The sequence below is a fragment of the Cannabis sativa genome, chromosome X (assembly GCF_029168945.1).
Source record: "Cannabis sativa cultivar Pink pepper isolate KNU-18-1 chromosome X, ASM2916894v1, whole genome shotgun sequence".
Taxonomy (NCBI): domain Eukaryota; kingdom Viridiplantae; phylum Streptophyta; class Magnoliopsida; order Rosales; family Cannabaceae; genus Cannabis; species Cannabis sativa.
In genome coordinates, this window is record NC_083610.1 from 85427427 (window position 1) to 85558399 (window position 130973).

The window sequence follows — 130973 nt, forward strand, 5'->3', positions numbered from 1 at the left end:
CCTCCAAGCAGAATAGAATGATTCATTGTGTTGTTGGGCAAAATCCTCAAGATATAGCATCTAGATTTATCTTGCAGGTCAAACTCATAAGTACAACATTAGTAAAATTAAAAAATAAAAAATAAAACTAAATTCGTAATTAAAAGATAAAAATTTGAAACAACAAAATTAATACTAAAACTAAAAAGAAAAATCAAATTAGAACAAAATTTAATTTTTTTAATAATATTACAAAATTTAATCTAAAAGAAACAGATTAGAAGTAAGCAAAAATAATTAACCAAAGTAGAAGTTAGTATAATTTCATGTAATATCAATCTTTAAACAATTCCCCGGCAACGGCGCCAAAAACTTGTTGCGAAAATTATTAATCACTACGCAAGTATACGCAATCAAGTAGTAAACTCACACAGGTGAGGTCGAACCACAGGGAATTGGACTAATTACTACTAAATTATACTATTGATTCTATCTGGTAAAAGAATACTTTTTATGAATTAAACAAGACAATTCAGAAAATTAAAAATAACAAAGGAAGATTAATCAAGATAAGAAAATAGGGAGACGAATCATGTTGTTAAGTTACCAATGTTAATGTCTAATTGCTATCCTTCTCTTGAAGTGAATGACAGATTATGAATTAACCTAGCTCTTTTCAGATCTTCTAGGTTCTAAATCTCATGCTCTCTAATTAATCTCTTAATTAAACTAACATGAAATCAGCATTAAGCAATAATCTAAATGTCACAAAGGCTATGTAAATACTTTCGTTTCACATCAAAACCTAGACTATCCAATTTTAGCATTCTCAATTCTCACTTTTTAGATTTCGAATTGAGATCATAAAACATGTAAAAGGTGATCAATCTTGCACATGGAAATTAAACACAAATATGAATAGTGTTCACAATCAAGATGGAGGAATGGCAATTAATCATTAACTATGAAAAACTTAAACAACATTCATCATTCTCCCTAAATAGGAGTTTAGTTCAAAACATCCATAATCAAATCCATAATTAACATTGAAATAGAAAAGAACATAGAAAAATTAAAGAGAAGAGAAAGAACTAGTTGAAGCAATTGATCCGGGTCGCCACAAGCCGCTCTTCTAGCCTCCTCCTTTGTTTCTAGGGTTCCAATTCTGCTTAATCCCTAATTTTCACGAACCCTCACTATTTAAACCAATTCTCATCTTTAAAATTCGTGAAATTACGAAACTGCCCAAAAATCCCGTCACTGGGGTCCCCGTCGCGACTGGCAAAGCCCCCGTCGCGACGGGTTAAACTTTGAAACTTCGAGATCCTCTCTCGCGCTTCCCGTCGCGATCGGCATGTTCCCGCCGCGATCGGCATGTTCCCGGCCGCGATCGGCATGTTCCCGATACGACTGGAACAGGCAGCGACACAAACTTTGGTTTTTCTTCTCGATTCTTTCACCACGCATCCTCAATTCTTGTACATACTTTCTTTAAACACACAAGGACCTGAAACAAAAGAATCAAGCGTAAAATAGCCCTAAAACTAGAAACAAAGAGTGAAAACTAACCGAAAATATAACCCGAAACTTAGACTAATTTTGGCCTAACACTTCATCACTGATGCTTACTTCCTCTACCTCTTCCATTGATTCTAAATTTCTTTCTGTCCCAACTCTGGGATCCAACTCATCTTGAAAATTTTCCTGGATGGCCTCAATATCCATTTGATTCTCCATTCCAAGAGCAATGAATATCTCTTCCTGGACCATGAACGCAACCTGTGTTGAAACATTGTAATAGTTTCTTGTACTTTTATGATCGCCTTTAATCATGCCAATACATCCATTGTCGTAGGGGAATTTAATGCATAAATGCCTAATAGAAGTTACTGCCTTTAAATCCATTAGGGTTGGCTACCCTAGTATCGCATTGTACGTTGTTGGGCAGTCTCCCACCACAAAAGTCAAGTGCTTAAAAACGCTTGCGTTATTTTTTGCTTTGAGGGTGATAGGTAACTAGATTTTCCCCATTGGCATTAGGGTGTATCCATTGAAACCTTACAACAAAAAAGGACAAGGAGTTAAACCTGCTTTTGTAAGCCATATCACCTGGAATGCAAACTTGAATAGGATGTTAATTGAGCTTTTGTTGTCCACAAGGACTCTGGAAACTCGCTTATTGGCAATCTGTGCATCATTTACTAAAGGATCGTTATGATGGAAGTGCACATTTTTGGCATCATCCTCGGTAAAGGTGATGGGAAATTCATCATTCTTGGGCAATGTACGAGAGATTACACTGGTGCGCATAGTTCCCCTTCTTCTACCTCTCTCAGGTATCTTTGTTGCGAGTTTTAAGTGCTTCTTGCAAGATGGGGTCCCCAGAGATTATGACCACTTGTCCGTCCACCGGAGGTGGAGTGAGTTTCGGAGGATATGGGGTTCTAGGTCCTAGTGCGAGTAACTCTACCCCACCCGGCACTAGCAGAGCAGGGAGTGCAGGCAGTGATGTTCCACGAGCTTGAGAATGCCTTATCCCCTGCGGAGGATTTATAGTGTTCTATTATCCCAAAACAACCATGTGCTCGTGGACGACCCCCTGTCCAGGATAAATAATTGGAATCCAGACCCATTATCCCATATGTCCCACTCGAACCAAAGTTACAATCTCATCCTTTGGATAATCACACTCGTTGGTGGCGTGACCCTTCTCTCCATGATACTCGCATTCTTTGTTCTGATCATGTCTATTCCTTCCTTTGTGTGACATTCGCAGAGGCTTTCTGTAATGGACCATGTTGTAGGTTACTTTGTAGATGTTCTCTCATGTGTCAATTAAAGTAGTATATTCAGTATACTTTGGATCATACTCCTTCCTCGGCTTTTTTGAGGAGTCATTGCGATTATTGCCCTTGCCCCCTCTTTTATTTTGGGAGTGGTTCATAGTTGATTCTGCAACCTCGATTTTTACCTATCTGGGAGCCTCACCACACCCCGTCTGTGCCATCCTGTGCCTGGAAAAATGAGTCTGTGTAGGTGAGAGATCAGAGGTAGTGGGTCCGTAAACAATTGGGGAAAGCTGAGTTGCGAGAAGAGTCAAGGCTGGGGCCAGAACTTGGGGTATGAAGCTGGGCGTAGCTGTGGAAGGGGTTAGAGCCAGAGGGACTCTAAAGGCTTGTATGTAAGCATCTTCAAGGTTAATAATACCTTGAGCCTTTAACATAAACTCACTTAATGTTTCGACTCTTTTTCTCTGCATCTCTCCCCATAGCAAAGAACCAATAGCCAGTCCGAATTGAAGGGCAAGGGCCATTAGCTTCATGTCATCGCTGACTTTGGTCTTGGCAGCAACCTTCATCATCCTTTGAATAAAAGCCTTTAGGCATTTGTTGTGTTACTGGTTGACATTGGTAAGAGAGCCAACTTCCATGTCCTTATCACGTGCGACACTAAACTATTCGTTGAAGGCCGATTGTAAATCCTTCTAGCTATTAATCGATCCCGGAGAAAGTTTCTTCTACCAGTCTTCTGCAGACTTGGTCAGTGTTAGGGAAAAACATAAACACTTGCCATCGTCGCTGACTCGTGCCACTTGCATCATTTTGTTATATTTTGCTAAGTGTGCTCGTGGATTGGTCCTTCCCTCATACAACTCAATATGGAGGCATTTTAAAGTTTTCTAAATGTGGGCATTCCGCAATCCTCCTTACACATGGTTTCATGTCCATATCTTCTGAATTCAAGAGGGCTATGCTTTTCTTTTTGACCAGCTTGGTTAGAGCAGCTATCTTCTCCTCCAACCTTTTTGTGTCACTTTTGGGAAGATCACGTCCCCTCATTTTATCACTTAGGTGGTTCTTAAGGTCACCCCCACGTGGCCTTGCCTTTTCACTTTTATACCTCTCGTACTTGGCGTCCAATCGTCGTCGGAGGTCTATAGTGGACCAACTGTCCTCAAAATTCCCAATAGTTATCCTTCTGTCCTAGTTGACAGAATTGCTAGGGTGGTTCCTCCGCCCCTTGAGCTTAGGTGCTTTTGTACTTTTCCCCTTTGGCACGATTTTGCCTCTAGGATCAGAAGGGCGTCCAGGCTCAAAAGCACCAGTGGCCTTCTGTGTCCTCGAGGGCTGGCCAGCCAGATTTGTGTCTTTCAAAGGAGGTTTTGGAGCAAACTTTTGTGGGGGCTTATTTACCTTGCCTTTACCTTTATTCTTGCGAGGATTCAAGGTTTCGACCTCAGTTTGCCTGTGAGCAAGCTCTTTGGCCATTACTTCCACCAAAGGGTCATTGTCAAACTTCGCCAAGTCTTTGAACTTGTTTTGGAGGTGTTCCATCATTCTCTTCATTTTTTTAGTGAGCTTCCTCTATTTTGCTAACTCTGTCTGTGTAGCCTCTAGTTCTTTGGTCACTCATAGCAAGTTCGGGTCCTGGTCATAGTGGTAACCATCTTTGTAATACCAGTCCTTCACGTAGCCATCGCCGTCGTCCTCCTATTCCCTATCCTCAGGGTTTTGGTCATCGTTGATGCCATCGAACACGTTCTCGGCATCCTCTCTTTGGTTCTCAGCATTGGTTGTACCTTCTTATCTTACATCGTCTGGCTAGAGACTGGAGGCGAGAAAGTCTGCCTCCTCCACAACGGTATCCAAAGGAGTTTTCTTTCTTACGTTCTTTCAAGTGTTCACAATGGTTGAGGTGGTGTGGCGACTAGCAAACTTTTCTCAGCTCTCAATGGAAGCACCAAATTGTTTATCGAGATTTTTGAAAACTAATAAAATAGTTCTTAAGAAAGAAATAAAATAATAAATGATAGACATGTGACTTTTACGTGGTTCGGGCATTAATAATCCCTAGTTCACAAGTCTGTTGTATTAACCTTACATGCGAGTATTTGAATATTACAAGTGTTTACTATATAAGCCCTAGCTCTTTATTCCTTTTGTTTTTCTTGAAGAATAAGAAAGCTAGTAGGAATTTTATCATAGGTTCGGTAAGTATGAAATTGTTCACCCTTTGTACATAGAAAATGAGGGTATTTATAGGCTTACATGTGGGTAAGGGCATTCCCTTTACCCACCTAGGGTTTCGTACTACTGCCTATTGTAAGGGTAAAAGAATACAACTGTAAATATAACCGTCCGGCATTGAAGAAACTTCTTGATCGTGCGATGCGCGGAGGCAGTGGATTATACCATTTGGATAAAAGACACGTGTTGCTCAAAGGTTTCTCCTTTGTAGAATACTCTGTAGACAGGCCGTTGGGAAAAAGACATGTCTAGAGGTTCGTATGCGCACTACAATGGCCTCGCATGACGGATAAGATCTGATCCTGTGTCAAAAAAATGTGTAACCGTCTGTAGGTCGATTTCCATATGGAGTTGACGTGGCCATTCACGTTGAGATAGCGATTACAATCCACGACTAGTCCGTAGAAATCTTCACCCAAAAGTCATTTACTTGAGCCGTGTTCTAAGACTTCCTTGAGTTGGGGACGAATATGGTTCTTCTGTGTCCCAAAGACGCTGCTTGAGCTGGGGATGACTCTCCCCATCGAATATCCATAAGGCTCCTCTTAGATTACCGAGATACCTCCGCGAGGAAATTTGGTAGTTAACTCTGCTGATCCGGGAGGTTGACAAATCTTCTTTTCTAATCATGCCACGTGTCTCTAGTTGGAAAATACGGATAACACTAACAGAACAAGGGTTTTGGGAGTTTTTCCGACAAAATTTAAGTTTAGGGAGTTAATTGCTAGCGAGGTGAAAGTATTGAGGGATTTTCCCGCAATTTACTATTATTTATTTATTATAATTATGTTTTTATTATTATTTATAATTACTTTTTTATTTATAAATAAAGTAATAATGTGTAAAAATAATATCACATGGACTAATAATAGAGTAACACGCGAGATGAATATCAATCTCTATTATATTTAACAAAATTGTGTTAACGAAAATAGGTAAAATGTAACTTTCCATATTTAATTCGTCTAAAAAAAATATTTGGCATATAAGTGTATGAAATTAAAAAGAGTAATTTACAGCATAAATATTTATGTTTAACTCCAGTTCTAAATAAATATATAAGTTTAATTTTTGGCGGTAATAATAATTAAGTTATATTTTTAGAATTCTGCAAGTAAGTGACCGTTAAATATTAAGTCATTATCCACGTATCATTTTATTATTGATATATTTAAATTATTTTTTTAAAAAAAATAAAAATTCATGACTTGGACCAATCAAATGTAGCAATTTACTTAACATTCAACGATTAGATAGTTACACAATTCTAAAAATACAACTTAATATAGCTAAATAAACTTAAATATTTATTTGCAATAAAAAATTAAACTTAAATATTTATGTCACAAATTAGTCAATTAAAAATATATTTATGACTCAAATATTGTTAATAGCGTATAAATTTGTCTCGCGCTTTCTTACTTCATTTTTTAAAAAACAATCAATTTCTTCCAGAGATATAATAATGTAAAATTCAAATATATGAAAGAGGGTGATGATGGTATCTCAACCGTCCAATTTTTCTCTCACCTTCTAGTACTAAGATTCCTTCACTATGCTGAAACGCCAACTAACAGCGTTGAAATATGAAAAGCTGAGAGCAAACCACAGACCCCACACCCACTCACACTCTCCACAACCAGACAACACAGCTACTTACACCCTTCCCACACACACACACAAAGGTAAATATGCCAAAAAGTTCAAATTTATGCTCCTCTCCACATTAAGCTCTACTTAGTTAATATAATGTTTATTTGATGCATTTTGATCAAAATGTACTACCTACTTAATATGATATAATATTTAAAATACATTGGGACTATAGTCATGGGCGGGAACAATTTCAAAATCCAAACACCAACGAAACAAGGAAAAAGGAAAACTCAATGACGAAACAAGTTAGTGCTTGGAGCCTTATAAGAAAAAGCTGAAAAAGTTTCTATATATTTTTTTTCAAGTGTCAATCTTGAATTTGACAACTTCGAGTCCACAATCACATGCTCCACCTTTAATGAGTTTGGATTTTTAGAATATAGTTGTATTCAAACAAATAAGTAAGGTAAAGTGAAAAACAAGAAATAGAAAACGCATGCCAATACTATATTATCTGTTATATAGTACATTCATTTGGTTTATTATTATAACTTAATATTATCTGTAAAAAAAAAAAAGGCCCAACTGACATTCTACAGAGATATGTGCAGACTTATTGTATTGTGTAAACTTTTTTCATAAATATATGCTCAGCTATCTTAAATATCAAGCCTCTTTCAACCCATTTTCTCTATTCATTTATTATTAGTGCTTTGAAATTATAAATTTATTGCTTGTATGTTCTCTTCTCTTGTCTCTACAATCCAGTCAAAGGTACTTAATCTGGGTCTTGTTTCTTCAAATATATATATATATAATATTTTTTCATTAAATATTTCTTTTCTCTTTGCTCCATTATTCTATAATAATAAACTGCAATTATTATTTTATATTTCCTAATTGTTATTTATTTAAAATTTAAAATTCCTCATTTTTTCCCCATTTTCTCTTTGGTGGGTCGTTTATATTCGAGATCTTTCGAATTGGGTTTCCCAGATTTTTGAATTATATCCTTCATTCTTTCTCCCCCAAACTACTGTTTCATTCGTTCTCAGTGGCTTCGCTGAAGTTCAAAATTTGAAGACAAAGCTTTCTTTAAGCTCACAGCTTTAGAGTGTTTCATAGCTCATTCAAAGGTGGTTTATTTTTCCTGCCATTGTGGAGCTACATATCTTCATAAATGTACTAACGTGTAAGTGGGTTCTCAACGTTTTCTCTTTTTGTGCTCTTAAGCTAAAAAAAATAATAATTTTGGGGTTAGAAGATTAAGCTGAAGGAGTATAGATTTGAAGTGAAGCTGGGAGAATATTATAAAGCAACGTTTTCTCCATTGTTTAACTGTTTATCTTTTGTATTTCTAAGAAGCTTGACCATTTTTTGGTACTTGGGAATATTTCTTTTCACGCTTCCTGTTTATAGATATATGTATTGTGTATATATAATGAGTTTTGCCGTTTGAGAACATAGTGAGAGAGCATATGTATTTAATTTGCTTGCAGATGTATGCACCTTGATGTGGTAGCTGTGTTAAAATTAAGGACCTGAAGATGGAAAAACGGAAATGGTTGTGGAAGAGAAAGTCTTCTGAGAGGAGCCCTTGTGAATCCGAAAGTACTGGTTCTGTATCTTCCCATTCCGAGAGGTTGTCTGATGATCAGGTACTGAAACCTTAGCTCAAGTATATCAAGATTTTAGAGATGTTTTACTTTTTGCAATTGTTTTAATGTATTTAATGCACTTTGGCTTGAACTTCTGCTTTGGTTGTTGCTGCTCATTGAATTGACCTCTTAAAAAAGACCTTAATTAGATTTCATTGGAATTTTTTCCCTGCTGCTTTTGCTCTCTCATTGCTGCTGTTGTATTGTTCAACAGTTTAGCCCTATACTTACTATATGAAGAAACCTGCTTTTACTGATGAATTTTAGAGGCTGTAGTGGTTGAAGACCTCTATTGCTACTCTAAAAGATTGCTTCGTCAAACTAAGTTGTAGCAGTGAAAAACAAATAACTTTTCTAAAACTAAATATTTGAGCCGTATTCATTGTTTTGGAGCATTTATGAATATTCAAGGCTTAGTTTAGATGATTTGAGTTCAGGTAAGAGGTTTCTTCTTTTGTTTACTACTTAAGAGATTTTTGTGCATCTAAGAATATGAAAAATTCCACTCTGACAAAAAAGAAAAAGAAAAGGGAAGAAAGACTGAATATTTAGGTTGCATCCCTTTGGAGCTTGATCCAGCTAGACTTCATACTTTTTCCCACATGCCAATTTGTTGGATCTCGGTTGGCTTGATATGGCATTCATGTCATTTCTTATGTTAAAGGGTAGAAAGATGTTGTCAGAGAAGATGAGTAAGAGGTATATAGCCTCACTGAGAATTGATAAAAAAAAAATGATTATAATGTCAATAGATTCAAGTTGGAAAATCTTCATGACTAGGTTGAGTAGATTAAAACCACTTGAGCTTTGAAAGTGTTCTTTTATATCACACCTGAAACGTAGTCTTATAGTTATCCTTTCATTCTGATTTCTGAGCACTGAAAAGTACTATCCGTCATCATGGTGTAATCCTGTTATTATTTGCAATTTCAAGCTCTAAAGAAGGAGAAAAAAAGAGTAGTTTATTATGGGAAAACCCACTTGTACAACGTTTGTACTTATATGAGAATATCTGAATTATTGTCACAAAATCCTCCAAGTTCTCCTCTTGCTCGATGAAGTGTCTGCTTTAGTAAAAACATGGAATCGAAGTTGTGTTTTAGTCTTTGTTCATTTTTCTCTAATTATAGCAGGATGCAATTAAGGGGTCTCCTAATCACTATACTCAGTCACTTGAGCCCGAGGTATCATCCAAAGCTGTAGCCGTTACTGAAAATTCGGATGACAGTTCATTAAAATCAGAAGACATTAATTATAGTGTGAAGACTCTGACGGAGAGATTATCAGCAGCTCTTGTCAATGTTAGCGCCAAGGAAGACTTGGTGAAGCAGCATGCCAAAGTTGCTGAAGAAGCAGTTGCAGGTAAAGTGTAAGGTGTAAAGTGTTGTACAGTGGCACTGAAAATCTAAATTTTAATTCTTCCATTTATAATTTCAAGGGATGTCATATTTTTTCTATTCCATAAAAACTACACGACTCAGGAAAAGGGAAAAATCTGTTTCTTGTTTATGCATTTGTAAGTACACACTCTTTCCCCCCTTTCGGTGGAGGTGCGGATGGTTGAGAGTTAAATGGTTGAGAATTTGTAGTGAATAACTTAAGGACAATGGATTTTGCCAATAATGTCTCAGACTTGAGATTTTCTGTAAACTGCCTCTTGTCCAAACTATTTTCTTTAGTTTAACAGTGATTTTTCTATCTTTTTCTGCATTTCAACATACTCAATGGTTAAATGTCATTTGTCATTTTAGGCTGGGAAAAGGCTGAAAATGAAGTGACAATTTTAAAGCAACAACTTGAGGCTGCAGTTCAACAAAACTCATCATTAGAAGATCGAGCAAGTCATCTTGATGGGGCACTAAAGGAATGTGTCAGGCAGCTGAGACAAGCAAGAGATGAACAAGAGCAAAAAATTCAAGACGCTGTGTCAAAGAAAACTCAAGAGTGGGAATCTACAAAATGCCAACTTGAGAACGAACTTGTTGAACTCAAAAACAAAGCTGGAGATAATAAATCTTCTGCCCGTGTGGATCCTGATCTTTGTCTTAAGCTTGAAATTTTGGAGAAAGAAAATTCAGCTCTTAATCTTGAGATACAAGCTCAAATGGAGGAGTTGGAAATAAGGGCAATTGAGAGGGACTTGAGTACTCAAGCAGCTGAAACAGCCAGCAAGCAACATCTTGAAAGCATCAAGAAGGTTGCAAAGCTTGAGGCTGAGTGTCGAAAGTTGAAAGCAATAGTTTGTAAATCATCCTTGGGTAACGACCACAAATCCACGACTGCTTCCTCAACTTATGTCGAGTCTTTTGCAGATAGTCATTCAGACAATGGTGAGCGCCTAAATGGAGTGGAAAGCAATACACGTAAGCTCCATAGCTTTGAATTAAGCAAATGTGACCTCAATTCTTCAGATTCATGGGCGTCTGCCCTTATTGCTGAACTTGATCAATTTAAGAACGAGAAGACTGTTAATAAAAATCTCCCATCTTCCTCCATTGAAATTAATTTGATGGATGATTTTCTTGAGATGGAGCGACTTGCTGCATTACAACCCACTGAAAGCAGTTGGCTGGAATCTGAAGTTGTTGCTGATGAACCTAACAGTAATAGAGAAAGTGTCCTAAGAACTGAACTTGATGCCATGATTCAGCAAATAGCTGAGTTGGAAGAGAAATTACAGAAGTTGGAAACAGAGAAGGCTGAACTGGAGACTGCCTTAAGAGAAAGTCAAGATTGTATTGAGGCTAATAGATCCAACAATAGGGAGAGTGTCCTGAAAACCGAACTTGAAGCCATGAATCAACGAACAACCGAGTTGGAAGATAAATTAGTAAAGTCAGAAATAAAACAGGCTGAACTGGAGATTGCTTTGACAAAATGTGAAGACTTCGCTGATGAATCCAAATATGCAGAAAGTGTCCTTAGAAGTGAACTTGAAGCTATGATTCATCGTACAGCTGAGTTGGAAGAGAAATTAGAAAAGTTGGAAATGAAAAAAGCTGGACTAGAGACTGCTTTAATAGAAAGCCAAGACTGTGCTACTAAGTTGAAACATGAAGAAAATAACCTTAGAACTGAACTTGAAACCATGATTCATCGAACAATCGAGTTGGAAGAGAATTTAAAGAGGTTGGAAACAGAAAAGGCCGACCTTGAGACTGCTTTAACAAAAAGTAAGCATTGTGCTAATGAATCCAAGAAGGGAGAAAGTGTCCTGCAAACTGAACTTAAAGCCATGATTCAACGAAATGTTGAGTTGGAAGAGCAACTGAAGAAGTTGGAAACTGAAAAATCTGACCTGGAGATTGCTTTAACGAAAAGTCAAGACTGTATTGAGGCATTGCGACTTCAGCTGATTGAAGCTGAAATGAAAATGGAGGAGTTGAAAGAGGAACTAAATATTGCAAAAGAGTCAAAGGAGATGATTGAGACACAACTCATCAGCTTGGAAGCAGAAACAAGTACCATGTCTGAGGCACCACGACTTCAGATTGAAGCAGAAATAAAATTGGAGGAGTTGAAAGGGGAACTAAATATTGCAAAAGAGTCAAAACAGATGATTGAAACTCAGCTCATCAGCTTAGAAGCAGAAACAAGGACAATGTTTGCAAAAGTCAAAATACTAGAAGAAGAGGTTCAAAGAGAGAGGGCACTGTCAGCAGAAATTGCCATTAAGTGTCAGGACTTAGAGGAGGAGCTATCAAGAGAGAAGGACGAAGTTCAACTTCAGCAAACTGAATGCTCTAATAGCGAGTTGAAGATAAAGCAGGTTGGTTCTCAATGAAAAACATATCTGCATCTTGTATTTCTTGTCTGTTTTTGTCCACACTATCACTAATTCCGATCCTTTAACTGATGTTAGCAAAACCATTTTGTGCTTCATGTGATTTTATATTACAGGAAGACCTGGCTGTAGCTGCTACAAAACTTGCAGAGTGCCAGAAAACAATTGCATCTCTTGGGAATCAACTTAAATCTCTAGCAACATTAGAAGATTTCTTGATTGATGCTCCCAACATAATAGTCCCTGCAGGTGCACCACTGATTCAAAAAACTGGACAACACTGGAAGATGCACTCTAATCAGACATTTTCACCAAAACGAGATTCTAATTCATCAAAAGCAGCGGAGGAAAGTTCTGCTCCTGCACAAAGCAAAAACCATGACAATCCTTCACCACCTTCGTCTTCTTCATCATCTTCATCAACTTCAGCTACAGTACAGTCAACTCATGTCAGCTCTGAGAAGAACAGAAATGGTTTTGCCAAATTCTTCTCTCGAACTAAAAGTGGGATAAGACTAGAGATTTAGTTTAAGTTAGGTGCAATAGGAAAAAAAAAAACAGGGGACATGCACTGATAGCTTGTTTTTGTAAAAATGGATTTAGATTGTCTCTTAGTTTTTTTTTTTCTTTTAACATTGTTTTGCTTAAGTTAGAAAAGCCATTAAACGACTATGTTTTATTGAGACATGTAATCTCAAAATCAGGAATCATTATTTCAATTCAGAAAAACCATGTAACATTTGAAGTATATTTAGTTCTATAGCTATCAATGATTTTTAATGGAAATGTTTAGTTAAGATCATTTTCTTTCTTGCATAAAAAATCTGCATAAATGTGTGAATTCGCGTGTGTTTGTGAGCTTACATCCAACCTTACTAGGACTGGAGTTTGTATGTGTGCTTGTGCGCGTGTGCGTAACATCTAAAGGTGTTGTAGCCCACGTGCATGCACGTGCTCATGCGCATGCAGGTGCTCATGCGCATGCGTCAGAGATTGGTGTTGATCCCCAATCTTTTGTAAATATTTTAATACAAGCTAATACCGACCGTTATGTATTAAATAATACAACATATATTATATTGAAAATTTTGGTCGTAATACTTAATATAATACATCACTTTATCCAAACACAGTGTTAATTATTATTTAATACAATACGACCCTTATACGGCGCAATGTTATATTATTTACCAATAAAATAATGTATAGATTAAATATGTGTAACAAATTAATATGCAACATATGACAATTGGCATCTTTTTGTAATATTTGGGGGGTTACTTGTTACTATGAGTAATTTCTACCATTATCACCAACATTAAGAGTGTAAAAGGTGTTACACATCTTAATTTGAAATTCTTAATGCTATAAGAGTTATGGTGTGTATGAGTTATATCTCTATAAGAGTTATGGTGTGCATGAGTTACATCTCTTTATTGAGTCCATAACATCCATAGAAGTTATGACTTGTGAATTAGAATTTCAAATGGTGATATCCTAAATACTATATAAAGAGATCTAAGGTGCTCATACTGAGAAGAGAAATTTTCTATCAAAAAAGCACATTGCTAGAAAATTCTAAAGCTTGATTATTCTCAAAGCTATTTCTATAAGAGTTCCTTTAGTGCTTAGAGATAGGGGAAATAAGTTTTTGAACAAAGGTGTTATATTTTGTTCAAGTCATCGTCATCTCCACTAATCTACATCCTACAAAAAAGGTATATGTTTATAAATAAGTTAGCCATGTCAACTTGGAAAAAGACTCAAACTGATTTAAGAAAAACTCATAAACACATTTATTTTGTATTGGTTTCAAATCATATTAAATATCATGTACACGTCATTTTTTTGCCTCTACTTTTTACTCATTTTGAAATGTCTGCTTTTGTCCACATCTTATTAATTTTAAAAGAGTTATTTATACAGTTAAAAGTTCTTGTATAGTCTTGTTAATGTAAATAAGTATGAGATCTGAGATCTCACTAACCAAATGCCATATCCTAACAATTTGGGTATCTTAAATACTCTTTAGCTATGTAGTGTTTGTTTAGAAATGAAACTCTAATTTCGTTTCTTAAATCATTAGACATAATGATCACTGACTTTATTCAGTGGTGCCATTTCAGTCTTTTAGATTTGAGGGTACAAATTACAATGTATGTAGCTGAAAAGAACGGTCTATAGAATGTAGTTGATATTAGATTTGTCTATAATAGCAACAAATATAAAATGTCCTCAAGCAAGCCCTCGATGTCCATATAGCACCTTTTATAAATGATTTGACTGTAGCCATTTTTAACAATTTTAGTTTGTTTACATTTATAGTATGGGTTTGCTTCGTACGACTTGGTTCTATGGTGTAGTGGTTAGCACTCTGGACTTTGAATCCAGCGACCTGGGTTCGACTCCCGGTAGGACCTTCTTATATCCATGTATGGTTTTTTCACTTTTTACTTTTCACAAAAAAAAACAATGGCTAATTAGGAGTTTTGTCCTCTAAACTTTGACATGTACTAAATTATGCCCCCTAAACTTGTAAGGTCATTGAAAATGCCCCTAAACTATTGAGATTGTTTGATTTAAGGACTTTTGTCTAATTTTATTCAATTTTACTATTTCAATGATTGTTTATGTACTAAACTATGTTCCCCAGACTTTGATATCTACCAAATCATGCCCTTCGAACTTTGACATGTACTAAATTATGCCCCTGAACTTTCATCCATGTTAGACTTTTTTACTAAAATTAGAAAAAAGTCCTTAAATCCAACAATCTCAATAGTTCAGGGGGCATTTTCAATGACCTTAAAAGTTCAGGGGGCATGATTTGGTACATGTCAAAGTTCAGGGGGCAAAAATCCTAATTCAAATGCATGGCACATTCTCATACAACTTTGGGTTTTGATAAAAAATTGGGATAGATATAGTGATTTTTTTCAAGAGAAATTATCCTATATATTGTTTTTTTAACCTTTTTTTTTTTTCAAATTTACGGTTTGAGTTTTTAAAATAGTTGCAGTGCTAGTTGCAATAGGGGTTTCTATACGATTTTTTATTGCAATTTAGATTGCAGCGTTAGTTGCAATAGGAGTTTCTATGTATAATTCCGTAAAAAAAAAAAAAAAAACTATTTTGAAGTGTAAAAATAAAAAAAAAATCCCTTTTTTCAATTACTATTATTATTGGGATCTATTAAAAAATAAATAATAGTAATTGAAAAAATGAAATTTTCATTGTATATTTTCAGCATTGAAAGAATATTTGTTACTAAAAATAAGAAGCAAGAGGGCTAAACTTAAAAGTTAATACATAAAAATGAAATAAATTGCAGCAAAACCCAAAAAAACTTATACTTCGCTAGCAATTAATTCCCCAAATCCAAATTTTGGTAGCAAAATTACCAATTCCCACATTTAGTTAATGTTATCCATATTTTTGGAAGGATGACACGTGGCATTTATAGTTAATGATCAAGCAGAATCACCTGGGCCAAAGCCCTTCCACGTAAGAAGGCTCTGTCACAAGAGATGGGTTCGAGCACATCTAAGGCCCAGAAGCCTCGCCTCCAAGGACAAGACTTAGCCGAATTTGGAAGGCTCCGAGCCTTCTGAATGACGGAATAAGCCAAACCTTCCAGATGAACACTGGTACACACCCAAAGAGGAATTCCAAGAGGCACGTCTAAGTGGTATAACACTTAGAGGTACTCGAGGTATGGGGTAAACCCTACCAACACTCATACAGTAGCGGTACGTAGTGCATGTGGTATAGTGGTCGTATCTTAGTAAAGAACGTTCTTACTTATTTGATAAGCCTTGTGGAGAGGTGTATGAGCGCATAAATACAAGTCGGTAATATATAATATGTTATTTACTTTTCTTATTAAGTTTGTTGACTCACAGATATTATTTTCATGAGTAGGTAAAAGGAAAGCAAAGGCTGAATAGGAGTGAGTTGTGAGCTTAAGTGATGATTGTATATGTCGAGACGGCGCGACCTGGAGTGTTCGGTCTCGAGACGACTTGGGCTGTATTTTGTAGTCGCAATGCGACATGTCCGTAAAAACATTTTGACTTTGATTGTAAAAGTTTAAACACGCGATCCCGGTTTATGTAAATATATATATATGTTTATAAAGATTAAAGTTTTATCAAAAATTTAATTTGGCATAATTTTCAAGGAAAATCCTTTGATTAGCAAAGGTGGCACTATAGTTAGAAAAATCACTATAGCGCCCCTACGTATTAAGGCGTTAACATTTTTGGTATCAGAGCCGTCAGGTTTGTCTATCAAAGATCGTCAAGGCATGTACAATCATCATCAGAGAAAAGATTGACTCATAGTTTTGTAAGCCTTTACTTGTTTAGTAATTTATGTGATTAGAAAAGCATGTTAGGGAGCATAATATTTTATAATTGTTTAAATGCATTACCTTAAAATCCATAAAATGCGGTACATAGAATATATATGATCGCTGTCTGACCTACTTGACTTATGGGTTCGCAGGCTAAGTCCTATTAAATTGATGCCCCGTGAGATATGAGGAGTCAGGGTAACATGGTTGAGACTGGAGTCGGTCGGGGAGGTCAAAATCCCCTGAATCCCCGTGGACGCGGCAGAGGCTGTGAAAGGTTTCAAGGTGGTAGACATGAAAACTCACCTCAAGCTCCTCCGAATTGGGAGTAAAGGTTTGTGGAAATGCAAGCTTGAATTCTCCAGCAAGATGAAGAGATTCAGAGGCCGAGACAGTAGGGTCCTCCTATAGTGCCTCCACAGCAAGCGCCAATTGCTATGGTTCTAGTGGTGCTAGCAGAACAACCTGTTACTGGCAACCGTATGGAACCTTTGTATGAGAGATTTTGTAAACAAGCACCTCTAGTTTTCCTGGGAGGCTCGGATGTTATGAAGGCCGAGCACTGGCTCACTGTTATAGAAAGAATTTTGAATTTCATGAGAGTAGTTGGGAATGACCGAGTGACTTGCACCACTTTCTAGTTCCAGGAAGATGCACTTGTGTGGTGGGAATTAATGTCCCTCACCTGAGATGTCACTACCATGACCTGGGAAGAGTTTAATGCTAAGTATTATAACGAGGCAATCTGCAGTGCTAAGCGGAAAAAATTCACTGATTTAGTTTAGGGAGAAGGCATGTCGATAACAGAATATACAATGAAGTTTGACTGTCTAGCCAAGTTGGCTTCCGGTATAGTACCTACGGACTTCAATAAGAAGGAGAAGTATCTGACGGGTTTAAATGCCAAGATTAAGCACAATCTGATAATTACTACGAGTGACACAACGACCTATGCTAAGATGGTGGGGAAGGCTCTTCGAGCCGAGAGAGTAGTAAAATTTCTTCAGGAGCCCCGTGAGACTCCAAGTGTTGGTGGAACCACCACTCTTCCTACTCCTGGATATGGTAGGGATGGCGGTGATTCCACCGCTGATCAAAAAAGAAAGACTATTCTGACATCTGGAGGTTCGGGACAGAATAAAAGGTTCTGGGGGATCCAGGGCAGAGGTGGACGTTGGAGTTATTCTTACCTTGAGTGCCCACGTTGTAGGGAGCACCATATCAAAAGAATGCAATTGGAAAACATGCTTCCAGTGTGGCATGGTCGGGCACATGGTTGAGCATTTTAAGAAAGATTGCCCCCAGACAAGAAAGAAGAGCAGAAGTAAGAGGCAAAGCCCAAACCTACTCGAGTGTTTGGTATCACTCAAGTTGATGCTGCAGCCAGCCCTTTTGTAGTCACAGGTTAGCTTCTTGTCAACAACTCTTATTTTGCTATACTATTTGACTCTAGGGCTACACACCCATATGTGGTGTCAAGAGTAATTAATTAATTTGGTAGGCCTTATGGTTTCATTATAAGAGGGTTTGGGACCCTACTGCCTAGTAGAGAATTTGTTATCACCAAAAAGGTGGATTAGGTCTATGCCAGTTAGGATTGAAAATAGGGAGTTGAGTGTTGACTTAGTAGAGCTGGAATTAACAAAGTTTGATATTATACTTAAAATAGACTTTCTGTCCAAGTATTCAGCCAGTATTGACTAGAAGTGGAAGATGGTAACCTTTCAGACGGAGGGCGAAGATCCATTTGTTTATGTTGGAACTGTTTAGGGGTCTCGAATCCCAATTATTTCAGTTTTGAAGGGTAAAGATTTATTACACAGTGGTTATGTAGGATTTTTAGCGAATGTAATTGAGTCCAGCAGACCTGAAACATTTGGGTCTGAGGATGTCAAAGTTGTAACACAATTTCTTAATATTTTTCATGAGGAGTTACTGGGATTGCCACCATAGCGAAAGATAGACTTTGTAACTGATTTGGCACATAGGACAGAACCTGTTTCAAAAGCACCATAGAGGATGGCTCTGACAGAACTTAAGGAGCTAAAAATACAGCTTCAGGGGATGCTGGACTTAGGATTTACCCGACCCATCGTATCGCCCTAGGGAGCTCCAGTTTTATTTGTGAAAAAGAAGGATGGATCCCTCTGAATGTGCATTGATTACCGAGAATTAAACAAGCTGACAATTAAGAACAAGTATCCATTATCGAGGATTAATGATTTGTTCGATCAACTCCAGGGGAAGATTGTGTTTTCAAAGATTGACTTGCGATCCAATTATCATTAATTGAGAACTTAGGAGGAGGATATTTCGAAGACCGCATTTTGGACTAGGTATGGTCATTACGAGTTCTTGGTGATGTCATTCAGGTTAACAAATGCTCCAATGACCTTTATGGATCTCATGAATATAGTATTCAAGGATTTCCTCGATAGCTGTGTTATAGTGTTTATCAATGACATCCTTGTATACTCATAGACAGAAGAGGAGCATGAGCAGCATCTCCAAATGGTATTGGAACAACTCAGGGATCACAAGCTGTATGCAATGTTTAAAAAGTGTGAATTTCGGTTGTCGAAAGTGTCCTTCCTTGGGCATATTGTCAGGAAAGATGAAAATATGGTTGATCTGAGAAAGACTCAGTCAGTTAAAAATTGGTTGAGGCCAAGAATAGTTACTGAAGTACGAAGGTTTCTTGGGTTGGCAAGGTATTATCGACGTTTTGTTGGAGGATTCTCTAAAATTTTAATGCCACTGGCGGAGTTGACTAAGAAGAACCAACGGTTTGTATGGTCCGATAAGTGTGAAGCGAGTTTTCAAGAATTGAAGTAGTGGTTAATCATAGCTCCAGTGTTAGCCTTGCCATCAGACCAAGAAAGGTTTGTCATATTGTGATGCATCCAGACAGGGTCTAGGATGTGTTCTAATGCAAGCTAACGGGGTTATAGTGTATGCTTCCCGATAAAAAAGATGGCCATCATTCCCTCCTGGACAAAGCAAGATCGTTGCTTAATGATTACTCCCAAGCAAGAGAAGCACATCATGCCCTCCAAGGAACTCAAATTGCTTGCCCAAAGGCCCTTGAAGTCTAGACCCCCCCTCATTCGGGATTGGCTAAACTTTCTACTGATGCAGCTATCGACTCTCGAAATAACAAGTCGGGTTTCGCGGGTATCCTTCGTAATAGTAACAGGGATACAGTCACTACTATAGCTGTCCCCTACATTGGCACCGGAGAATCCCGTATTCAAGAAGCAAAAGTCTTAATTATTTCTCTAAAGTAGTTTCTTAGTGAAGATTTTCCAATTCACTTCATAGAAACAGACTACAAGAATATAATCGATGCTTTGAATACTAAATTGGATCATTTCAGCATTTTTGGAGATCTCATTTCTCTGCTTAGGACACTTCTTTCCCTCTATCTAAGCACTAAGATTAACTACGTTCGTAGGTCTGTAGTCCACAACTTGGCAAAGAAAGTGCTAAGGATAGATAAAGATACCTATTGGATCGGTGACGAAGCCTGCACCATGCCTTCAGTTCTTTCTTTGCTTAGTGCGGCTTTCTCCTTAGCCTAAAAAAATAGTGGAAAAAAAAAAATATGGTATAAATATCATAAATGTAAAATTTTAAAAATAAATATAGTATTTTGTGTCAAAATTTCAAATTTTTGTTGGTTTTGAAAATATTTGTGTCAATAAAAAATTGTCACGTGGAGTCTATTGAGAGTAATAGCCAGAAAGTGAAGGATGCCAAAGATATTTTTGTTGTAAGAATTTTGGCCCCCAATTAAAAGAGAAAGCAATATGTCTTTTTCTTTTTTTGTTAAATGAAAATGGGTAACTTTATAAAATAATGTGGGTGCGGTCTGAATATGATAGCCGAGTTCCCTTAAAAAAAAGAATATGATGGTCGAGTTCGAAGAAAAGAAGTCTTTTCTCCCAAAACTAACCTTATAAATAAATATAGGCTAATTACAATTTATCCGTCGAATTTGACATGTATTAAATTGTATTTTCCTAAACTTTTTTTATCGTTTAAAATTCTCATTGAACTATTCAGATTGTTAGATTTAAAGACTTTTGTCTAATTTCATTCAATTTTACTGTTGTTTATGTACTAAATCATGTTACCATACTTTGAAATCTACCAAATCATACCTCTCAAATTTAATATGTACTAAATCATATCCTCTAAATTTTCATCCATATTAGAATTTTTTTTACTAAAATTAGACAAAAATTCTTAAAATCTAACAATCTCAATAGTTTAGGAAGAATTTTTAACGACAAAAAAAATTTAAAGGCATGATTTATTACATGTCAAAATTTAGAGAGAAAAAAAATCATAATTAGCCATATATATATTTATAGGCAGCCATTTTGTGCCTACAAATACAAAACACGGAATGTATTCTGTTGTACGGCAGGTAGTTCCAATAATGTGTATGAATTTATTTATTAGTCCTAAAGTACGTAATAATATATTCGAGAGTACGTTACTATTTTTTAACTCTAAATCAACCCCATTCATCAAATCATATAAGTTAACTACCCTATTTAACTTTTAACGGTACATCACATAATATATTTCATCACATATATCTATTAGCTGTGCCTATTAAATATATATATAACAATAATTAAGAACAAAAAAAAAAAACCCCAAGTCTCACCCTTTAATCTTTATTCTTCATCGTTCTCTGCCCTGGTTCTCTCTCTCAATCGAGATTTCTGTCTTGGAAGTCTTCTCCTCACAGGTCAGCTCGGTTCTTTGGCTCTCTTCTCCTCACAGGTACTTGAAGTTTTTCTCTTTTCTTTTTCTCTGTAGAGAAAATGAAAGTTCAATTCAGTGTCATTTAGAAAATTTATAAATTTATTGATAAAAAAATGTCTTACTATAAAATTTTAGGAAAATATTTCCTTTTTATCTTTCCCCTATCTCCTGGTCCTGGAAGTACTTAATGCTGGATATTTTTGTGGGTTGAGGTAGCAAAACAGCTCTAGTCGACTCAGTAGTAGTTAAGGATGAGTTTTATTTAGCTCTGACTTTGAAGAGCGTAGCTCATACTTTTGATTGATGCGATGCTAATTATTTTATATCATGATTATGTTGGTATGAATAGAGTTGTCAATCTCCCTGAAGTAAGGGTATCGTCCTGAAACAATGGCGGAACAAGTCGTGGAAGGGAGCCAACCAGTTGATCTCGAGAAGCATCCTTCGGGAATAGTCCCAACATTACAGTGAGTCTTTTTTATGTTATTATCAGTTTGGTCGATTGATATGTGGATTTAATAATTTTAGTTTTTACAAAAGACAATGTCTAGTTGCGGATCCTGTGGAAATATATTGTTTTTCGGGTATTTGATTTTTGTATTGTGGGTAATGGATAGTGTTCCCTTGTGATAAGAAAAGTTTGCTCTTATATTATAATGTAAATCTATGAACGAGGGCATGCCATTTTTTCATTTATGCATCTCTTTTGTTGTAGTACTCATACAACATAAACTGTGACTGAGAATGAAATTGGAGCTATAGAGAAGGATTGTGCTGGACTCAGTCTTAGACTTGCTTAAGCACTATGCTTCTTACAGGCTTTTGACTTTTCTTTTTCTTTTTTGTGTTTTCAGGAATATTGTCTCCACTGTTAATTTGGATTGCAAGTTGGATCTTAAGGCCATTGCGCTCCAAGCTAGAAATGCAGAATACAATCCTAAGGCACGTGGTGTTTCTTTATCTTGCCTCTTGTTCCTCCTCCTGTCTTTTTCTTTGACCTATTTGTTTCATGTATAAGTGTCTAAGCTTGTAGCTTGATAAAAATGAGAATTTTCTTGGTGTATGTGAAGTCACCGTTTTGTATGTAGACGACTCATTTAGATGTCATTTTTCACTTAGTGCTTGACCAAGTCACGCATGGTTCAGCACAAGGACCATTGCTATTTTTCAACACTTGCTTATAAGAAGAAAACGACTTTCTGTTTGCTCACTTTGTTAATTTGTTGTCCCATTGCAGCGTTTTGCTGCAGTCATTATGAGAATAAGAGAACCAAAAACCACAGCTTTGATATTTGCATCTGGCAAGATGGTAAGTTCCAGAAGAGTAACTCCTTATGTCATTCAAATAAATTGACGTGGCTAGTATTATTTCTTTGTGACATTCTCCTTTTCCTTTACCTCGCCATATTTAGTCTTTGTTGCTTTTGTTGGCCATGTTTATATTTAAAGTCCTCCATTTAGTTTCTCTTCTAGTCTGATTATGAAAGCATAGTTATGAAGCCAGATGTAGAACACATTTATTTTCTTCCAGATTTTATTAAGGCCATCTTTATGGGGCTCTTCTGATAGTTATATCAAAGACACTCCTTTTTAAGTTGAAGCTGACTCCTTCTGTTACTTATTGCTATGCTGTATAGGTATGTACGGGAGCGAAAAGCGAACAACAGTCAAAACTTGCTGCAAGAAAGGTAATTTTTATTTCCTCCCTGGTCTGTAGGCTAAAGATACCTTAGGGTATCTAGTTTTTCAGTTGGCAAGATCAAGCTTGTTTCTTATAATACTTTTACGAGTGTACTATGTTATGTATTAAAAGATTTGGGCCTGTGATGATATTGCTAAATAATCCACATTAAGGAGGAAGTCTAAACTACTGAATCTTGTTTGAAGACATGAAGATAAATGGGTAATGGACTGGAAATATTGGAGAAAAACATTGTGATCTGGTTACTTTGTAAAGCTGTAATTCCTATACCACGGTGGTCATACTTTGAAATTTTGCATTCTTATGTGCCTTATTTGTTCTTCAGTATGCTCGTATCATTCAAAAACTTGGGTTTCCTGCGAAGTTTAAGGTATTATCTTCCTCTTTCCTTGAGAATACATATATTATTTTCTATTGAACCTTTTAAATTCTTAATTAATTTTGGTGTTGAAAGGAAGTTATATTTAAAAGTATCTCATATTACTATCTATACACTTTTCTTTTGTTGATCTCATTTTTCTTGTTCAGGATTTTAAAATCCAGAATATAGTAGGCTCCTGTGATGTTAAATTTCCCATTAAGCTTGAGGGACTTGCATTTTCACACGGGGCTTTCTCTAGTGTAAGTGACATACATATGTTTATATCTATAACTTACATTTTCTCCTGTCAAATAACTAGTTAGGGCTCATCTTAAGAAATGTGAACAATTTCGCCAAGAAATTGAAGTGATGAGATTTGTAGGGGATCTATATCTTTCACATTTTTGAATTACTCCAAGTTGTCGAGTATGGCCTTCTTTCTTTTGTTAATGATGAATTCTTTCACTTCTGGTGATCAGTATGAACCAGAACTATTTCCAGGCTTGATTTATCGAATGAAGCAACCGAAAATTGTTCTTCTTATATTTGTCTCTGGAAAAATTGTTCTTACAGGAGCAAAGGTAGACCTGTTATGTTACTTTTGTTTTGGATTTATGGTCAGTCTATTCTGTCTGTTACTGACCGGCATCACTATATTCTTAATTTTTTGGCCTTTTTAAGGTGAGGGAAGAGACCTACACTGCTTTTGAGAACATTTACCCTGTCCTAACAGAGTTCAGGAAAACTCAGCAATGATGGGATGGCAGAGGACTCCACTGTCATTGTTCTTGTATTAAAATTTTGGTATTTATGTTTTTAACATCAGTTTACATAGCCTGAAAGTGTATCCTTACCTAGTGCTACTCCTTGAAATCGTCAAATAAGAGGTATCTTCACTTCGCTGGCAGACATAACTGATAGAGCAACAAAAGACAATTTGTCTGCAAAAGGTTTGCAATGACGACCGTTGTGCCTTAATAGAATTGTAAATATAGAAAGGTGGTTGTCACTGTTTGATTGCCTAATGAGATATAGACCAGTCCAGTACTTGTTGGTGGGTTTGGTGAAATTGTTTGAACAACATCTGCCATGTCTTTGAAGTCAGTGCTGGATAATAGAGGAAGGAGTGGGAAGAAAAAACTTGGTAACTTCTAGTTGTACTTTCAGCTTTGTGCTTATATGAGTTACTCTCATTCTCTCTCTCACTCTCTCTTTGCTTAATAAAAGACTTGAGATTATGTTCAATTAGCCAGCTTTTGGGGAATTAATGATTATTACAGTTATTTGAGAGAAGAGCTGATTGTTCAAACTTCAAACTATGAGTATCATCACCTAATAAGTCTAATAATAAGGAAATCTTGATTTTCATTCGAAGCCTAAAAAGTCTCTACTTTGAACTTGTGCTTGTTGAGCTACTTTCCTTCTAATGTAACCTATGTACTAAGCCATGTCTAAAAGAGGCTAACTGTGATTGGTTATTTAATACAGTGGTGTCCATTTTAAATAAAGATTGTTGGTTATTTATTATTATTTTTTAATTGTAATGTTTTGGTGTATAATTTGTGCATATCATTAATCTTGTTGTATAAATCATAGAAATGTTTATAGTAGACTCTTAAAAGTTTGTTTTAGTAGAGTTTTTATTTGTTTTGGCATTCAGTAAAGTTTTTTAGTCTAATTTTTTTTATGATTGTGTACGTTGTAGTTATTTAAGACAAGTAAATTTTCAAATAATCTACAGTACAATTACTTATCACGCATATAAAAAAAATAATCGCACGTGCAAAAAAAAATATATAAATTTTATTTTCGGTATTGTTAATTATTTTGAATTTTTTTTTTATACTGAAACAGTAAAAGGTGCATCATTATTACTTTTTTAAAAGGGTGCATTGTAGAATCAGCCAAACTTATATATGTATTTATGTTTGTTTAGTACAGTTCATATTTATGAAAGATATGAAGGCCACATTCCTCACTCTTTATCTCTCTAATTCTTTCAATATCTGCTTGCCCAACAATGGCAGTTTCTTTCTTTCAAACATAAAACCAAAACAAGTCCACATAGAAACACAAAAACTCAATGGAATGACACTCCAGTGGTCTTTGAAGGGACTAGGCTAGGAAGAACAGGAGGAGAAAGAAGAGTTAGTGGATTTGCTCGGTGACTTGTTAGTTTGATATTAGTATATTTTTTGCCCCTAAAGTAGCAAAGTAATATCTTTTACACTCTAAGTTTAGCATAATCTACAAATCATTAATTATTAAGTGATATGGTAGTCTTTTGCAAGATTTGTTATAAAATTATAATTTTCAATCAAATAACTATTTTGCTGATATAGTATCAAGTGATTATGAAATAAGTTAATCTTATTTTCTTTTATTTTTCTTTAAATAATAAAAGTAACTACATTATACAAAGTGGGAGGGTTTCTTTTATGTAAAAAAGCTCATTGTGTATCCTAATAAAACTTGAAAGAAAACCTCTAATTTGTGAATTTTTGTCTTACTAATAGAACATCTATAAAATAATAATAAAAAATTGTTTAGTATTTAATAACTTGTGAAAACTTTTTAAGTTTTGACATTCGTGTCGTGTTTGTGTTTACTTTAATCGTGTCGTGTCATAATTGTGTTGACAAAATAACACGAATTAATTTCCGTATATTTTATTAATTTTTTTTTTAAAAAAATCGTTTCATTGGATAATCGTATCGTGTCGTATTTGTTCGTTTGGCATGCTAATTAATTGTATTGTGTCGTATTTGTGTTATATGACATACTATCAATCGTTTTATGTTGGTGTGTGAGGTTTTTGGCACGTTTAATAAATATGTTGTATTTGTATACTTTAATTGTGTCATGTCATAAACGTATCAACACAAATACAAAACTATAACATAACTTGTCATACCACACACGATATATATATATTATTTTATTTTAAGTAGACATAAAATATAAGTACTTTTGTGAAAAAATTTAACTTATTTTTTTTCTCTATTTTTATTATTTTCTTTTTAAAAATAATTTTAATTACATATGTGGGTTGATGTAGCATCGCCACATCCGCCCCGAAAATGCCATCTCAGTCTTCTTCTTTGGTTTTATATAACCATCTTAGTCTTTTGTTGACAACTATCAAGTAGAATTTTATGCCAGAAGAAAACTAACCAAAACCAAATAAAGTGCATATTTCAAGTAGAATTTTTAACAACGTACAAATCCAATAAAAATTATAACTAATTAGGTAAGATTAAATTATCAATTGTACATAATATAATTAGACAAATCAAAGTCAATTTAAGAGTATTTTATTTATATAGTTAGAAGTACATTAATCATGTAGTTTTTAATCTATGTGAGATTTTTACAAAAAAAAAAAAAATTAAGAAATTATATTTCTCATCTACAAATATATAAAATAATTTCGAAAATATATTTGAAGTTTTTTTAAACACGTCTGGTAGACTGGAATATTAAGAACTCTGTTTTCAGTACTGTAAACTATTTATAATTTTTTAAAAAATAACAAAAATATTATTATAACTATAATGAATACTGCTAAGAAAAAAATTTAAAAAAATATTTTGGCATGTGATTTTAAACGTAAAAATTGATTAAGAAATTATAATAAGAGATTATAATTAATATTACTCAATACAAGTTTTTTTATTTTTATAGATACTATACTCGGTAAAAAGTGCGTACAAGCTAACCCAATCAAGCTTCGAGCAAGAGAGTAGTTCGGACTCAACTACTTTTTGGAAGGCTATGTGGGCGTTAAAAGTACCTCCCAAAGTGAAAAATTTGATGTGGAGAGACTGCACTAATTGCCTTCCTACCCTTGTGTCTTTGCGAATAAAAAGAGTTCAAGTTTCTAATATTTGCCCTGTATGCAACTTGAAGGAGGAAACAATTACTCACTGCTTGATTTCTTGTTCATCGATCAAACAAGTGTGGGAAACGACAGGTATTGGTACTACTCTTTCGACTGGGATGTGTTTTTTAGACTGGTGTGCTGAGTCTTTTAAAGGGCCGGACAAGGAAAAAAGGTGTAGATTGGTCACTCTTTGCTGGACAATTTGGGGTGCACAACAACTGCTCCGAAAATTGTTGCTTTTGCAGATAACTACCTTGGCCAATGGCATGCTGCTCAAGATCATGAGATAAATCCATCTTGGGTTGGACTTGTAGAAGGGGATGGTGTTGAGCGGTGGTGTGCGCCTCAACGAAATGGTGTCAAGGTAAATGTAGATGCAGCAATGTTTGGAAGGGATCGTGGCTTTGGAGTTGGTTTAGTTGCTAGGAATGACCGTGGACTGCTGATAGAAGCATATTCCAGCTGCTTTAATGGTGTCGTTCAACCCATGGTGGCAGAGGCAATTGGAGTAAGAGAAGTACTTAGCTGGATAAAAATTAAATCGTGGCAGCAGGTGATTTTGGAGACAAATTGTCTCAATGTGGTAGAAGCTTTAAGGAATTCAATTGAAATGATATATGTGTTTGGTTTAGTCATACAAGAATGTTAAAATATGCTTGTTGGGATGAAAAATGTTTCTGTTTGTGTTGTTAAACGCTCAACTAATATGGTAGCTCATACTTTTGTAAGAGCTTTTATTTTGTATTCTGGGCGTGGCTTCAGTATGGGGATGTCCCAACTGATTTGTTATCATGTTTAGTAGCGGAAGTTGTTGGTTATTAAAGATTACTACCATTAAAAAAAAAATACTAAAGTAACAATGAGACATTAATAATCCAATACTCACGTTAGAATGAAACCTAACAGTCTCATTTTACAACACTCTGATTTTACAACAATGTGATAAGTAGTTTGAAGACTATTTCTGATGCAAAACTCTTAAATAACTTTTTAAAAAAATTATTAATCTCTTATTAATGATCTCTTATTAATCTCTTACGTTGCGTTTTCTGACAAAAAAAGTATTAAAAGACGAACGGAATCCTTAATGCAATCCGTGCTCCAGTGTTTTGGAGCCTCTTCTCATAATAATGATGAAAAAAAATCCTTCATATTGTATGAGTTTGGTACTTTTCCCTTTAATTTGAGGAAATATTAACTATATGTAAAGGTCTAAGGACTAGTCCTTTCAGAAAAAAGGTCTAAGGACTAATATGAAATAATTCAAACAAATTAAGGACCAAAATGAAAAGTTTATAACAAATAAATAGAAGGAGAGTTTTTGCTATAAAATTAGGCATGGCTACTAGTGAGGTGATTAATCCAACAAGAAACATATGGAAGGTAAATACTAATAGTTGACTTTTTTGGGTTGAAAGTTAAAAGGTGGGGGATAAAATTGACTTATTTGTAAATAACCTAGGGACCAATAGGGAAATAGATGATTAATCCAAAGTGTAAAGAAAAATTAATGGCAAACGTATATGATTGATGCTAGGGGTGTTCATCCAATCCAATTCGTATTATTTTGCTCATAGTATATCCGATCTGCACTAAGTGCAAATTTCATTTTTTTGGATTCAATCCAATCCGCACAATAGTTCAAATCAAATCCGCAAAAGTACAGATTAGATCGATTATTTTAGATTGATTATTTTTTAATATTAAATTATTTAATATTTATAAAAAAAATATTTTTTCTCACATAACTAACAACAAAATAAAATAAATTATAGTTATTTTATGTCTTCAACAACATATTAAAATAAATAAAATAGTAAAGGGTAAATAGCGGCATAAGTACCCAAAATTTTATGTTTGTAAGCGGCATAAACCTAATGTTTATTTTTAGCTGCATAAGTACCCAATGTTTGTAAAACTGTAATTTTCTTCCAATTTTATCAGTACAGACTTTGTTTTGAATTTATTAAAAGAACATTTAGAAGTAACTGATACTATATATTTCTATCTAGACCCGATGATTAAAAATTTAGGCTTTATATGTGCCCTATTTAAGACAATATCAGAGTCTGCACTGATAAAATTAGAGAAAAATTACAGTTTTGCAAATATTAGGTACTTATGCCGCTAAAAATAAACATTGGGTTTATGCCGCTTACAAACATAAAATTTTAGGTACTTATGCCACTATTTACCTAATAGTATATAACAAAAGGAAAAAAAAAGTTTAATTGAGGCGAATCTGATTGGATCGGCTATTTTACGAACACTAATGGAAGCAATGAATATGAATAATAAAAATATCCCATCCAAGTTGTATTTGTAACACTCAAAATACTTTGCTTCAGCTTCTCCTCTCTCTAGTCTCCCTGTCCTTTGCTTCGCTGCGAAAATGGCTTCCAATGTCAGCTCAGTTTGTCCTCCACTGGGCGCCATTGCTGCCCCAAAGGTTTACTATCACTCTTGCTCATCTCTTTCCCCATCCAATCCTAATTCCCACACAAAAAGCCCTACTCTTCTCTCTTCTCAATCGCACTCTTCCTTCATTTCCAGCTTCTCCCGATGCCACCGTGCTAACCTAACTCCTTCTCGATCCACTGTCGCACCGCTCCCGCGAGCTCCCAATTTTATGGTAATATTTTCATCTAATTATCTTCAATAATGGCGATTGAGTGAAAGGGACATGGAATTTTTTTTTTCTTTAAAGAAAATATTTTCTGAATTTATTGTTGACGAATAAGGTTGTAAGAAGTGCTAAGGCGGAGCCGCTGAGAGTAATGATATCTGGAGCTCCTGCTTCTGGCAAGGGAACACAATGTCAGCTCATCACTCAGAAAGTATGTTTGTGTATATATATGTACTTATATATTCCTCTTTTCTTGTTTGTTTATTTGAAAATTAAACTCAACTACATTATATTCTTTCTTTTTTATTTATTTTTATTTGTAATTACTTGTGTATAGTCTGGTTGGAATTTTTTCCATTGATGACTAAATAGGTGGAAAGTGGTTAAGAAGATTTTCATGTTTTATGGGCAGTTTTGCTCTTTTCTGTTTCCCTATATTTTCTAGTTCTACTAGTGCATATTTGGGGATTAATGAACTGTTATTGTCTTCTCCAAAAAAACACACACAAAAACTGTGATTGTCTGAAAAACGTAACAAAAGGTTGATTTTAAATTGAGTTACACGTTATTAATATGTAACCTGATGGGTTGGTCATTTCTGTGGTAATTGGTACGAAATCATACTCGTGGTTTTTACTTTTAAGTGCGGTTTGATAATTCATCAAAAAGTCGATTAGATCCCAACGAAGAAGACCAAGGCAGGCAGATTTTTATTTAATCAGCTTTTTCAGTTAAAAATGGCAATATTTGAAGGGTTGAAAACCAACCAACCAACCAACCATAATATCTACATAAAACACGAATAAATCAGTGTATGTCAACTTTCTTGAAATAATTCTTTTAATATAATTCAGCTTAATTTTGTTGTTAATTTAGGTTCAAAGGTTTTTTTTTTTTTTGATAATTAGGTTCAAAGGTTTTAAACATCTGAAAAAATGTGTCATTGTATATGTGATTATGAACAATTCCTGTTGCATTTTTTGTTTTCTCGCTACCTTGATGAATCAGGTTTTGGTTGATTTTGTATTCATGTATGTATTAATTGATTTAATGTCATTTTCTATGTGAATGTACTGATTTTTATTTCCATTTAAACAATTTTTTTTTGCAAGAGAAAAGCATATTGATTCGACTTTTCTTTGCAGTATAATTTGGTGCATATTGCTGCTGGAGATCTACTAAGGGCGGAAGTTGCAGCTGGGAGTGAAAACGGGAGGCGAGCAAGGGAATGTATGGAGAAAGGGCAGTTGGTTCCAGATGAGATAGTTGTCATGGTAGGACAACTTGTTCATTTGACATATATTCACGCCGTTGGTGACTTCCTTCTTTGAATCCTGTAGATGGTGAAGGAGCGATTGTTGCAGCCAGATTCTCAAGAGCAAGGTTGGCTTTTAGATGGATATCCTAGGAGCTCATCGCAAGCACTTGCTCTCAAGGACTTTGGGATTGAACCTGATATCTTCATTCTGTTAGAAGTAAGGTTTCATTTTCTTCTCTTTTATATTTTTTCCCCTCCAACTTGTTATATATTTTTTTATTTAGGTCCAATGGAAAGAAAGAAAAGTTGAAATAAAAGATGAGTCTCAGCTCTCAATAGCTGATGTGTCTTCTTCGTTTAGACTCATATTATATGGATGTTCATACTTAGAATGAATTTGAGATTTTGGTGATGGTTTCTGATTTCAGGTTAAAGATGAGTATTCATTTTTACTATGACTAAGAAATCATGTGGGGTTCTGATTTCAGGTTCCTGAAGAGATTCTGGTTGAGAGAGTTGTTGGACGGAGGTTGGACCCTGTTACAGGCAAGATCTACCATTTGAAGTATTCTCCTCCAGAGACTGAAGAAATTGCATCAAGGCTCACTCAACGCTTTGATGATACAGAAGAGAAGGTAAGATATGTAATTTTGGCTCTGTGTAATACCTTGATTTGAGACATCTTTTCTGGTGGTTCTTTACTGTTTACAAGTTATGGCTGTAAGTGTTCCCAGAAAAAAAATCAAGTAAGCATGCTTGTTATTTTACTGAAAGTTTTCATTTCTACAATGTATTTTAGGTGAAGTTGAGATTGCTCACGCATAATCAAAATGTAGAGGCAGTACTCTCCTTGTATGAAGACATAACAATTAAGGCAAGTGATATAATTCTCTCTTTTCATTTTTCATTCATTAACCAATACACACAACTTTTTTTGCTGGAAAAAAAGGGATCACGTGGTGCAAATTCTTTCTCCATCTCTTGATAACTTAGACAATCCCAAGGATATGCCAGGTATAGGGGATCTTATATCTCATACTCCTTTAATTGGGTCATTTGTATACACCACAAGGGTTCTCATCCCATTAAGGATGGTACTAGTAGTTAGTCTCCCAAAGAGCCAAGCAGAATCCCTCCCACGAGGGACTGTGGTGAGATTTGAACTCTTGACCCAACTAAGCAAGGATGTCAGTAAAAGCATTCCTACCACTACACCACACAACATGTGGTTCACTACACATACACTTGTTGATGTAGATATTATGGGCTTTCATTTTATGAACAAATGTGCATAGACACAACACGGGGATTAACATTTCCTTGGAAAAGGATCTGCAGTCAATTTTCTGTCCAAAAGTTCACTTAACCATTTGCTTCATTAAGACAAACATAGCATAATATCCTTGAACATTAAACACACTCTTTAGCTAAAATAAATAGTGAGCTTTAAAAAGAAATAAGCTCTAATTATACAAAAAATGACTTCCTATAATAGAGATTGGATAGAGAGCTCTCTAATTAAAAAACTATTCATGTGCTCTTCTAAATAGGAAACACCAAATTAGATTACACCTTCCAAGTCCCACAATCTCCAGTCCAAAATAAAATAAAACAGAAAACCTGAACTTTTCTTCTTTCAATATGCTTTGGAGAATAATTTTTTATAAAATTACAGAGCAGGCTGATAGCTTATCTTGTGCTTAGTTTAGTACTTTTGAGTTTTAAGAGAAAATTATAAGATCATTTCTCATCTGCGCAATAAACCTGTGAAGGAGTTGCCATGCCTTTATCAGAAGAGTTGTTAAGTTCTTTTTATTTCCACGAATATAGTCTAAGGAAGGTTTAATTAGCAATGGAAAATAGAACGGCAGATTACCCTGTCATTTCTACAGGATTTCTAGGTAACCCCTAAAAAAGAATATATGGTTTGGCTGAACTAAAATAACTTGAATTCATCTTTAAACTCTTATCAGAAGGAAAGCAGCAGGCAAAAATTTCTAACTGGGTGTCAATTGGCCTCTTGAAGGTTATTTGTAATTGAGTTTACCAGTAAACACTCATTTGTTAAGTTTAACTAGGTCCTGAAAACCAAATGCTTTGGCTATATTTCTTTAACAAAAGTGTAGTGAGTCAATTTATTTTAAAGGCTAAGATCTGAGGGATAATCTTGAAAAGAAAAACAATAAGAAAAATGAAATAATAAATTTGATAAATATGGGTTTGGCCACCTTTGAATTAGGATGGTGAATATAGGAAAAATAAAGAGGACGACCCCTTGCAGGTATAGAATCCAGCAGGAACAGGATCACTTGGAGGTAGGTTTTTTTTTTTTTTAGAAAGTTCAACACTTCAATATCATCTTAATTATGACCCAAATTTAGCGGCTCCTGTGAAAAAGCAATAGTGTGAGTGACTAGTTATAGATATAGTATTTACATGTGAAGTTACTTTATCATTATATCTCATAGTTGCAAGAGAATTCTTGGATTCATGTGTAAACACTGATGTTTTTTCTCCTTAAGCCAATATAGCCCTGGCTTTTCTAATCCAATATGATTCTGACCTTCAAGAGCCTACAATGAGGTGGAACTTCCAGTTGATAAACTTCATTCAAGAAATCATGGTTCGAAGTTTACAGAATTTTCTTAGCACCTTAGGGCTATATTTCGATCTTGGAGTTTACTATAGAAAAGTTTTATAAGGAAAAAGAGTAGATAAAAAATGAATGGAAAATATTTTTGTAAAGTTTTGTAAGAGACTTGCTTTAATATTTCTCTTTTTGATTGCATATTGTTTTAAATTTTATAAAATTATTTTTCTAGAAAATAAAACGTAAATGTAGTATAATTTGCAAGTGCAAGCTTCTCGAGTCAAACCTTCAAGATATAAAGAAAATAGGCTTTCTAGTTTTATATGCCTTGTGTTGAAACTGAACTTTGAATATTGTGATTGAGCATTGCATGCTGAAAACAAAATGGATAGGGACCACAAGTTTAGTACATTCAGTTATGTCAAGCTTGCAACTTCATTTTTTGTTTAGTGTTATCACAACTACAATTTGTCTCAATCTCAACCACAACATCAACAAATAAACAAAAACAAAACAAAGGTAACTAGTAATAACATGCCAAATTTTACTTCAAATTTGTAAGACTTGTTGCATTAAAATAGTAATCATAAACCACAAAGGTAGGACATGGGAACCATTTACCCAAGAAACAGAAGCATCATGAGAAGAAAGGAGGTAAATGGAAGGGACAACCTGTTACCTCTTTTAGGAGATAAATCATAGGTGCACAGGATATTAGAGAATATTAGGACTAAGACTGATGGCTGCTTAGAATGATGCTGTTTCCTAGTGAAAATGTGCATTTGTAAAAAATATAAAATTGAGCAAATTTTCTGGGATATTGTAGCTGAGGTTTTTCATGCAGAAATTGACTATGATGCGATAAGAATTAGAGGAAGGAGCTCTAACTCCGACAATTTTTGTGTTAGGAATTAAATGGCTGGTATATATAGATAGTGTAGTTAGGAAGTGTCCAGTAACAGACAATTTTATAATTCTGCATCCAACTTTCGGTGTTTAATTTGTTTTTGCTACAGATCGATGGTTGTGATTCGAAGGAGAATGTGTTTGCACAAATTGATGTCACCCTAGAGAATCTTCTTCAGCAGAGGAAGGAAGCTTCAGGATCCCTTGCGGCATAGAAGATTTAAAGATGTGAGCCTTACAAGCCTTCATAACAGTTGAGTGACTATGGAAAACATACCGGTTTTTGTGCCGCTTCTTAATATTTTTTGTTGGTGCTGGTTCCATGCTGAATATACTGGCAACAAACCCCTTCCAGATATTGATTCACATTTCACACATGTGCTTGTACATATATTAGCTTCCAGTGACAATAAACAATTCATATTTTTTTTTTTCCTTTTTGGTTTCATTAAAATTTGTGTGGTGGTATTATTTCACCTCATGTAGTGTGAAAAATTCCTTGTAACGGGGGAAAATGAATAATGTAAGCACAATAGCATCATTTGTGCAATGTGTTTTCTGTGATCGCTTTATTCTATTTTATTTATGATGGAAAACTCGTACATTTATGGCGCCCTTTATTTAGTTATTGCACTCACACACACGCCTACATAATAAATATGTTGTATGTGAGTGTGAATAGGGACTTGCATTTTTATAGTGTGAACAACATTCGAAAACTGCTACACATATCCAGTTGAGTATTTCCATTTAAGTTACAAAATAATTGGATGACGGGTGAGTGGTTATTTTTTCCCAATAATAATAGTAGCACATTATGAGTAGTTTCGGTTTGGTTGTATTAAAGTGAGCTTTGAATTTATTTTGTCAACAAGTTTTTTTTTTTTTTTTATTATTATTATTAAAAAAAAAATGCAAAATAGTCCAACTCCTTCCATTTCCGTCAAACAAAACCCTTATTTAAATAAGCATGTCTAACTCTCACATTAATTTGAGAACCTTCGTTCTAATGATTGAGAACTAATGTCAAGAAGTCGTCCTCCAAGCCGAGAAGACTTGTAAATTTGCACAGTTCTTATTTTTCAATCAATTTGACATTGTCATTGAATATTATTTTCTTTCCAGAGCTGGATTTGAATCAACCAATGACCCAAAAAAAGGGAAAATTATATGGACCCGAATAACACACTTGGCATCATTTTTCTAGAGTAGGTAATTATCACATACTTTTTTTAAGCATAAGGCCCACACTTTAGTGAACAAATGAGACCAAAATTTTTGAATTTTTTTACGTGTGAAATAATACTAATAATAATAAATAAAAATTAAATACAGAGAAAAGAAATGAAGAATCAGTTTTGATTTACAAATTGACCAAGTCAGAGTTGGTGGTGTAATATCTACGTGGAAGACTCGGTTGAGGACCGAGAGAGCTGTGGCCGAGCCAAACACGCAGCCAAGGCTCGTTCTAAGCTACTTACAATTTCTGTCATAGATGGTCTGTCTCGACCCTCCAATGTGACACAATCAACAGCCAAGTACCCCACATATGCCACTGCCTCAATCTCAAATGGAGTCGGTGGTGGGACGTTTGGATCTAAAGCTCTGTGTATCTCATCTTGTATAATAAATGGTACCATATAATCGACCACATTTCTTGGCACCCCGATTTCATTTTTATGAATGGCGTTTAACCCCGAAAGTAACTCGAGCAACAATATCCCAAAACTATAAACGTCACTCTTAGTGGTTAAAATTTGGAGCCGAAAGTATTCTGGATCAATGTAACCTACTGTCCCCGCAGCACGAAGAGAGAGGTGTGACACGTCATCTTCGGGCCCCAATAATGAGAGGCCAAAGTCTGACACCTTGGCAGTCCACGTGGCATCCAATAGTATGTTGGAGGACTTAATGTCACGGTGTATGATTGAAGGGACTGCGTAGTCGTGGAGGTATTGGATCCCTCTGGCTGCGTCAAGGGCCACCCTGATTCGCTCGGACCAGCTGATGAGAGGCGAGGGCGAGCTCTCGTGTGGTTTGTGGAGATGGTCGTGGAGGGAGCCATTGGTCATGTACTCGTACACCAAAACTCTCTCCTTGTTGTCCTCGTAAAACCCAATTAAGCGAACCAAATTCTTGTGGTTTAACCGTGAAAGGAATTCTAGTTCTCTGACGAAAGCGTTGTCTCTGTCCTCTTGTCGTTTTGTGGCAGTAGCACCCACAAACGACGAAGATGTCGATGCTTCAGCCCTTTTGATGGCTACTTCTCTGCCATCGTCTAGCTTTCCGTAGTACACCGAACCATAACTGCCACTTCCAATTTTTCGCTCTTCAGAGAAATTGTCAGTGACTTCAAGGAGGACCCCTAAGGAGAATTCTTCCAAGTGATTCCCATTGTTTCCTAGACTGATTAAATGGCTTAGTCGCTTTTCAAGCACCGGACCAGAGTGGCTTTGACGATGATGATGATCATTAGTGCTGCGTGGACCACTCTGGTTGTTTCTGCTAGAACCAGCTTCAACTGCATCGTCTAACCGGCCTGAGTCATGTACTCGACTCCCACTAACCTTAGAAAACCTTAACCAAATAAAGAAACAACAAACCAATACTAATGCCGTTGTTCCAACGCAACCCACCACAAGAAAAGCCACCATTTGCTTACTCCAACCCGACTTCCGACGGGGCGAGGGCGGCGGAGGAGGAGGTGGCGGTGGAACTGGAGTCTCCGGTGAAGGAGAAGGCAAAGAATTGGGTATCTCTGCTCTACAAACACTTAATCCTTGTGGGCAGAATAACCCAGAGCCTGGTAACACTGAACCGAGACATTTACTTCTGCAGGGACCAGGCAAGACTTTGTCAAACACAACAGTTTTAGACTCAAAGTATCGGTTACCCCAACAATGCAAAGAGAAGTTGGAATTCAAAACTCCACAAAAAACTCTGCGTTTTGCTTCGATAGCGATGAACTCACTCTGCCTAAGAGACTGTGGCAAGGCGAAGTTGTTTTGGCCCCAGCAAATCACTGTTCCGTTTGGTCTCAAACCACAGCTTCGGTTTTCTCCCAAAGCCAGGGACTGGAACTTTTCTTGGGGCTGATTATCTCTTCCTTGACTATCTCCCCAACATTCCAAGCTTCCATTCGTGGCGATTGCGCAAGCGTGAGAAAACCCAGCAGCGATTTCAGTATATCTTCCTCCGGGCACACTCCCCACGACGCCATTGTTGCTCCCTAAGCAAGAGACGTTTTGAGTATCTCCCAATATCCCGCACAAGAAATTCTGCCCAACTGAGATTTTGGAGAAATTCTGTTGACTCCCGGAGGAGGAGTTGAATCCGTGCCATTGCCAGCATTCAAGGCGATTGGTCCCGCTGACTATTCCACAAATGTGGGAATCTCCCGCGTCGAGTTCACTCAGATATGGACCAAGGTAGATTCGCTTGTACTGAAAATCCGAGGCACCAGTAACGGTGGAGAATCTCCAGCAAAGCAAGGCGGATTGTTGAGGCAACTTAGTCAACCCGCAAACGAAACCATTTCCTGAAACAGTTTCCGAAAAATCGGGATTGGAAGACGGAAGTCGAATCCCGGTACCAAAGTTAGTACAATTGAAAGACTTAGAAAAAGATCGGCTGTTGTTGGATTGTACTGTCAATGTCACTGCACAGATAAGAATTTGGTTAGAAGTTTCAGAAATGGAAACAGTTGAGAGGGAATGAAGTGTTGGCAGAAGAAGAAGAAGTGGTAGTAATAGCAAAGAGAGGAGAGAAGCAGCCATGGAAGGTGGTATTAGTGTTATAAGAAGATTGAGAAAATTTCATGGCGGGAAGGAAGAGATTAGGATTTAGAGGAAACAAGTTTATGAATTTGTTGAGTTGAGTTGTGAGTTGTGAGGAGGAAATGAAATATAAAGGAATAAGGGAAACAAAAAGGCAAAACGCGGTTTGTGGTTTGGATTGGAGAAGAGTTTTGAGTTGTGGAATCAGGACTGACTCAGTCATTTGTTTGAAATGGTTTTATATGTCATGTTTTAACAATAAGATTAAGTAGAAAGACCAAGTAGTGCCTTCGCACTTTCGATACGTCATATCAAGGACGGCCACCGATAATTTTTAAAAATTATTACATTAAATTATATGAGACCCGACAATTAGTTGAACCAATAGCGATATTAAGATAAGAAAGTACTTGAGACCACATATGCGCCTTTAGTATTTCTCTTTAAGAAATAGTGTACACACACGTACAACAGAACTAGCCGTGTGAGAGGTCAGGTCAGTCCAGCTGAGCTGAGTAGTAAGTACTACATTTTTTTAAAAAAAAAAAAAAAGAAAATGTGAAACCCAACTTATACGTATGCACACTCACTTCCAAATCTCCCAACGTGTCTGAATATTCTCTTTCTTCTTAATTTTCCTTTTTATTATGTAATAAATATGAGAGAATAATGTTGTAAAATTAGTTGCTGCAAGGAAAAAATGCTGTAAAATTAACTCTTGCAGAGTAGTAGTTGAATTTGTGGCACTTTTACTCTGCATAATTTAAGTTCTAAAGCTATGCTTGGTTAAGCTTCTTTTAGATTGTTTTTTTGCTTTAAGAATTAAATCAACACTTTTGGAAATGTTTTGGTAAAAAATTTAAAAAAAAAATAAAAAAGAAAAACATTCTTAAATTTTATGGTTTTTTTTTTAAGTCCGGATTCCTAACTACTCAAGAAGCTATAAGTATAACTTTTATATTCTATTATTTTTTATTTTTTATTTTAGCATAAATTATAATGCATCATACATCAATTATTTTATTTTTTTTTCTATATCAATTAAATATTATATTTTTAAATATATTTTTATATAAAAAGTAAAATTCAAAAAATAAAAAAAATAATTAAAATATATTTTTAACTTATTTAATGAAATTATTTTCAAAAAGTTACTTCTTTTTTCTATATTTTACCTTAATATGAGTGGTCTACCATATATTTATATCTATATATATATATTTATTTATATACTTATATAAAAAATGCACAAAAGAGTCTATTTTGTAAAATATATATTTATATATAATAATAATAGAACAACAATAACAAAAACCTTCACATACAAAATTGAGAGGAGTGTTACCGTTAATCTCCTGTTATAATCTCTTAATCAATCTCCACGTCCGAAAACACATTCTGTTTTCGATACTGTAAATTATTCAGAATTTTTCAAAAATTTACAGAGATAATACTATAACTATAACGAATACCATATACTATGAAAAAAATTTATAAAAAAATATTTCAACATGTAATTTCGGACATAAAAGTTGACTAAAAAATTATAATAGGAAGTTATAATTAACATTTCTCATTTAATCTATATGCCCCATGCATTGAAGCATGATTAAAGAAAAGTCAGCAACAAATCTTTTACTATAATTAATAAATATGAAATGAATAAGAACGATTTATTGACAAATGATTGACTTGCAAGTTGCAACTAAGAAACTTCATGATTAATATATACCCAAACACTAGCACCCTTGAGGAACAAAAAATTATACCCCATAATATTTTTTCTAATTTTATTTAATTTTAGTATAGTGTATTTTTTTTACTTTTTTATTATTTAATTTATTACAGTATATACTAATTTTTGATAATTTTTATTGTGTAGTTCTTTTATGTTTTTTTTAAGTGGTTATATTTGGTTCATTATTTTACATTCATTTTTGTGTTGTTTTAGTTTTATATTAGTAGTTCTTTTATTCTTATTTTTCAAGATTTGGCTTACAAATATAGCCACTATTGCATCTAGTGTTGAGACTGTGTAAAAAATTGTTAGTTTTTGTTAATCCTTTTTTTCTTTTGTTTGGTTTGATTTGACGTCAATTTTACTGTTTTTGCTCAATCTCGTCGAAATTAATAATTGTTTTCCGACTGTACTGATATTTTTGTAGTAATTCTGTTTGTGGGCGTGAAAGATAGAGACCTTGTTTTTTTTAGTATTTACAGTATAAAAGAAAAGAAAAAAAAGAAAACAATATAAATGTAATTTCTGCCGTGTGACAATAAAATTTTGAATTTTTACTAAAATTTCAACATTTTTGTAAAAAACCAACCCCAAAAAAAAATCAGAAGTAATACCCGACTCGAGTAAGCAATGATTTGATATATTTCGTCAATTTGAATATAAGTTTGGTCAAATATTAGCTTATTGAAAATTCAAATATATTTATATAATTTTTTTCTGAGGCTTTAGGATTTAGTCAGGACTAACTAATTTCACATAAACTTTCAGTTGGCCACCACACCAATAAAACAACTCAAAACTTATTTCTCAAAATAATCAGTACCATATAATTAAACACCTCAATTCCAAAACATCGTAATCACATCATTTATTTTTTATCATCATCCATTCTATTGCTCTATTGCTGGATTAAATTTCTGAAAATGAAAAGGATTTCACAGTAGTCATTGATCTAGAAGTGAAAAAAAAAAAACATAGTTTCATAGATAATAACTAGAAGATCCATTCCGATGTCACATTTTTTGTTTCTAAAAATTACAAAACATTATCATCATGCAATGGCGAAACACTTGCCATGATAGTCTATCAAGATGGCAGAATTGTTATAAGCCTTTCTGATTGAAAATTCAAAACCCATAGTATCTCTTAATTAAAAACTTGTGTAAGATTTCTCACACCTGTTGAGACATTGCTATAAAAAAAGAAGTAAAAGTGTCTAGTAAAACATCTTACTATCAGTATTACCATAGTTTGTTTCAGAATTCTGGTGTGGAAGCAGCTTGGGAGTGCAAGACTCAGCATCCACTAGCATCTTCACAACCTCTCTCATGGTGGGGCGCAGAGAAGGAAGCTTTTTTGTGCAAGCCATAGCAACCTTCAAGACCTTGATCATGTCATCTTGAACAAGTACTTCAAGTGCAACTTTCTTGTCGAGAATCTTGATCACATCTTCACGATTGTTGAGATGAGTTGAAACCCAATAAACAATATCTTTTCCTTCTCCATACTCTTCTTCTATAGGCCTTCTACCTGTTACTAGTTCTAGAAGCACAACACCAAAACTATACACGTCGCACTTTTCAGTCACTTTAAGAGTATATGCCAGCTCTGAAACAGCAGCATATACATGAATGAGACTAAGCAGTTAGCAGAATAGAATAGAATGCATCTAAAAATATTTGTAATTTTGTTAAGCACAAGACATCATAATATTGAAACTCACCAGGTGCAATGTAGCCATGAGTACCAGCAAAAGAGCTAAAATCAGAACCCTTTTGGGCTGCAATCTTTGCCACACCAAAATCAGCAACTTTTGGCTCATAATTGTCATTGAGTAGAATGTTGGTTGATTTTATATCTCGATGTATAATTGGTGGTGAACAATCATGGTGCAAATAAGCAATCCCCCTTGCAGCTCCTAGAGAAATTTTGTATCTTTGATACCAATCCAATTCCGGCTGTCCACATTTGATCTCGCGGTGAAGTGCTTGAAGCAGATTACCCTTTGCCATGTATTCAAACACCAGGAAACTAGATCCTCCTTTCACTAAACATGCATAAAGCTTTAGTATATTGATATGCCTTATCTTACCTAAGATCTCCATTTCAGCTGCCAAAACTTTCAGAGCATCTCCTTTCCATAGTTGCTTCACAGCCACTGTGCCTCCATTTTTCCTCAGATCTAGGCGATAGACTTTCCCTGTGCTGCCACTTCCAATCAGATTGTGTTCTTCCAAATCACATATTTCCTCAGCTTCCAATTCCAATTGATTGAAAGACGCTAGTTTCCATTTTGATTCTGTTTCTTTCCCATCTTCTATGTTACTGTCTATGTCAGCATCACCATGCATGAAGTTCTTGTAACTCACCAAGAGTAAACCAGCTAAAATGGCAACCAACACAGATGCTATAACGCAAAACAGGACCAGTTTGCTTTGAAGTAGGCTTCTTTGGCTTCGATTTCTACCACAGATTATCATATCAGAATTTGCCCTTAAGTTTTGATCTATGCATAGCCCTTTATTTCCTTGGAAAGCATTGTCACCCATGGTCAGAAGATCTGATGGTACTGGTCCAAAGAACTGGTTTTCAGACAAATCTAAAGAACTGAACTTCACTTTACCAATATCTTGTGGAATCATTCCGGTAAGTTTATTCCCAGAAAGGTTTAGGGAGTTTAGAGAGCTCATCTGAGAAAGCTCAACAGGGAGATTACCAGTCAATGCATTTGTAGCAAGATTCAAGTCCACTATCCTGCTGCAGTAGCTCAGTTGAGGAGGTATGGGACCAGTTAAAGAATTTTCTTGAAGATGCAAAGATGAAAGTTGCTTCAGCCCTCCGATTTCTGAAGGAATTTGTCCAGAGAAATTATTGTTACTTAAGTAGAGCTTGGACAAGATTGTCAACTTGCCAAGTTCTGATGGAAGATTGCCAGAAAAGCTATTGTTCCCTAATAACAGCTGATTCAAGTTGGTAGAGAAACCTATTCTTGGGGATATCCCCCCGCTGAAGTCATTATCACTAAAATCAATCATTTTTGCAAATGGAAGTTCCCAAATCTCATCTAAGATCTTCCCAGACAAACGGTTGTTATTGATTCTTAGCCTCTCAAGGGTTTTACAATTACCATAAGAATCTGGAAAGTCCCCAGAAAAGTTATTCTCCACCGCAAGTAAGAACCTAAGTTTTCTTTTCTCACACAGAAACCTTGGGAATGCACCTGAAAACTGATTCTCAGATATGTCAATGCTTTCCAACGCTGAGAATCGACCGAGGTTGGCTGGGAAATCACCCGAGAACTGGTTTTCATAGATAGACAAGGCGAAAAGCTGTGGCATATCTCCAAAACCGGCAGGGAACTCTCCAGAGAAGTTATTTTGGTATACTTGGAATACCCCTAAGTTCTTTAGATTTCCAATCTCTTGAGGCAATGTCCCATGGAAGTAATTGGCAGAGATATCAAACTCATGTAGAAGAGTGAGTTTAGCAAGCTCTGGTGGTATTTCTCCACTCAAGTGATTAGCAAAAAGCTCAATCTTATTTAAATTTTCTAGTTTAGAAATCGACCTGGACAGCCTTCCAGAGATCTTATTTCTCGAAAGATCCAAAGTCTGCAATTTCCCAAGCTCGTACAGAATTTCAGGGATCTCCCCTTTCAGCCGGCAATAGGCTAGATATAACCATTTCAATTTCTTCAAATTGCCAATACTTTCAGGAATCTCTCCTTCATCATACACGTTTTCGCCCAGACCAAGTGACACCAGGCTAGTCAAATTCCCCACCCAAGCAGGAAATGAGCCAGAGAAATAGTTCTTAGAGAGATCAAGAATCTCCAACTTCTGAAGCCTGGAAAGATCTGGGATTTTTCCTGCTATAAAATTAGCAGTGAGATTCAACACTCTGAGATTGCTACAATTAGTCAGCTGGGTAGGAAGCTTTCCAGAAATATGATTACAAGGCAAATGGAGTTTAGTCAAGCTCTTCAGGAGAGATATAGAAGGTGAAATCTCCCCATATAGGGACTTGTTGTCAAGAGAAATCTCAGCGACTTTCCTTGAAACAGGATCACAAGTAACCCCTACGAATCGACATGGATTCTCATAGTCTTTCCACGAATCAAGGTGGTTCAGAGGGTCTTTGAGCTGGTTTTTGAATTGAAGAAGGGCCTGAGTCTCGACCGTTAGAGACAGGTAAAATGGCGGGAAGAACAAAAGAGTAGATAGTAGTAATAGTATGAAGTTGAAGGACATAATTGGGAGTACAGCCATTTAGGAGGGTCAAAATGGTAAAACAACAATATAATAAAGATCTCAAAATGCCTTGCCTTACAACAACATTTTATAATATTCCCAATTCGCGTTACACCGCCATATCTGGTAACAGCTGAAAACAAACAAAACGTTTCAAGAATTATTGTTTTCCTTTTATTAATTACATCAATTAATTAATTAATATAAATCTAAAATTATTAATCAATGAGAAAATATTTAAAAAGGAGATGAGAGAGTTAAGGTGAGGTTACAACGTCAATTTTGTTAGTGGGGGGATGTGGATTAGAAAAGAAAGCAAAGGATGCTTTGAAGTTACTCAAAATAATCCTTAATCGCATCTGATAGATGTTAATTTTGTTTACTAAGCAATGATAATTTTTTTTTAAAAAAAAAAAACAGTTGAAAAAGAAAATAAATAAAGTAAAAGACATATTTTTTTCTTTCAAACGAAAAGACTACAAAATAAGTAAACAAATAAAGATAAAACTTTTCACTGTGTAATCATGGACTAATAAAAGGAAAATTGGAGCTGCCCACTTTAATCAAAAATTAGTAGAAAGAATAAACAGAAACAAAAAACAAAATAGTAGATTTTGCTGGAATGGAAAGTAAAAATATAATGAAATATCTGACAACAAATGAAAGAAATTAAATAAGAGAGAGAGAAATGAATTTTCTTACCTGAAACTGATCAATTAATACTGAGCAGAATTGTGTTCATTTCAGGTATTTATAGGTAGGAAATGGAGGGAGAGTTATTTGTCGTACATTGACCGACTACGTCCGCATGCTTAATTCCCGATAAATGTATAACGGAGATGGAAAATGGAAGGAGCTGAGGGGAAACTTTTGAAAAGGAATAAAGACGTTTTAGTTTATGAGTTTGGAGGAAGAAGAAGAAGAATATGAATAAGAATAAGAATAAGAAGATTGAGAGAGAAGAAACAAATAGTACTATATATGTAGTGAGTTAATAAGTTTGGGGATTAATTAAAATAAATAATATGTAAAATGATAAGAAGAAACAAAATTGCTTTTAGAGAAGTTTTGGAATCTACTAAGGGCCTCGGTAATAGAGAATATAGTAGTAAAAAGTAGACACATCCAAACAAATTTTGCGGTTGCATTATTATTTTCGTGGGTGATAGGATAATGGATCGTGATGCCTTATGCGTGTAGAAGCTATGTACCTTTCTCTCTTATTATTTTAAAAAAATATGTGCAATCTCTTAAATAAAATAAAAATCATACCTACTTTTTTCAAATTTCTAAAATTACTTCTTTTTTCTTCTCCTAAGAGCAAGTCCAAGGACACGGCAAAATTTTATATATGCCGTGATTTTGTTTCAAGGAGACTGCAATTTTATCACTATTTTCAAGTTTTGTCTACAATGTCGTGCACTGTAAATCACTGCATTTTTTTTTCTTTTTTTTTTAATAATTTAATTAATATTTATATATAATTATATTATTATAATTATAAAATTAAGAATAATTTTTTGAAAAATTTTACAATACACATTTTTAAAAGTGATGGACGAATCTACTCTTATTTGTAGTCTATTTTTTATATAGTAGTGTATATTATAGTTATTTAATACATTTTGCAAAATTTTGGAAAAATTAGAAAAATTTAATACGCCGAAAACTGCATTTCTCTAAAAGTGTCGCACTGATATACTCCTACCTATTTCGACATTCAAGAGATTTATGTAGTCTTTTTTTATAGTCATGTACATTATTATTATTTAAGACATCTTGCAAAATTTCAAAAAATTTAGAAAAATTTAACACGCCGAAAATAAAATTCAAATTTTCTATCGTATGACTCTTTTAAATATAACAATTGTGGCAATTTTTGTTAATTAATATGATATTAATTTTTTTTTATTTTATTAAAAATTAATATAATAATAAGGAATATTTTTTTTAGTGTAATTTTTGGTGTTGTGGTTGGAGTGAAAGTATTTTTTGATGCCAAATTTAGTGATAGTGTAACACTAAATTTAGTGTATCCTTGGATGCTCTAATATCTTCAGTTTAATGCTAATGTTATCTTTTGGTCAAAGTATGGTATAAACAGACTGATCACTAAATGGCTTTGTATAAAATGTTCCACTACTTGAGGGGCCACCGGGTGGGGCTTTTGAACTTTGAACCGGACCTCTACTTTCCTTTTCATTTACAATATATAAAAAATTAGTGAAAAATTCTACAATAAGGACATCAATTTTTTTTTATAATGGTAGGTAGGGGTATTTTTATTTTTTACATTTAGAGAAATTTATAATTCAATTTTTTGATATGGTTGTGTATATTATGATCATAGCACACACTTTCTTTGTTTTAAAAAAAAATTATTGTATCGAAAATAATATTCAAATATTAAATTGCACATATGAAAAAGAAACAACTAAAGTATGTTTGAACTTTATTTTAAACATCGTAAATTATTCAAATTTTTTAAAAATGGATGAAATGCCTCCTACAATTATAATACAGACCGTCATATAAAAAAATAGGGTTGCTGCTATAGTCATTTTCAAAAATTATATATAAGGGTTAGGAACTACAAATATACACTTCAAGAAAGTAGCCATCAGTGCGGATAAATTTTTTCGTCAGTGATAACAATTAATTGTGACATTTTATTACTAAAGAGTCGTCACTGATAACTCATCGTTGAGGGCCATCAATGACGACAAAGCCGTCACTAAATATTTTCTTTTTCTAAAACAAATTAATAATTATAATTTAAATTATTTTTTATACAAATTAATTTTGTACAAATATATATATATATTTTAATTGGAATACAAAATCATGTTAACTTTTAGAAATTTATTCGGAAATATAATTATTTGATTAGAGAAAAGTTTATTTTTAAAAGATTTTTTTTGGTGAAAATAATTTGGAATTAGAATATTAATTAATTTCAAACTTGATTCTAGAGATATAAATGGGATATTTTAAAATTAACTTAAGTTTAAAAGTGAAATTTAGGGTTCCAAATGTAAATTTACACTTTTATTTGTATCAGATTTTCTTTATTAAAAACAAATAAATAAATTATTATCCCAAAATTTGCACAAGGTGACGTGGGATCTATCTGAGTGACTCGTGAGGAACATTTTATGACCTGGACGGGCAATACTCTCCATGATGTACCGTCCAAAATAATTTATCATTTATAAACAACTGATTAGAAGAAGAATTTGAAAATATTCGAACAAGATACATTGTACCATCCAACCAGCATCAATCTCGCAACTAGCTCGCATGTACTTACCAGAGTAAATGCTGCTAGAATATCTTCAAAGATACTTTCCTTAAATGTTCAAGCGTTTAACTTCAATCACATCCCTAAATTTGTGGGATAGATTTGCACTCACAAGAAAAAAGAGGAAACCTACCTAGCTTTCCTTTTTTTTTCTTTGTTTTAGGAAAGTAAATTAGCTTCCCCATGTATTTATTAATTGTTTTGGGAAACTAAATAGATGTAATTGTTGGGATTTTTTCTACAATAAACTAAAAAGGGAAGCAATTTACATATATATAAAATCCAACACACTACAATCGCCTTCACAATCCAAACCAGTTATCAATGCAAACTCCTCAATGCTAAACCTAATCCTAACACCACGAATCATAACCCACAATTCAGCATCATTAGGCTACTGAACCTCCCGCAACAACAACCCATGAAAAACTTGCAGTTGAACTTTGAACTCAAGAAGCTTAATGAAATGCCCAAAATAGGCTTTTTAAAACATTTCAAGTTTCTTAGATGAAAGGCAAGTCTTAATATTATTTATAACCTTGTATGAAGCAGTGGAGATGGCTTTCGCAAGAAACAGATTCTTTTGGTCATAATATGTAATCTCATTCCTGCAATAGTTCCAACAAAAAACATGAGAAAAAAGAACAAAAGACTAAAAAACTAAAATACAAAATACTAAACAAGAAATAAAAACAGAAATGTACTATATATAAAGACTTCATCCTCAAAGTCAGAATCGGAGATAACCTAAAACAACAAGGGGGGAAAATGTGAAACACAAAATATCAAACGAAAAACAAAGTAACAAGAAAAAAACTAAAAAAAAAAATTGAAAAACAACATAACCCAAAATACATCCTTGGCAGATTTCGAAGATTTGGTTTTCTTTGCCTTACGAGACTCAATCTTATCTGGAAGAGGTCTTTTTTTAGAACCAGATGGCTCTGCAACATCACACATTTCCTTCTTCGCAATGCGTTTCAAACCATTTTAGGATCAACTTTAGATGATTTCGAAGGAGGTTTCTTAGCATTTTTTGAAATTTTTTTAGCAGGTGAAGGTGACTTTGAACCTGACCTAGTGGTGGCTATTTATAGAAGAAGAGAAGAAAATGTGAGAGGAAAAACTAACAGACGTTATGGAAGATAGTGCAGAGAGTGGCATAGATGGGAGGTTGAAAAATCGTGAGTTAGGGCTTCAGAGGGGATGATCGTCGGTTCTGTCAACATAAAAACTAACGAAAGAGTAACAAAAAAAAAAAAAAAAAAAAAGAAACGAGAAGTAATGGCAGGGATGGCATGTAAGAAAAAGTAAAACCCATGACATAAGCATGGATAGACATATTTGTAATTATAAAACTTTTGAAAATGTAATATTGAAAAACAAAAGTTTTATAAATGTTTAAATAACCGAATATTGATAAAAATGTAAAAAATTGACAAAAAGTGGTACTAAGTGTAAAAATTCCAAAAAAAAAGAAGAAACTAGACTCTATAACCTTTTTATATTGTCTTCTTTTATTTTTTATTATTTTTTTAAAGTCCATCATTTTTACCTCTTTTTTTAACACTTTGCCGATTTTGCCCCTGTTACTTCAATATACTCTCCTTGTGACTTCTTTATGTTAAGGTATTTTTAGTACAATACATATAAAAAAAATATGTTTCAATTAAATATAAATTAAAGGTAAATTTAATTAATTGATAAATAAAAAAGGTATACTCCTTAAAACAAAAAAAAAAAAAAGTAATATAGGATAGAATATCTCAATGGACAATTGTTAGATAACATTACACGTCTTCTTAGTGTGGACTAGGTATAGGTGGTAGTCTTTCTCAATAATAATAATACTAACACTATCGAATTGTACATAAATAGGGATTAGGGCGCATATAGCCGTATGGCCCATATATATACATCAATATATGTTGTTGTGGCACATAAACTTAAGTTGAAACTTGAAAGAGATTGAGAACTGCAATTTTGTCTTCTTTCGATAAGTTTGTATATATCTACTCCACATTTTATATATATTGGATTAATAATAATAAGTATAGATGTGTTAATTATAATTGCTAGTCATTTTCAAAAGTTAAATGTAGAGATTCCTCATTCTTTAAATAGTAATAGATAAAAAAAAACCAATATTTATTTTTCATTATTCCTTTTAAAAATTAAAAGTAAATTATTACGGTAAATTTATATTAGTTTTTCTAATTTTTTTTTATTTTAAAGTTATGTCAATTTTTTTAATTTTTTATGGGTTGTTGTGGGTTGATATATATATTTTGTTGTACTGTATATTTTTGTTTGTTGTATGGTATATTATTATTTTTAAATAATATTTATTTTTTATTTTAGTATGTATAATAATGGACATAATTTTGTTCGCATAATATAAATATTTTAATGTAGGTATATAATTTTTTTGGCATGTCACATATATTTAATTATTATTTTTATATGTTTTAATTGTATGATTTATTATTTATTTTAAATAATATTTAATTAGTTTCTATTTCATTATATATAATGGTGCTATTTAATTTTGTTTTCATGATATATAATTTTAATTGTAGTATAAAATTTGGTTAGTATAATTTTAATTTTGTTTTAGTTTCTATTTCATTAAGAAGTGTTCCATATATATTAGTAATATATATTATTATTGTCAGTATATATATTTTAGTGAGTGATATATTTATTTTTATTCTATGGTATATCCCTTTTTAAAATATTATTTGAGCTCTATTTTTTATTATATTTTTATTGACGTGATATATAATTTTATTAGTATGATATATAATGATATATATATTTTTATTTTTATTCGTTATTATATAAATATATCAAAGAATAATGCAATAGTGAGAATAAGGTAATAAGAAACAAAACAACTATTATCAATTGACATAGAAGTGATACTCATTTCAAACCTATAAATGAATGAGGCAATAAATTTCAACGTAATACTATTATGATCGATCCCTGCTTAAAAAAATAACAAAGATTTGTTAAACCAAAAATTTACGTGAAATAATGTAAAAATAAAACCAAAGGATTTTCACTTCTCCCCGCCCATTTTTCCTATTGTGGTTCTTGTAAGTCTCGGCTTTCTCTTCTGTGCAAGAAAAATGGCTAGTCTTAACATATACTGCAGTGTTAGTCAAGGATCAAAACTGAAAGTTCAATGATTCCTTCTGACATGTTCACAACCATTAATGTATTCATCAAAATGAAACCATTCATGGAAAATTAGAGTTTTACATATACCAAACAGTTTTCCTTTAGCAAAAGGATGTTTCCTCAATAATTTCTATAAGACATATCAAAGGTAAAGAAAATCCCTTTTTAAGGGTTGAAATATTGTGCTACCACTCCATCTTCCATGAATTACTGCAATGCCATGTGCTATGTACACTGACTAAAAAAAATTATTTCCAACAAGCTTGCGTCTTTATCTTTAGTTGGCCGGATTTGTTTTCCTCTTTGGGACCCTCTATATTTATTAGTCACATGTTCGTAGCACTTACATTGCCTCAAATAAAACTCGATGCTCTAGTAATTCTGCAAGAACATTCCTCATTTTATCAACTGAAATAGGTTTAAGAATGACTCCATCCAGACCAAATCTAATGCAGTTATCTTTTGTTGCCTTGTCTGTGTTCCCCGTTAGTGCTACTACTAGTGGTCTTTCCTGGCGTTTTCCAAATCTTTCGCGTACGCGGCTGGCAAGTTCATAACAATCCATGCTAACATCTATGAACACCACTTTGTGTTCCAGAGAAACAGTACGCATGCAGTCATCACTAGATCCCACAGTTGTTACATCACATCCGAGGTGGATAAGAAGACCCTTTGTCACTGACCTGCCTACCCTGTATTGGAAAAACATTCATCTTACGTAAGTCATGTATGATTTTACAGAAGACAAAAAAAAACATGTTTGAATGTTAGCTAGCAACTACTACAAATAAGTCACCAACCAATGATACGACAAAACAAGGTAAAAGGAAGGAAAAACTTCACCTGAAAGCCTTCTGTCTAGAATGATGAGTACACATAAAAATGACACTAAGATCAGCATAATTTTTCTTTTTAGATAAAATCACACCAAACATAGAATTTATCCAATTACCAAAACTCTATCATGGGATTAAAGCTTGGTAGCTACAAAGTATAAATTTTAAGAAGCTGTTCAGACACATTTTTGTCTGTGTCAATAAGAGCCAAAATAGCTAAAATGTACAGAAATCCCACCTTTTTACCATTCTAATTCCATATTACTGCTAAATGTTACCTGCATTGCATTATGATGTCTGCGCAAGCAAAACTAATGGAGTGCCAGTATTATGTGAAGGTGATCTTTACATAGTGAGGTATAGGAGAGATGGTTCTGGTCGGACCATAGAATTGTCAGCCAGAATTTTACAAGGACAAACACAAGTGCTTCATAAGTATTGGTTTTGGGGAAAGGCTTTCTCAGGGAAGAGAAATTTTGTGGAGATTATCATGGAATCAATCACACTGTTTCTCACATCATTTCTACTCTTCGTTGAGGGTTCACAGCAGCCTCCATTGAATGAGAACCCTCTTATGGTGGAATTAAGGGAGCAGTTCTGCAAAATAGGGAGATCAGAAAGATATGCGGACTTGACTATAGTATAGGTCGGATGTTTTCGTGAGCAGTAAGCAGCAGATCTCCCCTGATTTTGGGAAAGCTGGTGGCTGCGTGTGAATTATTTCAAAGTGTTTTACTTAGATTAAATGGATTTAGAGGCTGACACATTCAATTGTAGAAGGAGAGAGGCTGACACTTATTCAATATTTCTTGAGTCCTTATTTACTCCATATCTCAATCTGAAAATTTGGCTAACCTATTTTGGAAAGTTTATTAGGGATCTTATTGTTTGGAATGGGGTTATCTTCAATTCTTCATTTTGGTGGCAAGGGGAATTAATTCATCTCAATCTTAATCGAGTAAGTCCAGTGACCTGGTCCCCATTTGTTAATATCAGATGGGGTTGTTCCAACTTCCTATTGTACTTCTTGTTGATATGGTATGGTGTGAAGCAGGATCTCATTCTCTTTGAAATGTTACATGAAGGTACTTACTTTCATTTGTTTGAACCCCTTAATTCCTTCACGGTGTATGTGCTACTAGCAAGGTTTGGTTTCTTACCCACAGGCAGGTTAGGAAGTAATAAGGTTGTGTAGGCTAACTCTTCCCGGTGGGTAAATTTTAGGGTGGGAACTGGAGCACTTAGCAGTGGAAGTGTACAAGTTCTAGCAACGTGGCTAGAGAAAAGTTCTTAAGTTTTATTGAGCTTTTTTGTCAAGAGAGTTTAGAGATGATCTTTTCCCAATCACTCCCCTCCCCCACCAACTATGGAATGGAGTAGCACTTAGTAGCTAATGGTTAAGAATTTTTTTTCTGTTTTTACTTCGTATTTCTAGTCTCCCCTGGTAGTCTTAGGAAAAATATCATTTAATAGGTGGAAAGTCTCACGTTATCAACTTAATACCATTTATAAGATTATGGATTACTCCACTCATCACCAATTGATTTGGAGATAGAATATTATACTTCTTATCGAACACCTCACCCTACTTTCTAAACTACACTTCCACATTTTAATATGATATCATGAATCAAAGAACACTATAATGAGTATCCAATCCAAATCCAAAAACCAATACAAAATAAAAGAGACATGTGATTAGGTGATAGTAAACCAAAAACCAATTGTGATCAAGCCATTGGTGAGCAAAAATAGTCACTGTCTTAAGGAGTGATATTAAAGAGTCTCACATTGATAATGTGTAGAAACTTAATACCGTTTATAAGATATGTGGGCTATTCCACTCATCAGATGTTGTTTTGAGATGAAACCTCATGTTTCTTATCATACACCTCACTCTACTTTCTAACCACACTTCTACATTCTAACACCACCATTGAAGTTCACCTATGACACTTTAATTAGTAGGTCAAAACACTCCCAAGAGTTCACATTTTAGAATAAAAGTTTATGCAATTGATACTCTGAATGTTATGATCATCACATAAACAAGAAGGTGGCCACTTAAATTTGCATCAAGGGGCAAACTGAAATGATGATATAAAGAAGGAAATGACTATGTATAATCAAATTTCAGATGCTAGATTCCAGAATCCCATCTCCAAATACCTTACTCATACTACTCCAAAAAACAGAACAAATTTATGGAAAAGAAAATGAAAATGGAAATTGGAACCATAGTAACATTACTAACCCATTATCATCCATAACGAGAACTTTCAGCCCTCCAAAATTGGTCTGGATGTGATTGCCTTGCACCTTAGGCGCAAAAGGCAGCTTGGTTTCATAAGGTCGCTCAGGAAATCCAAGTTTGACAATGAAACTAGCTGTACATCCTTTGCCAAGACCATCACTATCAACCCATATACTTCCATCCATGAGATTTACAAACCTGATCATTTCAAACAAGGGGAAAACATTGTTCTTAACTGCCTCATAGAACAGTCTATTAAACAGGCAAACTCTAAATGCCACAAAATCAGTACCAGATTGACATAATGGTAAATTTAAATTATCTCAACACTAAAACTGAAGATAACATAGCAAAAAAAAAATCAGGACCTCTTGCAGATTGCTAGTCCAAGCCCACTGCCACCAGAATTTCGAGTGGCTAATGGTTGAGTCTGTGTGAATTTCGTGAATAGCTTAGGCATATCCTGCGGGCTAATACCTGATCCCATATCTTTTACCTATGATAAAAGATAAAAAGATTAACCGCAGATAAAACTATAATTCAAAAGACTAAAAGGAATTTCAAGGTCTTAATACAGTACTAAGAAAAAGCAAACCTGTACACGTAGGTAAAACTGACCCTCACTTGGTACCGGAAAAAATTCTGCAGTTCGATACTCTCTTAAAGATTCTGGTTTTATAACAGAAGCTGCCATTGAGATGCTTCCCTCCTTTGAAAACTTTACCGCATTACCAGAGACATTTAAAATGGTTTGCATAAGGCGCTTCTCATCACCCACAGCGTATACTGGCACATCTGAAGCTATATTTAATGTAACCAATAATTTTTTGACAGATGCAACAGGCTTAATTAAGTTAAGGACCTGCAGGCACACAGTTCACATCCCTAAGCAATGCATGATAATGTATGAGACATTGAGCTTTAACATACATAACAATTGCAAGGAACACAATATCTTACCTCTTTAAATACAGAATGAAGGTTAAAAGTTCCTTTTTCGAGCTGAAGGCTGCCATCTTCAAGTCTTGAGAGATCTAATACGTCATTTATAAGAGTAGCCAGAAGATTACTGCTCTTAAGTATTGTTTCAACCATCAGGCGTTGTTCTGGAGTCAATTCGGTTTCCTGCAGTAAGGAAGACAGTGCAATAATTGCATGCATAGGAGTTCTCATCTCATGGTTCATAACAGCCAGGAAATCATTGCGAGCACGAATGGCAGTTTCAGCTTCCCTCCTTGCTAGATCAAGTGCAACATTCTGCTCAAATAGAAGATCCCTAGCTCTCATTGACTCTTCCAATATAGCAGCATGTGAAAGAGCTACTGCAACCTGCATCCACATTAATAGTAGAGAAATCAATTCTTCTGGTCTGTAAGTCACCCAATATATCTACAAAAGAGATGTAAAATCTTATAATTTTTATCTAGAAAAAAAACCTCGTTTCAGTATACCCTCATTCATGTTTTCTAGACCAAGAAAACTGGAACAAACTTTGGATGCATGCACATACCAAAATATTTAGTAAACATCATATTATCACATTACAACTCCACCTAATAGGCAGAATAAAAATCTAGTATATTAACATTATTAAGCCCTAAACTGAGAAGATCATTTTGAATAAGAAAACATGAAAAATATAGTTTATAATAATACAAAGCATTACCTCAAAATGAAGTTAACAAATTAAAAACAGAGGGAAACAGCTTACAAAAAATTTAATTAATATATAAAAGAAAAAAGATTTAAGAATGTCAATCAAAAAAACTTCATGAAGGCTTCTGTTCATTTTACACTAAGAGTACAACTCATGTTAGGAAAAGATTCCAAGCAAGTCATTCATATACAAAACCCACAAATTATTTATCATAAAAACATCTTCATGAAAGCATCATCACTACAATATGGTGGGGGATTAGGGTTTCAGAACAACAATGGAGGAAAGAGTCTCTTTTGTACAAGTGAAAAGAGAATTAGGACTAATCATGCCTTTGACCTTCCCACTTATTTTAGTTCAAAAACAAAATTTGAAGCCAAAAATCAAGAACATGCGCACAAGATGCATTGCCACTTTGTACGTCGTTGGGCAACGCATTGCTTTCTAGGTGGCAACATTTTGCCGCAGTATCAGGTGACACATTGCCTGTTAGGTGGCAACATAGTCATCTGAGGGGATGATGATGTATCGTCATCCTGTACGACATAGGACGACAAATTGCCTGCTAATTGGCGCACAGAGCTTGAGGGAGTGGCAACGTAACACCACCCACTTTATTTTTTGCTCTCTTTTTCGCTATCTTCAAAAAATATCAAATTTCTTTCCATATCTTTAGATGTGTTTAAATATCTCGTTGTATTAATCTAAATTCAATTAAATTAAATTAAATTTTGATGCTAATTACAAAATCTCAAAATTTACACCTATTTATATCTTTACATCTACTTGTGTATTATTTTATTTTTCATTTTACCAATAACACCACATAACACGTAATTAAATCAAACACCCAAAAAAAAACTATTTAACATTTCAAATATCTATAATATTGTGAAATAAAAAAAAAATCCCAAGCAATTGAAATGAAACATGAATAAGTATATCCAGATAATCAAGGTATTCCGAGTGCCTAGAGACATGGTTTCAAATGTCCAAGACAATAATGGTTGCAATTTTATTTTATAAAAAAGAAACTTGCTTTTTATATTCCCAATTTACTTAGTGCACCTTACATCTGTGATAATTGCCACATTATCTATTTCTATAATCAATTAATCCTAAAATTAAAAAAAAGCAACAATCTTTCCATAAAAACTAATGGACTTAAAATTAAGCCAAATATGACTTAGAAGCAAAAGATTGATTGTTTGTGCATCATAGCCACTTAAATTGTTTCTTTGAAGACACCAACATGAAGCTTTTGTAAGCAATGCTTATTAATATTCTTTAGTGATAGCATCAATACCAAGATGGTAACAGGTTAAAACCGTACCTGATCAGCAACTACTTCAACCAGCTCTAACTCATGAACATGCCATTGCCTTGCACTATTTGAGGGAAGCATCAAGACCATCAAAGCATAGCGCTTTGTTGAAAGCTCAGGCCAGTCATTGATTTGGAAGTTGGAAAGATGAAGAAGTGGCACTCGTACAGCAACAACCTCCCCAGGGACATACTTCCCAGAAATAGGCCGTAGCCTTGCCACTGGGGAATTTGGCGATATTTTTAATGCACGGTTGCTACCAAAGACTTGATTTATAACAGGAAGATGAATGGGTACAGTATATCCAACTGGATTTTGCTGTCGAAGTGTATATGAAAGTTGAAGTTCTAAACCTGTACGCGTTGGCATCCACAAAGCACACTCCTCCAAGGCCAAAGTTCTCCCTAGTTCAACTAGGGTAGTTCTTAGTATAGTATGCCTGTCAAGGGTGCTCCTAATCTCATGGGTCAACATTCTAACATGTCGACCTGTCTCTTCTTGCGTTCGAATCAGGCCCATCTCCCTATCCAGCTCTGCAGCCTTGTTTTTCAAGAAGAGTTCTCTAGTTTTAACGCTCAATAGATCAGGAATTATATGTACTAGCATAAGGGCAGTGGCACACGACACAGCAGCTGTCAGAACCTTGGCTGTTGTCATTACAACTGCCACAGTTCTTGAATGCATAGTAAATGTCCACAGATTAATAAGATGCGTAGCTCCACACAATACTATGAAAGCACCAAACTGAACAAGGACCCATCTGTATGGAAAAACTGCGGATTTCTTGACAAAGTATATCAGCTCCAAAGGGATTGAAAAATAGGCAAGCGCAATAAAGAAATCTGAGATATACTGATACTTCATCAACAATTCATCAGCAGGCCACTGTGGTTCAATGCAGTTGCAGGACTCCATGATGAATGATTGAGCCATAGCTAGCTCAGCTAAATTTCCTCTTCACATTCCTAACGACCTAATATATGTTCACAAAAAAGTCCCGAAAACAAACAGGTTAGGAGTCCACCCAACCAAACTCAACAGAAAAAAGACAAAGCAATAATAATAATTATAAAAGCAGGTTAAGGTGGAAAGCTAAAACAGATAAACATATTGAATACTACTCCAGTACTACCACCAAGATGGAAGAAAACAAAACCCCTAAAACACAGGAAACCACTCGATCCTACTAAAAAACACCACTACTCCATTGGGTTGAGGGCATAATTTCTTTGAGAAATCCCCAAATATTATAAATTAGAAAAAGTTGCAGGTAGTACAACAATCTGGAGCGAGAAACAAATAACAAATTTTCACAAAGAATAGGTATTTATTCAAACACAGAAAGACCGAATTCCATCCAATACATTTGGTAAAGCAGAAACCTTTAAGACCCAAATCATCCCTCTCAACATAAATAGGAGAAGGATCCAAATCGTAGATTCCAAATTCTTCTTCTTTGTGTAAGAAATTTCTAAAATAAATTGAAATTACATGAAGATTAAAGAAAAACATGACGTTTTCGATTATGACAGAGAAAAAGCTTGAAGCTGTACCTGAGAGTGGAGTCATGGAGGAGAGCTAGAAAATAGGTTATTGTTGAGGAGGGAGAAGGGGAGAGAGAGAGAGAGAGGTGTGTGGTGGGTGCGTATGGAGGTTATGCAATGTCAATCCAATTGGTCAACCAATACGTTTTTTTTCAGACAAGAGCACGGAAGGAAGACATAGAAGAATGGCGTCCTATTCCTTCCTTTTGAGTCGGTACCTTACTTTGTGGGCCTTCTTCTGCTTTCCTTTCTGGGACAATTGGTCCAATTTTCAACAAAAATTAAAATATATTATTATTATTATTATTATTATTATTGGACAATAAGAGTATTTCTAAAGAGATATTTTTATTATGGTGCTCTAATTATACTCTTTATTTTAGTTACTATTTAATTATTTTAATAATATTTTATAATTAAATTTATCAAATATAAATTTTTTATAAAACAATGAAGAAGAAATTGTACTTTTGATTAATATATTATTAAAAAAAATTAAGAAAAAAGTAGGGAGCTTTCTACATTTAGAGAACTCTCTATTCACTCTTTATTAAGGCTGCACATGGGTTGAGTTTGGCAATTTTTGGACGGTTTGGCGATTTTTTTATTTGGCAATTTTTTAAAATCACAACCCATAACTACCCAATAAAAGTTTGGGGTGGATGATTTTTTAGAGGCGGTTTTATGCGGTTTTTTGAGCGGTCTGGGTTGCTTAAAAATCAAAAGTTCCAAAGTATATTGTACAAGAAAAAAAAATATTTAATCAAAAATGTATACCTATTAATAACAATACATAAAAGTTCTTAAAAATTTTATATCAATCTTTATAAACTCCATAACAAGGCATAATAATAGTCCATAAAAATTTCATAACAATTCTAACGCCATTTCACAAATTTTTGCCACCTAATTGTAGATTAATAAATTATGAATTAAATTATGAAAAATAAAACACTCAAGAAATCAGAACAGCAAATTAATTGTGAACCATTTCTTACACTCTTTATCCCGAACCCAAGGTGCAGCATCCTTTCTATCCCGACTAGATCGCGGGTGAAGGCTATAGACGCTTCATTTGGGAACTCAGGAAGGGGTGGAGACGATACTTGTCGTCCAGTTGGACATACGTCGTTCGACCAGACATAGTTGATACTATCCCCGTGGGCCGACTAAGTACCGCTGCCTTTGGCATTCCTATCACCACCTTTGCCATAACTGTTGCTAGGCATACTAACCAAACACCGTTCAGGGATAGGATGATGGCCCGCACTAAATAAATAATGTGGAGAATTGTTGTGACTGATCCTCACGTGGCCCGACTTGCCACGATGCTGAGCGCTGAACAGGCCCGGCCTGCTGCTGAGGAGGAGGATAGTGAAGGGGACGTTGAAGTCTAAGAGATAGAGGATCAGGGGGAGGTTCGTCCTGACAATCGATCTGAAGCCGAGGAGGAGGTAGTTGCTCAGCCATTGCGCTTTGGCAATTACAATGAAGTAGGGGAACTGGTGTCCGAGGCTGGTGACGTTTTGGTATAGGGCGATGACTACGTGACTGAGGAGTACGTTGAAGCTGTTCCTCCAAGAAGGCAGGGTGCCTTAGGAGCTCGGTGGGTGTCTCCTCCATCTATAGTTACCCAAGCCAAGATGAGGAGTTTGGAGAAGGACGGATAACGGGGAGGTGTCGAGTGCTTTTTTCCTTCTCCAAATCACCGGGCAACTAGCCCAAGACATGGATACTATGCCTGGTCGAGTGCCCATACTAAGCAGGGTAAAATGTTGCCCTTGCTTCCGTACTTTAAGAGGATTGTGGACTACTATCATCTCTGCCCGACCCAATTCACACCAAAGGGCATCAAATACTTATCTGCCCTATTCATCCTTTATGCTTCTCAAGGATGGGGTGAGCCATCTCTGCATGACACCAACTGGCTCTTCGATCTAAAGTTAACTCCTAAGTAGAGCAGGTCGGGGTACTTCTACTTATCCCAATTGGACGAGAAATGGTTGAAGGGTACTATGGACTCCGATGTTAGCAAAATAGGGAATTTTATGGACGAGTACTACTTCCTACAGGGCCTAAAAACTGTCCACACTCGGTTCCAGTAGATTCCCTCGTACTGTCGTCCTCCATTGGTGTAATACCCTAAGATTAAGAAAATTGATTAGCAAACCCTAACTAGTTAAGTGTGTATTATTATGGAATTATATTATTATATAATCTATTATATGTGAATTAATTGGATATATGACATGTTAAGACCCCGTTGGTGAGCCAGGGACATTTTAGTAATTTTGACCCGAGAAGGGTAAAATTGTAGAATTTATATTATTATGTGCTTATAGACTATATTATTATATAGTATACTTGTCTTTTCCTTTTTCGAGTATTTTTTTGACAGGTCGACGCGGTATAGTCACAATTGGGAATTTCAGTGGCATTTTATTAATATGTGATTAATCTGAAAATTAATTGAATGGTGTGTTATGTGATAATGACATAATTGCCCTTGAATGCCTAGATGAGTGTTATGTGGCCCTAGGGACATTTTTGTAATTTTTGTATAATTGGATTACTTTCAACAAAAGGTATTTTTTTATTATAATGAGAAGCATTTTTTGGTTTGTTCTCACCCAAAACCGATCCTCCCTCTCTCTCTAAATCCATCTCTATTATTTGTGGTTTATCTTTGGGTTTGAGTTGGAACTCAAGCTTGAATTTTGAAGGTGTTGTGGCTTGTGTTTGCTTGAGGCTTGAGGTAATTTTAAGTGTTATTGTTGAAGTTGAAGTTAATTTAAGCATGATTTTGTTGTAGAGATTCTTGTGATGCATGTGTGTTGAAATTAGTGTAATCTTGATACTCTATGCTTGATTGTGTTAGAAGATTTGAGAGAAACAGAGAAGAAAAGCAAGGCTTTGATATATTCCACTGAATTGAATTAATGAGTACAAAGGCATAGATTGGTTTATATAGGCTGAGCTGTTGACAGAGTTGGTTAGAATAACTAACTTGACAGCTCAGTCTTTAACCAACTAAAAGTAACAGAATTTACAGTTAAAGGCAGAGAAAAACATTGAATACAGCTGATACTAAACTAGTGCTAACTCTAATTTCTAATAGCCCCCCTCAAGTTGGAGTGTAAATATTAAGAACACCCAACTTGGAGACTATGTTGGAGAAAGGAGATGGCATTAGAGCTTTGGTGAAAATGTCTGCCAAATTCTGTTGTGAAGAGACATGGAGAAGTTTGAGGGAGCCTTGCTGAATTTTCTCTCGAATGAAGTGGCAATCGATCTCAACATGTTTAGTGCGCTCATGATAAACAGGGTTCTCGCTGATGTGAATTGCGGCTGTGTTGTCGCAGTAGAGCGTTGCTGGGATTTTTGGAGAGATGCCAAAATCGTTGAGAAGGGCAAGGATCCATGTAACTTCTGATGTCGCATTTGCCATTGCACGGTACTCTGCTTCAGCGGAAGAACGAGAGACGACTTGCTGTTTTTTGGATTTCCAGGAAACAAGAGATTGGCCAAGGAATATGCAAAAGCCTGAGACGGATCGTCTAGTGTCCTGGCAGGCAGCCCAGTCAGCGTCAGCAAAGAATGAAACCTGTACATTTGCCTCAGATAGGCTGGTTTCTGCATAGGCTGAGATGGTGGGAGAAGTATTGGCAGGGAAGAAGAGCCCTTGTCCTGGAGTGGCTTTTAGATACTGTAAGATGCGATTTGTTGCCTGAAGATGAGGGACACGGGGTGCTTGTAGGAATTGACTCAAATGGTTGACAGCATAAGTGATATCAGGGCGTGTAATGGTAAGGTATATGAGTTTGCCAATCAAGCTTCGATATGTAGTTGGATCAGCTAGTAAGGCCCCTTTATCCTTGCTGAGTTTGAGATTGTATTCCATAGGAGAGGATGCTGGTTTAATACCAAGGTTGCCCGTGTCTTTTAGCAACTGTAAAGTGAAGGGGCGTTGAGAAACGGAGATCCCTTTGCTGGTGCGGCCTATTTCAAGGCCTAAGAAAAATCGTAGAGAACCAATGTCTCTTAACTTGAACTTGCTGTTGAGAGAGAGTTTAAAGGTAGATATGGTAGAATCATTGTTGCTAGCAACTAAGATGTCATCTACATATATTAAGACAGCAATAAACATGTGTTGAGATTTTTTTGTGAAAAGTGAATTATCAGAGGCCGATTGTGAGAAGCCATCATGGATGAGTGTGGTGCTTAATTTTGAGTACCATTGTCTAGAGGCTTGTTTTAGCCCATATATGCTCTTTTTTAGTAGACAAACAGAGTCGGGGGGAGCATTGTAACCAGGAGGGATTTTCATGTAAACTTCCTCTTCAAGGTCTCCATAGAGGAAGGCATTGTGAATATCTAGTTGGTGAACATTCCAATTATTCATTGCAGCAAGTGCAAGGAAAACTTTAAGAGTGTTGAACTTTGCAACGGGAGCAAATGTTTGAGAGTAGTCAAGTCCTTGTCTTTGATTGTAGCCTTTAGCTACAAGGCGAGCTTTGAACCTTTCTACAGCCCCAAATTGGTCATACTTGACTTTGTAGACCCATTTACAACCTATGGCTTTTTTTCCAGGTGGTAATTTGGTGACTATCCAAGTTTGATTCTTTTCTAAGGCTTGTGTCTCAGTGTCCATGGCTTTAAGCCAGTGAGTGAATTGAGATGCCTCAGCATAATTCTTTGGCTCGACTTCAGAATAGGCTGCCAGAACAGCAGCCCTAAACTGAGGACTTAGCTTGATGTAAGAAAGAAAAGGCTCAATAGGGTGAGCTGTAGATGTTGTATGACAAACATAATCTTGAAGGTGAGAGGGTGCCTTTGTTATCCGACCAGATTTGGTGGAGGGTGCTTTAGGAATATCTGAATATGGAGGTGAAGTAGATGTGTTGATAGGTTTGTTAGATGGTAGTATGACTTGTGGAAAACACAAGTCAATTTCAGAGTTCGGTTTGTGTGAGAGAAAAGGAAATATGTTCTCATGGAAAACAACATCTCTAGAATTGTAGATTTGGTTTGTTTCAATATCTAACAAAGTGTAAGCCTTCATTCCATGGGGATATCCAATGAAGATAGAGGCATGGCTTCTAGGAGTAAATTTATGTCTTTTTGAAGCCAAAGTGGAGCCATAGGCAAGGCATCCAAATGTCCTTAGGTGATCATAGGATGGGGGCTTGCTATAAAGTAGCTCATATGATGTAGTCCCTTTGAGTAAGGCTGATGGGGTTCTATTAATCAAATATGAGGCGGTCTGTATGATGTAAGACCAGTAAGAAAGTGGGATGTTTGAATGAAAGCAAAGTGCACGAGCCACATTCAAAATGTGTTGGTGCTTTCTTTCTACCACCGAGTTTTGTTGTGGTGTTTCCACACAAGAGTGGTAATGTTGAATGCCTTTAGAGGCAAAAAATGAGCTCATGTTGAGTTCTTTTGCATTATCCGATCGGACAGCTTTAATTGTTGCAGAAAACTGAGTGCAAATGTTGTTAAAAAAGTTTATGAACACGGTTTGGGCTTCAGATTTTGTTCTGAGCATTAGTGTCCATGTATATCTTGATTTGTCATCAACAATGGTCAAGAAATATTTGTATCCTTCAACACTAATTATGTGAAAGGGGCCCCATATATCTATATGAAGTAGATCAAAAATATTTTGAGCAAAATTATTGCTAGAAGGAAATGGAAGTCTTTTTTGTTTAGCTAATTGGCAAATAGAACAATGATGCTGAGATTGAGATGTAAAGGAAGGGTCAATCTTTTTATTGAATATGTTTGAGACATACAAAGAGGGGTGACCAAGGCGATTGTGCCATTGATCTACATTATTCTGAAAAATAAAAGGAGTAGATTGACAAATATTTGCCATAGCAGATTTTTGTTGTTGCAGCAGGTATAACTTGCCATTTCTTTTAGCAATCCCAATCACCCGATTCTGAGAGGGTTCCTGGATTATGCACATGTCAGGTTTAAAGGAAACAAGATTAGTGGTGTTGTCCACATATGCTGTAACAGAAAATAAATTGATCTTGAAAGTAGGAACATATAGGACATTATGTAAAAAAATATCTGGTGTTAGTTGAACATTTCCAATAGCATGAACAGGTATATTGGTATTATTTGGTAAAGTGACATGTTTAGGAAATGGAATTGTAGAAAAAGAAGTGAAATGACCTATATTGGAGCACATATGGTGGGTGGCACCACTATCAATAATCCAAGATTTAGAGAGATTATGTGTGTTACCAGCCATATTTGAAGCAGCAGCGGGAACTTGAGGATCGGCTGATGGAGCATTTTGGGTGAGTTGTTGACTGAGAAGGGAGATTAGCTGCTGACATTGTGTGGACAGATCAATATGAGCTTGATTAGTCGAAGGTTCTGCAGCAGTGAGGTTGGCAGAGGCTTGAGGAGCCAAGTTTTTGCCTTTGTCATTTTTTCTTTTATCTCCATAACCTGGAGGGAAGCCATGAATGAAAAAACATTTATCTACCAAGTGACCTGGTTTCCCACAGTTGGAACACGACGGTCTTGGTTTCTTGTTTCTTGGAGGATTGGTTGATGAAGAAGGGCGAACCGAGGAAGCAAGGGCAGTGATATTGGAGGTTCCAAGAGTTCGTTGACGCTCTTCTTGAACAATCATAGAGAAGACTCTAGATAAGTTGGGAATGGGCTCATTGAGAAGTATTTGAGCGCGAACCGAAGCATAAGACTCGTTCAACCCAGTTAAGAACTGCAAGACTTGACTCTGATTATAATGGTCAAGAAAAACTTTCATAGCACCACATGTACATGGTGTGTTTGGTTGAAACTCTTTTAACTCATCCCATAGGGATTTGAGTTTGGTGAAGTAAGAGGTGACGGATTGATCACCTTGATGCAAACTAGTGAGCTGTGTTTGCAATTGAAAGATTCGAGGGCCATTGGCCTCATTGAATCTTTCAGCAAGATCTTGCCACATTTCAGCAGCATTATCAAAGTACATTATACTTTGTGCAATATCAGGGGAAACGGAATTGACAAGCCAAGACATTACCATATTGTTGCAGCGGAGCCAAGAATTGAGGGAATTACCAGCAATCGGACGAGGAATAGAACCGTCGATGAAGGCTGTTTTGTTCTTGGCAGCAAGAGCCATGGTGATGCCACGCTTCCATGACTGGTAGTTAGCTCCTGTGAGAATTGAAGACACCAATACGAGACCTGGATGATCGCCTGAGCTGAGGAAGAAAGGGCTGGATGCGTCTTCAATCGAACCACGATCTTGAGAAGGACGAGAGTTGTTCGGAGATGAATCAGGTCCAGGCTGAGGTCGAGTTCTTGAAGATCGACGAGGGACAGCAGGAGGTTGATTGGGAACAGATGCAATATCAGGGATGGCGTCTTGTTGAAGCTGAACAGGATCAGAATTGGATGGGAGAATCCCATCCTGAGATCTGGTCGAAGGTCTGGCCATGGTGGATATGTGGGAATTGTCTTCTGATACCATGAGAGAAACAGAGAAGAAAAGCAAGGCTTTGATATATTCCACTGAATTGAATTAATGAGTACAAAGGCATAGATTGGTTTATATAGGCTGAGCTGTTGACAGAGTTGGTTAGAATAACTAACTTGACAGCTCAGTCTTTAACCAACTAAAAGTAACAGAATTTACAGTTAAAGGCAGAGAAAAACATTGAATACAGCTGATACTAAACTAGTGCTAACTCTAATTTCTAATAAGATTGGAGTAGAGTGCTTTGCGTTGTGTTTTTGAGATAATTTTGAGGTTAGGATGGTGCTTTAATCCTTTTATGCAACTCTAATTTTATTGGTGTGTGAGCTGAAAAATATGGTTGGTATTTGACTCTTGAGTATAAGGTTATATTGATATTTTGCTCAAGTTTGGAGCCTATATTGTATATTATTTAAATCTGAATTTAAATGCATGTGAGCTTTGATTTTGAGCTTTAAATGTGTATTTTAGCTCTCTGTTGTGGTTATTTAAATTTGTAAGAGATTACTTTGGGTTGGTGCATGTTTTGGGTTAATTATGGTATGTTTGAGCATGTTTTCAAGCAGGAAAAGATGGGTGCCAAATACACTAGGAGTCTTCCACATTCAATGGATTTTCGATAGAGGGAGATACAAATCGAAACTTAGCCCATCATCAAGTTCACCTGCAAGACATGAAGCGTTGATCAAGTGGCACTGTCTCTAAGATTTTAAAGCAACAGAGGAATATATCTCTACCATTAAACAATAATTTCTAAGTTTTCACCTTGAGGACAAGGTGAAGGTTCTTGGGGGGTATTGATAAGCCTAAGACTTATATATCACAAAATGAAATACTTAGTCTCTTATGTACATGGGGTGAGTTGTCTTAGTATTTCAATTCTATTGGTCCAGTTGTAATCTTAAGTGGCCTAAGTCTTTTTAAGACCAATGCTTATAAATAGAGAGGGAGCAATCTCATTTAGCTTAGCTTGGAATTAGATAAGAGTAGACTCTTTGTGGAGAGGCCAATCCTCTCAAAAGATTGGAAATTTAGAGAGACGGGCCTCTCAAAAGCTCAATATTGTAATTTCGTGACTGTTTTTCAGAATAAAAATCATTTGAGAAATTCATTACTGGTATTTATTTTGGAAAATAGCTGATAGAATATTTCTACTCTAAGATTATTCTATTATAAGGATAAATATTTTTACCGTCAAAAATACAATTTAAATACTTATGTACTACTCGACATAGAATTAAGTATTTATGCCGCAAATTTCTCATTATTTACTCAGATTTTTATTGAGCCAAGGAAGGGGTCGTGATTTACTTAGTGTGGGTCCCAACAATAAAAAATGGGATTTTATACATTTGAGGCTAGCGTCCATTTGTTTTGGTCTGAAAGAGAAGAGGATAGGCCATAGGTGTTGACTTGATTTGATTCGTTGTTACAATTTTCTTCGCTTTCTATTTTCTAATAACCAAAACACTTACACCACTTTCTCTGTTAATGGTTTCTCAGCAGACAGAGAGAGAGAGAGATGGTCATGACAATGGGTGGTTTAGGTGCAACAACACCAATGTTTTGCTCTCTACTAAACTCTTCATCCTCCACCACCACACATCGCTCCTTCCTCTCCACTCTTCCGTTTGTATGTTCTTTCTATGACTCTCTCTCTCTCTCTCTCTCTCTCTCATAAATTTCCATTTATTTTTGATGAATACAAATATTCTGTGTCATTTGATTCTCTTATCATCTAACCAATTTGAACAATCATAAAATCCATGGAATTTTATATTCAACAATCTTCAGGTTCAGGATGATGTTGCTCACTATTCTTCCTCAATTATACCTGCACTGTACTTATCTGATAGTGATTGAGTGCTTTGTTCATTTACACCGTTTCTTATTTATTGATTTATTTTTAATGAATTATCACTATAAATACAATTATTAAAATCTGACAAGTTTAAGCTATAGTATGTTCTTTGATTTTAGAGGACAATTTGACTGGTATATTGATGATATACAATTTATGAGCTTTTAATGCATTGACTATAGTGTGTGTGGGGGTGGAGAGCAAGGTCTCAATGACTTCACATCATTCATGTAGGTTAGCATTTAATGTCAAAAAATTAAATAAATTGAATTAGAACTTATAATAATTGCGTATTGATTTTCACAGTTATGTTCGTTCAAATGGCAAATCATGAGAACTTTCTTGTTTAGCATTTTCCTTTGACTGTGGAGTTGAAATTGGATTAGAAAAGGGCATACTAAAGCTTCATATTTCAGTTTTTAAGCTGTTACTAAATGAACTTTCTGGAATGTGGAGTTTTTCTTTAGTAATAATGCATAATGCTAGTAGAAAATTTATAAGGAAAAACATCATTTAGCTTTTCTGTGCATCAAGGACAGAACGCATTGATTCTCCAACTGAGTTGGAAAAGCATATTTTTTTTCTTGACTTCTTATCAACATTGTGTACCCTTCTTTGTCTTTAAGAGGCATTTCCTAGTATTCATGTTTATGTGGATTTTATGTTTTGTTACCTTGAGTCTTGACTGTAAAGCTTCAGTTTCTTACAGAGAAAGTGCAGCAAGTTAAATCTTTGGAGATCAAGTGCGAAGAATGTAGTGAGAAAAATAAGTTGTGGCGTAGTAAAAATGGAAGATGGTTTAGATGATGAGACATGTGAGTTAGTGAATGGGATAGAATTCTCTATTGGTGATAATGTTGATGCCTACCTTTTCACAGCAGTAAAGAACAATAACAAAACTGGGATACTTCTCTTGTCTGATGTTTATGGATTTGAAGATTCAGCTACTAGAGATTTTGCATACCGTGTTGCTTGCAATGGCTACAAGTAGGTAACTTTGATGATTGGCTTCCAACATCAAATCCTTTGCTTTGTACTGTTATTGTTGTATAGAGAGAGCTACACGTTGTAGGAATATATTTTCTGAAACTACTCTTGTATGATAATTCTTGTGTTCTTTGAATAAAAACACTGCAGTGTTCTAGTTCCAGACCTATTTCGAGGAGATCCATGGGGAAAGCATCGACCAATGGCTATGTTTGAAGAGTGGATCAAAAAACAAGACCCTGAGAGGGTTGCAAATGATATTGACATATCAACAAAATGGATGGTTAATGAATTTTTGGCTGCAGGAATCTCAAAGAAGCTTGGCCTAATAGGATTCTGCTTTGGTGGTGGCAAAGTGATCGAGGTGCTCGCCCAAGATGAGGGCGCCTATTTTGGTGTTGGGGTCTCGTTTTATGGCACGATGATGAACCCATCTTTGGCTTCAAATGTGAAGGTTCCTGTGTTGTTCATTTCAGGGGACAAGGATCCTCTATGTCCAGTTAGTTTGCTAGAAAATGTTGAGAAGAGAATTGGCAGAGGATCAAAAAAGGTATTATTTAAGGGACGGGGTCATGGCTTTGTACACAGGCCAGAATCTCCTGAAGAAGATGCGGATGCAGAGCAAGCTTTCACCATGGCTAGAAATTGGTTATATGATGGCTTGGTGGAAAACAACTCCTAAATGATGTATCACTTGTGTATATTCGTTTAATAGTAGTGAAATTGTCTACAAGTTGGTCATAAAACTTTACTATTTTTTGGGGGGTAGGCATGTTTTGAGTTCAATTTTTGTTGTTGCTTTTGTAAATTAGTGGTTACTTGTTGCTCAAAGCTATTCCGAAGTCACTTTCATCATACTTCTAACATTACTGTGAAAATGCATACAATGAAGAAAAGAAGAAATGAATATCCTAAAAAGTAATGAAGAAGTGAATATCTTAAAGAGCAATACGCTAAAAAGTGACCAACACTCGCTCGCTAGATTGGAAAGATAAAATATGATATGAGTAGAGTAAATAGAAAGACACAAAATTTATAGTAGTTCACTTCACATGTCGCGAAAGTAATAGAGCTACGTCGGTGTGTTATTTGTTTTTATTTATTATAATACTGTTATAGAACCAGTTCTATTTTAATTATAACTGGTTTGAGTTATTTTGTGTTATTTGTTTTTATTCATTATGTTTCAAAACTAGTACTATTTCAATTATAACCAGCTTGAGTTATTTTTTGTTATTTGTTTTTATTCATTATGTTATGGAACCGGTTCTATTTTTATTTATATTTGAGACATCTACTTCTAGTGACTTTTCCAGTGATTTTTTCGGCGACAATGACTTTTTCGATGATTTTTCCAGCGACAATGACTTTTCCGATGATTTTCCAGCGACGATGACTTTTCCCGTGACTATTCCAGAAATAATAACTTTTTCAGTAATTTTTTCGACAAAACTTATTATTATAAATTTTATCAAATTTATTTATTGTCTTTTCTTTTTTCTTATATTTTAAACTTTAATTATTTTCCACCTAAACCCATATATAAATGATATGCAATACGAAAACAAGCCGTCGATGTATGTACTCTGGGAAGTTTCATATATAGAAAATAAAAAAAAGAATAATTACATAAATTATTAATTTTTATAAAAAATTTACATTGTTATGTATAATTTTTTTTATATGTTTAAGATATTCTATAAAAACACAAAAAAATAACAATAAAATTACATAAAAGTAACAAGAAAACAACATCAGAATAATATAAAAAATAATATACAAATGATAAAAAATCAACAACAAAATAACAAAAATACAACATAAAAATACACCAAAAAAATCGTATTTCATGTAAATAAAATTTAAAAAATCGTAAAAATATTAAAAATTTCATACAAACTGTATTTTTGTTATTTTTATGTTTTTTTTTTTAAAAAAAATTATCCCAAAGAAAAAAGGATATACAATAAATACATATATTATAATTACCTTTGTCTCTCCTACAAACTTGAAAATGAATTTCAACTTCATATATATAGTACAAAAGGTAAAATGCAAAGCCAAATAAGAGACATTACTTAATTTGTACATTTCACAGTAAATGTGTTTGTATGTCCTAAAGATCATATTTAGAACACCAATTACAAATAAATATTTCATTCTGTCTGCGAAAATTTAAGGGGAAAACTGATCTATTTTATCCTATACCTGAGGGAGGAATCAGATAGGCCTGTCATAACTCACTGTATTTCCAATGATTGTATAGCTAGTCTGGCAGCAACCCTAGAAACATTTTCTTTACTTAACTCTAGAGATTCATCTAGCCTGTTAATTGTGTCTTTAACCTCCATTGCTTGTAGCTTCTTACTCTGCAACTTTAGAAGTTCGGATTCAGTTGATCCTGTCAAAGCCCCGATCAGTTCCAATTTTGTATTTTTTGCAAAATGCTGATAATCATTAGTGTAATTAAAGAGAGACAAATGAATATCATTGATTCGAAAAGATTACACTGTACAATAAGCATGATCAAGCTTATATAGAGCTAGTTACACAATAACTGTTATGACAACCTGTCATAACCGAATTCCTTACTAACTCACTCAATGAAGGCTCACTTAACAAACTCTCAACTAACTAATCTTCACAAAGCCATACTTAATAACTTACGAAGCTAGAGCAGGAATCACTTACACTAGTATTTTAGCTCGACAGTAATGAGATGCGATTGTGACATTGTACTTTTACTAGTGACAAACTTAGAAAACCTGAATCAAAGATATCATTCCCGGTTGCCTATGATTATCAAACTGTTGACAATATGAACATTATAAAAATGGATGGAATTGTTCAGGATATTTCAGAAACAAAATTTTATTGTACCTCTTGGAAAACCCCAAACAAACCATAAACTTATAACATCAATTGATTTCATATTTTTGTAACTAAAATAATATAAACTATCCAAAATTTCAGTGCAACTATTAGACCATCAATAAGACTATCACTTGTGAGAAGTGATAACAAAATCGTGACAAAGTAATCAGATTCAGATTTATGTATCATAATTAAGAACCAGAGATAAAGGATAGAAAATTGCCTGTTACAGGTTGAAAACCAGCAAAAGACAAACGCTCAGACAATGATGGAATGAAAGCTTCATCACAATCTATAGATGGGGTCTTCTCAGCCCAGGCCAGTGAGTTTGCTGTGCGAGTCTGCAATGGTGCCTCCTTTGGTGCCTAATAACACCACATCAATAAAAAAATTATTCATGTATGTGGTACTTTGGATGCAATAAATGATAGCTATACATAAATGAAGCAAGTAATGAAACCCCTAATCATACAGGACAGGAAAAGAAAAAGACAAATAATCTCAGCACCACATTTTCAAGAAAAGAGTAATGCACTTGTTGAACTTGTTCATGTGGTCTTTGTAGTTGTCATAATTCTTTGTTCAACCTAATGAGCAATCGCTTCTAAAGATCAATTAAAAGTCATTTAAAAAAAAAGATCAATTAAAAGTTATAGAAATGTATCGTAAAGAATGTACAGATTATACAAACCTTTAAATATCACTAAGTTAATCATTAATGGAGGAAAATATTATTGTATCCTTTTTTTTACTAAGTAAATTTTTCTACTGTCTGCATTATTTTCTTAAGCAAAATGTGAAAGTGTATGGTTGAAGAAGTAGAAATAGGTGAGTGTATACTAAGGTGCATAGGGTTGCATCTCAAAACCAATTGGGAATGAGAGTAGTAGTCCATGCATCTTATGTATGGTATTTAATTTCCACACATTATTAATGTGAGACTCTCTAACAACATCATCTTAAAGGGAATGATCAGAAGAGGGAAGAAAGGGCTGATAAAAAATTTGCATCAGATCAGAAAATTAACAGGCTCCATTAGAAAGAGAAATAGACCTTCAATTTGATCTCTAAGCTGTTCAAACTATGAAGAGCCTCCTTCATCTCTGAAACTTTTGAGCTCAATCTGCTTAAACTCTCAGGATCACCATCCTTCTCTGGTATGACTACACCTTTCAAGAATGGAGCTGCCTGAACAATACAGCAATGACTAAGAAAGAAAAAGAAATATCTAACTTAAAATTACCAGAATCTGAAAATATTTTCCTTTTACTTGCCTGTGCAAATTTCACAATTTTGATGCGACCAACTCCTCTTATAGAGACTAGTGCTCCAACATCTAATTTTTCGACCTGATGAACATGGATGCAAATTGAGTTACTAAAATATGACACGTTTATTTAATCTAAATCCTAGCAGCTTACATTTTCAATTAGAACCAGACAACCATATCTGGCTGCAAATGATGGTTCAGCCGACGCCTCATCAACCATGATGGGATCCAATATAAAATGCACAAAAAGCTTGGACTTTTTCATCAATGACTGCAGCAAATAAAAAATGTACTTAGTCATTTATAATTTATCAATGACTGCAGCAAATAAAATTATACTTTAGAACTTTGAAATAGATCTTAGCTTGAGTTGAGAACACTAGAACTAATCTAGGTTTCTATCACGTTCTACTAAACATATGAAGGTAAGGAATTTATGAAAAACATTCACACATTTCAAGGAAGTTTATGAAAAAAATTAAAACAAGAAAATTGAAAGTGTTGGTCTGGTGTTCTTTTATCGTAAGTCGTTGATTGATTCACAACAAAGTGGTATCAGAGTCGAGTCCCAAAGTTAGCCATGTGAATAAATCCTCAGAATGTCAAACAAAGGTGATGAGCCTCGGTATACTTTTACTATGGATTCTGCGGATGTGCTCAGTTAGGCAGTGTGCTCACGTCGGAGTTGGGATAGTAATGAGGAAGAAACTCTCGAGGTAGTAGTGGGGCTCTATGTAAGGTGTGCGCCTCAACGCATTGGAGTATAGTACACTAGTGGGTAGAGAGTGGACAGATGGAAGATCGTTTGAGGTGAGGCAATGCGTTCTTGTATTTGAGGGGAGTAATGTTGGGTGTGCAACCAAAGTCCTACATTGGCTAGAAATGGGAAAGATCGTGAATATATAAGAATGGACACTATCTCCATTGGTATGAGGTCTTTTGGGAAGGTTCCCAAAAACAAAACCGTAAGAGCTTAGGTCCAAAGCGGACAATATCATACTAAAAGTGGAGAAGGATGGTGTCCAACGTTCCAACAGAAAGCATTTCAGACTCACCTTTTAAACAACCATTGGCAGGCTGCTCCTGTAATGGAAAGGTAACTAAATTTATACACACACAAAAGAAAAATGGAACATATGATGCGCAAGACAATTATCCCCTGTTATGAGAGGTTTTATGTGGGGTGTGCAGACCTTGTGAGTTTTCAAAGATAAGGAAGGAACTTAACTAATTAATACAGTTACCAAACTGAAGTACAGCATCTGTAACTCATATTTTATTTGGTCATGAACAATCCTAGTAACCTTTTTGGTTCATCTAGAAGGTCCAGGTCCCTGACGAAGCTCTAGTGTTTCATGACTAATATCACATAGTACATTATACTAGTTCGAGTCACAAGGACTCCATGAGTAGCTTTGTTTTTGGTGGAAATAGAATAGTAGGGGGAAATGGAATTTCCTTGTTTCATCACTTTTTGGTTGAGGCAAAGTTGTGGGCTCTTTTTATAATTAGAATTTTCCTTGTTTCATAAACAGTAGTGATTTTGGGGATTTATGATTCTTAAATGATAATCCTATGGAATGGTCATGTTTAATCTTGTTTTGTTCTAAGAAAATTGTTTTGAATTTCAATCACCAGACATCATCTGTTCTTTTATAGTTAAAGCTACATAACATTACTTTTGTTATCATTTCCATAAAGGCAAAACAATATTTCTGAGGAGAAAAAAAATGCAATAACATGGCCAAGCACCGCAAAAAACCTGCATGGTGTCTTACAGATATATGTAAATAATGAATTATTAAGTAAAGTAAAGAAGAAGAAGCATCAAATAACAACAGAGAAAAGTAATAAAGAAAACATTCAATGGTAGCCAAAAGCCATGAACAATTAATGACTACCTCTTCCAGCAGAGCAAGATATCTTGCTTCATATAAATGCAATGTCTTACTCTCAGAGGGAACAAGAACCTGAAATTAAAAAAAAAAGGAAAAGGAATAATAGTAATAAAAATTTAAAATTAAAATAAATAAATAAATAATCATATCAAAGAAACTATACGGAACTTGGGTTATATCACCAGAAATAAACTACTAATCCAAAATTTGAGACCTTGCCAATTGCCATGACCTCAATAAGCACCATGAATATATGAAACAAAAATAATAAACTCAAAATTGAAAGTGACCTCAGACAAGCCAAAGGGAAGGAGTGGAAGCTCCATGGAGCTGGCCATGGCAGGAGCCAAACGGCATCGTTTACTTGAGGATTTAGCTTCTCTGAGAAAACCAAAACCGCGGAAACGACGACGACGAAGAAGAAGAGGTTGGTGGTTGCGGGTTTGGATTTGGATTTGGGCGAAATGGGGATAATTGTTGGAGAAAAATGGAAATGTAAGGTTGAGGAATGAAGAACTCATTGGAGAAAAAGAGACACAATTTGACATGCTTATTATTGTTATTTATTTCAGAACTGTGAATGGCCATTGAGTTTTAGCAAAATCAAATCAAAAAATTTGAATGGTGACCTCTCATGTATGGTGGATAAAATTTCTCATAATGTTGTATTTTCTTTTTTTATTTTTTTTAATTAATTTTTTTTTTGCAGAAATATTTTTTAATTAATTGCTAAAGATACGGTTTCATATAGATTTGTGTTTTCATTACAGTTTTACATTCGGGACAGACTTTTTTGCATGGTACGACACACCATACTATGAACTTAAGCTTAAGCTTAGCGCGACATAGAAAATATGGCTTTAAACACTTTACACGACAATAAAAGCACAACACAAAAGTACAAATATACAAGTACAAAAGCACAAATTATATTTATAAATATAATCTTTTATATTTTAATTATGTATTTAATTTAAAAAATATATATAAATCTATTTTTTAAGGATATTTAAATTATTGTTTTAAAAAAATGTCTAAATTATTTTTAAATATATATTGTGTGTTAATTTAATGTTGTAACAAAGTTATTGTTAACTTAGTTTTTAGTTAACGATGTAGAATTAAGATTTACAACAATATAATGATGTTATTATAGAATAATAGGATTAATAATAAACGAAACAAGAGATTTATAGAGGTTTAATACCAGTTATTTAGTAATAGCATACTCTCTTTTGATTGGTATTACTTGAACAATGAGATCACTTGAACCTTTGTCAAATGAGTTTCCCAATTGTTCTTGAAAGATTACACATATGGTTTTTTCAACAGCATAGAGCTCTCACATATTCCAAATATATATATATTTTAAACCTTATTTCATTTATAAATATAAAGTTTAAAACTCAAATCAACATTATTGAAAATTCAATAAATAATTTAAATAAATTAAGATTTTTTTTATATATATATATATATAAAAATCAAGCTAGTTTATATTTACAAACTCATATATTAAACAATAAAAAAAAATAATTAGAAATTTAATAAAAATATAAAATTATTTTTTTTCTTTTAAAAAAATTAAAAATTTAACTAAAAAATATTCTATTTTCTTAAACAAATTTAGATTTTCAGTAAAAATTAGACCCAATTATTCCCATAAAATTAGTTTTTTACAACAAATTTTTAATATAGTATTTATATCTAATGGAATTATTTTATAAAAAAATAATTATTTTTAAAACACTTAATTAGTTTTAAAAGTTTGGTTTCTTTTTTAATATTCTTAATCAATCAGAATATTTTTTTTTAAGATTTAAATTAATTTTTTAAGATTTATTAAAAGATAATGTTCAATTTTTCTCATTTTTATTTTAAAGGAATAGGATTTGATAGTTGTCAAAGTTTAGAAGTCAAAATTACTAATTTACAAAGATATGTTAATCTTTAAACAGAATAATGAGATGAAACCTAATAGAATGAGTAAATTAATCTAAATGTACAAGTTCAGAAAATATTTTTAAGAAGCTATTTATTTAAGAGCATCTCCAATGGTAAAACTTTAAAAAATATTTGCTGAGGTAGATATATTATATAGCAAAATATTAAGATGCTATACTATTGGAGAGAAAAAAAATGTTATTCTAGAAATTTGCATGAACGCTATGTTGTGACATTAATACTATTAATTTCTTTTTAATAAAAAATTAAAGCTAAAAAGTTATTGTAGCTAAAAAATTAAGATAAATATTAAATAATAATATGTGAAATTATAATTATAATATTTTTAAAGAATGTTATATATTGGAATATTTTTAGAAATAAAAACGCAAAAAATAATGTAAAAATAAAATAAAATAAAATATTATATTTTTAGATAATAGTAATTAGGACTTTGGAGATGCTCTAGTGTGAAGAATTTAAGAAAACTTAGTAATTATTTTATTTTATTGAATTCCATTTGTTTGAGTTGAATGAACCTAGTCAAATCCAATCTTTCAATGAACTGGCTATAGGCAAAAAAAAAAAAAAAAATACAAACAAAATTTCTCCAATGCATCCGGCTGAGTTACCTGCCATGGAAGCTGACAGTAGTAAAGGGCACATAACCAGAGTCCTCTTCTGTGGACCTTACTTTCCGGCTTCCCACACTTATACGCGACAATATTTGCAAAACTACTCTTCTATACAGGTACCAATCTCTTTTCTTTTTGCTCGATTCAACCTAAGAAAAAAAAAGTTTGTTGCTTGATGCTTTTGTCAGGACTCAGATTCAATCCAGGAGCTTTCCTAAAAATGAGGATGCTGACTGATTTTGCAAATAAAAGATTCGATGTGCTATGCTTTAATTTTTCTACTAATTTGCTTTAGTCTTAAAAAATCCCACATGAAAAATGTATGAGAAACACGATCCACTTATACAAATTAGTTTTAAAATGAAATCCAGTACAAATGATTATAGCTTCCCTAAATTGTGTTTCAATAATAATTATTTTACTAATATTGTAGGTTGATGATGTTCCTCTTGATGTTGTACCCAATGTTATAGCAAACTACCACATTTGTGTAGTGAAAAACATGAAGCTAGATTCACAAATTATCTCTCTTGCGAAACAAATGAAGCTGATAATGCAATTTGGTGTTGGTTTAGAAGGTCATTATCATTGGATTTTCCAAATTATTGTGGTTTGAGGTCATTTTTATGTGATTTTTTTGCTTCTTTTCCTTTATTTAATCTTTCATGAAGGTGTTGAAGTTGATTCTGCAACGAAGCATGGGATCAAAGTGGCTAGGATCCCAAGTGATGCAACTGGTAATGCAGCTGGATGTGCTGAAATGGCTATATATCTGACGCTAGGCCTTCTTCGTAAGCAAGTAAGTGTACTTTCATACTATTATATCCATTGAGCCTTGCAATAAATCAACCGTGAGCTAATGAATTACTCATGCTAAATATTTGATTATGCTAGAGTTACAATAATCAATCTCTTGCATATACTTATATTAATGTCTTATATGCTCAGTTGTTCTGTTTTGTGATATATTTTTTTTTTTCTTTTTTGAAGAACGATATGCAAAATTCCATTAAGCAGAGAAAGCTTGGAGAGCCAGCTGGTGAAACACTACTTGGAAAAACAGTGAGTCGCTGGTTATTTATTTTTTGCACAAATTATCCAGGAACATAATATCGACTGGAAAACTCTTGTTAAATATGTGACAATCTGCCTCCTTCAAGTCCAAGGTTGAAAATCTGATGAAAGAAATAAGAAGAAAATTTTTCTTGAGAGTACAAACTGTGAAAGATTAAGATCCTTCTTCTCTTGGAAAATTCTTCTTGACAAACATAGGTATTGGAGATCTAAAGAGAAAGGTAGAATTATTTCAAGACTTTCTATTATGCTCTAGAACTAGAGCTTAATTTGTTATCAAACTTTCTTTGTTATGTAGAATAGTTCTTTCTCATTCCAATGTTTATGCAGAGAAACAAAATTCATTCTCTATGAGACACCATGAAATCCCATGTTATAGTGAATTAGTGTTGAAGTTAGAGAGAACTTTTAGAGAGAAGTGTTTGAAAAATCAAGCTCAATAAATTATGAGCTGAGAACCTCTTTATATAGGATGAGTACAGATTACAGAGTTTAGTAGAGTCAAGAAGTAGTTAGTGCAACTAACCAAGATTCTGTTCAATCAACTTGTACAAAGAACAGAATTAATTAACAGCTAAGAAACTAAATTCTACTAACTCTTTTTAGCGAAGGAAATAGTTCTAACACCCCCCTCAAATTACACTAGGATTTCTAAGTGTTAACTTGGACCTTAAGTACTCAAACTGAGATGTTGAAGGAGCTTTTGTAAGTATATCAACTATCTGGTGTTCTGAACTGCCATGTCTGATGTCGAGCTGATTGGATAGAATTCTGTCTCTGATGAAGTGGAGATCAACTTCAATGTGCTTAGTTCTTTCGTGGAAGACAAGATTCGTGGCTAAGGATGTAGCGCCAAGATTGTCACACCATAAGACAGGGCATGTGGAGCAAGGGAATCCAACTTCTTTGAACAGAGACTGAAGCCAGATCAGTTCAGTTGTGGCTGAGGCAATGGCATGATATTTTAACTAATTTTTGTCACTATTTTCTGGTTCTTCTCACACCAGATATCTTATCCTTTCTTCTGCGTTTTAGCTTTGCTGTTGAATTGTTATCTTTTATTACTAGAGCATGTATTTTAGATGTGATCTGTATGATAAACCAAACATTCCAGATGAAGAATCCATTTCTTTAAACTAACTAATAGAAAGCAGGAATAGGGACCAACTAGTTGTTACTAACTTACTATCCTTCTCAAGTAAAAGAGAACTTTTTCTTTTACTTTTAGTAACTTGAAAATATTTGACATCTAATTTACCAGAGAATAGTAATTATACTTACTCCGATTACAATAATGGTGTTATGACATTTACAATGTGATAGTTTAGAAAGTTCTTGATCATGCAGGTATTCATATTAGGATTCGGCAATATTGGAATTGACTTGGCAAAGCGCTTGAGACCATTTGGTGTGAAAATTATTGCTACAAAAAGGAGCTGGACTTCACATTCTTTGGAATCTAATGGTATACATGGAGAACTTTCTATTGAGAAACACACTTAGTTGTTACAACTTATGATGTAACTTCTTCATTTCCAGGTTCAATCTATGGCAGTGATGATTTGGTTGATGAGAAGGGAAGTCATGAAGATATCTACAAGTTTGCGAGCAAGGCAGATATTGTTGTTTGCTGTTTGTTGTTGAACAAGGAAACAGTAAGACGATCTTGCATTTGTATAAGATATCCCTCAATAGCTGATATAACTGTATTTCAAGCATGATATGTAGATTTGATCAATAAAGCTACCAAATATTCCTAAAGGTAAAAACAAAAGCAAGGCACATATAAGTTTGTCCTTGAGAATATTGAATTGTATAACGGTAAACATTCAGGCAAAAGAATGTGATATAACTTTCGTTCTGAGCATGATATGTTGAAGATGATGAATATTCCAAAAAAGAAAATAAAGGTCAACATATTATATTTATTTTAGTCATTCTACTGGTGTTCGTTATATTTATTCCTGAATGTTAATACCAATGGATTCAGGCTAAGTTGTCGCCCCAAGTCTGCTCTATGTCGTGGTCTTGTTCTTGTTGATTAGTTATTTGCAGAAACATAATTTCTAAGCTTAGTTTCTTAATGTTTACTGTTTGCATACTTTGTTTTTTCAGGTGCACATTGTAAACAAGTCATTTATTTCTTCAATGAAAAAGGTTTGTTCAAACACTAGAATAGTTTTAATTATTATTGTTATCATAGACGATATATATGTCTTCTTGGGAAATAATCCCAACAGAAATAATAGGAATAATTTTATGTGATTGGCGAAGTGAAAGCTTTTCTGTTTTCAAATTACAGGCAGTATAGTATTGCACTATTTCATGTATTTATCGAAAAAGAAAAAGAAAGATAATTCAAAATCTATCGTAAAATGTTTGTAATGAAAAACATAGAATTAATTGCTGATGCCTATATTCATAAGAAAGTGATGTTATTATTTGTGAGGCTGCTATTGTCAAATGGAACTAACAAGTCAATCATGGTTTTAGCTGAGGTCTATCTGTTTCTTCTGTAGTCTGCACATTCCTATATGCTTACAATCTATGGTGTGTAGGGTGGTCATTTGGTTAATATTGCCCGAGGGGGACTCTTGGACTATGAAGCCGTTTATCACGGCCTCAAATCCAACCATCTGGGAGGCTTGGGTATTGATGTTGCTTGGACCGAGCCATTTAATCCCGACGATCCAATTTTGAAGTTCAATAATGTTCTAATCACACCTCATGTGGCAGGTGTCACAGAGTATTCTTATAGAGCCATGGCCAAGGTATGTACTTTGGCAAATCGATCATGCTTTTAAAGTTATGATCAATCTAATATCTGCTTCTTTATCTGGTTGAAAGTCTACTAAATGGATCAGTGAGAGTGGACACTGAATAGAATTTATAGTATGTATGTTCATTTGCATTACTCTTTATATTATCTCTTTTCAAAACAATTTCCAATTTTTCACAATTTAAGCTACTTGTTAGTGTCATCAACTTTGTTTATGATATTTGATGAAATTACTGAGTTCCATAAATGTCGTTTTTGTTAAATCCTCTTCAACCATTATGAATGCATGTGCTCAAATGAGGCAATGCCTTTTCACTGTTGCACACAACCCAAAATTTCATTCTTGCCCTTGAAATAAAATGCAAGAGAAAAATGGGTAAATGCAATTTGCATGTATAAACTTTATTAGCTAATGAACTTTTAGTTCGCTCTTTGCAATTCCCTATCAATTTGTTTGGCATGAACTATATGCTAGAGATGCTGATTTTATGTGAAATTAATTACAGTGCTTCTTATTGATTTTTTTTTCTTTCCAAATTAAATTTCCTTATCTGATTTGTAGTATTTTTCGCAAATTCTACAATTGCAGGTCGTTGGTGACACTGCAATTCAACTTCATGAAGGAAGAACTCTGTCACATGTAGAGTTTGTCAATTAAATGGTTTGGAAAACGAATTCTTCAAGCAAGTATATCAAAACATACCAAGACTGTTTGAGATAATAATTGTCATTATTCTTCTCTATAAAATATTTAAACAAATATTATGTTAGGAATCGCCTATGATCTCACTCAACAGAGATTTCCAAAGAACACACTCTAAAATATTCCACAGAACCAAGGCACAACCACACACACTAAGAGCATGTTTGGTATTGTTTTTTATTTTTTGTTTTCAAAAAATTGTTTTTAAAAATGAGAACAAAAAATAGTTTTTGAAGTTTTTAAAAACAAGTCATGTTTGGTTAGTGTTTTTTAAAAACAATATTGACTAAAAGTGAATTGGTTTTTAAAACAGAAAACAACATTTTGTTGTTTTCAAAATTTTTGTTTTTTGTAACTTTGTTTTCTGAAAACTGTTTTCAAAAAACAAGACCAAACAAGCCAAATTGTTTTCAAAGAACAATTTTCTGTTTTTAAAAACAAAAAACAGTTTTTTAATTATGATGCCAAACATCCACTAAGTTACTGAAATTCCTTTGTTTTATTAATTGTGTAATACTTTACAATCTAAGTATTTCACTCTCTCTGTACACTAAATTAGAGGCTAGTATTTATAGCTAACACTAGAGTACTAACTGTCTTAACTGTCGAGAAGATAGTTAAGTCAATAACAAAAAATATACTTAAGTGGATTGGTACACATTTCAAGACACATTCTAACAATTCTCTACCTTAATAATGTACACCAGTTACATGACTAAGTATCCGAGATGTTCAAAATGTTGAGGTAGTGTTCAAACTTGGTTGTAGGCAGTGACTTAGTAAGTACGTCTGCAACATTTTCTTTGGTGCTAACTTTGACGATTTGAACCTTGCCACTTGACAGAACATCTTGCATGAAGTGTCATCTAACGTCAATGTGCTTTGTTCTCTCATGAAAGACTTCATTCTTACTCACAACGAATGCTAACAGTCTTTTGATCAATCCCCAGTTCCCTTGTTATCCCTTTTAGTCATAAGGCTTCTTTGACAACGTTTGTGTAGGCTATGTATTCTGCTTCTGTAGTAGAAAGACCCACAACAACTTGGAGGTTTGATTTCCAACGTATTGTGCACTGGTTTAGCAGAAATACGTAGCCAGATTGGGATCTTCTTGTGTTAAGGTCACCAGGAAAATCTGTTATTCGTGTTTCTACAGAGTATGACATGTGTCACTTAATGAGGAGGATTAGTCTAATACTTCCCTAATTAAAGCCCTTTAATGCCACCCTGACACAGGGAAGCCTCCTAGAATCGGGAACGACTCGGGATGGAAGAACACATGGAAGCCTACTTAAGCTTGCCTTAGCTTCCCGGACGCGGATGAAGAATTTCTTCTCCTGGACTTAGAGGAGTCTAAGAAGGGAAGCTTGCCCAGGCGATACCTGGACGGGTATTCGAATGGCCTAATGCGAATATCAACCATTCTGGAGTGTCGCAGATGTCAACCTTTTATGCACGCCAGATAACCAAGTGATGGTTATGCTTTTTCTGACGAAGATCAAATTCGGTCTCATACATCCAAGCATGGTAGTGCACATACCCCTCTCTCTGTGTGAAACCTCTTGCTACTAATCTAGCTTTGAATCGTGCTTCCTCAATTCCAGGAATGCCATTTTTGTGTTTGCACACCCATTTGCAACTGGTCACTTTGCATCTTACTGGTTTCTTCACTGTGATCCATGTGCCATTCTTCCTTAGAGACACTGTTTCTTCCTGCATAGCTGAATCCCATTCCAACTTGTAAATGGACATCAAGGTTTCTTTATAGGAACCAAGTTCCTCACTATTAAGTTCCTCACTAAATTCTATCAATATCCATTTGATATACAGAACTTCTATCCAAGAATACACTTGGGACTAAGCAAATTATATTCTAATTGAGAGGTTAAATAGAGTTATACTAGAAAAAAAAAAAATTCAAAATATAAAAAAATATCAATGTAAGAACAATGACATTAAACAATCATTAATATTATATTATGATAGAATTATTTTTGAGTAAATATAATATTTATACATGTATTACAATTTGGAATAAAATTACTAATTCTACATAAATAATTTTATAAAATATATGTATATATTTTATTAAGATGTAATTATTCTTATATAGAGGTATACTTTGTTAATATGAGACTTAAAAATTGTATAACTAATTACAATTTAGAGGTTATTCTTATTTATAATAGGCTCAAATTGAAACTTAATTTTTTTTATAACAAATTAGATGTTATTCTTGAATACGGTATTCTTAAATAGAGGTTTTACTGTATTAAGTTTAGAAATATATTTATATCATAAGTATTAGATTTTTAAATTATTATTATTATTTTACTTTAAAATATTACTTATATATATATATATAATTTTTTAAAAATAAATATAAATATGTTGATTGAATTTAATTGATTATTTTTGCACGTAAATTAACATTTAATTTACACAAATACGAATTTTAAATTATTCACCCTTTGCAAATGGTTGAATTAGAGCGTACAAATTAAATTAAATTGGATAGTTTATGAAAACTCATAATTATCCTTTAGATGTTTAAATTAAGAAATATTTTTGTTGTTTTGAAAAAGAAAACGAAAACAATAATAAAAAAATTATAGAGCCAGAACTGGAGCATGTGGTTGGTCTTACCAGCTGCTGCTGCATCTAGGTTGCTTGAGAGTAAGTACTTCATGTTTAGGTGTCAACATTTAATAAAAGCAAAATCCATTATGGACAGAAAATACAAAAACAAACTTACGTGTCACTAAAAGCCAATGGCGCGCTTATTCGTTTCTCAAAAACGACAACGTTTTATTTCACTCTCTTCTCTTATCCTTTCCCATCAAAACGATCTAGGGCTTCTGGTCGTTTTGGTCTGTGTGCACTACAAACAAACAGAGCACAGCACAGCCATTTCTTTTTCTTCTTCTGAATTAACTCAACAAGAAGAACCAACCTCAAACTTCCTTCCGTACAGCCTCAGAGGAACAGAAGAACAGGTTAGTTACTTCTACTCGATCTCTCTTCATTTTCACTTAATGTATTTTAAACATTTAATCTTGTCGTATCCGAAATTCAAATTCATGACCTGTTATTTAACATTTAATAATCCAAGACCTGTATATGTATATATAAAAAAAAAATTGGGACCTGTTTGGTTTAATAGAAAATGAGAGGGAAACAGTTTCGGTGTTAAGAAATGAAGTTGTAAGTGATTAGAAATATTCATATTATTTTAGCAACAGCTATATATACTACCCTGGTCTCAGGTGAATTTAGATGTTGTTGAACTCGTTTTTGTGTTCAATCAACTGTTTTGTTTGACAAGTCATAATAGGAATGATATTCATAATGGAGCGAGGAGCGTGGGTTTCTTGAAGAGTTTACTTTTGGTGGTTTGTTTATTAATGGGTTCCACTGTTTGGTACTTTTAGACATGGAGGCTCGGAAAGAGAGACTAATAAATGAATCTAGGAAGATTGTGGAGAACATAAACGCAATGTCGTTGATAAATTTAGATGAGCAACAAGCTCATTCACTCATGATGATTAGAGAAATAGCACAAGGAATTATTCATAACAGAGTTGAAAGGGTAAGTGACAGAGGTGAGCCTACAATTATTTTTTCTTTTTTTCTTTGATATTGAAAAGATGGTTAGAAAATATACTTTTATTGGCAACTAGTTAGCATTATTTCAGTTTTTCTTATGGCACTAGAATTGAGCAGGTGGGTTGGTGCAAGGATGCTAATAGCAATAGCATTCTGACAAAGATACCTGGCGAAGGTATGGATCGAGATCAGACAGAATCTGTGTCACAAATGAAAGCAATAGTGTCGACAATTGTGACTAAACAAGTTAAAATTGCGACTACTCGGCATTGTGAATCAGTATGGTGATTAATCAGAATGTTGGTCTTTTTTTCCTTCTTTCATTTTTTTTCACTCCATTAAGCTGATTTCACTTCAAATGTATTGATATTGCAGGTTAGGGATGGAGTTGATGAAGAGACAGTGGAGAGTGTGATCCCTAAAGATAGGGATGCTGAAGGGAGTGAAAATATATTTTTAGAAAATGTAAGGACTGGAGGTAGAAGTTGAGATGAGAAATGATTGTCTAGGAGCATGGGAGAAGTAGGCTAATATTTCCATTGCTTGTAATATTATGTGTTTTCTATTGCTTGTACTTTGTTATTCTTTTTGTAAAGAACTTTGACAACAATTTTGGATGTATAAATTGGCATAATTGCTGTCTATTTGCTATTAGGATACACATGAGCAGCCAAAAGCTGAAGGCTCCTCTTCTTCTGAAGCTAGCTTTGGAGCTTGGATGAGCTCTAGAGTAGACTTTGAGGCTTTGGGTATTCCTAATCCTCCTTCCTGGACCATTCATATGGTGGATGATGCTGGCGTTATCAAAGATGTCCAAATCCCAAGGGCACCTGCAGGCGTTGTGGTAGAAGGCCTGCCTCTATCATCATATTTGCCGGTAAAGCAATCTGTTTAGTTGCTCCTTTTACCCCTTATCACTGGGTCTAAAGGTCTGAAAATTCCACTTTTCCCCTTGTAGGAACCTCACAAGACTGCATTTGAGTATCTCTTAGAGCTTATTGCTGCTTTGAAGCATATGGTTTCACCAAGAGTGAGTTGCTTATTCTTTTCCCTTGGTGTTTACTATACTAAAATAGTGACATCATTGTTGTTATTTTCTGTTGTATTAGCAGGAGACTCAGAATGGAGCTGGATAACAATATAAAAGCTTACCATTGTCGATTGCTGCTAACAAAATAACAGGATATGTATTAACTCCTTATGTTTTGGAAGCTGTTGCAATCGCTTACAGTATTCATTGTTAAAAGAATGAGTAGATCATAGTTTCAAGAATTGGCTCATTGCCCTTGAATGAACATCTTATCTAGAAATTCTGCTTCTTTGTATATGATTTTTGTGCAAAAATGTATTGGAAAGATAGAAAAGAAATGTAATTGTCTATGCTACTTGAAAGACCAAATTTGCCTAGTTACTAGATCAGATTACCAAGTTTATTGATGTTAATCCAATTTTCAATTAATTAAATCAATTAAAGAATCAATTGAAAGACTTCAAGAAAAAAGAGACAACAATTTTACAAGTTTCACCTGCCTAGAAACACATTTTAAGCGACTAGTGTTTGGATTCCCCAAACTAAGATAATGATTCCGCTAACATGTTTTGCAAATTTATAATTTCGAGTTTTGTACAATCTTGCAAAATCCTTATAGAAATCAACTACCCTAAACAGCCAAAATCTTTGGCGGCAAAAACAAGATTCCCTTACTTCAAATCATTGAACTCCCGCCAATGATTTCTTCAATCTAAATTCACTTCAAATATAATGGTGAGGAAGCAACTAAAATCCCTTTAGTTCGAATTCATCATCTTGATCAACAATTCTGAATCAACATCTACGAAGTTCTTCGATCAGACCTGCAAAATCGAGAGACAAAATGGAAAAGGAAAAACCTTCGAAGCTTGATCTAAAGAATAAAGATATATCAAAGTCAGTTACCACAATAAATAGTAGTAGCTTATATATTGAGAGCTAACTAAATATAAATTGAAATAACCAAGACAGTTGTGACAGAAATAACCTAATAATATCTGACGTGGACAAATTAATAAAAAAACTTTCTACTTATGATAGTCTAATAAGCTAGATGCGACTAGACATAATCTGTCATGAAAACACACTTTTATCGCTTATTTGTTTGGTCAGTTCAAACTTCAAAATTTAGAAGTGAAGTTAAAAAGAATTAAGACCAAATTGGTTTAGTTGTATTCTTCTAATTATTATATTTAATACAAAGTATCATTGGAATTGACAATTTTTAAGACTAAGAAAATTGAGATAAATAGATTGCATTAGGCTCTATCTTTATGACATCATTAATAGAGCTTTGTCTATCTTTATCTCTATCCAAATTTCACATATTGTAAGAGATTGAAGTTTCTTCCAATCCAGTTACATTCGCTTTCTTCTTTAATACATTTCGTGATGCTTGATTAGAACATTTCGTGATGCTTGATTATTAACCATCACCTTTATCGCGATGATGTTTGAAATTTTGTTGAGCTTGACTGCTCTTGACTGCTCTTGCCCCCAATGTTGATCTCTTTGTGGCTGGGGTGAAAAACTTTGAAGTTTGTATGTTGAAGCTATCTACTGTGAGTGAGATGGACCACTGTTAAGGTGTAGTGGGTTATTGCTTGTGTGCTTGGTGCTCAAGCATGAGCTCACTTTATGATCATAAGTGAGATGAATCATTGCCGATGAGTAGTGCAGAAAAACCCGCCAGATCTTCTGTATAGGGGCGAAATCACAGGTTTTTGAAGAACCTAGTTTGATGATTTCGACTCATAGAACCTTGTTATAGAAAAAACTCCAAGGGAGGAAAAAGAAAAAAGAAAGATTGGATTAAACTCGTGCTAAGTACAGCGTCCCATACTGAAGAGGAACTTAGCCACCAGAAGAATACCACAACTGGGAAAACACCCCACTCCAAGAGGATTTTCTTCAATCAATCAGACAATCTTTTCTGGATGCAGCGTCCTACTTCCAGAGAGCTTTTTGTAATTGATGATGCTTTTGTTTTCTTTTTTACTTTTGTGATTTAAGGAGGAACACTTGCACTAGCACTTTAGATTTATAAACTCGATCTTTATATTCTTGTGAGACCTCAAGCGTTTATATCATAATAGTTCTTAACTCTGCTGTGTAAATAGTCTATACTTGCGCTTGTTCAACTTAATGAACTTACCAGTACTCACACAAGCACTTCAGGATTAAGAAACTCAGTTACTAGGGATAACATCAATATTTTATTAAACCATTGAAATACTAACTCAAGTGTGCGAAATACCACTGCAACCCCTGACTCTCGTATACCTAGGTGTGTGTGATATACATGGCTCTCGTGTACCATGATTTTTGTGAATGCTCATGTAACGAGCATAGTTCCCGTATACTATGTCTTATTTGCCCCCCGAGTGTTCGAATAAATGCCTTCGTTGGTCACTTTCCATACTAAATCCCGTTGGGCTTTCTTGATCATGAGTCTTAGGGAGTTGTTACATGTGTGAGCACTCATCCACTTATCCAAAGATTCGTGAGTTGACAGTGTTTAACTCACTAAAGAAATAACCATAGTTTCATCAAGACCAACTCTACAAGCTTTGTTCAACGCTAGAGAGCGTTGTCAGGTTTGTGAGCTGCAATTGATTAATAACAATGAAGTACCAACAAGCACGATCTTTTCAAGAATGATCTTTTCAACTTAATTTTCAACGTCAAAACAATACACCTACGATATTATGATATTACGATGATGATTCTATGATAATTTGATTTTTGTAGGAAAAAAAATATGCTCAAACCATATTTTGTGATCATCATCGCAACAAAACATATATTATTCCTCACCATCCTCACAATTTCAAAGCAAATATAATTCTTCCATCATAATTGAAGCACCAATAATTTTATATTTTTATTAATTAAAATTCCAATCCAAAACAAATCATTTATAAATTTGGAATACTGCAAGATTTTTTGTAATTTTAACAAAAGAAGGATCTTTCCAAACCTTAATTTTGGAGCCACATAACATTGCTACCATAAAAACTTAATTTTCAACGTCAAAACAATACACCTATAATGTTGTGATGACGGTTCATGAGAACTTGATTTTTGTAGGAAAATAAAATGCACAAACTATATTTTAGGATCAACGTTGCAACGTAACAAAGTACATCATCTTGATATTATAACATTATTCGTTACTGTAAAATAAAGGGATAAAGAGAACTCTCATCAGTTTTTCTACTCTATCTTTTAAAATACATTACAAAAATCTCCACTTTCTTTATTTCACCTCAATTTTATATATTACATCATACATCAATTTCTTTAAAATACATTACCAAAATTTCACTTCCATCAAATTTTAATATATTTTATTAATTTCAAATATAAAATATTAATATTTACACATCAAAATATATATAAAAAAAATTAGTAAAATTTGAAATAATTAATAAAATATATTTAGCAATAATATTCTATAAATATAAAATATGAATAGTAAATTTTAAAAAAAAAATAAAATGAAAAAAATAGAGTATGATAAAGCATATTTTTAATTTAGTTCTTCAAATATTTTAAAAAAATATATTTTAAGTCATGTAAGTGCTCTGTAATGAATAGTAGGTTAGGAATATAGAAACAAGTCTTATAAAGACCAATTTATTCTATTTTTTATTTCTCTGGATCTTTTTCCTTGTAGTAACGCAGACAGCATATAGAAATGACAAGACTTAATTTTCTTTCACATAATGCTCTTTATGATCTTACCGAGCAAAAAGGTGAATGAACTCTATCTAGTCCATGGTAAACAGTTAATCCATCGACACAATTTTTCAAGTACATATTCAGTCATACTAGGAATAGTAGCCAACATCAAAATTACGATAATTTATGTTTACCCAAGATTTAGTACAACTTCAATAGCATGTACTCCTTTAGTCTTGTCCTTCCTGAAGGGAAAAATAATCGATTACTAATACATTAAATTATGTTCTTAACATAAAGACTCAAAGTTAACACTATGTTAACCACTAACTGCATCTGGAAGACAATTGACTAAGAGGTGAGTTATCAGATTAAAGTTTAAACTACTGCTAATTCATCAAATTAAATTATATTCATTTATTTTCTTAGTTATCCCAATCTCATTTTACTAAAACTTTTAGCACAATACGAGAAAATGGTTTGGTTTGTTTCAAACTTTCGGGAAACAGCCCAGAAAAAATCATGTAATAATGTCCAATCCCGGACCCCAGGTATGATGATTCAGCAATGGTGAGTGCCATCAAATAAAAATCAAACTATAGTTAAACTAAAAGGGGTTAAAAAACGTTTACTGTTTTTTAATTTCAGGAACAAATAAAACTGTCCAATTGAAAAAATAATCAAATTTAAGTATATTCATTAATTATTAGAAAATTACTTGTACCTGAGAAGCTGGAGTCTCAGCAAACTTGGAAGCGGCCAACTTTGCAGGCGATCCACCAAATAATTGGGAACATTCTGTGTATGCAGATCCTATGCCAATCCCAGCACCAAAAGCTACAGATGCCCAACGAGATACAGGACTCCCTATAGGACAACACAAGACAGATTAATTTTAAGAATACTAATATGAAATTTTAACAGCATAAACTAGCTTGCATGCAGATTCCAGGTCTGCATTATACTCCGGACACAAAAATACTAATATATCTCATGATACTCCCGATACAAGATTCCAGGTCTCACAGATGAACATTGAAAACAGCTAGATCTACATCAGTTTACTAATGATTACAGGCCTTCCAACTTCAATCATTGAGAAGCCAAGTATGGGATAAAACAAAATCCTGATCTCAGCAAGAATCAAGTACCTAAGTGACCAATGCAAACCTAACCATTTAAGTCTATACTGAAATAAGAGCTTACTTTCAGATTTAGGACAGAGAGAATGAAAAGTAAGAAATTCTCATTAACTTGTGAAAGAGTTTACAGAGGTGTTTATATAGAGCTTAGAATACAAGGCAACAGTGTTACCGGTCATAACAACCTCAACTAACTCCTAACAAACACTACACCTTACGACTAATTAATCTTAATACTCCCCCTTAAAGGTGGAGTGTAAATGTTACACAATCCCATTTTTTCTTTGAGAATCTGAAACTGTGTAGGTAGTAAGGCTTTAGTGCATATGTCTACAATCTGCTCTTTGCTAGAAGTGTGAGCTGTTTTGATAACCCCTTCTTGAACTTTCTGCCTTACCAAGTGACAATCAATTTCTATATTTTTTTTGAAAAACGAGACAAAGGCCACTTGTCTTAGACTGGTCCCTACCTGAAATATATTGAAAAGCCTCACTATGAAACACTGGATTTGCAGCAATTTGTTGAGTTGCTTTGTTGTCATAGTGCAACACAGTAGCCCCTTTGTGCTCAATGTTTAACTCTTGCAGCAAGGATAACAGGCATACCAACTCACAAGTGGTGTTTGACATAGCTTTGTATTCAGCCTCAACTGAAGACCTAGATACTGTATTTTGTTTCTTACTCTTCCAAGACACTTAAGTAGCGTTTGGTTGGAGGTAATGAAATAGAATAGAATAGAAAGGATATAATTTTTATTCCATTCATTTGTTTGGTTGCATATTAAAGTATTGGAATGTCATTCTAATGTAATGGTCTTTCCACTATTTTGGTGGAATGACTATTCTATTTCGAAATAGAAGGAAAGACTATTCCAATGCATGATAAATCACCAATTTTTTTTATGCATTTTAAATTTTATTCCATTGCTATTCCTATTCCTATTCTCATTCCCATTTCTATTTTCATATTTTCATTCCTCCTAACCAAACGCCACCTAAAAGCCTGCCAAGGAAGACACAGAAACCTGTAGTAGACCTCCTAGTGTCAACACAAGCTGCCCAATCAGCATCTATGTAAGCTTCAAGTTTGATTTCATAGTCTGCAGGGTAGAATAAACCCTGTCCAAGAGTGCTCTTGACATATTGGAGAACTCTTTGGGCAACATTCATGTGTTGGCTCTAGGACTAAATTGGCTAAGTTTGTTAACTGAATAAGCCAGATCAGGTCTGGTTATGGTTTATTGTAGCTTGCCAATAATTTTTCTGTACAACTTTGGATCTGCTAGACTCTCCTCTCCATCATGACTTAGTTTCAAGTTTACTTCAATTAGAGTATTTGCAGGCTTGCATCCCAATTGTCCCAGATCATCTAACAATTGGAGTGCATAGTGTATCTGTGAGATGATTCCTTGACTTGACCTAGCAATTTTAAGACCAAGAAAATATTTCAGCTCACCAAGGTTTTTCAACTTGAATCTGTTATTCAATGTAACTTTTAGACTTTCCAAAGCTGAGATGTCAGCTAAGATGACATCATCCACATAGAGAAGAAGGATTAGAATACTTGATCCACTCTGTTTAATAAAGAGAGAGTGATCCATACGCAACTCTATGAATTTCAATGTGGACCTCACGAATTCGTGAAGCTCGTCGTCAGTCATTTTACGGAACTCTCAATGAGAGAACCAATTGTTAGATAATAGTTCTCTTCGAAATAGGATAAATCTCCTAAAATGCACTCTTCGAGTCAGTGCCAAACTCTAATTGAACTAAAGTTCTATTTACTCATTCCATATCCAACAATAGCTATACAATTACATATTTATAGTCTTTCACACTCTTTACAAATGACTAATAAACCCCTGCACTATTTCATAGTGTGACAATTCAAGGTCGCAATACTGCGTTTTACTCGTCAATTAGCTCTATAATGGAAACATTCTTGGATAAATTCAACTATTTTTCATTTGGTTAAAGACGCAAACAGTACTATTTGCTAAATAACTTGGTACCCAATTGCAGAACCTAGCTCAATCGAGGTCATCAATAAAGTTTTAATTCCTCACTTATGTTTGACGCTTACTCCAATTCTGAAACATAGATAAATTCTAATCCAGAACATTGAGATCAAATTAAGAAATGAAAAATCCCAGCAAATTTTCTATTTAGCCAAACAAAGGATAACCATGACCACAATAATAAAACAAATTTTTTTATTAAGAAAAAAAAAGGACAGAAGAGAAAGAGGTAGAACTAACTGAAGAGAAGAAGAGCGCCGAAGGCCCCACCCAAGGAAGAGTAGACGAAACGGCGAACAGTGAGATCCAAACAGGCATCCCATTTGGCGTTGACGTCGTATTGGGGTGGAATGATGGTTTTGTTGTCCGACATTGCCAAGACCAGAAAGCTATGGAAGTTTTTCTTTTGTTTAATTAATTGTTATTTTTGGTGTAATAAAATGTATTTCGAGTTGTTGTAGGTAGGTAAGTGGAAGACTAATACAAATATGCTTTTCCCCGAAAGCTTTTGAATTGTCTAATGTTATGTTGCTGTGTTTTCCTCTGGAACTTACGTTGCAGAGACTAGTTTGGGGAAGAAAGCTGCGGACTCGATCTAACTGGACTCTAGGGCTTTCTCTTTCTTGGACTCAAATATTGGGCTTACTTTATCTTCTTGGACTCAATTTAATCTAAATTTGGACTTTTTGAATTATAAAAAGGCAATGAGGAAATTACACTCTATACCTTTTTTATATTGTCCTCTTTTATTTTTATTCTCTTTTTTAAAGTCTATCATTTTTACTTTTTTTTTTTAAACGTTGTACCAATTTTGCCCATGTCCCTTCAAGATACTCTCCATGTGATTCTCTTATGTCAAGGTATTTTAAGTACAATACATATAAAAAGAGGTATGTTTCAAATAAATATAAAATTAGAGGTAAATTTGATTAATTGATTAATAAAAAGAGTATTTTTCAACTTACCCCAAAGGCCTTTGATGTAATTTCCACTTTATTTTTGAGATTTTTACAAAAATACTGGATTTTAGGTAAAATTTTACAATTTTACTGTCACATAGAATTTTTTACAAAAATATTATCTTTTTATAAAACAATCGTAAAACAACAAAACAGAAGAATTAAAATAGCAGTGGAACAACTAAAAAGATAACTGTAGAACAGCAGCAAAAACTCATCACAGTACACTAGGATTGTACATTGGTCGGTTTGGGCAGTTTATTTTATATATTTTCTAACTCAATCTAAAGTTCGGGTTGCTAAAATTTAAGTGCAACCCACCCAATTTAAAAAAAAATCTGAAAACTGACCAACGGTTTGGGCAATTTGGTCGGGTTAACCAGCCCAAACCAGCCAAACTTTTTTTTTTTTGGTTTCAAAGTCAAAGTCAGTTCAAATTAAAAAGATAAATTAAAAATATCAGATTCCACCAAAGCACAACACAATATATATAACTTTGAAACTAAAACGATCCACTGTGACTCATGCCGAGTCATACATTCTCGTGGTTCTAAGCAATCCAACTACGAAGTCCATTGCAATATCCTCCCACTTCCACTCAAGAATGGCTAAAGGTTACAGTAACCCTACCAGCCCTAGTTATTCATCTCTGATTTGCTAACGAATTAGACATTTAGACACGTAATCTACCACATTTTTCAGATCCTTTCCCAACAAATCTAATTTGATGTACCGGTTGGTGTGATTTCCCAATCACAAATTCAATTTCAACCTTAAACATTTCTGTGACTAACGGAAGAGCTATCATCACAGTATAAAGAGCCTGCCCAAGACCTTTTCTTGCTTCAAGGGTTTGCCACTACATTGGCTTTCTCGGGATAATACAAAATTTCATCATCATAATCCTTAACCAATTGCAGCCACCGTCTCTACTTCATATTTAAATCTTTCTAAGTGAAGAAATACTTGAGGTTCTTATGATCTATGTAAACCTCACATATTTATCATAAATGTAGTATAACCATATTTTAGAGCAAAAACTATAACAACAAGCTCTAAATCATACATTGAGTAACACTGTTCACACTCCTTCAGTTAACAGAAGGCATAAGCTATAACTTTATCAGCTTGCATTAGAATGCATTCCAGACCCTGTCTGAATCATAATGAATGACAAACTTTTCTTAATCTAATGGCAAGGCAATGTCGGTGCTGATCCAATACAATAGTTGTTGTTGTTGTTTGTTATTTTTTTTGTGTGAGATGATGACCGTAATTTTGAATGTCGTAGCAACTACAAATAAAATACAATGATGATAACGGTTATCTCAACTTTTTTTTTTAGATATTTATTTTGTGTGAGTATTCTTTAGATTATTAAATAGAATTATTACCTAAAAAATATAAATTGTGCTTACTTATAAAATATAAAAATATAAAAAATATTACAGGGTTTTTAAAATTTGGTGTCATATTTTTCAGGCTAGTCCATTTTATGTTTACCTATTGTGACTTTCATGTTTAATCATATATTTTGTCAAAGTCGTGTTGTGTTAATTTATAATTTCATACTAAAAAATCCAACCTGTATTTACGATACTAATAAAAAGTCATAAACTGTGGTCACAAACAATTGGGTACAGATAGAAAAGAATCTAGGAAAGTAATAAAATGGAAAAAAAAATAAAGCCATCTGAAATCGGGTGGGCGTGGGAGAGGAGCATAGGATTCCAGAATTTTCTCTTATAGTAACCGCGGTGGTGAGCACGCTTTATCGCCAGACAAGCACACAGACAGCTCCTTATTAGCGTCTAAACCCATTTTGTCTTCATCTGCCTCTTCCCAAACCCAACCGCAACCTCTTAACCTTCTCAGTCTACCATTTCCTTACTCTCTCTCTCTCTCTCTTTCCAATGGCCGACGACACTCCTCCCGCTGCTCCTCCTGTCAACCCACCACCGTCTTCAGACCCCCTTCCTCTACCGCTGACTGAAACCGAAGACCCTCCTTCTCTGCCGCCCCCTGTACCACATTCTCCGGCTTTAGATCTCTCCGGAGCCCCCAATGAAGAGCCGCCGGCTTCAGGTCCTGCTCCGGTGGAGCTTGAGAAGGAAGACCCAACTTCGAAACTGGCGACCAAAGAATCGGAGCCGATTGCGCTTGCGACCCAGAAAGCAGAACAGTCGTCTGTTGAAGCTGAAGTGACGCCGTCGCCGACTGCAGTAGTTGTGACAGAAGAGCCTTTAGCTGCTGCTGAGGAGTCTGAAGCGAAAGGGAAATTGGAAGAGTTTTTCGCTACTGATTCTGAGAAATCGAAGCATTCATCAGATGATCGGGAGCCGAAGATTCCTAAGTCTTTGATTTCGTTTAAAGAAGAGAGTAACAAAGTAGTCGATCTCTCAGATTCCGAGAGGAAGGCTCTTCAGGAGCTGAAACAGCTTATCCAAGAGGCTTTGGATTCCAATGTATTCACTACTGGGCAATTAGCTCCTGCTGATAATGCTTCTAATTCTAAACCCACCTCTGATCCCAAAACTGAAGAGAACCCAGAAGCGGAAACCGGAAAAGTAGCAGAAGAAGCTCCAAAAGTGGCAACTTCAGTGGAAGAACTTTCCATTTGGGGTGTTCCTCTTTTGAAGGACGATAGGACTGATGTGATTCTTCTCAAGTTTCTGAGGGCTAGGGACTTTAAAGTGAAGGACGCTTTTGTCATGTTTCGGAATACGATTCGTTGGAGAAAGGAATTCGGGATAGAAGAGCTTTTGAGTGAGGATCTTGGGGATGATTTAGAAAAAGTGGTGTTCATGCATGGAACTGATAGAGATGGTCATCCTGTATGTTACAACGTTTTTGGTGAGTTTCAGAACAAGGACTTGTATCAAAATACATTTTCGGATCAGGAAAAACGAACAAAATTCCTTCGGTATAGGATTCAGTTCTTGGAAAAGAGTATCAGGAAGCTTGATTTCACTTCTGGTGGTATTTGTACCATCTTTCAGATTAATGATCTCAAGAACTCTCCAGGGCCCGGAAAGTCTGAACTTCGACTCGCTACAAAGCAAGCTCTCCAGTTGCTTCAGGACAATTATCCTGAGTTTGTTGCTAAACAGGTTTACCTCATTGTGTTCTATTTTTCAGTCTTCACTTACTGGTTCTGATCATTCGTTTTCAATTGTCTAAATTAACATTTTGTCTTGGTTTTTAAGGTATTCATCAATGTTCCTTGGTGGTATTTAGCCTTCTACACTATGATCAGCCCATTCCTGACCCAAAGAACCAAAAGCAAGTTTGTTTTTTCAGGGCCAGCGAAATCCCCTGATACCCTTTTCAAGTTAGTAGATACTTTTTTTATTGTCATTACTTATTGGTTTATGAATTTAGTCTACATTTCCCTAGTGTGTGCTTCTTAGTTTGGTTTTTAATCTGTCTTTCTTTTTTATTATTATAATTGCTAAATTTAAGTTTAAAATTCCATTCAATACAGATACATTTCTCCTGAGCAAGTACCGATTCAATACGGTGGATTAAGTGTAGATTTCTGTGATTGCAACCCAGAATTTAGCATTTCTGATCCAGTCACAGAAGTATTTGTCAAACCAGGAACTAAGCAAACTGTTGAGATTATTATTTATGAGGTCTGCCATTTTTCTCTTTCTGTCTCATAATCTTTTCCTGTTGTGAAGTTTATATTCATTTAGTTGTTAGTACTTTGTAATTGTCAAATTTCTATCACTGTGATGGACGTTTGAGGGGGCTCGTTCTTCTTGCAACGATTTTTTGTGTCAGTCTGAGACGCCCACCACATTGGCTGGTTGGGTTTATAATCGTTCCCCAACTGTTTCTAATGGTGAAATGGGAATGGAGTCTTATTTCATAAAGCCTGTCTATCACTTAATTGTGGAAGCAAACTGCTAGTTGTAGTTTGAATCTGTTTTGCTTGATGTCTGGTAAGCATATAATCGGAATTTTCGGATTGCAGAAATGTGTCATTGTGTGGGAGCTGCGTGTTGTGGGATGGGAAGTGGGCTATGGAGCTGAGTTCGTGCCCAACACTCAAAATGGATACACAATTATCATACACAAGTCGAAAAAAATGGCCCCAAGTGATGAACCAGTGGTGCATAACAGCTTCAGAGTTGATGAACTGGGCAAAATATTGCTGACAGTTGATAATCCAACCTCAAAAAAGAAAAGGCTTCTCTACAGGTTCAATATCAAACCCCTCTCGGACTGAGGGTTCAAATTTGAAGTACTTCGATCTTCGCAGGATCCATACAGAAAATGAAGACAAGGAATAGCTTCTCCCATTCATTTGTCATCTTCATTTTCATAAAGTTTGGCTGCTGGGTGCTTTGTGTATTGGGGTTTCCTAGTAGCCATCGTATCGAAATCCTAAAGTTGTAATATTTGGATTTAAGAGTTTAGTAAGTTCCCATGTAACTTATGGTGTTGGTGGGTTTCCATGGTGTTACTGGTTTTATGCTTTTTGCGTGATATATATAGACAAGAAAAGTGAGAGTTGCATCTGGAATTGAATGAGTCTTTTTTTGGGGGATCGTGCACAGAATCAGAACTTCTGTACTTTTTGGTATTTGGGATCATTGAGTGTGTTTCAATATATCTACTTTATATATAATGGATATATAAATATTTCTTGTTTTATTGGTTCGTTAATTAATTAGCACATGCATTTTGTTTACTGGCTAATCATTAAAGCATGTTCAGGCTATTATTATTTGGGTATATAAGATACGAATGCTTCCTTTTTTATTTTGTTCTCTTTTATTCTTTTTTTCCTGCTACACAAATGATTCTATTTGGAAGAAAGTGGCCAAGGTCTTTAATCTTGTTTCATGCCATTTGCAATAGTTTCTCCAATGTCACACAATTCTATGGTGCTAATTTCTCTTCCTTTTTTTTTTTAGGAAGAATCTATGGTGTCATGTTCATGCTTTCATATTCCCTTTCTTTGTAAATGTTTTCTTGTTAAGAGGATCACAACTCTCATAAAGATAAAAAAAAAGTACAAGTTGCATCTGTACAATTATAGTTAGTATATACACATTATTATGTTAGTTGTTGACTTGCCTTGTTATTATGACTTGGTGTGCACTTTTATTGCATGAGTTCTTATATCTTAATTGTCATCTTTACCATCTTTTAGTAGCTTTGTTTTCATATCTATTATCAACATTTGGAAAGTGTGGTAGGTTTGGTTTTTCATTTTTATGTTTTCCATGTAATAATTTTGTTCCTTTTCGGAATGATGACGAGAAGAAAATAATAGAAGTATCGTCATTATTTGTCAGCATTCTTAGATGGTGCGTTAGTTTTGAGTATAATATATATGCATTTGATGTTGTACCAAACCACACAAGAGTCTAAGACTAGTTGTTGTACCAAAAGTTTCACACAAGGAGGGTTGCTTAAATGTTCTTTATTTTAGGTTTTTTTTGACACAATGATTTGACATGTAGAAGTTAGAAAAAATCACAAAAAAAAAATACAAAAATCAACTTTTATTATAAATATACCTTCACAAGGTAGATAAACTTTTCTATTTTTTTTTTACTAAAATACCTTTATATATGAGGAGTGCTATAGAGACTCTCAATCTTAGGCTTTAGTACTCCCTCAACACTCCTGCCTATACTTATGTGGTAATGATACATTAGTCACATCACACTTTGTTAGACACATATAATAAAATATAATAAAAGTCATATTTTTAGCATTGTGACTAGTCTAGAATAATTCTTAATTGACAAAATAATTTATGGGATACGATTTAGTAGTGGTAATAATTTGGAAGGTAAATATTTTAAATGGCCTAGAATGATAAAGAAAAAGATACACACAAGGTATAAACAAGATTCTAATTTTTTTTTATCCCTATAGTCATTTTGTTCCTCACAAAAACATTAAGAACTCTCTTAAAACGTTTCTAAGGATTTTATCAAGCCAATATGCTCAACCTAGTACCTTATGGATGATCATGTCCTCACAAACTCTATAATGTGTAGTGTAATATTACGCACAAAGTGATTAACATGAACTTTATTCATAGCTTTTTGGATCACCTTTTATGAATTTTAAAAATTAAACTCCTCCAACCCACTTGGTTGCTACTTGCTACCAATCTAAATTGAACATAAACTAAACATGAAAACAAAGTATATGTCAAAAATATGAAAGTTATGCAAATATTTTTTGGATTGCATAATTCTAAACCTGAACATATAGTTAAATGCAAAAACATTATAAGTATGGTAAGCAATTCAAAAATGTGGTAATCAAAATTTAGCTCAAATATCTACAAGGTTAATAACAAAGGGACTAATACCAAAAGAGGAGTACATTCTATTCCCTCTTTTATTGTTTGTCTTATCTACTTTAAAATTTTTGATCAATCTCGAGTTCATCAACTAAGCTTACAATCCGAATCTAACCTTGTAGTAGTTAACCGATGATATTGTGTTAAACACTTTTACATTTCAAAAATATCATCGTTATTTTACTATTATCTTTCATTTCATGCCTATCATAAATAGCACCACTTTACTGGGACCCAAATTGCAAAAAGTGATTTGGAAATATCCTTCTCTAAAAGATTAGTTTTTCAAAAAAAAAAAAAAATGATCACCCTCTAAATTATTATAAGATAAATATTAAATATACTATATTTTATCAAGTATAATATTATTATAAGTGCAATTTAATATTAATTGGAGTTTCTGGTTGACCCAGACCCGGACCGGAACCCGGGACCCGGAGCCAGACTCGGACCCAGACCCGGACCCGAATTCGAACCCAGACCAAACCCGAACCCGAACTCGGGACACGGACCCGAACCCAAACTCGAGACCTAGATTGGTACCTGAAACCCGAGACCCAAACCCGGACCTGGACCCAGCGCCCGGACCCATACCCGAACCCGGACCCGAACCCAGACCCGGACTAGGACTTGAAACCTGTGACCCGAACCTGGACCGAACCCGAACCCGAACCCGAGACACGGACCCGGACCCAAACCCGGACTTGGACCCGGGGCCTGGACCGAGACTTGAAACCCGTGACCCGAACCTGGAGCCGAACTCGGGACCGGACCCGAACCCGAACCCAGGACCCAAACCCGGACCCGAACCCGAACCCGGGACTCGGGACCCGGACCTAGACCCAAGACCCGGGACTCGGACCCGGACCCGGACCCGGGACCCAGACCCAGACCCGGACCCGAACCCAGACCCCAAAACCCAGACCCAGGACCCGGGACCCGAACCTGGACCCGGACCCAGACCCAGACCCGAACTTGGACCTGAGATTTGAACTCAGATAGGGACCTGAACCCGAACCTGGACCGAGACCCGAACCCGGACCCGGACCCGGACCCGGACCCAGACCTAGACCGGGACCCAACCCAAGCCCGAACCTGAACCTGGACACGGGACCCAAACCCGGACTGAGACCCGAACCCGGACTTGGACCCGGACCCAGACCCGAACCCGAACCTGGACCCGGACCCGGGACCCGAACCCGGACTGAGACCCGGACTCGAACCCGAACCCGGTCCCGGATCTTTACACAATCTATTAATATATGTCAATACCAAACATAGTATTGTATTTAATAATAATACAAAATTAAAATGGATATAAAATTATAAGTTAATATTAAAATTCTTAAAAAAAAATAGTCGGGTCGGATCAGATCCGATCCGAATAAGTCGGGTCGAATATGATCCGATTCGAGTATCTGATCTAGTAGGGCAGAGTGTCACGGGCTCACCTTTTCAGGCAGCGGAACGCCCGTGCGGCACCTTGACTTCTCTAAGCCAAGGTCAGCCTTCCAACCATCCGAGTAACAATGGACTCATTTTTCGCGCGACCGTGTGCCTCGTGCACACTTCCGTCTCTCGAACAACTCCCGCCGAGTCATGCTCGCAAGCATCCATGAGTGCATCCATGCATCTAGATTCTCTAGCCAAGATACTCGCACTGTTCATAGGTTCCCATCATGGTAAGACAAATCCCAACACCGACGCTCACCTTGTCACTCGTGACCAAGGTAGCATGTGTGGCAAGATGCCAACACCAAGCCAACGTGCCAACACTTTTATCATGCCCCGTTCGATACTGTTCGAACAGTCTCCCTCATCGCCCAAGGACTCACATACGTCCATGGACCAATCCTCAAGGCGCCATGCCCCCACGCATGTTGGCAGGCCCTCAAGATAAGCCACCAAACTAGTTGCATACATTAGACCTCTGTCCCTTTCCAACATGGTGCATCCGTCCCATGCGCGTATGCAAACTAGCCCACGAATGACTACTCGTGTCATCTCGTGTTGAGACTCGTGGCCTAGGCGCACCACGACGTCTCTTGGAGGATCTAGGTCACGTCCCGTGCAAGCGGCATCCCGGCAAGCCAAGGGAAACGTACCAGTGAACCTCTGGCAGCTTTCTTCGACGCACTACCGGGTCGGCCCGATAATGTCCATGAGTACTCCAACTCATGGAGACATATGAGTCCCCTCGTGGTCCTCATATGCCTGCCCTACCAGCCCCCACTGACTAGTAGTAGCTCACTTAGCACCAAGGTGCAAGGGGTGGTGGAGAGTTGACACCAGGGTACCCCCTTAAAGAACATTCTGAGCTTTTAGCCTTCTACCAGGAACATAGATGATTTTTGCTCTGTAGACATATGGGAAGCACCATATACCAAATCACCTAGTTTCGCCAAACCGATTGCACCATTCTATTTGTAGACCTAAATAAATGGCGAATACCAAGTCCCGTCCCATTCCGGACAATATTAAAGATATTTACGAAAATGCCACTGCATACAAACTAAGCATCAGCATGCCACCTGCATGCACCACAACATGCGCCACCACTTGACCACCTTGTGGGCATCTCTTAGCTTGTAACGTGCCATCATAGACTGCACGTAACACAGAGCGGGGCAGATCCTTACATGATCTGGATCAAGTCGGATCATAGCCGAATCAGATCCGACCTGACCCATTGACACTCCTACCCGAGAAGCAGAGAATTCAATTCATCATCTTTTTTTTTTCTTTCCTTACAATGAGTACCTCTATACTTAGAGAAATACTAAAAAGAACTCATAAGATCCGCTTGGTACGCAGATTGGACTGTATTAGATAAACTAACTAAAAAATTTGAATAATAATTCCAGCTAATCTCATTTGTCTGATATTATTTATCTCATCCAACAAGGTGTAATAAATAATCTCATACAGGGTGGGATAAATAATTTTAGACAGATAAGATTTTTTTATTAGTTTTCTTAAGTTTGATTTTTTTAATATATTTTAAATTTAATAAGAATTTAAATGAAAGAATTATTACACATTTATTTATAATTTTTTTTTATCAAAAACTTATTCATTAAAATTAGTGAAAATATATAATTTTAAATTATCATACATAAGCTTTTAAAATTTAAAATAATATTAATTAAACAATAGTTACTTAAATTGATTTTAAGAGAAACAATATAACAATAAAATTATATATTATTTTCAAATTACTAAAAAAATTTATATCAATATTTTAAAAAATTAATATTTGTATTAAATTAGTGTTTAGCATAAATAATTTTATATTCTTCAAGTATTTTTATTTTACTATTTTATTTATGTATTTAAAAAAATATGATAAATTATTTGTTTATATGTTTATGATATATACTTGATTATATATGATATATTATTTTATTTTATAATTTAATTATTTTTATTATTTATTATTATATATTTTTATTTTAGTTTAAGTTTTTTTAAAAGAAAATAAATAAAATAGTCCAATCTTAAATCAAACATAGAATTACTTTCAGTTTAATTCAATCTTGTCCAATCCAATCTAATATTTTTCAGTCCAATCCAATCTAATCCTGTGTACCAAACGGACTCGTAGTTTCTAATACTCTCCAACATATTATATTGTTGTTGGTACAATTAAATATGGAATCCTATATAATTTAATAAAATATTTTTTATGAAATATCGCTAACCAATTGCAAGACACCACTTATAAATGGTACTAGACACTACTGGTGCTTTATAGCAATGCTTCTATACACGTGCCACATGACGGCCATCCTTCTACATGTACATGTTAATCAAGGGACTTGATAGCTTACAACCATTCATGAGTGAATTATGGAAAAGAGATTGTAAGCATAGAACTCATGCTGTCCTTGGTTCATAAATATCATTTTAGTTTAGTATTACAAATCAAAACACACATCTACTAGAACAATTCATTTTGACACATTAAAGCTTTATAGCCTTTATAGTGTTTCCTCATCCAATCCTTTTCATTTATTAATTTTCACGAGGAAAATTATAAACAAGAATTACACATTACAGAATACAGTAGTTTTAAGTTCCACCTCAGGAGTGCCACTTTTTCTAAGGACACTAAGGCAGTGTAGAGCTTATACAAAATGAGTTCTAGTATAAATGTAAAATCTTGCAAAATATAAGTAGAGAGCGAACGCTACCGCACTTAGTACAGCAAGCAGCCCATAGTAGTAGTCAAGATGTGCACGGTTAAGATTATTAGAAAACCAGCTATCTCGGCCATTCCCACCAGTTGTCTCCTCAATAATAGAGATAAGAAAGCTGCTGAGAAAACTACCCACACCAAAGATACTTAGGTAAAGAGCAAGTCCCACACTCCTTAAATCTGATGGCACCTGATCATAGAATAACTCTTGAAGACCAACCATGGTGAAAACATCAGATACTCCTTGTAAGAGGTATTGAGGTACCAACCACCAGACACTCATGGGAACGGTTGCACCCGGAGAATCAACTAGACTGTAGTCTTGAGCAGTTTTGAGCCTTTTGATCTCAACAAGAGCTGCAATAACCATGGAGAGAACAGATAAAAACATACCAGTTCCTATTCTCTGTAGCATTGTTATACCAGATGGTCTACCGGTAAAAGCTCTTGCAACTGGAACAATAACACGGTCATATATGGGGATGAAGAAAAAAATGGCAAGAGAAACGATGGATTGTAGTGAAGCAGGTGGTATGTCAAATCCTGGCACTATGGTTCTCTGCATTGTTGCCCCTTGCTTGGTGAAGAAGGTAGGCACCTGTGCAAATACGATGCCATACACCAAGCATGTTCCCCATATTGGAACAAGTCGAAGCACAGCCTTTGCTTCTTCAACATCAACGACACTTGATGCTTTTCCATCTTGGATCAAGCCATCTGGTGTTAGCAATGCTTTGTTAAGAAACCTAACAAATCCATGAGCGAATAGTTGATCAGATAGACAAGTAATTTTAGATTAAAATAAAATTGTGTAAATAAAAAAAAACAAGGTAAGGTAGCAGATACTTTGGCAGGTAAAATAAAGGAAAGGAATTCATTCAGCTAGATATCAAGTAAAAGAGCACAAAGCAACTATTATATTGCATAGTCAACAAAGTTCAAACGTTAAGGTGTAAGGTGACTCAGCATATTATATAGGTATTCATGCATCTACAACATCAAAATGGTTTAGGAACCCAAATATACAGCATCAAAATAAATTAGGAACCCAAAAAAAATGATATGTGCATCATTGAATTAATCACCAATAACAAGATCTATAACATTAGTAATAACGTAGATAATCTTAAGAAATTTGATTTTATTGGAGATTTCTACTTTATATTAAAATTTTTAAGAGCACCGGTTCACAAAGAAAATCCAAAAGGCACGGGAATGAGCTTTCATATTAATTAATGATGCTTTAGTATCACCTTTTTCTTTTCACTTGACATAAATCAGAAAACAAATTCTCTTACTTGAATTGTTCATAGCTTTGGTGATGCAAGTTTTCCTGAAAATCCTCTTTAGCAACTTCTGGTAAGGGGGATGTTCGACGGTTTGAGAATGCTGCTATAAACACCCTACCAATACGAAAAAATGGATTTTTCTCATCCCTCATTACAGCATACCTATATGTTTTAGTTCCAAGCAAAAATACAAACAGCCCAAGAACCATTGCAATACAGGGGATTCCAAACCCCAAAGCCCAACTGATGTTTTCTTGTATATAGCTTACAATCAATACTGTAGCTAATGAACCCCCACATATACCAAAATACCACCAGTTAAAGAATGAGCTTCTGGCTTTGCACTCCTGTGGATCTTGTCCATCAAACTGATCAGCTCCAAAGGCCTGAACACAGGGCTTGTGTCCACTCTGCGCAATTGCTACTAGATACAGTGAGAAAAAGAATAGGATTAATTGGATCTGAGAAGGCAAACATGGCAACGTTTTGTTGGTTTGGCAGCCAGAAGCACCAGCGGTAGGCAGTATGGCAGAGAGAGACAGCAAACCTAGACCCTGAGATTGATTTTTAAATTAATAACCAAAGCATAAATAGTATTTGGCACCTATTTGTATATGTAATGCTTAAACTACAAGCATAATTAATTTTGGACATGCAAGAGAAGATAGAAGCAGAAAAGAAGAGGTGAAAGTCTGAACAAAGTATATTCCGAGTTTTCAAATGTCCTGAAAGTCAAAGTTTAAAGAATAAAAAGATAACAAAATCAGATCAAATAATCAGTCCAATTGTGATCAAACAATAACACTAAAAAATAAGAGAACTCCAATACAGAAATGAGGTATTAAAAAAACACTTAAACCAACTATATTTGATTAGATAAAGTGCAGTTTAATGAATATTGTCTAAAGTATGGACAACCAATCAGCTTATTTAGTAATTGGTCTCATAAATGAGTTTGCATCCACTAGAGCTTCTTCTCGATGGTTTATTTGCAAAAATCTTTAGAAGTAACCCGTTATTTTTCACAAAAAATTTAGAAGTAATTAATTTTCAGAACTAACCATAACCCATAGACTCTGTTTTGGACTGCTTGTACATGATTCTTTTGCATCCTCTAGCTTTCATGAAATTTTCATTTCAAACTTTAGACTTGCTCAATCTTCTCGGAGAAATTTAAGTCCAAACTTACATAAATATGAGAAATGCTAAATAGACTCTCTTTATACACACACACATATATATAAAGTTTCTCTAAAGACAATTCCCCTCCTTTCTCTTCAGATGAAAACAAAACCCACCCTATTCTTATTCATACTCGTGAATTCTACGCTCCAAAAGGAAATATTTAAACAAATTGGAAAAATTTATGAACTGGAAATCACAATATTTCATTTTCAGTTTATTAGGTCGTCTACTACACTAAAATAAAACACCTAATTTTATTATAATAACTAAATAAATAAAAGGTAAAATTTTTTAACAAACCATAATATAGAGCAAGTTGGCAACAATAATGGTGCGGTAGCGGCCAAGAAAAGAATCGGCCACAAAAGCTCCAAACAAGGGAAGCAACGAGGACACTCCGGCCCATGCATTGACATTGGCAGCCGCCGAAGCCGTTGACTGTCCCAAAGGTCCGGTCAAATAGCTTATGAGGTTGGATTCAATCCCATAGTAAGCGAATCTCTCAGCTACCTCCACACCTGAAGAAGCAAAATTTTAAAACTCTCATTTTTCAAAATTTAAGCAAAATCTCGAATTTGAATGGGTAATAATAGTGATGGAATTTTAGGTCTATACTACCTATGATAAAACCGGCCGACTTCCAACCGCCTGAAGTAAATCTGAGAACGGGAGTGCCTTTGTGGTCAACGACGCCGTCTACAGTGTCGTTTAGCAGAGGGGTTCTTTCGTCGGCGGTGGAGGAGCTAGTTGAGAGATCCATCGTCTTTGGTAGGAACAGTCCAACTCACACTTGTGACAAGTGCAGCACTTAGCTAAAATGAAACAAGTAACCCAACCTCCAAGTCCAACACCGTCTCCCTTCACCTTTTTACACTACAAAGTTGTTCTTTTTTGATAATTAAGGAAATTTATTAAGAACTAAACCAAATAGTGGCCACAGAGGGGGCCATTTCCCAACTGCCACCAGACTTGATCTTAAAGCAACTCCAATAGTAAAAGTTATATTTGGTGTTAAATCAACACTTAAAGTTTACTATTTTAACATTAATTTTTTTTTATATCTCAATCACCTTATCTCGAACCAGCTCGGGATCTTTTAGTTGTGCTTTTTTGATTCTTTCTAACAGATCAGATTAAAGTGTCAAGTTATGCAACTTTTCAACCACAAATTCAATCCTTGCACTAACCATCTCGGAAGCTAGTTGAGGGGCTATTATAACAATAGTGGAAATCTACCCGGGACCTCTTTTACTCAAAGCATCAGCCACAACATTGGCTTTCCCGGGATGATAGAATTTTTGATTTCGAAAGTGTTGGTTCTCCCCTGCTCGTTTCGGTCCTGATTAGTATTAGTATTAGGATTATACTAGTATTAATATTATAATGATTAATTTTTAATGTAAGTTTTATACTAGAATTAGTATTTTTAACTAGTATATTAGTATTATACTAGTATAAATGTCTTGTCTTTTGACATGGTTCTATAGTTTTTTTTAATTGGTTTTGGCGTTAGTTATTGGTTCATGGTTCTGAGTTTGTTCGGCTGTCCATGGCATCGAGTAGTATCAACAAATGGAGGCAGCGGAGAAAATGGCAGGAATTTTTATGCCAAAATGGCAGGTACAACCTGAAATAGTTGAATTTGTTGGCATAAAAGAAGCTTTAAGCTGGATTGACCGTCATTCGTGGGGACAAGTGATTTTGGAAACTGATAGTTTAATTTGTGTTCATAATGTTCGTACTCTTCTCTTATCTTTAAATAATGTTGAGTTGTGTTTTGTCAAACGATCTGCAAACAAGCTGGCTCATGTCTTAGCTAGAAATTCTTATTTCTCTCCAGGTCGTGTGCTTCAGGTGAAGAATTGTTCCAACAAAGTGCGTTCTATTGTTATTAACGATTGCAAGATAATATAGTTGCTAAGTTTTATTCAAAAAAAAAAAAAAAAACCTACGGTTCAAATAAACTAATTAAAATTCAATTTATAAAGATGGTGTAACTCTACTATGTCCTTAAATTTACCAGATAAAGCAAAAGCAAACATTTAACAAATTACACCCACAGAAGCATAAAGTCACCTCGCTTACACTTAACAGTGTTATTAAAATATTTTTTTCGATCAAAAACATTAAACACTAACACTAACTAACAAACTCATCCACGCGCTTCCTACATCATCCCTCTCATTCTATAGAGCGCGTGACAAACACATTCAATGCTCTGCGGCTTGTTCTGCGGATAGTGATGGGAAAGGCAATTCCAGAAAACGATGACGTTGAGGCTCACCAGCCTCACACGGACTGTAGGACCGTATATGTTACCCTATTCCACACGCGTACGCCCACCTCACATTATCAACTTATATTAACCAAGTCAATTTTTTGAGAATATGCAACGGTTAAAATTAGAAGAACAGGTTTAATAAATTAAGTTTGACCGCACGGGATTATAGACTCATTTTTCTTTTGGCGAACCAAACCCAAACCTCCGCCGGTGCACACTGCACACAGAACTAAAAACAGAAAGAAAGTAAAACCAACCATATGAGTTTTATTTCTCTCCCTACCACCCCAGAGGAAGGAGTATATAAATATAAAAAGCATTATTATTTTTATTATTATTATTTATTGAAAACTACTGAACCCGTTTTTCATTCTTCTTAGACTGATGCAACCGCCATCGGGCCATAGCAGCGGCGGCGGTGGAGGAGTAAGTCGAGGTGGACTCACTCGGTTTCGCTCTACTCCGGCGAACTGGTTGGAGGCGCTGCTGGAGGACGAAGAAGAGGACCAATTATTAAAGCCTACTCAATGTTTGACACAACTCCTCACTGAACACTCTTCTCCAGCCACCGCAACAGGCTCTGTTCCCTTTGGTCATTCTGAACATCCGTGCTCCTTTGCCGATGAAGCTTCCGGGTTTCTAAGGCAGAACAGTTCACCCGCGGATTTTCTCGGGACTTCTGGTCATGCTTCCGATGGATTCTTCTCGAATTTCGAGATTCCGGCGAGTTTCGACCTGTCGTCGTCGGCGAACTTGAATGTCGCCTCTCCAACTGGCAGTGGAAAGAAGGCTAGGGAGGTCGAAACTGTACGGACCTTCTCCGGGAACACGTTGTCGTCTCCTATTGTGAGCACCACAATTTGATTCCGATATAGCTTCTCTGTTGTAGCTATATCTTATTTGTTTTTGAATGAAAAAATTAAAATTATTAATTAATTTTTTTGCTTCTCTCTTCTTTTCTATTATTGTTGGTAGAAAATGGAGCAAGGTGGCCGTGTTTCTGGTTTGCTTGATACGGAGATGGAAAAGCTCTTGGAGGATTCAGTTCCTTTACGGGTTAGGGCTAAGCGTGGTTGCGCCACTCATCCTCGGAGCATTGCTGAAAGGGTTAGATTTTGAATTTCTTTTTTAAATATATAACTTTATCAGTCTATGCATGTGTAATGTTTTCGCTTAATTTTCTATAAAAATTTTCATTATTAAATAGGTTCGGAGGACTCGCATCAGTGACCGTATCCGAAAACTTCAGGAGCTTGTGCCGAATATGGATAAGGTAGAGTGTTTTCAGTTCTAAGCATCATTTCATGGTACTCTTTTTTTCTTCGGTATTTGCATTCATTGTCTTAATATCATGAGATGGGATTTGTATTTTATCTTAATTTTTTTTAACACAGTTTTCAGGTGCTCATTATTCCTTCCAGTATATATTATTATTATATATATATTTACTGAGGTTTTACATGCTATGTAATTTCGTTACATTAGTATCATCTTTAGAGAACTTAACCCCAATATTTTTTATGTCATTATTGAAATCCTGTTATTTGAGCTTTTTACTGTACTTTTCTTTCTTTCCACTTGGTAAAGATATTATCAATGTAGGACTAGTCTGAGGAAAATGGTCAAGACTAGCATGTACTTTGTAGGTAGCCTGCAGCTCACATCCTTTCCTTGTTTGAATTACATTTACCCTGTTCTTAAAAAAATTCCACCATCATCTGAGTCATGATGTCTTTACGAACTCATCATATAACTCATAACTATAATATGTAAATATCATAATTATCATTAATAAAATCAATTGACAAAACTCATTAGAAGCTCGAGCAATAAGTCTTAAATTTTTTTTAAGAAAAAATGGAAATTTCTTTATTGATACGTAAATCAGACAAATTACATTACATTGATAATATTGCTCAAAGAGCTTAATTAGTTTGGTCCTATCCTAACCCTACTTTTTGTATTTACTTATTTTATTCTATCTGGAATTATTTCTTTTTGTTATTTTTCTTAGGCCTATTATAATTTTGATTTGCTTATCATATATACCCTATATATATGTATTTATTTTCATCCTTCCTGCCAAGTTGCTTGATTAATAATTATACAAACCTCTTACACATTTTGTCCTCTATTTTAAACTTTATATGAGCATGTGAACCTAAATGTCATCTATTCACTTCTAATATTAATTATTTAAATTGAAAAAGTTATGTACCTCTTCCTGTTTGTTTTATTTTCTAAAAAAATCCATTGACAACAACTGTCCTTCCTTCGCCATCCTTCTAAGTCCCACCATATATATATGTACATATATTATATAAAGGATGACACAGAAATTGTTTTTTTCTTTTGTTGGTTGGGTAAGGTGGATGACACAGAAATTGTTAATTAACAATATTTCCTTTTTCTGTTGAGTAAAAAAAAATTGATACTTGATACTTGAATTTATATATAACATTAGAATGTAACCATATGATTATACATATTTATATAAATATATAAATATTTCTCTCCCAAGGTATTTAATATTAGAAATTGTGAACTTCATTATGGGAAATCTTCATTGATATGTGAATATTAAGAATACTGAAATGTGAAAAGAAAACCTAGTGTATTCTTCAGAAGCATGTATTACATGTGAAGTTGGGGCGAGTAATGCAGGTAAATTCATGAGTATATCTTTACATTATTTGATGGTTTTGATTTTGTTTAATACTTGATGATAGAACTTTTGGGTTTATAATTAGTAAAGTCAAGAATCGTAGCCAGAGCATGGCAAGATAGAGATAGACTGGGTAACAGTTTTTTTCTTGACAAGAAGGCTAGTAACAGTTTAAGAATAATATCTTTATTCTTTGTGGCATTAAATAAAAGTACAACACAAGAGTTCTCTCCTCTTACTAATGAGATAGTTCATTCTTACCTTCTAGTAATTTTCCACTGTCCATTACCGAAGTAGAATCCTTCACACGGCTGTACTACTGAATCAATCTGGCTGTTTATCCCAGTATTTCTTGCATTATGCAAAGTTTATGTTTCCCTTGTAGACTGTACTTCTCCGATCTGCTTCATTATGGGCTTCATTCTATATAGAACTCTACTTATAGGGATAAAAGAAAAATGCTAAAAGGCACCACACCTAAGGTGTGGTATCACTATTAATTGGTATATAAATATCGAATCCCACATAATATAATTTGATAACTATATATTATAGAATATTCTTAACCATTTACAAGGGACTACCTCTAGGTGTTGCTAAGCACAACTGGTGCCTTGGAGCAATGCTTAGAATGAAACCTTATGTGCATGTAAAATCACATTTTGCAATGACAACTAATGCTTGTGAATATTCTTACTTGTTTGAATTTGTGTCAACTTCTTAGCTCAACTCAGTTATTTTTTTTTCCTTTTTCGAATTCTGTTCCCATATATTAAGAATATCAGTAATGATCATGTTAGATAATAACTCGTCTTAATTTTCCTGTATACTCCAAAACTTATTCTTAACAGCTTAAATTTTTTACTTTTTATCACTGGTTGCTGACAGCAAACAAATACTGCTGACATGTTAGAAGAAGCAGTGGAGTATGTGAAATGCCTCCAAAAGAAAATTCAGGTATCGTCTGACTTTTGCTGAAGAAAAGTGTTTGAAAGTTTGAAGTCCACTATTTTTAAGCAATTATATAATTGAAATGTAATCTATTCACAGTGATCCAAGGTAGGAAACTAACATATTTTAGCTATGATATTTCATGTTTGAAGTTCATGCAATAAATAGAAAAACAGTATTTTCACATATTTGCAAACTCTAAAAATGACAGGAACTCTCTGAACATCAACTGAGATGCAAATGCAAAAACAAAGAATAACCAGCAGAAGGTACTCAAAACTACCTCTGAACTGTTTAGTGTAATTATTAGTTTATGAGATTTCACTAATAAGGTTCATCATGGTGGTATTTTGATAATGCTAATTCTGAAGATCCACCTTGTAATTTAGAGATATACTCTTATTGTTGTATTCCTCCATTATGTGTGTGTGAGAGTGTGTACGGTCCTTCATTAGGATATCAATGCGCTCCATGTTGATGAATATTTGCTTATTATTACGTATGTGTAGAGTGGAGGGAATACTGCCATATATTATTCATTATTCACATTATTCTCTGCCTTGTACTTGGGCTATTTTATTCATTGAAAAGTATCAGTTGAGCTGCGTAAATCAACAGGAACTTTTTTCTGAAATTTGAATGAATACCTGTTGTTTGTTGTGTGGAGTTTTGTTTCTAACATTTTGGTAAAATCTTGTCTTCTAATTATCGTTTGTGCTTTTTTTTTTAATAGTGATCATTAATAACAATATAGTATCATTTTGTGTTGGGCACCGTAAGGTGCCAAACAGCAATGTTCAATAAATATTTCATATTTCATAAGGCAGAAAAATTTCATGGAGATGTCTTCATAAAAAAAAAACATTATGGAGAGGTGTTATATTTATGATTCATCATTTCAAACAATTGATGATGTTTGTCCGCCATGTAATGTAGCTTTTATTATTTCCTCACAACTCCCTAGTTCTATATCTTAATTTTGCAAAAACATTATTTTGATGCTTACCTTTTTCTTTTCACTTGAATTAAACAAAAACATTTATTTGTATTGTCTAACTTTGCTTCTCATATGTTTATGTGCTATCTATCCATATGTGTATGAATAAAGTCATGCAATTTTATAACCACTTGGGGCTAGCTCAAGTGGCCATAGGTGGGTGTGTGAGTGTTGGGTTCGAGTCCCAGTAAAAACATGTTGTAATATATAAACGCTTAAATCAAAAAAAAAAAAAAAAAAAAGTCATGCAATTTTATTGCCAAAACGGAGGTTCCAGATACAATTTTGCATGGCATAATGGATATAATTATACCAATGGTTATGTATTTAATTTTGCAAAAACTTGTCTCTATAAATCTAGCTTGCTTTTTTTTTTTTTCCCTTTGTTTGGATTATTTTGATTGTGAGTTTTCCGAATTTCTCAAGCACATTCATGGTTTAATCAAGAATAGGATTCGACCTTTGTAGGGTAGTACTTTAATTGATGTGGTTGTTTATGTAAACTTAAGTATAACGGTTGCATATATGATCAACACTTATGCACTGTCATATCGAATATAATATTTTGGAAATTTTTGTAGTAGACTTTCTTAAAGGGTAATTCTAGTAAATTCCATATATATTTAGAACACTTTTTTAGTCTATTATATTTTTTTTGAAGATGGTGTATATTATATCTATTTAGGACTAAATTTAAATTTTTAGAAAATTTCGAATAGAAAATAAAGTTTAAATAATTACTTAACATGCGTATAAGAAAAAATAGTTTCGTGTATAACAAAATATGTAAATTTTATATTTGGTATTATAAACTAATTTTCTTTTTCAAATTTACATGTGGTCTTACATAACTATAATATACATAAAAATAGACTAAAAAATTCTTTTGAATGCCGAAATAAATAGAGGGTCTACCGAAATACTTCTTTAGGAGATGTACACTTACCTTTATATTTATATATATATTTTTAGGGATACGATTTTGTTCCGTGATGTACTTTCACGGAATCTATTCCGTGATGTACGACAGCCGTTAGATGGGGAGTTATTTGATCTGAGGGCTGAGGTTGATCTAGGGGTAATTAGGGTTGAAAAATAATAACGTACCTTGAGACCCATCTAATGTACCCTGAGACTCAACTAATGTACCATGAAATACATTCCGTAAAAGTACATCACGGGACAAAATCGTGTCCCTATATTTTTATATGAGCTAGATTAAAGTAGTTTCTGAATTCATCATATTGCAGATATTGTCCATATAGACTTGACAATCTATTGAGTACAACTTTTATCTGTTGGTAAGTACATAAATTTTTTTAAAGATACATAGCTTTGCCCTTCGTACGAAGGAATACATGGTATGTATGTATAACTTTTTATACTAGCACTTCGTTAGTCATTGAATATTTTTCTGGCTAAAAGCGATATATGTATAAATATTTGGTTATAATGTAAATTCTATATTTATCTGTTTAGATATCTATAGTAAATTTACTTTTTTCAACTTTTCTAGTATCCGCGTCTACTACCACTAAATTCTTTGCTCAGCTCCACCCCATATATTGGACAATATATATATATAGAACATGATAGAAATGTCAAATATATATATACGAACTTATGTTTTTGTGAGATTCCAGGTATTTTGTAGTTCCTATTCGCATCAATCGCCAATTGTCTTTGATGGATGAGATTCATTGAGCAATTGAGACGGTTATTTATGCCTGGAAAATCTTTTGTTATCTTGTTGCATGTGCCTGATCGCATTCATGATGAGCCATAAAGGTGAGTATATATACATAGTGACAAATATATATACATATATGCATTTCTATACTAGGATGATTAGCCTAATCGCATTCATGATTAGAATGATTAACCTTTTTTGTTTTTGAATGAAAATTCTATTTCTTATTATACAACTTTTTTGCTAGTTCCTAGTTAGCCGTTTTGCATACCAGATAATATACGAATTGTTTTATTTTCTAAGTGCTTAGATTCTTTATGATAAGAATTAGAATTAACAGTTAAAATTAATTATGAGATTTATCAATTGCTATATTAAAGGTTTTCATTTGCAGGAAGATCATATTTGTTTCCCACCATATAGTTGAAGGAATACATACTGATACAAATATAACCCTACCACTTCATTTAACTCAATAGAATATAATTAGTTTTTCATTTTTCAAGTGGAAATACGATTAAATAGGTATGATAGTAAAATGTATTTTCGTTTTAATTTTTGTTTTTCAATGTGAAAGTCAATATGAAAGAAATATAAGGTAATATTATCAAAAATATTAACAGTTGCAAATAGTTTGAAAGCTCAGTTTCTAGTAATATATTTGCAATAAGAATGTTCTTTTATACGTAGCTAGATAATTATGTAATTGGAAGTGAAAGTTTTCAAATTTCAATTACATCTCTAATTTTCATAGATATGTAAATTATGATTTATTTTTTAATTATTATATACATATTGTATTTTAATAATAATGTATAGGATTTCCATTTCGATTGTATTAGTGCGGCTGCGGCCTGTGAAGCCTTGCTTCCTGAATGAGAAAATTAGCAAGAAACACTCGAGTGGAGCATAGAATCACCTAAGAAAATTGACAGCGGCTGCACACATTAAACACTCCACCGCATTTTGATGATCATATTCATAGATCGCACAGAATCGTCAACGTTTTCCTTTCGATGAGGGGTTAAGGCAAATTACTCAATATTAATCATCCAATTACTAAAACCTATCATGGATTAAGGCTTGATTAGTAGCATTGTGGGACGTTTGGTATGAGATTTAAAATCGATATATGGAAATGAAAATGTAAAATTTAAATTAAATTTTAATGACCAAAGGTTTGTGTTTAAAAGTGGGTCTTACTTTTTAAATTAAAAATGAGGATTTTTCATAAATATAGGAATATGTCAACAACCACACCTGCTCATTGGATGTCATAATGGAAGATCATAGTCAAGCAACATACAATACTATTGCTCAAATAGTAAAGAAGAAATATGACTCAATAAACAGGAAACATGCACTGAATGACATCATGAAGGGCTTGCTACATGAGTTTGGGATTTCGATGGGATATCAAAAGGCTTGGAGAATAAGAGAAAAGGCTCTAGAATTGTCAAGAGGAAAGCCAGAAGACTCATACTAGCAACTACCAATGTACCTTCATATGCTAAAAAAAAGCAAATCTAGGGACAATAACTGAATTGATTACAGACAAAAAGAACCAATTCAAGTACATGTTCTTAGCATTGTCAAATTCAATTAGAGGATGGATTCATTGCAGACCAGTGATTGTGGTAAATGGCACATTCTTGAAAATATCATATGGAGGGACGTTGTTTACAACATCAACAATGGATGCTAATAACCATATATTCATAATGGCATTTGGAATAGGAGACTCAAAGAATGATTCATCATGGGAGTGGTTTTTCAACAAGCAAAGAGAAACATTCAGAGAAAGAGAAGGTAAGAAACTGGTTCAAGCAGAAATTTACAACAAATACATCATCTTTAGTGTAAGATTTTTCCTATTATTGTTAGACTTACTTAACATAAATAACCGATTTCAAAAAAATAACAAAGAAACCAGTTAAAACAGACATAAACTAATATTTGACAAATATTGACTTGCAGGCACGACAATCATCTCAGACTAGCACAAAAGTATAGAGAAAGCAGTAGCAACAGTCTACCCAAACATATTCTATGGAGCATGCATATTCCACTTGCTTAACAACATTAAGGTCAATTTTGGAGTACATAGGGAAGATCTTACAATAAACTTTGTTAAAGCCGCTAAAACATACAACATAAAATCATTTGAAGGATACATGTAAGAACTTGACAAAATAGACAAAAGAATCAGACCTCATCTTCAAAGAATAGGATATAAATATTGGAGTAGATGCCACTGCCCGACCAAAAGGTACACAATGATGACATCTAACATAGCTGAGTCGATAAATTCAGCAATTCTTGCTACAAGAACACTGCCCATCACTATAATGATGGAGAGTCTTCGAAGTTTGGTACAAAAATAGGTTTGGACAAACGACAATGAAGCACATGAAACATTCACAAAAGTTTCAACAGTGACAGAAAAAGTACTCAGAGACAACTTTATTCAAGCAAGAAAATATGAGGTAAAACACTAAACATATATATAGAGACAGTATATATTAAAAATATTCAATAGTAGTATAAAATAACCGGTTATAAATTATTTTTTTCTGTTTAAAATAACAGGTTACACCAGTCACAACAATACTCCACCAAGTGAATGTGCTAGAAAAAGGAAAATTCCTTGTCAATTTACTGGACAAAACATGTGAATGTAATCAGTTCCAACAAGATGAAATTCCATGTGCTCATGCAATAATTGTATTCTTGAAACGAGGATTGCAAGTTTATGACTATGTTGCAAGTTTATGACTATGTTGCCAGTCAACTGTATCAAAAGCTTTCGTCATATCAAGCTTTAGAGTTGCCCACCCTCTCTTGCAAACTCTTCGATTGTTAATGGCATGAATAAGCTCATTAGCCAAAAAGATATTATCAAAAATAACTCTCCTAAAAATAAAAGCACTCTGAAAAGGAGAATTGATCTTGGGAAGGATCAACTTAAGCCTATTAGCTAAGACTTTAGAAATGACGTTATAGAAAGTAGTTTTACCAGCATCTGTAAATCCTGTTGCACCTTTCCCTATTGTCAATGCTGAAGTACTTTCTGAACAAGTGGATAAGTATGAATTTAAATTGATTCTTTTCTATTTTATTTTTGTTATTTTCATATTATTTTAACATCTCTTACATTGCTGCTTTGTTTTTTGTTGTTTCTAGTGATAAGTTGTAATTAGCGTGTAACCGTATATTTGTTAAAGTTTTCCTAATTTAGTGCAATTGTAAAAATTTCCTAATCTATTAGCCCTCCTACTATTAACTAAAACTTGTTCAGATAAAACAAATTTAATAGTCCTTTGGTCAGACTCATAAAAATCTAAATAGAAAAGATAAGCAAAAAGAAAAATATTGTGCCACTTATCCTTAACAACACTTTGAGTTTGATTTTAGTGGTAGAAAAACATAATATAATAGTAGTTATTGGGGAAAAAAGTTATTTGTTTAATTGATTTATTGATTTTTGGAATAATCATTTTTGTGAAATAGTATCAAAAAAGAAAAAAGAAGAGAAGTCATTTAGTCAATTTGTTACTCTAATAATAATGGTGTACCATTAATCAATGAATCCACCTAGGATATGATCTAAGTCACCTACTAGAGTTTTCCACCCAAAAAGAAAATCACAACAAACTCTCTGTCCCCCGCCATTATATTATTAAAAAAATTATAATTAGAAAAAAAGTTGGAAAACTCACATGCTCTTCTTCTTCTTCATATTATAAAATTCCCCTTCTCATGTGCCCACTACTTTCTTTACAGACTTTCTAAACCAAAGCTCTCATCATCATCAATCATCCAAGACCACCATAACCAACCGAGCGATGACCTCCGTCGATCTCTCTCTCATCCGACCGCTCACATACTCTTATTGTCGCCGATCATGCTAGCTTCCGTCTCTGCCGCCGCCACTTCTATCTCTTCCTGGCTCCACAGTCGTAGGATCCGCTACCTATTTCTATTACTCTGCTCACCGATCCTTCTTCCTTTCCTTTGCGCCAGTTTCCCCTTCCTCTGTGCCGCCGAACTCTGCCTCCGCATCTGCAGCCGCCGCCGGAATCGGAGGAAGATTGCCGACGAGTTGGAGGAGGATGATCGGCTCCGGCGATGCGAGGAGGGATGCTGCGGCGGGTATGGGCCGGGCGAGGGAGAAGGAGTAGGGCTTCTGCAGAGGTATTTGGAAGATCAGCTTGTTCTGGTTGGATCTATGTACGATTGTGGTGACGATGGTGAGATCGAAGATGGTTTGGACTCTGATTTTTACGCACATCCTGGAGTAGGGGAAGGTTGTACGGTTCCTCTCTTGAACTGATTTTTTTTGTTGTTTATTATTATTATTATTTGTGTCAATTAACACAAAGTTTTAGTATACACTGATTCTGATTCTGATTTTCTTAGTGCTCTTTTGTTCTAATCTAAGGGCTTTATTGTTGTTTTTTTTTGGGGGGTGGAATGAAATATAATTATCTAACGACAAAAACAAGTCAAAAGGACTTACATAAACTATGAAGAGAGATTTGTACAAATGAAACTAATATCACTCAAAAGGAAACCATAATTGCCATACAAAAATCCTTCTTACTCAAAAGCTTGAGAATGTGACTCAACCTCAATATTGTGTAAGCCAGTGGATAACACAATTGAAGTCCAACTAAATTAAAATTAAAATTATATGTCTAATTCATTATTAGTCTTTTTTTTTCTCCTTCGTGAAAATGATATCTGCAGCATTTTCATTTTTCATTTTAAAATTCAATACGACAGTTAAACTGTTTTCATTTATTGATTAACTGTTTAAATTGGTGTGTTACATTTGTATAGTGGAATTATTGGTTCTTTCTCGAGTAAGGTTTCTTTTGTTTTTTTAGAGAAGAAAAGGGTAAGGTTTGATACAATACTAATTAAAAAAGGTAAATTATTATCATTATTGTTAAATACTTAAAAAAAAGTACTAATGTAAATTATTTTATGTACAAGAATAAGTAGAAAAATAACGAAAAAATAAAAAAGAGAGAGAAAGGGATGCGGCACGGGCATGCCATATTTGGCGGAATACTGTTCACAAATTCAAAATGGTGGCGTAATATTATAGATCTTTTTTATGTAAAATAATAATAATAATAATAATAATAATAATAATAATAATAATAATAATAAGGGTAAAGGGTGTCATAAGTACTCCAATTTTAAATTTGTAAGCGGCATAAACCCAATGTTTATTTTTAGCGGAATAATAATAATAATAAACTATATCTAATGCGAAATAAACTATAAATATATCGAAGTTGTATATGTAATAAACAGATCGAAATAACTCTACCCATTGATGTTTAGCTTCAATCCTTGCGATAGCTTCAGTATGAGAATTCGGGCTTCCTCGCTCTCTCAACTCTCTTTATATGGAAATTTACTGTTTGCACAGAATGAGTGAAGAGATCGGGGACCGAGACTCTATATTTATAGTTGAAATACTCCATCAGTATCTGCGCCACATTAGTAATTAGAATATTTTGATAATTAATTGAAAAATCAATTCGGGTATATCAAAATCTGACCATATATAGAATATCACGTAATTAATTTTGTGTAGATTCAAATGAATATAAAACTATTTATTTATTTAAATATTAATTCCTTTATTTTATTTCATAATTAGAAAATATTGTAATATTCTCCCACGTAGTCAGTATTTAGACTAAAACATTCAAATTCAGCGTTCATCATTATATAATAAATATAAGAATCATAGTGATATGTCCTCATTATATGTTGAGTATTATTTTTCATTTATTATAAAATATTTACTCATGTACTTTATATAGCAATATACTTAAGCGAATAAACTCTAAACTTTATATTTATTCAGGTCCTCTAAAATTTTCTCAATTGTAAAATTAAGATGCGCATAAATATGAGAAAAAAATATAAATAAGAGTTTCATTAATAATAACTTTATTTGTACAATTACATAAGGGAGCTAAGTCTCATGTTCTCTACATGATCCTTGAATTTATGAGGTGTCAAGCCTTTTTGTCATAGGATCGGTAATCATCAATTCAGTGCTAATGTGTTGAATGACCACTTTATTTTCTTTAACACGTTCTCTAATAGCTAAGTACTTAATATCGATGTGCTTGCTTTGACTTCCACTTTTGTTGTGTTCTTAGCCATGAAAACAGCAACTGAATTGTCACACAATACTTTTAACGGCTTTGCTATGGAATCAACAACTCTAAGGCCTGAAATGAAACTCTTTAGCAATACACTGTGATGTAGCCTGAAAACAAGAAACAAACTCGGCCTCCATAGTAAAAGTAGCAGTCAAAGTTTTTTGTTACTCCTCTATGACACACCAACAAACATAAACACGTAACCAGATAATGATTTACTTGAATCAGTACAACCAGCAAAATCTGAATTTGAGTAGCCAACTACTTCTAGATTGTCAGTTCGTTTGAACATCAGTTTGTAATCCTTAGTACCCTGAAGGTACCTCATTACCTTCTTTGCAGCTTTCTAGTGGTCTATCCCTGAGTTACTCTGAAATCTTCCTAATACTCTTATAGAATAAGAAATGTCGGGTCTTGTGCACACCTAAGCATACATTAGGCTTTCGACAGTAGAAGCATAAGGAATGTAACGTCTCCGCTTCAAGCTTCCATTGGGCCCTTACACCCACGGAATAATGGCTCTTATACACGAGTACGTCACTCTGGCTGCTTCATGGACTGATGACTGACCCTACAAATCAACACAAGTGTTTTTCAGTGTGCTTTGTCGTCACTCGCACACTTTCTGAGAAAACTTCTCAGGAGGTCACCCATCCTAAAATTGCCCCAGGCCAAGCACGCTTAACCGTGGAGTTCTTTCGTGATGGGCTACCGAAAAACAAGATGCATCTTGTTGATATAGGTAGTACCAATCAATCCATTTAAGCTCTCTTCAAATATGCAGTCCCATACCTACATAGTCTCAGAATCATCCCACTTGACCTTCCCCAGGCAATGTGGGATTCCACAACTTACCCGGTGCTTCTCCTTACGGATCACGGGACTACTGACTGTCACAATCACCCCCTTTACGGGGTCCGACGTCCTCATCGACCACACTTCCGGCTGGGTCAAGGCTTTGATACCATTTGTAACGTCCCCGCTTCAAGTCTCCATTGAACCCTTACACCCACGGAATAATGGCTCTTATACACAAGTACGTCACTCTGGCTGCTTCATGAACTAGTGAATGACCCTACAAATCAACACGAGTATTTTTAGTGTGCTTTGTCCTCACTCGCACACTTCCTGAGAAAACTTCCCAGGAGGTCACCCATCGTAAAATTGCCCCAGGCCAAGCACGCTTAACCGTTGAGTTCTTTCGTGATGGGCTACCGAAAAACAAGATGCACCTTGTTGATATAGGTAGTACCAATCAATCCATTTAAGCTCTCTTCAACTATGCAGTCCCATACCTACACAGTCTCAGAATCATCCCACTTGACATTTCCCAGGCGATGTGGGATTGCACAGCTTACCCTGTATTTTCCCTTACAGATCACGGAACTACTGACTGTCACAAGGAATATTCTTCATTTATTATCTTTCAAAATCATTCTTTGGGCATTACCTCAAATTCAATTTATCACCCTTCACAATTGGAGCAACACTCGGTGAACAATCTTTCATTCGAAATCTTTCTAAAACTCTGTTGATGAAGGCTTCTTGAGATAAACCTAAGATACATCGGTATCTATCTTTATGAATCTTAATGCCTATGATGTAGGATGCTTCACCCATATCTTTCATCTCAAAGTTCTTTGAAAGAAATTGTTTCACTTCACGTAGCAACCCAGACGTAAGAAGAATATCGTCCACATATAAAACAAGAAAATAAATCTTACTCCCACTTTCCTTCAGGTATATCCATTGATCCATGACATTCTCTTTATATCTAAAGGAAGAGATGATATCATGAAATTTTAAATACCATTGGCGGGATGCTTATTTTAATCCATACACGACTTGTTAGAAAGATACAAGGAAAAATGAATGATATATTATGGTTATATCTATTTGACCATTACAATAACATGATGAGGTTGTCATGTAAATTATACACATCATTGAAATGATGATAGGTGTATATGTTTTGGAGAATAATATAATTATACTATTCGTGTATATAAAAATAAACTTGTAATAATTATGTTGTAGTGATTTTATATTACCTTATGAAAGTTTCATTGAAATACAAATTATAGTGAACCTGAAGTTCATGAATTGATTTATTTTGACATGATCAATCATATGAAATAAATTGTCAAAGAATTTGACTAAATTTTATTGAAGAACCAGAAGATTCTTCTCATTGTTAATTTATAAGGCTCAAAAGAAGAATGCGCATATATTTGCACATAGAAAATATTTAAATTATATTTCTTAAACAATCTTGAGCCATTGTTAGATTTTTATTGCACAGTTTCTTATCGATGTGATAAGATTATATGATCATGCATTTACAAAATTTATAAATTTATGTATTTCTAATTATACACGTATGACTCATTCTTAGAAATGAATTAAATTCATAAGTATTGAACTTGAACCTGAAGTTTATTGAACCTGAAGTTAAATGTCATATAGTATATATGAGTTTAAATAAATATTGATTCATTGTGATATATTGAAATCCCTACATGTGTATTAATATTATTAAATATCACAATTTTGAAAATTTCTCTCGATCAGGGGGAGAGAAGCAGTTGGGATCGATGATAATTTTTGAAAAATGGTCCTTGCACAAAGTATATAAGAACGATATAGTTCAAAAAAATATATACCAACTGCAAATCAATATTATTCAAAGTTGAGTTAGAATGAGTTGAAAACGTCTGAAGCGTAAATGAACAATGGAAAAATTATTAGTAAATATTCATTTGATATGCCTTGGAGTTGTTAAATCTAGAGGTACTCATGAAGATACCTTAATGTTATAAAGTATTGATGATAACCGTGATGGAAACGGTACTCTAGAAGAGACTCCCAAAAGAAGTTAGACATAGCACATTTGATCATAGTTGAATCCCTGAAGTGGTTCTATGTAGGTACCTATAAATGATAAACATATTTGAAAAATATGTAATCTAAAGAGATCTCTATAAGTTATGTCAATATGAGAGGACATTATCATATACTGAAATTTTTGTCGATAATAGAAGTTGAATATATATTTGCATATGCAATAAACTAACATGAGATAGCACGGATCATGGTATTAGATTTGTCGAGAATTATCGACATACATTTTATTTTTGGCCAAAATATTATGATGCAGTCCAGACAAGTTTACTCGCATAAAGTGAAGTAAGACTGTAGGGTGTGCAAATAAATATTTATAATGAGAAATTTGCATATATGTATTTGCATATACATGAGATTGATTGAAGTAAGGCTTAAATATTGAGAAAATATAATCATGATTTGATTATAGCATGAAATATATTTTATGAGGATTTATAAGCGTCACATCAATGTTGCAACAAAAGGTTATTTATTTGGAGCTCCTAATATAGTAAGAATTTGAAATAAGCCTTATCTAAAAATTCTAGAAAAATTTAATACATGTCTTAAGTGATATAAATTCAAAGTCGCGCATACTATATGACTGTTAGGTTATTTTTAGTATTAATTTTAGATTAAGTTTAGTATATTTTTAATTAAGTTTTAATCGTGTTTGGAGCATTTTTACGCTTGTTATCTTTTATTTTTGCAGATTTAAAATAGAAGAAGATTAGAAAAATATCAGAGAAAAAGATGGGAAAAAGATAAAAAATATCATGATATTTAAAATAGAGAAAATTGTGGAAGCTGAAACTTCAAGCCTGAATTCGACGGTTTTCTGATTGGATTTTGGAAAAAGGCAAAACATGAAAGTTCTAGATCTCTCTTTTATCTTTCCGAAACATCTTGAATCGTTTGATTCCGAGCAATATCAAGAGAGTTATGACCAAAATACTATCAGTCAACGCAGATATTGCGTTTTTTAACATATTTTTAGGCCTTCAATGCCTATATAAAGGGAAGAATGGAGTTGATTTCAGCAAGCAATTTTAGAGAGAAAAACAGAGAGAATTCAGATACAGAATGGAGAGATCAACTGCAATATTGGAAGCATTCTTCAGAGGGTTTTCAGCATTCTTCTCTTCTTCTCTTCTCTATTTTCATCTCTTTTCTTAAAGTTAATATGTGTAATTGTGCTTCAATGAACATGTGTAGCTAAACATTTTATTAGGGTTAGATGGATATTGTTTAACATTGTTTATGGTTTTAATATGATTAATTTTCCCCCTAATTTCTATGTATTCTATTTTATTTGTGCTTAATTACTTTTAATTGCCTGATCACCAATTAACTGTTTATGATTTTGATGCGAGATCTGAGAAGTGAGTGTCAAATATGCTATAGTAAAATAGAACTGAATTTCGATATAGGACGAGAGTACCTATATGGTTTAGATAGCTTATAGGGTTTTTATGCTTAATGCCTGTTGCATGTTAAATTTATCACGAGAGTAGAAAGTTTGCATGTAATTGAGATTTATATATCTGAGAAGACTATAAATTACCTTAGTAAACCTGCTATTGCACAGAGATTAATATTAGGAAAATAATCATATTAGGCCATATTCAATAGAAACAATTGAAATCGAAGCCCTAGTTTTTATTAACTTTCAATTCTCTTGAATAATTGTTTCTTACTAGTTTCTTATTTTTAATTCTTTCTTTATTTTTATTTAACCAAATAGAAGTAAAAGTTTAATTTTAACGTACTTAACTACACTCCCTGTGGGATCGACCTCACTCCTGGTGAGTTTACTACTTATAACGATACGTACACTTGCGTGTGCTAAATATCGCAACAAGTTTTTGGCGCCGTTGCCGGGGAGTGATAGTTAATATTATTAAAAATTAAATTTTGTTCTAATTTGGTTTTTCTTTTTAGTTTTAGTATTAATTTTGTTCTTTTAAATTTTTATCTTTTTAGTACTAATTTAGTTTTATTATTATTATTATTATTATTTTTGTTTTTTAATTTTACTAATGTTTTACTTATGAGTTTGACCTGCAAGACAAATCCAGATGCTATATCTTGAGGATTTTGCCCAACAACACAATGAGTCATTCTATTCTGCTTGGAGGAGATTTAAAGAGTATGGAGAAAGATGTTATCCCACTTTCTCAAGTGGGTGTTTTACGTGGCTATTTTATAACGGACTTAACGATGAAACAAGAAGTTGGGTTGATTATGGAGCAGAGGCAACTGGAGCGCCTCTATTAATGAGAGGCTATGACGTAATAGATCTATTGAATAATATGGCAGATTTTGATTACGACTGGCATTGGGATCCATCACTTCAGGGTTGGAGTCACCAATACCCACCTTATTGCCCAAATTCATCTGAACAATCTGAAAAAGAGGAACAACTACTAGCACTTATGCAATCACTTCCAGGAGAGATTAATTGCTTAACTGACATGGTGAGATCCTTATGTGATAATTTAGTGGCTCATGATTCAGAATGTGATAACTCCAATAATGAAAGTTATGAGAGTTATTGCTACAATGAAGAAGGGTCATTAGTTGAATACAAGGAAGATAATGAGCCTACAATTGAAGATCAAGATCCTTGTGAAGAAGAACTCATTGAATATGAAATCACAAGCAAGGATATGGATAGCCAAGTGGAGAGTGAGCAACAAGAAGAAGGGTTGTTAGATGAAAGTGTAGATACTGTGACATTGGAGGATAAGGAAGAACATGACATCATTGATTCGACTTCATCAATGATATTGACTAATAAACTACCAATGAATCCATATATTTCATCAACACCATATTATATCCTCTGCAAGCTACGAAAGGCTTCTCCCCAAGCTCATCATCCAAAGTCTTGTGTTGTTGGTGCTGATTTTTGTTCAAACTCATCGCTTGCCAAGCTTGAAGGCAAGTACAATAATAATTTTCAAGTTGTCTTGCATGACGCTTATTACGGGCGTCAACCGCTTATTGATGTGGCACCCAGGTAAGTTTCTTTTCCTTTTCCTTTTCCTTTAATGTCACATTGGGAACAATGTGTCACTTTAGTTTGGGGGGAGGAGTGACTTAATTTTTATTTTGAGTTTTTAAGTTTTATGTCTTTTAATTTTTAGTTTTTAGTTTTTATTGTTTTGAGTCAATTTTTTTAATGTGAGTCAATTTGAAAGTATGTAGATAGCATGATTTGAAAAGTTCACTTATTTTCGAAAAATCCGTGTGCTTGGTGATATTACATTCTTGACTAATTTCAATTTTGAGCATGGAATCATATTAGGTAATTTGCTAGTAATTGAATTGTTTTATGCATGTTGATTGTGGAATGTGGAAAGTTGTTTGGAAAATTCTAGAACTTGCTTGCTTGCTATTTGAGGCGAAATAATAAATTATGCATGACTAGGAAAGTGATTTAGGCAATTGTTTGGATCGATTGTGCCTTTCAAGCCATCCTTGTAATTTTCATCCTAGTTACCCTTTTGAGCCTTAACCTATTCTTTATTTCTACACATATTGAGCCTAAGAAAAAAGATAAACCCATGAATATCCTAAGATTTAATCCTAGTTATACCATAAGTAGATCTTTAGTTTGGGGAAATTTGGATGGGAAGTTTGTTGTATGTGTGTGGAAAAAGTGTGAAAATTGAGAGATTATAAAAAAAAAAAAAAAAAAAAAAAATTGATTGACAACAACTTGAAAAAAGGAGAAAAGAGAGAAAAATCTGACAACTAGTGTCAAATCTAGAAAAAAAAAAAAAAAGATAAATATAAAGTTGTTGCACCCTTGTTGAAGAATATATCTCTCATGTAATTAGAAAAAAGGGTATTGGGATTGTGTGAAAAATATTGTGGGTGACATAATTTGAGAAGCTTATGGTATAGGAAAGCCTAAATGACCATTTCAACTACCTTACCTAAGCCTAACAATACAAGCCTAGAAAGACCTTCTGATTCTTGGTTGTGCATTAAGATATATTAGTGGAGAATAGTAAGTATTACAAGCATATGGAATTTTGGGTTAGTGGATTGTTGATTTTAATTGGCATGCATAAAGTGGTTTAATTGTTAGTTAATTGCATTCTATGGTTTCATAAGCTAAATGAAAATAAATTGAAATCTGTCAATGGTGTAATTGAACTGAAATTCTGGATTATATGCATAAGTGATTTTTTTTTTCATAATCACGTTATTGAAGCTAGGGGTGTTCAATAAAATTTACAAACCGCCCAACCCGAATAAACCGCCCAAACCAAACCGAATAAACCGATAAAAAATACAACCCGAAATAATACAATAAAAATCCAAACCGCCCAATGAATATATTGGGTGGTTTACAAATTATTCTAAACCGCCCAATTAACCCGAATAAACCGAATTAAACCGATTTATATATTTTTTTTTTATAAAAGTTATATATTATATCACATAAATTACATTTATTAGTTAAACTATTTTGTATTTAAAGTTTAAACATTTTAGTGTTTAACTTAAACTTAGACTTTATAGTTAATAGTTTTTATTGTATTTGGATATTGAAGTTAAAGTTTAAAATCTCTACCATATTTTATTATTTTTTTTATTCAATTATTTTATGTTTACTCAATTATATTTATCTTATATTAAGGTTTTTAAAATTAATTTAAACTATAGTATTTTTTAACTTGAAATATAAATAATATATTTTTATTTTTTAAAAAATCTAATTATTTGAATAGTAGAAACTAACAATAATAATTATAAAAAAAAAGTGAAGAACGGTTTGGACGGGTTAACCCGACCAAACCGACGAAATCATTGGGCGGGTTGAACTTTCTCTAATTTTTGATTGGGCGGGTTATGGTTAAATATTTGCAACCCGATATTTATATTGGGTTGATAAAAATATGCTATAAACCGACTAAACCGACCGACGTACACCCCTAATTGAAGCTACTTGAAAATTACTCATGTTTTGGAGATTGACTTGTTTAATGTTTGTTTAGTGTTTTACTCGAGGACGAGTAAAAGCTTAGTTTGGGGGAATTTGTTAGGTTATTTTTAGTATTAATTTTAGATTAAGTTTAGTATATTTTTAATTAAGTTTTAATCGTGTTTGGAGCATTTTTACGCTTGTTATCTTTTATTTTTGCAGATTTAAAATAGAAGAAGATTAGAAAAATATCAGAGAAAAAGATGGGAAAAAGATAAAAAATATCATGATATTTAAAATAGAGAAAATTGTGGAAGCTGAAACTTCAAGCCTGAATTCGACGGTTTTCTGATTGGATTTTGGAAAAAGGCAAAACATGAAAGTTCTAGATCTCTCTTTTATCTTTCCGAAACATCTTGAATCGTTTGATTCCGAGCAATATCAAGAGAGTTATGACCAAAATACTATCAGTCAACGCAGATATTGCGTTTTTTAACATATTTTTAGGCCTTCAATGCCTATATAAAGGGAAGAATGGAGTTGATTTCAGCAAGCAATTTTAGAGAGAAAAACAGAGAGAATTCAGATACAGAATGGAGAGATCAACTGCAATATTGGAAGCATTCTTCAGAGGGTTTTCAGCATTCTTCTCTTCTTCTCTTCTCTATTTTCATCTCTTTTCTTAAAGTTAATATGTGTAATTGTGCTTCAATGAACATGTGTAGCTAAACATTTTATTAGGGTTAGATGGATATTGTTTAACATTGTTTATGGTTTTAATATGATTAATTTTCCCCCTAATTTCTATGTATTCTATTTTATTTGTGCTTAATTACTTTTAATTGCCTGATCACCAATTAACTGTTTATGATTTTGATGCGAGATCTGAGAAGTGAGTGTCAAATATGCTATAGTAAAATAGAACTGAATTTCGATATAGGACGAGAGTACCTATATGGTTTAGATAGCTTATAGGGTTTTTATGCTTAATGCCTGTTGCATGTTAAATTTATCACGAGAGTAGAAAGTTTGCA

At 34.3% G+C, this 130973-nt stretch overlaps 15 protein-coding genes and 1 non-coding gene across 37 annotated transcripts; 10 read left to right on the plus strand and 6 right to left on the minus strand.

Moving 5' to 3' along the window:
- Positions 1 to 6908: 6908 nt before the first annotated feature.
- On the plus strand, positions 6909 to 12846 carry LOC115702323 (filament-like plant protein 1). 7 transcript variants are annotated; one of them, XM_030629769.2, is made up of 6 exons: positions 6912 to 7376; positions 7658 to 7794; positions 8102 to 8260; positions 9391 to 9622; positions 10012 to 12029; positions 12161 to 12846. In XM_030629769.2, the coding sequence occupies exons 3-6, from the start codon at positions 8150 to 8152 to the stop codon at positions 12569 to 12571; spliced, it is 2772 nt and encodes a 923-aa protein (XP_030485629.2). In that variant the 5' UTR covers positions 6912 to 7376; positions 7658 to 7794; positions 8102 to 8149; the 3' UTR covers positions 12572 to 12846. The 7 variants fall into 7 exon arrangements, with proteins under 7 accessions (XP_030485630.2, XP_030485629.2, XP_030485628.2 ...); XM_061105244.1 differs by having other exon boundaries at positions 6914 to 7376; positions 9394 to 9622; XM_061105245.1 differs by having other exon boundaries at positions 6914 to 7068; positions 9394 to 9622.
- Positions 12847 to 14392: 1546 nt separating this feature from the next.
- Positions 14393 to 14464, plus strand: TRNAQ-UUG (transfer RNA glutamine (anticodon UUG)). Its single transcript has one exon. It is a non-coding gene; the product is annotated as a tRNA-Gln (tRNA).
- Positions 14465 to 21019: 6555 nt separating this feature from the next.
- LOC115702324 (TATA-box-binding protein) lies at positions 21020 to 24770 on the plus strand. The gene is made up of 9 exons (XM_030629773.2): positions 21020 to 21195; positions 21527 to 21644; positions 22032 to 22119; positions 22415 to 22486; positions 22815 to 22865; positions 23205 to 23249; positions 23408 to 23500; positions 23720 to 23821; positions 23922 to 24770. The coding sequence occupies exons 2-9, from the start codon at positions 21568 to 21570 to the stop codon at positions 23994 to 23996; spliced, it is 603 nt and encodes a 200-aa protein (XP_030485633.1). The 5' UTR covers positions 21020 to 21195; positions 21527 to 21567; the 3' UTR covers positions 23997 to 24770.
- Positions 24771 to 29361: 4591 nt separating this feature from the next.
- Positions 29362 to 35069, plus strand: LOC115702325 (adenylate kinase, chloroplastic). Its single transcript, XM_030629777.2, has 7 exons — positions 29362 to 29755; positions 29865 to 29960; positions 30895 to 31023; positions 31090 to 31224; positions 31496 to 31642; positions 31807 to 31881; positions 34614 to 35069. The coding sequence occupies exons 1-7, from the start codon at positions 29516 to 29518 to the stop codon at positions 34716 to 34718; spliced, it is 927 nt and encodes a 308-aa protein (XP_030485637.1). The 5' UTR covers positions 29362 to 29515; the 3' UTR covers positions 34719 to 35069.
- A 709-nt stretch (positions 35070 to 35778) lies between these two features.
- Positions 35779 to 38446, minus strand: LOC115702328 (serine/threonine-protein kinase-like protein CCR4). Its single transcript, XM_030629780.2, has one exon. The coding sequence runs from the start codon at positions 38277 to 38279 to the stop codon at positions 35904 to 35906; it is 2376 nt and encodes a 791-aa protein (XP_030485640.2). The 5' UTR covers positions 38280 to 38446; the 3' UTR covers positions 35779 to 35903.
- Positions 38447 to 40976: 2530 nt separating this feature from the next.
- Positions 40977 to 45460, minus strand: LOC115702326 (receptor protein-tyrosine kinase CEPR2). Its single transcript, XM_030629778.2, has 3 exons — positions 44970 to 45460; positions 41741 to 44400; positions 40977 to 41625 (listed from the first exon to the last, which is right to left on the minus strand). The coding sequence occupies exons 2-3, from the start codon at positions 44283 to 44285 to the stop codon at positions 41234 to 41236; spliced, it is 2937 nt and encodes a 978-aa protein (XP_030485638.2). The 5' UTR covers positions 44286 to 44400; positions 44970 to 45460; the 3' UTR covers positions 40977 to 41233.
- A 5314-nt stretch (positions 45461 to 50774) lies between these two features.
- LOC115702329 (ethylene receptor) lies at positions 50775 to 58670 on the minus strand. Its single transcript, XM_030629781.2, has 7 exons — positions 58379 to 58670; positions 56835 to 57798; positions 54805 to 55173; positions 54440 to 54706; positions 54213 to 54340; positions 53845 to 54042; positions 50775 to 51446 (listed from the first exon to the last, which is right to left on the minus strand). Exons 2-7 carry the CDS (start codon positions 57756 to 57758, stop codon positions 51098 to 51100), a joined length of 2235 nt encoding a protein of 744 aa, XP_030485641.1. The 5' UTR covers positions 57759 to 57798; positions 58379 to 58670; the 3' UTR covers positions 50775 to 51097.
- An 8580-nt stretch (positions 58671 to 67250) lies between these two features.
- LOC115696948 (uncharacterized) lies at positions 67251 to 69552 on the plus strand. Of its 3 annotated transcripts, none has more exons than XM_061106977.1 (3): positions 67251 to 67506; positions 68444 to 68721; positions 68872 to 69552. In XM_061106977.1, the coding sequence occupies exons 1-3, from the start codon at positions 67396 to 67398 to the stop codon at positions 69401 to 69403; spliced, it is 921 nt and encodes a 306-aa protein (XP_060962960.1). In that variant the 5' UTR covers positions 67251 to 67395; the 3' UTR covers positions 69404 to 69552. The 3 variants fall into 3 exon arrangements, with proteins under 3 accessions (XP_060962960.1, XP_060962962.1, XP_060962961.1); XM_061106979.1 differs by having other exon boundaries at positions 67296 to 67506; positions 68434 to 68721; XM_061106978.1 differs by lacking the exon at positions 67251 to 67506 and adding an exon at positions 67931 to 67968 and having other exon boundaries at positions 68434 to 68721.
- Positions 69553 to 70727: 1175 nt separating this feature from the next.
- On the minus strand, positions 70728 to 75451 carry LOC115702330 (uncharacterized). Of its 6 annotated transcripts, XM_061106973.1 has the most exons (8): positions 75054 to 75451; positions 74767 to 74835; positions 73017 to 73136; positions 72866 to 72944; positions 72649 to 72779; positions 71819 to 71960; positions 71413 to 71486; positions 71074 to 71168 (listed from the first exon to the last, which is right to left on the minus strand). In XM_061106973.1, the coding sequence occupies exons 1-7, from the start codon at positions 75309 to 75311 to the stop codon at positions 71422 to 71424; spliced, it is 864 nt and encodes a 287-aa protein (XP_060962956.1). In that variant the 5' UTR covers positions 75312 to 75451; the 3' UTR covers positions 71074 to 71168; positions 71413 to 71421. The 6 variants fall into 6 exon arrangements, with proteins under 6 accessions (XP_060962957.1, XP_060962959.1, XP_060962958.1 ...); XM_061106974.1 differs by lacking the exon at positions 71413 to 71486 and having other exon boundaries at positions 70728 to 71168; positions 75054 to 75450; XM_061106976.1 differs by lacking the exon at positions 71413 to 71486 and having other exon boundaries at positions 70728 to 71090; positions 75054 to 75447.
- A 1703-nt stretch (positions 75452 to 77154) lies between these two features.
- Positions 77155 to 82003, plus strand: LOC115702331 (uncharacterized). Its single transcript, XM_030629788.2, has 9 exons — positions 77155 to 77458; positions 77776 to 77920; positions 78014 to 78141; positions 78333 to 78404; positions 79764 to 79881; positions 79956 to 80071; positions 80532 to 80573; positions 80975 to 81187; positions 81785 to 82003. Exons 1-9 carry the CDS (start codon positions 77321 to 77323, stop codon positions 81851 to 81853), a joined length of 1041 nt encoding a protein of 346 aa, XP_030485648.1. The 5' UTR covers positions 77155 to 77320; the 3' UTR covers positions 81854 to 82003.
- A 2390-nt stretch (positions 82004 to 84393) lies between these two features.
- Positions 84394 to 86947, plus strand: LOC115702333 (uncharacterized). 4 transcript variants are annotated; one of them, XM_030629790.2, is made up of 7 exons: positions 84754 to 84894; positions 85330 to 85487; positions 85622 to 85783; positions 85880 to 85969; positions 86160 to 86381; positions 86463 to 86534; positions 86614 to 86947. In XM_030629790.2, exons 2-7 carry the CDS (start codon positions 85332 to 85334, stop codon positions 86638 to 86640), a joined length of 729 nt encoding a protein of 242 aa, XP_030485650.1. In that variant the 5' UTR covers positions 84754 to 84894; positions 85330 to 85331; the 3' UTR covers positions 86641 to 86947. The 4 variants fall into 4 exon arrangements, with proteins under 4 accessions (XP_060962963.1, XP_060962964.1, XP_030485650.1 ...); XM_030629791.2 differs by having other exon boundaries at positions 86617 to 86947; XM_061106980.1 differs by lacking the exon at positions 85330 to 85487 and having other exon boundaries at positions 84394 to 84894.
- Positions 86948 to 90147: 3200 nt separating this feature from the next.
- Positions 90148 to 94009, minus strand: LOC115702334 (MICOS complex subunit MIC10). Of its 2 annotated transcripts, XM_030629792.2 has the most exons (3): positions 93618 to 94009; positions 90943 to 91085; positions 90148 to 90463 (listed from the first exon to the last, which is right to left on the minus strand). In XM_030629792.2, the coding sequence occupies exons 1-3, from the start codon at positions 93748 to 93750 to the stop codon at positions 90449 to 90451; spliced, it is 291 nt and encodes a 96-aa protein (XP_030485652.1). In that variant the 5' UTR covers positions 93751 to 94009; the 3' UTR covers positions 90148 to 90448. The 2 variants fall into 2 exon arrangements, with proteins under 2 accessions (XP_030485652.1, XP_060962965.1); XM_061106982.1 differs by having other exon boundaries at positions 90148 to 91085; positions 93618 to 93995.
- Positions 94010 to 95790: 1781 nt separating this feature from the next.
- Positions 95791 to 98998, plus strand: LOC115702335 (patellin-3). Its single transcript, XM_030629793.2, has 4 exons — positions 95791 to 97446; positions 97543 to 97667; positions 97821 to 97971; positions 98316 to 98998. The coding sequence occupies exons 1-4, from the start codon at positions 96250 to 96252 to the stop codon at positions 98568 to 98570; spliced, it is 1728 nt and encodes a 575-aa protein (XP_030485653.2). The 5' UTR covers positions 95791 to 96249; the 3' UTR covers positions 98571 to 98998.
- Positions 98999 to 104658: 5660 nt separating this feature from the next.
- On the minus strand, positions 104659 to 108394 carry LOC115702337 (protein NRT1/ PTR FAMILY 5.10). The gene is made up of 4 exons (XM_030629794.2): positions 107961 to 108394; positions 107643 to 107860; positions 106167 to 106711; positions 104659 to 105614 (listed from the first exon to the last, which is right to left on the minus strand). The coding sequence occupies exons 1-4, from the start codon at positions 108100 to 108102 to the stop codon at positions 104798 to 104800; spliced, it is 1722 nt and encodes a 573-aa protein (XP_030485654.2). The 5' UTR covers positions 108103 to 108394; the 3' UTR covers positions 104659 to 104797.
- Positions 108395 to 109735: 1341 nt separating this feature from the next.
- LOC115702338 (transcription factor bHLH80) lies at positions 109736 to 119092 on the plus strand. 5 transcript variants are annotated; one of them, XR_009685305.1, is made up of 9 exons: positions 109739 to 110469; positions 110599 to 110730; positions 110831 to 110896; positions 113177 to 113245; positions 113451 to 113508; positions 115880 to 116024; positions 116769 to 117735; positions 117904 to 118412; positions 118516 to 119092. XR_009685305.1 is itself a non-coding variant. In XM_030629796.2 (6 exons), the coding sequence occupies exons 2-6, from the start codon at positions 110008 to 110010 to the stop codon at positions 113496 to 113498; spliced, it is 777 nt and encodes a 258-aa protein (XP_030485656.2). In that variant the 5' UTR covers positions 109736 to 109869; positions 110004 to 110007; the 3' UTR covers positions 113499 to 113931. The 5 variants fall into 5 exon arrangements, 3 of the variants coding, with proteins under 3 accessions (XP_030485656.2, XP_060962967.1, XP_030485655.2); XR_009685306.1 differs by lacking the exons at positions 116769 to 117735; positions 117904 to 118412; positions 118516 to 119092 and adding an exon at positions 116321 to 116579; XM_030629796.2 differs by lacking the exons at positions 115880 to 116024; positions 116769 to 117735; positions 117904 to 118412; positions 118516 to 119092 and having other exon boundaries at positions 109736 to 109869; positions 110004 to 110469; positions 113451 to 113931.
- A 371-nt stretch (positions 119093 to 119463) lies between these two features.
- Positions 119464 to 120342, plus strand: LOC115702339 (uncharacterized). Its single transcript, XM_061106985.1, has one exon. It carries the CDS (start codon positions 119831 to 119833, stop codon positions 120257 to 120259), a length of 429 nt encoding a protein of 142 aa, XP_060962968.1. The 5' UTR covers positions 119464 to 119830; the 3' UTR covers positions 120260 to 120342.
- The last annotated feature ends 10631 nt before the right edge of the window (positions 120343 to 130973 follow it).

Bases quoted from the DNA above. Each gene is read 5' to 3' on its own strand.
- LOC115702323 (XM_030629770.2), top strand. From the start codon at position 8,150: ATGGAAAAACGGAAATGGTTGTGGAAGAGAAAGTCTTCTGAGAGGAGC. The intron at 8,261-9,390 runs GTACTGAAACCT...CTCTAATTATAG, and splicing joins AGAGGTTGTCTGATGATCAG to CAGGATGCAATTAAGGGGTC. The intron at 9,623-10,011 runs GTAAAGTGTAAG...TTGTCATTTTAG, and splicing joins TGCTGAAGAAGCAGTTGCAG to GCTGGGAAAAGGCTGAAAAT.
- LOC115702324 (XM_030629773.2), top strand. From the start codon at position 21,568: ATGGCGGAACAAGTCGTGGAAGGGAGCCAACCAGTTGATCTCGAGAAG. The intron at 21,645-22,031 runs GTGAGTCTTTTT...TTGTGTTTTCAG, and splicing joins GGAATAGTCCCAACATTACA to GAATATTGTCTCCACTGTTA. The intron at 23,822-23,921 runs GTAGACCTGTTA...GGCCTTTTTAAG, and splicing joins TTGTTCTTACAGGAGCAAAG to GTGAGGGAAGAGACCTACAC.
- LOC115702325 (XM_030629777.2), top strand. From the start codon at position 29,516: ATGGCTTCCAATGTCAGCTCAGTTTGTCCTCCACTGGGCGCCATTGCT. The intron at 29,756-29,864 runs GTAATATTTTCA...TTGACGAATAAG, and splicing joins CGCGAGCTCCCAATTTTATG to GTTGTAAGAAGTGCTAAGGC. The intron at 31,024-31,089 runs GTAGGACAACTT...TGAATCCTGTAG, and splicing joins CAGATGAGATAGTTGTCATG to ATGGTGAAGGAGCGATTGTT.
- LOC115702328 (XM_030629780.2), bottom strand. From the start codon at position 38,279: ATGGCTGCTTCTCTCCTCTCTTTGCTATTACTACCACTTCTTCTTCTT.
- LOC115702326 (XM_030629778.2), bottom strand. From the start codon at position 44,285: ATGGCTGTACTCCCAATTATGTCCTTCAACTTCATACTATTACTACTA. The intron at 41,626-41,740 runs GTGAGTTTCAAT...CTGCTGTTTCAG, and splicing joins TCATGGCTACATTGCACCTG to AGCTGGCATATACTCTTAAA.
- LOC115702329 (XM_030629781.2), bottom strand. From the start codon at position 57,758: ATGGCTCAATCATTCATCATGGAGTCCTGCAACTGCATTGAACCACAG. The intron at 54,707-54,804 runs GTAAGATATTGT...GTGTGCCTGCAG, and splicing joins TTCATTCTGTATTTAAAGAG to GTCCTTAACTTAATTAAGCC. The intron at 54,341-54,439 runs GTTTGCTTTTTC...CTTTTATCATAG, and splicing joins AGTTTTACCTACGTGTACAG to GTAAAAGATATGGGATCAGG.
- LOC115696948 (XM_061106977.1), top strand. From the start codon at position 67,396: ATGGTCATGACAATGGGTGGTTTAGGTGCAACAACACCAATGTTTTGC. The intron at 67,507-68,443 runs GTATGTTCTTTC...AGTTTCTTACAG, and splicing joins TCCTCTCCACTCTTCCGTTT to AGAAAGTGCAGCAAGTTAAA. The intron at 68,722-68,871 runs GTAGGTAACTTT...AAAACACTGCAG, and splicing joins GTTGCTTGCAATGGCTACAA to TGTTCTAGTTCCAGACCTAT.
- LOC115702330 (XM_061106971.1), bottom strand. From the start codon at position 75,311: ATGTCAAATTGTGTCTCTTTTTCTCCAATGAGTTCTTCATTCCTCAAC. The intron at 72,780-72,865 runs GTAAAAGGAAAA...TTGTTCAGGCAG, and splicing joins TGTGAAATTTGCACAGGCAA to CTCCATTCTTGAAAGGTGTA. The intron at 71,123-71,818 runs GCAATTTTCTAT...GGGCTTTGACAG, and splicing joins TGGTTTTCAACCTGTAACAG to GATCAACTGAATCCGAACTT.
- LOC115702331 (XM_030629788.2), top strand. From the start codon at position 77,321: ATGCATCCGGCTGAGTTACCTGCCATGGAAGCTGACAGTAGTAAAGGG. The intron at 80,574-80,974 runs GTTTGTTCAAAC...TATGGTGTGTAG, and splicing joins TTATTTCTTCAATGAAAAAG to GGTGGTCATTTGGTTAATAT. The intron at 81,188-81,784 runs GTATGTACTTTG...CTACAATTGCAG, and splicing joins CTTATAGAGCCATGGCCAAG to GTCGTTGGTGACACTGCAAT.
- LOC115702333 (XM_061106980.1), top strand. From the start codon at position 84,670: ATGGCGCGCTTATTCGTTTCTCAAAAACGACAACGTTTTATTTCACTC. The intron at 85,970-86,159 runs GTAAGGACTGGA...ATTTGCTATTAG, and splicing joins AAAATATATTTTTAGAAAAT to GATACACATGAGCAGCCAAA. The intron at 86,382-86,462 runs GTAAAGCAATCT...TTCCCCTTGTAG, and splicing joins CTCTATCATCATATTTGCCG to GAACCTCACAAGACTGCATT.
- LOC115702334 (XM_061106982.1), bottom strand. From the start codon at position 93,750: ATGTCGGACAACAAAACCATCATTCCACCCCAATACGACGTCAACGCC. The intron at 91,086-93,617 runs GTTAGTTCTACC...GTTGTCCTATAG, and splicing joins CGGCGCTCTTCTTCTCTTCA to GGAGTCCTGTATCTCGTTGG.
- LOC115702335 (XM_030629793.2), top strand. From the start codon at position 96,250: ATGGCCGACGACACTCCTCCCGCTGCTCCTCCTGTCAACCCACCACCG. The intron at 97,447-97,542 runs GTTTACCTCATT...TTGGTTTTTAAG, and splicing joins CTGAGTTTGTTGCTAAACAG to GTATTCATCAATGTTCCTTG. The intron at 97,972-98,315 runs GTCTGCCATTTT...TTCGGATTGCAG, and splicing joins TTGAGATTATTATTTATGAG to AAATGTGTCATTGTGTGGGA.
- LOC115702337 (XM_030629794.2), bottom strand. From the start codon at position 108,102: ATGGATCTCTCAACTAGCTCCTCCACCGCCGACGAAAGAACCCCTCTG. The intron at 107,861-107,960 runs GTAGTATAGACC...TTGCTTCTTCAG, and splicing joins GTCGGCCGGTTTTATCATAG to GTGTGGAGGTAGCTGAGAGA. The intron at 106,712-107,642 runs GTTTGTTAAAAA...AATCAATCTCAG, and splicing joins CCAACTTGCTCTATATTATG to GGTCTAGGTTTGCTGTCTCT.
- LOC115702338 (XM_030629796.2), top strand. From the start codon at position 110,008: ATGCAACCGCCATCGGGCCATAGCAGCGGCGGCGGTGGAGGAGTAAGT. The intron at 110,470-110,598 runs GTGAGCACCACA...TATTGTTGGTAG, and splicing joins ACACGTTGTCGTCTCCTATT to AAAATGGAGCAAGGTGGCCG. The intron at 110,731-110,830 runs GTTAGATTTTGA...ATTATTAAATAG, and splicing joins CTCGGAGCATTGCTGAAAGG to GTTCGGAGGACTCGCATCAG.
- LOC115702339 (XM_061106985.1), top strand. From the start codon at position 119,831: ATGCTAGCTTCCGTCTCTGCCGCCGCCACTTCTATCTCTTCCTGGCTC.